This window comes from Crotalus tigris, unplaced genomic scaffold, assembly GCF_016545835.1.
Source record: "Crotalus tigris isolate CLP2741 ecotype Arizona unplaced genomic scaffold, ASM1654583v1 scf7180000019740.931981, whole genome shotgun sequence".
Lineage (NCBI taxonomy): Eukaryota > Metazoa > Chordata > Lepidosauria > Squamata > Viperidae > Crotalus > Crotalus tigris.
The window spans coordinates 151,961-296,139 of NW_024097690.1; the positions used below are offsets into that span (position 1 = coordinate 151,961).

Here is a 144,179-nt window from a genome sequence, read left to right on the forward strand (position 1 = left end):
GATATAGAATTTTAAATGTATATTTGCATAATGCTAGAATCTGATTTTATTCTGGAGATGCTCAAGGCTTTGCATGATTTCTTTTCAAGTAGTTTTAATCTTGAAAATCAATATTCATTTTAGATGAGCTTACCTATTGTTTATTTTTTAAATTTACGCTCCCCTTTAAGTTTAAGGCCAGTCCTTGTTTTCTTTGTTGTCATGTTTTAATCAGCTCTAAATCCTATTTTAAACAGATATTTTTGGTGCCAGTTTGTGACTTGGGAGGTTATAATCTAGTAAAATGCCTTAGGAAGTACAATCTACACTGAATACTAGCCACTGAGGAAAAACTGCCCTTGTGTCAGTGTTTGTGTGCATTTTTTATTTTATTTTTTTTTAATTAGCAGAAAAGGAGATGCCTTTTTTGTTTCAAGGCAGGCATGTTGATGGTCTCAGCACTCAATAGCTTTCTATCTGCAAAACTAAGAAGCAGAAAGCAAAATGTCTATTAAACTATAGTAAGAATGGGAGTTAGGAGCAACAGAATGAAATGCCCATAGATATAAGAAAGTTTTCCATTTCATGTTGAGGAGAGACCATACATCGGTTTAAAATAGCTTCATTCTAGTCTGCACTTCCCTGCTACATGAACTTATTGGAGACGGGACAATTGTTCAATAGCTCTGTGTCAAATCAACCAAGGAACTGGGTATGTCCTAGTCTAGTGAAAAGGAGGACTAAGGGAGATACAGTAGCAATGTTTCAGTATTTGAAGGGCTGTCACAAAGAAGAGGTCAACCTATTTTCCAAAGCACCAAAAGAAAATGGATGGCAACTAATCAAGGAGAGAAGCAACTTAGAATTAAGGAGAAATTTCCTAATGGTGAGAACAGGCAACCAGTGGAATGTCTTGCCTTCAGCAGCTGTGGCTGCCCTATCACTGGAGGTCTTCAAGAAATATAGACTCTCCTGCTTGTGCAGGGAGTTGGACTAGATGACCTCCATGGTCCCTTCCAATTCTTTTATTTTATGTTCTATGACTAGAACCAAAGAGAGATTTTGGTTCATCAGTGTTGTCTTCTTGATGATTCCTTTTGAAATCAATCAAGTAACTGGAACCAAGGAGAGAATGTGGTTCATTATAATTGTTTTCTTGATCATTCCTTTTGAATAAACCTAAGGTGACCAACTTTTTTACAATGAAAAGGAAAACACAAATAAATTGAAGAAAAAAATATCGCAAATAAAAGAAACATTTTATTCATTGCAACAATAATACAGACAACTTGCATGTGCAAAGTTTGCCGACTGGGTGTTTTGGCACGCTCAGCAGCAATTCCTATTGGCTTTCAAAAGCCAATAGCGGGAATAGCTCAGCACATGCAAAAGTTGAAAAAAAAACATCAAAAAAGGTGCCAGAACGCCATTCTAAGCGTTCTATGAGAAAAAAAAGCCCTGCAGATTAGTCTTCAACTATCAAAAAGGAGGATATGTAGGAGAACACTTTTTGAGGGAGGACAGAACTTACAAAAGGAGGACTGTCCTCCCTAAAGGAGGACGGTTAGTCACCTTAATAAACCCAAAGGTGGTTTTTTCAGAAGGCAACTGGACTTCCTTGTGTTTCTTTGAAGATGTTTCATTTCTCACCCAAGAAGCTTCTTCAGCTCTGACTAGATGGTGGGGAATGGAAAGAAATATAAATATCAATATAAATCCTTCCATTCCCCACCATCTACTCAGACCTGAAGAAGCATCTTGGATGAGAAGCAAAATGTCTTCAAAGAAAAACAAGAAAGTCCAGTTGCCTCCTAATAAAAACACATTTGGAACAGCCATGACCTGAATGAATGAGAATCTCTATAGATTTTTGAATAAACATTCATCCAGATAGTCATATTGCATTCTTATGAATGGTAGTGGCGTGTAGGCCTAAGCAGGGAGTATGTGCTTTTAACTGAGTTATTCTTTCAAAATTCACCATGCCTCTATTTTGTCACGGTCATATTCTCATAGTTAATAAGTTTATTATATTATAATAGTAGGAATAATAGACATGAGAGGCACACACTGAAGACATGGAGCACTGCTAATATAAAAGGAGAGAAAATGTTCTAAAAACAGTAACTGAAATGTGAAATCTGAGCTTGGCTGTTTGCTAGAAGACCTTTCATTACCCAACAAGGTAACATCATCAGCGCTAGCGAGTGTGAGGTTTTCTCCCTGTTTATATACAGTAGCTTGTCCTGTCAGTAGCTTGTCCTATGTTTTCTCCATAGCAGTTCTTTAAATAGGGTTGAAGTATACACAGAAGTCAATCTCAACATAATTAGCTTGAATAATTAAAGTGCCTAACAGGTTATTAACAAGAAAAGTCTGTGAATTGTAAAATTTGCTGATCTTGACTTATCTGACAATTCCAAAGTTATTTTCTTTTTTTTTTCTTTAAACAAAAAAAGAAGGGGAATAATATAATTCAGGTTGTAGAAGAAAAGCTGTGAAATATTTCAACACAAAATGAATAAGTAATAGTTGCCTTTATTTCAACAAAGACTATAGAACTTTGTTTTAATAAGCCAATCTAACCTTGGCAGCTGAGAAATAAAAAGAAAACTGCAGTTAATCAAAATGATGATAGCAATTACTGGCGGTAGAGGAAATTGGTTTTCATATTTTAATGTGCTCTTACCCAACTCAAACTTTCTGAACCTATACACCGATCGGAGCACAAATATACTCGAAACTGTGTTTTTTATAAAAATTGTAGCTTAAAGGATACACATTTTAATGGATCTTGCTTCAACTGGCTTTAAAGGAGACACATTTTTCATCTGGATACCACCCCTATATAATAGACAAAGTCCACTGTATTCAAAGGCATCTGAGGGTTTGGGTAAATTTACGCCATTTGGGTCAAATTACATAAATGACATTTAGGTACTCCTCAGTTCAGCCCCAAATTTATATTGCTAAGCAAGATGACTGTTAAGTGAGTTTTGCCCCATTTCATGAACTTTGTTGCCACAGTTGATAAGGGAATCACTGCAGTTGTTAACTTAGTCAAGTGAATCTGATTTCCCCCTTGAATTTGCTTGTCAGAAGGTCGTAAAAGTTGATCACATGACTCCGGGACGCTGTAATCGTCATATATATGAATCAGTTGCCAAGCATCCAAATTTTGATCACATGACTATGGGGATGCTGCAAGTGTGAAAAACACTCCTAAAACACTTTTGCAGGGCTGTGGTAACTTCGAATGGTCCCTAAGCGAATGCTTGTAAGTCGAGGACTATCCGTAAATTCAGATTTAATGGAATTTGGGTTAATGAGCACTTCTTTCACCTAAAAGGATTGTTAAACCGAGGTTTTGTTGGATGTCCAATTCCCCACTCCCATAAAGAATTTCATTCCTGGGAAGTCACGTCTGCACCTCCTGAAAGGGTTTACTCAAGAGGCTGATGCTCAGAAGCTAGGAGGAATGATGAAGCAAGGGACCCATCCACTGAGGAAACTGGCCACCTACAAGCCCTGAAGACCTCTATGATTGCAGAAAGAAACCTCCCCCATTTTGCCTTAGGGTCATTATGCACAAAGCCCAAATGATAGAGTTTCAGTTGCTGAACTCATACGATGCCAAGCGATCCCCGAATTGCGATAGGTACAGAATCCTTGTATGGAAATGCCTCATGTGGAGGTATTAAACCATGGGGGCATCCAGTGGTGGGATTCTCTGTGTGGATGCCGCTTCCGGAAGTCCATTCTGGGCCTGGTCAACAAAAAATTAGCTACCGATTCTGCCAAAGTGGTGCGAACCGGCTGAATCCCACCACTGGGGGCATCCCTATGTTTGTAATCCTGGGCTGCAAAGGTCTCAAGATTTAGAGAAATACAGGTAGTCCTCAGCTTATGGCCACAACTGAGCCCAACATTTCTGTTAAGTGAGTTTTGCCACACTTGAAGACATTTCTTGCCACAGTTGTTAAGTGAATCACTGTAGTTAAATTAGTCAGACGGTTGTTAAATGAATCTGGCCTCCTCATTGTCAGAAGGTCACAAAAGTTGATCACATGACCCCGGGACACTGCAACCATCATAAATATGAGTTAGTTGCCAAGCATCTGAATTTTGATCCCCTGACCACGGGGATACTGCAATGGTTGTAAGTGTAAAAAACGGTCCTAAGTCACTTTTTCCAGTGCTGTTGTAACTTTGAATGGTAACTAAATAAACTGTTGTAAGTCATGGACTACTTGTAAGTGTAGTAAACCTGATATTCAAAGGCTTCCCCCTTCAAATGTCCATGCATATTCATGACACTCTGGGCAGGGCTATTTGGAACAGAACACAACAAATTGCTACTGCCAGATTTTGGCCAGAAGCATAACTTCTTCTATTTATTAAAGAGTTATAGAGAACAGCACCTGTCCTATGATATTTTGCTCATTTTTGTTGGCTGTATAAACTACCTAGATAGAAAGATGGAAGAAATTGTGTAGAGCATAACGTGCACTTAGCATTAGCAAAAAATAAAAAACAAACAAACATATGTTCATAGTATTTTCTGAATCCTATCCTCATCAGGCTATTTTTTTTTTAATTTTAAGTTTTTATTAAGTACAAAGAAAAAAAAAGGATTAAAAACATTGAACATGGTAAATCGTCTTTGACTGACATCTCAGTCCATATTGTATATTAATTACATATAATATATCTATATACAACTATACAGTTCTGGTCTTTGTCTCAATTTATCTCTTTACTGTGACCTCCAATTTTTTTCCCCTCCATCTATAAAATTTATTCCATATTTGATAAAATTCTGTTTCTTCCTGATTTTTTAATCTTTTAGTTATCCTATCTAGTTCTGTGCAATACATAATTTTCTTTATTAGTACTTCCCCACTTGGTACTTCCATTGCTTTCCACTTTTGAGCAAATAGTATCCTTGCTGCTGTAACCACATGGATAATTAAATATGTGTCCTCTTTATTTACATTTTTCTCTAGTATTCCTAATAGTAGTGTCTCAGGTTTGTATTGAATGTTTTGCCTATTGCCCATTCCCAGACCATACTCCAGTACACCTGTGCTTCTCTACATATCCACCATACATGAAAAAGGTGCCCTTTTCTTTTTTACATTTCAAACACATAGATGAATATCTGTTATACATTTTGGCTAATCTGGCCGGAGGGAGATGCCATCTGTAAACCATCTTATACAGGTTTTCTTTATATGATGTTGCCACTGTGATTTTGTTATTTCACTCCCATACTTGCTGCCATTGATCCATATTTATATTATATCCTAGATCTATTGTCCATGTGACCATTGTTTCTTTAACTTGCTCATCAGGCTATTTATAATGAAGCAACATTTAAGTTTCCTAGTTTGTTCCACAGTCTATATTTCTTTTGAGTTGTGTCTACGCCATCTGCTTCTTTATGTGACTTTTAACAGGTAATGTGCCTGAAGCCCCATTCCTTTTTCACTCATAAACATTCTAGTCAACTAAGAGTGATTTTCTTTCCTCATGTCACCTATGTGTTTTGTTTCTTGCAGCTCAGGGCAAGCTCCAAAAGTTATTATACTCTATGCTCTAATATGCTGAGAATTTTTTAAAATATATATATATATATAAAAGAAATGAAAACATTTTGTTTATCCATATGGCACAGGGAAGATGTCTTTCTCATTATCTACTACATCTCAGTTGCTCAAGACTATAATTAGTTTACCAGTAAATATGCAGTGTCTGCTTCTATTCCAGAAGGAAAAGTTTCCTATTTTATTAATTTTCTTATTTTATTTTATTTTCTTATTTTATTTTATTTTATTTATTATTTTATTTTTTACATGCCAGAAGGCAGCAATCTGGGGTTGGTGCATTCACTGTGTATGTTGACACCATGCTCTCTGTGCTACCATAAATGGATCCCATTGGAAAGAGTTGGTGGGTTTAGCCAATCAGATACTCCTATTTTAGAAGACAAACAAGTAAGTTTGTTTCTTGCTATCCCTCTAGCTTTCACACACACCTGCACAAACACACACATACCTGAATACTTTCTGCCACCACTATCTAGCTTTATCTATTTAATTTTTTTTCACAGCAAGCAACACATTTCCAAACAACACACTGGGTTGCACTCATGCACCATTTTTGTGCACCAATTTAATTTTCTTTGAATTCCTCTGCAGCCCAAATGGAGTCCAGAAATATTCCTGGTAATAAAAATTATGTAAGATTCTAGTACTTTGCTGGGAATCTTTTCTTTAATGATTCTATTCCACCATTTCTTTGATATTTGGGTACTCTTGTCCTGCAGTGAGTTGTCCTGTGGCAAGTTGGCCATGGTAAGTTGTCCTGTGGTAAGTTGGCTGCAGTGAATTGGCCACAGCAAGTTGGCCATGACGAGTTGGCCACAGTGAATTGTCACAGAGTCCCAGTAGGGTGCCTGATCAAGTTCACCACAGAAGGTATCTGTAGGCACATTGTTCACCTGCTCCTGTGACCAGTATAGATGTAATAAAATCACAAGTGCAAAGCATTACATACTGGGATATATTGTCTACAGATATTAGCTTGATGCAGCTCCTTCTCATTGCATGGACATGGTAGTTTTCCTGGCCATAATATCAGTGGTGGAATTCAAATACCTGAACAACCGGTTCTCTTATTCGATGCAGGCCTGGGCTTCCAAGCCTAGAATGGACTTCTGGAAGTGACATCATACACTTCCTGTGGGCTGTACTAGGCTTGGGAGGCCTCCTCTAGTCTCCGAGACCTAGAATGGACTTCTGGAAGTGGCATCCATGCACTTCAGGAAGGCCGTTCTAGGCCTGGAAGGTCTCCTCCAGGCCTCTGAGGCCTAGTTTGGACTTCTGAAAGCCAGCTGGTTCTCTGAATGCAGCAAAATTTAGCTACTGGTTCTCCTGAACCGGTGCGAACCGGCTGGATCCCACCATTGAGTAACATGTAAGTGATTTGCAATTCTTCTTTGATCCTCTTCTTTTTAATCTTTTTTACTTTCATATCTAATCTATATTACATGGATTCCCTAGCAGTCTTCCATCCAAGCTAACCATGATTGAGCTTTATTAGCTGGGGATGTGTGTCAAAGATAAGCCAATGTTGGCAGAGTTTTGTCATCTAAACATAATTATCTTTATTTTGAAGTATAATCTCCCAATTAGAGTACAAAGCTGAGATGTCCATGTGCAATATTTATAATTATGGATTTTAAGTATGTATATATGACAATGAGATGCAGTCATATTCATAATACAATCCTTACTTTAGAGTCAGAAGTAGGGAACTATAGCCCCTTTATGATTTGTGGACTTCGTGGCTGGCTCAGGAATTCTGGAAGTCCACAAGTCATAAAAGGGCCATAGTTTCCCACTCCTGGTTTAGACCATATTCCCAGATTCTCCCTCCTCCCAAAAATAGGCATGAAAAGCAATCATAGCCACCGTGATACATCAAAACAATCCATACTTGGATAATACAGCAATATCTTTTGGGGAACCAATCAAAATGGCAGTTTGCAAATCTGAGCATGTCTTTGTGACTTGTGTGTATCTGTCCAATAGCGCTGAAGCAAAAATCAACAGTGTGTGGAATAATGAGAGAGAAAATGCATATAAATGTTCTATCCAATATTATATTACAAATATTTCTGCACTCTAACAAATATCCTGTGTGCAGAAAACACACACTAACAAGATCTGTAGTTAAATCCAAGCTCTGGTGCATGATGGAATATATGTGAAATCCAGTTTTCAAGTTTATAGATAATCTATCAGTAAATTTATAGGTATACTCCATGCTGAGAAATAAATCCAACCAGAGGAATAGATAGTGGGCTAGTAGCAGATGGTGGATAAGGATCAGAGTTGTGAACCAAGAATTGCCCAGTGCAAATATTGCATTTGATATGAACTTACAGGATGACCTTAAGCAAATCTCCAAGGACACTGTGTTGCAGGAAAAAGCTAGAACAGAAACATTGATATTTAAAGAAAGAATTCAGCCATCTCTGTTCTTTGGTGATGATAAGGATGATGTATCTTATGGGACTGCAAAATTACATTAATAATATCTATGAAGTCCTAAACTTTCTACAGTAAATCCCTGTTTATATGCAAAACATAATTGTTTCTGAAATGTAGAAATGCCTATTGCACTCTTTTAATCAGTTACTTTTGGAAATAAGTAATAACTGTGTGATGTATTGCATAAAAGCAACACTCACTGCTTCATCTGGGCTTTGGCTCCTGCTACATCCCTGATGACATTTTGATCAGTTTCCCAATCAGCAGCACCATTCTGCTGGTTTTGTTTTTTTGAAAAGGCATCATCTTTGGGATGTGCTTCTCCTATGAAATACTTCAGACCACTGGCAATAAAAAGATTAAAGGCTGCTGTTATCTCATAAAATATAGTAGAACTTAGGAATTGATGCTTTTCCATTGCAATGTGAATTTCTCTTTCCTGTTGCTTGTTTGCAGCTTGCAACAAATGTTGGGATTAAGAAACACTTGCACAATTAACTTTTTTTTTTTAAGAGAAACAAAATCTTTAAAAAAACAGTTCCATGCAATGATGGAAAGAAGTAAAACTAGATCCAGAATATTACAAGTTATTAATCTAAGAGGAATGCTATGAAGAGAGTATATTATGACTCAGGGGAATATAAGTCAATCAGTCAACAGGAATGCTGATTTACCACCAGCCTATCAAGTACTTAGAAAGCAAGGGCTGGGCAGCATAAGCAAACGACAGCCAACCGTCAACACTCCCCAATCAACTTCTAAAAAGCTACATACAACAGGCACCATATATAAATACTATACAGAGAACTCTGCTAGAAACAAGTTCTCTGGAAATGGGCTCCAGCATTAATCTGAAAGTTCAGAAGACAAAACCCCTGGTCCTGGAAACCGACCCAGAGATTATATTATCCTGCCCAGAGCCACCTGCAGAGATTATATTATACACTGCCCAGAGCCACCCTCTGTTTAAGAAATATAAAATATAAATAATATAAACAAATAATAAAAAATAAGATCTCTCTCTCTCTCTTTCTCTCTTTCTGTCTGCTTCATATAATCTACTAAGTACCTAAATCCACAAATAAACAGGAGAAAAAGGAACCCAAGAGAGAATTCTTTGCTCCAGTGGAGTTAATGACAAAACTTCATCTGACCTAAGGGTGAGCAGTAGACCTCAGATCTAAAAACAAAAACAAAACAAAAAAAAACCTTTCCCTTCTTTTTCTTTCCCTTCCCTCTTTTTATCCCTGAATTACGATTATAAACTGAGTAAGTAATATTAAGTAATCACCTTTATAATTTCCAGGTAGAACTTTATTATTTAAGCTTTGTTCTTTAGCATAACCACTGCCTTTTATTACATTTTGAATTATCTAAATGTCTTAATATATTAGTATTTTAATATATTATACCATTATACTACAATATAGCTTTGTGTATTCTTAGCAGTCAAGTATTCCTCAGAATTTTCACTTCCTTGCATACTTTAAATATAGTCTGGTACTCCAGTTGTTACCTGCTGTTTATATTTTTCCTCTCTGTTTAGGGTCTATTACTCAGCTTCTTGTCACACACTCTCCTTCTTCTGTTTAATATTCTTACTATATTTTGCAACTGCATCTTATCATCAACCATAATAAATGGTTTATATCTGTTTTCAAAAATGGAAGGCTCCACCATCCAGAATCACCTCTATTTAATGGAATTTCTAAATCAGAGAGGGACAGGTTTTTTTCGTGCTAAAGTTTGAGAGCCAGTGGTAGGTGCCTGAGAAATTTATCTATTCACAAAATGGCTGCCATGGTAGGGTTATGAAACCCCATTTCTCAAAAGATGAACTAGCCCTGCCAGGATACTTTCCACCATCCTGGTGTGACCTTTGCTACAAATAAATAAGAAGTGTGTAAGTAGTTCTAAGGTGTTTTGCTTTGTTTGCAATATGCACACATTCTTCTCCTTTGCCTTTCCTCCTCCTCTTCTATCATCATCATCATCATCATCATAGTCATCGTCAAAAAGAGCTGCTGAGCCTGCATTCAGAGTGCTATTTTTGCATCTTTTTTTTTTTAATAGCTACTTCAGCTTGGTTTTATCGCCATTTTTGCCTTTCTGTGTTTAGGACGCGAGGCAATTTGCATGAACATTCAGTTGCTCCACTAGGCATCTTTACAGCTCGTCTGTATGAACCCTGACATCTTCAATCAGAAACAATGTCATAAACAACACCCTTAATGATTAATAAGCAGTGAGCAAGAAGAGAATGTGTAACAGATTTTTAAAAGGAGGAGGACAAGGAGGCAGCGGAATCAGCAGCAAGCAGCTCTTTTCACACAATCGCCTCCCATTTGCATTCAATGTGCTTAGTAAGGGCATGATATGCATACATATCTCTATGTATTTGTATGCATTAGGACCCATGCAATATTGCAAACTTGATTTTCAGTATTAGCTTATTTTTTTTCTCCTTACACTCTTTTTCAGTGCTGTGTCGGGAAAACAAATATAAGATTCTTTTCACATAAGAAGTAAAATACTTCTTGCACTGTTGTTTTCCCCCTCCCCCCCTTCTTTAGTAAAACCTGCACAAGCTAACCTGCAATTCCCACTCTGTGCTTAGATAAAAACTCCATATTACAAAATGAGTTCGCTTGGGATTCTAGAGGAGTCTTCCCCAATATGTTTCAGGTGTAATAGGACTACCCATCCCACAATGTCCAGCCAGCAAGCAGGTCAGAGAATGCTGAGTGTTGGAATTCTAACTCGCCAAGAAACCTCAGTTAGGAAAGGCTAGTGTGGGACTTTTCAGAAGCAGTCTGAGATCTTATAAAGCAACAAACTGTGAGTTACAATATTTGATTGCTGTAAAAAAAAAACCTGTCTGAAGTAATACATGCATATCATGCAAATGTTATTTATTTATTTATTTATTTATGAGACTTATATAGCGCTTTAAGTGCAAGCACTCTCTAAGCGATGTACACCAGTAAGCAATGTGTATATATATTTACATTGCCCCCAACAATCTGGGTCCTCATTTTACCTATCCCGGAAGGATGGAAGGCTGAGTCAACCTTGAGCCGGTGAGATTTGAACCGTTGACCTGCTGAACACAGTCAGCTAAAGTGGCCTGCAGTACTGCACTCTAACTGCTGCGCCACCTCGGCTCATAGTTATTGATTCTTTCCCCCTCTCCATACTTTCTGTCTCTCACACTTTAAAAGGAGAAAGCCAACAGAACAAAAACATTTAAATGACGATTCAATGTATTGTGCAAAACCAAAATATGGATATATAACCAAGTGAAGGATATTGTGTGATTCTCCCTTGGCGTCTAGTCATGCTGGCCTCATGACCATAAAAGTTTCTTTGGAAGATGCTGAAGGAACCGAGGTGAACAGCACTCCCTAATAATCCTTTGACAGGATAGGGGAAACCTTTACCTTTAGTTTCACATCTGAGTGGACCTTTGGGTTTCAATCAGCAGTACTATACTAAAATATGCCCATCCAGAACTAATTTTCTGTTAAAAAAAAAAAGAACCTGTAACAAAAGCTTGCAAGGAAAGGAATTCCAGCGTGAAATATCCTTCTCTAAAATAATTTTGCACACTTATGCAATAGCTGACAATCGATCTGGGCTGCCAAAATCCAGAGAACCACTAGATGGCAGTCAAGAACACCCATTTTCATCCACCTGGTAGAGGTAGTCCTCAGTTAACAACTGTAGTTGGGATCAGCAACTCCATCGCTAAGTGACGTGCTCATAAAGCAATAAATAAATAAATAAATCAGATGATCACATCGACTTACAATGGCAGTTCTGGCAGTCCTGGTTGCAGCTTCCCCATTAACTGTGCTTGTTGGAAATTGTCAGTGAAGTTTGCTTGTTTGCATGGACCGGTTGCTGGTATGCTGCGGCTCGGTACCAGTCCATGGACCAGAGGTTGGAGACCCCTGCCTTAAAGGATGCAGACAGAAAGAGAGATATATACAAAGACTAACACAGGTTTTGATAGTAAGATTTGACCTGTTGTATAACTCAGTGCTGCCTCTAGACCCATCCTTAGCTGAAGAGTCCCCAAACTGCATAGTTGATGACTACATGTTAGAGGAAATAATGTCACATTCGTGGCCATTTGAAAATTGAACTGGGTTGATTCTGGATGCTTTGAATAACATCCAGGACCCTTGGAAAAGATCATTCTCTACAGAAGCTGTTCTGGGTAAGAATGGCAATGCCTCACTTTGAATATTTAAGAAACTTTTAAAAACATGATTCTTCCTATGTACATTGGAGGAGTAGAATATGAGATGGTCCTGAGTTTGGGCTTAACCTAGTTGATCTGAAGTTATAACACACCATTTTTATGACTATATTAAGATTTATATTGATTGTATTCATTATCTGATATAGTTAACCATTTTGATCATTTGTTAATCATTGTAATGTTAGATGTTGTAGGTGGTTGCTGTATTCTATTTAGAATCAGATGACTAAAGTGGCATAAAAGTATTGCTTTTATAAAAAAAATGTCCAGTGACATTAGATCATTGTTTCTCTGCCCAGACCTGTCTATCCCTTCTTTTCTTCAAGGTGTCCAAGAGATGCCCAGCCTCTATTTTTTTCTAGGAACAAGTTATATATTGCCCTTATTCACTCACTAACATTCCCATGCTGGACGAGATGATGGGTTGGATTCTGGATCCAATTCCACACCCTATTCCACACCATATTCTGGATTCCAGTCTGGATCCCATCCTGGATTAGATTCTGGATCCCATCATCAATTCCATTCTAGGCTAGATTTTGGATCCCACTCCAGATTTCATTCTGGATCAGATTCCATTCAACTCTCTTTTCTGGATTCTATCCTGGTTAGAATTTAGATCTGATTTCAGATAACAACATGTGTTTGATTCTGGATCACATTCCAATCCACATCCCGGATCAGATTCTGGATCACATTCCATATGCTATTCTAGATTAAATTTTGGATCCCGTGTCAGGCTGTACTCTGGACTGGATTCTGTATTCCATTCTGTATTGGAAACCCAATTCCTTTTTCCAAATTATTTCATGGGCTAAATTCTGGATTGGACCTCAAATCCTATTTTGGGTTGGATTCTGGATCCCATTCCGTACACTATTCTGATTTAGGTTTTGGATCGTATGCTAGACTTATTCTGGACTGGACTCTGGATCCATTTGGGATTGAAATCTGGATACCATTCCAGATCACTTTCTGGGGTTGATTCTGGATGTCATTCTGGATAATATTCCAGATCACAAATTCTGGATCACATCAGCTCTTTGGGATTAGGTTTTGGATCCTGCACCAGACTATGGATTCTATTCTGGATTGGAATCATATTATATATTTGATTCTGGATCCCATTCTGTGTTCTATTTCAGATTGGAATCCGGATAGCATTCCAGATCACGCTTTGGGTTTGATTCTTGGATCCCATTCTTGATCCCATTCTGGATTAGATTCCAGATCCCAACCCACATGTGGTTCTGGATTCTCTTTCTGGTCACTTTTTCTGGATCCCATTCTGGAACTTGCTCTGGATTAGATTCAGGGTTTCATTCCTGCTTGTATTCTGGATTCCATTCTCGATTATATTCTAGATACAACTCAAGACCCTATTCAAGATTATACTCTGGATTACATTCTGGATCCTATCCTAGATCAGACTCATTATGGACTGGATTCCTGGTTCTATTCTGGATTACAATGGAGAGACAACAAAACTTAACCAGGAACAGAAAAGCAACCTTGGCTTCAGTTTAAAGGCAAGTAAATTTCCCTCAAGATGGCGACCTGAAACTTTTCTCTCTTAACCATAAACCCAACATATTTCCCCGAAAATGAACCCGGTCTTATATATATATATATATATATATATATATATATATATATATATATGCCTCCAAAAGAGTCTTATTTTCAGGGGATGTCTTACCTTAGGACTGCCACAGCCTGGCCTCCCATTCTGCAGCCACATGTGGGTGCATGCCACATGGTGCATTGCGCTGCTACCATTGCTCATAACAAGAGGCAGCATGGCTCATCACGCCAATCATGCCGATTGTGCTGGTGCTGCTGCTTGTGGCAGGAGGCCTCAGGGCTCATTACGCCGATCACACTGGTGCCACCACTCGCAACAGGAGGCCGCACGGTGAATTGCTCCGATTGTTCCAATGCTGCCACTTGCGGCAGGAGACCGGGTGGCACATCATGCTGATTGCGTTGGTGCTGCCACCTATAGCAGGAGGAAGAGTGGCACATTGTGTCAATCCTGCAGATGCCACCGCTCGCAGCAGGAGGCCACATGGAGCATTGTGCTGCTTGCACCATTGCCACCGCTCACACAATACACCATGTGGCCTCTTGCACAAACTGGGGCAGCGGTGCAATCAGCATGAATGGAGCATATTGAAGACTTGTCCCAAAAGATCTGAAGGTACATAACTCTGCTCTGCTCAATGAAGAGAATCCATAGCTAGAATTGACTTGAAGCCTCAAATTAAAAATTTTCAGTAGAGTAGACAGCAGCCTTCCCCCACCCCCATGTTACTGGTTTCATTGCTTAACTGCTAATGCCATAAAAACATTCCTTTTTTATTTCAGTTTTTATAGTTCACCCTTCATCAGCACGGGAACTCAAGAAAATCCAGCTAGGACTACTGCTGTTTCAAATTTACATCCTGCCTATATCCAGAACGTATTCTGACTCAAAGATCTGATGCTGCGCTAGGAAAAGGTATTTGCATCATTTCTATTTTGCCCAGAAAAAAATAAAAATCATCTTTACCCAATTCTAATTCTTTGGAAAAAGCAGACCATTTTTTTTTTCTATTCACTTCGAAAGGAACATGTAACTTTCACAACTCGATGTGTTAATGCTTATGTAGAACCACTTAAATCCCAATTATAACTTAAACCACCTTAAAGGGTGGAATGCTTTCTGTGTGTAAATGAATATTATGGAGGGCTAATCTGCTTTTAGGAGATGTTCAGTGTTTTGTAAGATCAACTTTCAAAAGATTCTTGCTAATCTCCCCTCCTACGGGAGTGAAGTACATTCAAACAACCTTGCCTTTCTATGCAAAATGGCTGGCTTTCTGATTTGTAATTAATGCTTCCTGCGCTCACTTCAGAGGGAAAGGAATTATAGAGGGTAATGTCATTAAAGTAACTGAGGCAATCCCAAAATGACAGATAGGGTGCTGCCCCCTTTTGGTTATGTGCAGTAGACAAAAAGACACTCCTCATAATATAGTATTGCTGGCTTGTGCCGGGTTTTCCGAAAAAGAGAGAAACTGTTATTTCATTAAATAGTTCTGGACAATTCCCATTTATTTCTTTATAGAGGAAATTATGGGATTTGAGATATTATAATCTGTCAAACTTCTAAAATGAATTAATCAAGCCTGCCTCTTCCCCCCCCCCCCCCAGAAATTCAAGCTAATTTAATTTGAATAGAGGTTTTTTTTTTTTTGCCAGGACCTTTGCTCTTTGTAGGAACCATTATGTAAATCAGTTTCAAATAAAAAGCTGCTGCCTCTTCTCTCCAGCACGAATAGAAGAATGACCCCTCCCCAATATTTTTCTGTTTACATCCACATTGCTGCTATGGAATTGCTTTACAGGTTTGTTAGATGAAATTGCTCGATGCAGAAAATCAAGTTCATTTATGTCAAATGGTTCAGCGCTGCCATTAAATTATACCGTTGCATATTTCTCAATAGTATACTGTTTGTTCCTTCCAGCTGAGAACTAGATACTAACAATAAGACAAAATAGGTGAATATGTTGAAGATGAATACCCTAAGAGGGAATCAACAGAACTCAGATTGCTGGTGAACCATGAGAGTCCACTCTGTCAAAGTGCTTGGTTTGTGTTTTTTTTTTTTTTTTCCTCCAAGGGAGCAGGAGGAATTACTGAGGGGGGAGGAGGATTGTGGCACACAGAAATAATACAAGAGGGAATTAATGCTCCAACTGCCATTGCATTATGCTCTCAATGACATTCATTGTGCAGATTAAGCAATTGAACTGCTCACAGTGAACAAAATGTGGTTGACTTTCAGCAGAAAGGAAGCAGTGTGACAACCTCCCCACTCCCTTCAGTCTTTAAAAGAGCATGCTGCACAGTTTAAATATTTATTCTTTATTTTAATTTTAAAAAGGCTATGAACGTGGGCTACAGATGGAACACTTTGAATAAACCATTCATTTGTTAAATAACATTCTCTTCCTAATCAACCAGTGTCCAATGATCTTCTCAAGTTAATGGGGAATGATTATTGAAAAATGGAAAGGCCTAAGTTTTACGGCAGATGTAGGGTTTACAAATACAGTTCAAGATTTGAAGTGTTTGTAACAGAATTAGGAAGCAACTCTGTTCAGGTTTTGTAAATAATAGTGTTGCAGATAAGAAAGGAGGAAGAGCAAGATTCACAAATTATGGCCACAAATTTTTCATGAAACAATATTTTATTGGACTAATATTGACAACAATTCTCACATTGAAAGGCATTCACATTCCCCACAAAGAGCAGTTTCTTCAGCTTGACTGTGAAGTTGCTTCTACAGGTCTACTATAAAGAGAAGACTTCAAAGGAAACTGAGGCCTTACATGGTTAAGACCAGAGCACAGGGGTACATTTAGTTGGAGACAATATAAAATCATGTTTTATCCTTTCTCTTCACTCCACCATATGAATCAGTAGCTCTGGATTCAAGCAGGAGGGTAGAGAGTAACTCATGGGGCCTGTTTTATTTTTTTTCATTCTCTACTTGAAACCATTAGAAGTGGCAAGTGTGATCAACTAAGCGCAAACATTGTCAAATGTATCAGATCAATCAATGGAATCCAAACAGTCTTTTCCACGACATGCAAACTAATTGGTGCCACCTTTGGCTAAATTACCTGGGAGGAGGAAGAGGAGGAGGAAGAGGAGGAGGAGGAGGAGGAGGAGGAGGAGGAGGAGGAAGATTGCATTCCAATGTTCTGTATAGCACCAAATGTGATTGTTTTTTCAAACTTTCCCTCATATTACAATTTTGCTGTGCTTATATGGGAAAATAAAAGGGCACTATTTGTGTATATAGATCTACCCAATGTTTTCAGGAAAATCTCTTAAAATTCATTTGCAGAAAAAAAGACTTTCAAATATCAATTTATCCACAAAACATTCATATCTAAAACTGATCATGGCCAAAGTCCTGGTCAGTCAAATACTTTCCCTGTTTCATTCCATTATGCATTTATTTTATGTCAGTTATAAAAGGGCATCAGATATAGAGAGGCCAAAAATAAAGATCGAACTATATACTGTTATATTATCAGTGATTGGTGTTATCTGCCAGAAGGACTACATGAGCCAGGAGTTTTTTTATTAAATCCACAAAAGATCTGTGATAAAGAACAGCTCACACACACAAAAAGAAATTGGAGATCCCATTGTTTAGAAGGCTGTGAGCTATAGTGTGTGTCAAGGGCAATCCCATTCTGGGAAGTGAGAATAATCATCTCCTGTCATCATGTTCCTGCTTTTAAATCACGTGAGAGGAAGCCAAATGGGTTGCTGAATGCCCAGACATAGTAAGGCATATAAATGACCCCACAAAAAGAGGTGCCAGGCTTTGAACTATCAGGTCAGGATTCACACCTCATCTGTCATCTGTTGGGATTGTCTGTATAAATGGGGCATAGTATCCTCCCCTCAGTGTGACTGCGTGGTCTCACGTCAAACTGTAGATCACATTATGACCAGCTGTAACTGAGGGCATATACCGGTTCAGTATTTTTTTTTTTAATATAAACAATGCTGAGCTTCAGTGGTTAGATGACCTAGCCATTGATATTTGAATATAGTTCTTGTTGACATTTATATTTTACTGAGTTCTACTAATGTAGTTGAAATGTTAATTTATATTGCTAGTCCAGGTATAATATGCTATACGCTAAATAAATAAATCATTAGAGAAATTCCAGCTTACACTAATCCAACCCCTGTTAGTGTTTACTGGACAGAAAGGGAATCCAAGATTGTTCTCTGCCCCATTTCTCAAGCCAACCAGGATGAAATGCACAAAGGCACACATACAATTCTCCCTTTGGTGCCTTAGCACGCTTCCCAAATTAGCAACTTTTGGCTACTATAACCCAAAGTTAAATGGGATCAAAAGTTATCTGTCCATAATAAAAAGTTAGTGGGGAAACGATGCCATCAAAGTCAATCAGGAAACACAATAATTCCTACTCAGTTATAATCATGGACATGTGGTTAATCACTTATGACCACAAATAGCACTTGTCCCATAAAGGGAGGAATAGTCTGACTCAACTATTCCTGACTCACTATTGGATATGTACACCCATATACTATATATGGAATGAAGTCTGGCTCATCTGTCCTCTGAGAAAGGGGAGATGGCAATAGACAGCCCCACCATAATGTTACTGGGGCCATATCTGCAGTTTTGACTTGACGATAGACATTTTGTTACCTTTAGCAAAGGAGAGAGTGCCATCCATCTTCATTCTGCAGATAGAAACCATCAGGACTGATTAGGAAATTGGGCCTTGCTTGTATTCAAGCAATGAGCCAGCCTCTTCAGCTACCTTCAATGGCTCGTACAATCTCACTCCAGCATTTTCTGCCCCATAGCATATTCTGCTCAAGACAGCAGCCTCATTTGATTTAACAGTATGGCCAATTGGCTGCTGTTCTCTTAAGAAAGAGTGCTCTCAAAATGTTGAGCTTTTCAAGGTGAGACTATCTACTATTTAGAGACCATGTTTGCAAGGGTTTGCATCTGAGACTGTAACATCCTTTGTATCAGTTCTTCTGCAAGTACATAATTGACCTGTCAGCCCACTCTGCAATAATAACTGTGATAGACAGGAAATATATTAAGAAGGACCTTTAGTGTCAGAGATGCTTTTAGATCCTTTGCTGTCCTTCAACTTGCTTTCTTTTTAATTAGGACTCAAGCATTTGCCGACTGTAATGAATTGTCATACTATTATCATCAGCCATACATTTTTCTCTTCTCAAAGATTAATTAGGCAGCAATGCAAAAGACAACTTTGGGGTCCTTGAGGAGATTAGAGTTTAAAATAAGAATGTCATTTATACTTAGAGAAATAATGTTTGTGAACATCCACTTATTAAATATAAGAATTGTCTGAAATATCATAGAAGATGGCAGAAAAAGAAATTTCTGGGGGAAGTGTTATAATTGGAATCAGCCAGAAGTATATACTCAGTAAATTATTTATGTCCATTACTATTATGAACTATAATCTACTATAGTAGTGTAGTGAGAGTTAATGTATAGAAGTTTTTAGCTTCCTGGTCTAAAGAAAGGATGACTGGTGCAACATCACCCATTGGTTTCTTCGTCTAAAAGAGGACTAGAAACGTGATCTTTCCACTTCTAGTCCAGCACCTTAACCATTACATTACAGTGAGTTTTAGTGTGCATGTATGAGTAAAACTATATATCACAGAGTAATAGATCCAGTTTATAACTACATGCACACTGTAATCCTGGAACCCAGAAAAACACAAAATGTCAACAACGTAGCATAGATAGCACCTCTAAATCTCAAAACATGACAAAGTAAGATGTTTCTTATGAATGAAGGCAAAAATGTTCCTTCTGTCTGGTTATCCTCTGGACATATGGATTTCAGCTCCCAAAAAGTTCCTTGCTATAATATTCATTGTTGAAAATTCTTGGTGCTAAACACCCCATATCTGAAGGACTACAGTAATAGTGAAAACGGTAATCTGTCTGTTTAAAAAAGCAACAAATTCCTTAAATTTCAGAACGGCTACAAAAGAAAAGAATATATGCAGTTCAGTCTTGAACTATGGAGTCCTCGATGTTCTCTGAGCTTGGTTGTTTGCTTGCAGATGTTTCATTATCAGATTAGATAACATCTTCAGTGCATCACAGATTATGCCATTTTAGATAACCTACAACAGTGATGGCGAAACTTTTAGAGACCCAGTGCCCAAACTGCAACCCAAACCCCACTTATTTATCACCGGGTGCTGGGTGGGCGTGGCTCCAGTAGTCATAGCAGACTGGGTGGGCGGGGCCAGGGCAGCATGCATGCCCACAGAGAGGGCTCTGAGTGCCACCTCTGGCACACATGCCATAGGTTCGCCACCAATGACCTACCGCATCTTTTCATGCAGAGGTGTGCTATCTGAGATGCCAGGCCAATATCAGAGAATCATTATCACCAAACAAAATGGACATATCTGCCAAAAGCCATTTGCTTGTTATACATTTGCTTGTTCCTTGCAGTTCCCTACTTGTCTTCCGCTTGTCCAGCACTTATTGAAATCAAAATTATTTTGTTAGCCATGATGAAAGTCACAACAGCTACCACTGGTTACATCTTAGAAGTATTATGTGTGGATTTAACTCAGGATCCTTAAATGTTGCAGAATCATTATGATGCCTTCTCCTTCCCTTCCACCACTTAATCAATATATCAATGTTATCATATTAGACGTTTTCTGTCTTCTACACAACAACCCAATTTTGTGGATATAGAGATTTAGGAAGCAAAACAAAATGAGAACTTAGGTAACAGATGGTCTTTCTTCTACTTCCACACTACATAGTTAACACAATCCATTTATCTGAGAAAATGCTCTGAATCTGGAAAATCAGAACATAAGAGATAATAATTTATCTTCATAGCTATCATTAACAACTGAAGACTTCATGAGTGCCCTTCATGGTAAATGAAGAATGTGAGTGCCTTAAAAAAACGATGTTTAACAAAAATCATAAACATTTCAAACTAAATATTTTGTGATACTGGCAATCTCTGCATCACATTGTTATATTAAACATGAAGTCATCTTCCACACAGTATTTTTCATGATCATTACAGCTAGAAACTTTCTTTGTTGTTTAAGTATTTGTTTTATTGAATAAATTGAGTTCCATTTATTGCAAATAAAATAAATAACTCACAGTTTCAGGTTATTTTGTTCAATGATAGATCTATTTATAATTCAGCAGTAGTAAACATTTAAATAAATCTCATCCACTAAAGCAGTGAATGTGAATGTGACAGTTATGATAAAAAGTACATCAGACTGAATGATCAACAATGTGCTTTAATCCCCCCATTGTATGTGTCTCTGTGTAAATTACATTTGAAAAAGGGTAAATTACATTTGAAAAAGGGAGGTTTAGTTGATATTTGTGCCTCATAATTAATAAAGTATATTTTGCTCAAAAGCAATAAATTAAAAAATAATTATCATTGTCTTTATTGAATTCATATACTTACCCATTTTAACAATGACTCTCTATAGCAGTTATATTTTTAGGGAAGGCTTAAACATGACTTCTAATGTTGAAATCAATAAACCAAATTGCTATTTAAGAAAAGAAAATCCAGAAAATAAAAATGTACTGATATTTGAGGTTATTTAGGATTAGTGGATATTTGGAGACTTTATAATCCCTCTAAAAAGGTTTTTCTTATTTTTTCCAATCAACTTAGTTGGCAAATTAAGTTGGCAAATTGCCAGCTGTTAAATTCTGCATATTAGAGGCAAAAATTCTACTTTCCCATGACTTTTCTCAAAAGATGCCAACAAACCAGGTAATATTGTGAAATAATACTTTATAAGAATCAGCATCCGAAGCAAGATAAGGGAAATAAGTTTATTCATGGATTGCATCAATTATGTATCCATACTTTGGTCAAATTCAAAGTGTATTGCTGGGAAACAGGTTTCCATTTGGAAGAGCCATGAAGCAAAGATATCCATTAGCTTTTCTTCTTTTTGTCTTTGCTATTAAGTTCCCAGCTAATACAATATATTCAGATAATAGAATTCATGGTATTAAAATTAAATTTGAGAGCAGATCAGATTTTTTTTCCAAATGATGTAGTACCCTCATTTATAAAATCAGTTCGGTATTTCTATAGAACTCTGATATACAGGATTACTATATGTATAAATCTATATGTCAGAAATAATATGCCTGAATGCAGCTGAAACAACAGTTTGACTGTACGTGAAATATATTTATATATAAACTAAGCCATATTTTATCATCTACTAACAAATTGATAATGTATTTGAAGGTTAAATTAATAGAATAAGTATAAATCTGGAAAAGTGGACAAAGTTACAGTTAACTTGCTTGGGAAGAATGACTGTTCCTAAAAATGGATATTTTACCTAGATTGACTTACCTGTATCAAATTCTTCAGGTAAGTTTCTTAGACTATAGATTTAATAGTTGGCAACAGCTACTGAAACTGTTTATCTATTGGGGCAAATAAGCTAGATTGAAAAGAAGTATAAATCTGCCAAGGAAGATAGTATAGGAGTACCCTTCTTAATTTAGTATTTTAAAACTTTTCTAGTTAAACAAATTATGTGGCCTCATCTGGAATATAATTCCAATAATGCATACTTCAAATGAACCTAATATAAAAATACTGCTGTTGAGAATTTAAAACAAGAATGCTAGATAAAGTACCCTTCCTCCTCCAAATTTGAAGTGCTGCATTGTAAAATATAAAGTACATTGCAAGGTGACTTTAAAAAAAAGAATCTGTAAAATACACAACATGCTGTCTAATTGCTTATTGCTATTAATACAGTTGCAGTGTATGACAGAAATAGCTTGCATAAGAGTTTTCCGGCAGACTAAGATCAATGAAGACTGAACCAGATGACTGTGTCTTGCAGGTTTCCTTCAAGCTATGGGATGCTTCCCTATTCCTTGGCCTTTAGAATTGGAGGCTTCCTTTAGCCAAAGCGTTGGAATATTGATATTTTTTGTTGCTGCTTGAACGGGAAATAATAATAAACCTCCTGCAGTTTGTCTTGTTTTGCCTATGGCTGCCTTGTTTTGGGGCTCACCTTGAAATAAATTTACTAACAAATATTCCACAAGTCTGGTGATCAATTCATGGTAAACCTTGAAGCAGCGAAGCAGCTCCCCGTCATAGCATTATTTCTTTATTGTTCCATTAAAAGAAGAGCTGAAATATAGGCAGACCTATGGCTAAAAAAAAAAAAAAGCATTCTGAAGCATGAAGGAAAATCAATAAAATAGCCATAGAGTAGATACTTTAGGGCTATGTATTATGTTCTATATCTAATTTTTGTTCTCCTTCATTTAATTATTTTCAATTAACATTAAGGAGTAAAACAGGAAGGGGAAAGGAAAGCTTTCCCTTTTCTGGAGAGTATAAATGGTATAGCTAATCATTTTCAACAGTTTTGATAAAATAGCATTGACATTTCAGCCTCTTTAAAATTATGCAAATCACTGAGTAGTGAAGCACTGGAGTCCTCTTCTCAAATAGAACACTGCTGTTTAAAATGGTGTTGTGTGTCAAGTAGGCTAAGGTGTGGGAATATTCCTCTCTTCCACCCCCATCTTTTCTGCAGCACAAATCTGTGTGCCATCTGGTCACCCACAGTCCTTATTATAATTCAAAATAACATGCATTCAAGTTCTCAAGATATGACTGCATTTTGATTTGTGGGAGATAAAAGAAAATGTGATTTGTATGGCCTTCTCTTCATTACAATCCATCACATTTTAAGCCGATTGTAGTGTTTTGAGAACTCAACTCTCTCTACAACTCATAATTATGTTTAGTTTTTAAATATTATGTGTAGTTCCTGAGCTTCTAGAATTTGTGATTGGGTCAGTGGTGGAATGCCCTAGGCTTTTGGTACTGGGAAATTGTAACCTCCATTCTCAGGGAACAGGTTCCAGATAAACTCAAGAGTTCATGGTCTTGATCTTCTCCCTGTAGAGCAGGGGTCCCCAACCCCTGAGTCCAGTACCAGGCCACAGCATGCTAGCAACAAGCAAGCCCCATCCACAGGATGCAGGTAGCACACAAAACCACGCACCCACTGGTCCACAGAAAAACCTCTCTCCATGTAACTGGTCTCTGATGCCCAAAAGATTGGGGTTCTCTGCTGTAGAGTCATGCTAATACATGCATATAGTCCCAAGCTTGACCTGGCCTTCACACTAGAGCAGTTATGATGTCATCTGCACATGAAGCTTTTTACTATAACAATTACTTTCTAATCAATCTTTTTTGATCTGCCAGATCTCTGCAGGGCTGTCAAATAGATTAATATGATCTAGCCTAGGCATGTAATGGACCCAATAGGCTTTTGGACCAGTCTCTGGAACACAGAGAAGGAGGGAGCATGGAAAAAGATTGCCCAAATAACTTTCCTTTCTTATGGATCCCAGCAAATTCCACAATTAGAGAGGAGCTGCAGGACATGGAGCTAGTCTAGACTCTTAGAGAAAAACAATGAGTGCATCCAGATGTTCAGGAACAGAGATTGGTGCATTTCTCCAATGGTTCTAAAGCTATTTGTTCCCTTTTGGGAAAAGATAAGAGTGAAAAACCATCCACTATAACAGTTTCACAAATTTCTTTGCAGATAAAATTGCTTCACTGTTTTCCAATTTTAACCCTGCAAAGACCTACACACAAATAGTAAGAATGCATTTAGATTTGTGGAAAGATGTTCTGTAACTTTGTACCATGTAGAGGCTGTGTCACCTCCTTTTTTTTTTTAGGAATTCAATGCAGTTCAGTTTAACTAGGATGTTTAAATTCGGGGGGGGGGGCAATAGGCTGACACCGCAGGCCGGACGTGTCACATGGAAGCCACGCCCACCCCATTGCCAGCAATGGCAAAATCGGCCCGATACATTGCGCAAAGTCACATGACGTCAGAAGTTTGACATGCCTGCTGTAAACAGATCAGAGAGTGCTGTAAAGCACAATGGAGCCTAAGTGCTATTGCTATTATCTTCTCCCATGTAACACATCAGAGCTAAAGTAGGACAATGAAGCATGCATGCCGATGTCAAGCCCTATTTCCCTAACTTATGCCTTCCCCTTCACCTTTCTTCTATTCAGCTAAGACACAGGTGTCAAACTTGATCGCGTCATCTGATGTATCTTGACGTAGCATGATGTTTTTTGCCTTTGCGGAGCTGGAGTGGGTGTGGCTTGTGCGTGACACATACGGCCCATGGGCTGCCAGTTTGACATCCCTAAACTAAGAGATCTGAAGGGGAAATACAATAGTATTCACTTATATGTGACAACAATTATCCAGGTGAACCTAACAACATAAGAAATTATGCTTGTATTGAACAAACAAACAAGTTCAACTCAGCTTTATACCTTCCAGCTAAAAATACTGTCAAGCCCCTGAGCAGCCATGGACAACCAGGGGAAGCAAGATTCAGATGGTGTTTTATTAATCATGCTTAATGCATGGAAAAAAAGCACTAAGCATACAGAATTTTAAGTGCTTAATTAGAGAAACTCCCCTTATTTGTAGTGAATTCAGTAAAGTGGAGTCTCTGAGACTTGCTTGAAATTGTCTCTCCTTTATTGCTTATTTTATTTATTAATTAAATTTATACAGTTGTTCTTCTTACCTAAGGTGACTCTTGAAAGACTAATGGCGCTTTTATCAATTAAGACTGCAATATCTATCTTTTCTTCGTTTTTCATATTTTGAAATACTCCACTTTCTTTTCCAACTTCTGAAAATGATCTTACAGTACATGAAAGAGGAGGGTAAGTGGAAATCGGAATAGGCATAACCAAAAATATTGTCCCATCCTCTGACATAATTAATCCTCATATTATATAAGATTAATTTCTATAGTTTGACATAGTTTGGAGAGAGCTTAGTAGAAACAACTTAGTATTTACTTCCCTTATTTCCAAGAGTTTTGAAAGTGAGCTAGACAAACTCAAAATCATCAGATACACAGCCAGTACTTTTGCTTGCTTTGCTTCATAGATAGACTTTTGTTAATACATTGATCAGGTAGCAAGAACTAAGGAGCTAATAGGAAAAAATATGCTATACAGCATTTGGGGGTTTTCTCAGAGCTTTTCAGTTCCTCTTAGAAAAGTTGATCCCTGCCACAGGGAAAAGATAGATTATACCAGTCTCCAGAAGGCTCATAAAACATGATTATTGAAATTATCTTGGAGGAGGAAAGCTTGCTAAGCCATTAAAAAAAGTATATTTGGTGGGTGGAGTTATGAGGCCTTTGTATCATGCAAACTTAGCCACAGTTTATGGATAAACTGTTTTGCAGTTTTGGAAGAGATCAGCAGCAAAGAACTGAAAGAATGGAAGGCACCTTGAAGCCTCTGCATGTGAGGGTTACAGATATAAAGTGGCACATTGACTGTCTCATAGCAATTCCTGTTTCCTGTCTCCACTTGCTTATTTTGTAGATAAGGCAAATATTAGCCTCCAGAACTACCTGTCCAAGGAGACTTGGGTAATACTGCCCCCCAGCATCTCACCCCTTGTAGAAATGGAGTACGTAAGCAAAATCATGGATTGGGGGAAAATATACACACTTTTTGCTATTTCTGCTTGAAAAAAAGTACTAGAGTGACAGGGTGATCAGATGCTGTTTTGTGCTAAGTACAGCTGTCACCCAATTAAAGAATTTTAGCTGATTACGTAGATGCCTCTTTAATCACAATTAATTTTGATTAACTTTGCATAGGGGAGAGAGCTTTTTCAAAATATTAGAAACAGTAAAGGAAGAGTTTAGTCCATTGCACTGGCCGCATAGAGAATCTTGTTGTGTCCACTTCTACTTTTACTTTTTTCTTGTGCCAAGAGCACTTCTTGGGAAGCAAATAGATTTGGAGTTCAAAAGTGAGAATATGGATCCAGACCCATATTGACTGTTTCAGCCCCCTAGCAGGCAGTGAAACAAAACAGGTATTTTAAGCATCTGATGGACTGAAGGCATACTTTACAAAAAGTAAAATTCACTTGACATTTCCCCAAATGAGAAGAAATGGCTGGTCAGTTCCTGCCCTTTAACTCAGGTAATATGAAGTTACTCAGCTGCAGAATATATGTAGTATGTCTTTATTAGAGTTATATCCCTCTGTTGTTTTATACTAGTATCTCAGTACTAGCAATCCCAAACATGATCTTCAGCTCATAAATGAGCAACTACAAAATTGCTCTATTGACTCCAGATGTAATGACCCTAGTTTAAGAACCGTTGGACCAGAGGACAAGAGTCCTAGCCTCAGAAAACTTCCATTTGTCAGAAAGAGAGGGTTAAGAATGTGTTTAGTCCCTGACAGATAAGAATTGACTGATACATTGTAGAATCAAGTCAACCTGTTTATAATGTATTTTAGCTAGTTAAAGTTCAGTCACTTTATTTGTTTAAATAATAATCAGGTGAATATGCTATTGTATATTATCCCCACATTCCTTGTGATGCTACGTCAGAGACATAAAAAGACAAGAATTTCTAAAGCAGAAAAGATTTATTGATGGCCGTAAAATCAATATATCCCATTGCAATCTCCCAGATTTTATGGGATTTGACTTGATTTTTAGAAATAACATAATAGAAAAAGGACACCACCATAAGGAGAATCAGTGACAATGCTGCCTTAAAAGAAAAGGCATCTTTTAATACATTCCAGATAGATTTATCCAGCAGAGGGGAAAAGACTCATGGAGAGAAACACTGAAGTTAGGAGTCTAACTCCTAGGGGAGTTAGGGCTGGTATTTGTTTTAAAAAAAGAGAGCTTTATTTAGCAAATATTTAAAGGTGATAGGAAAGCCTGTGTTGCTTAGAGAGCCATTGATAGTTAGGACCTAGTAATGTGCTATACTGCATTATAGTATGAATAGAAAATGAAGCAGGTTTAAGTCCTGAACTCCATAAAAGAAAGAGAACTCAACTGAAAAAGGAGAAAAGGAATGATAATCCTGAGAATATCAGGCTAAACAGTAGAGACTTGCTACACAAAGACACACAATTCAATAGCATTGTAACTTTGAGATGTAGATTTCATTTCCCAGAAATCCCCAGCCACTGACTGGGGAATTCTGGGAGTTCAAATCCACACCTCTTAAAGTAGCTGAGGTTGAGAAACACTGCTCTAATACTCCAAAGAATACGGTACAACATATTAATTTAAGTCTGTGAGGTTTTCTTCAATATTGAGTTGTAGTATTAGCCATTCATACCACAACTCAGAAAACTGTACTGCCATGAAAATTGCTAGTCTTACTGCTGATGCCTCTCTTATTTCTTTTGCCTCTGTTCCCAGTCATTCTAAGTCCCCTGACTTCTTTCCAAGGTAACAAGGGGCAGAGTATAATTGCTTTCACATATTTTCAGGCTACCCATGAAAGGATTAGGAGAAATTTCAACATTAACACTGAAGCATTAAGGATGACTCAGGGTTTTGTTTTTTTCCTTACTCATGAGCTGTAGATGAGATAGGCCTCATGGAGACACAACAGGAGAAAAAAACATATTGCAGGATATGTTTGCGCCATGGGTAGGTGAAAGTAGGAAAATGTTTCCATAACTAGTGGGTTTTGTTTGGCTAGAGAAGTTTCAAATTATAGAGGTCAGATTTAGAAGAATTGAGTTGTAAATGTGTCCAATTTATTTGGGAGTAGGAGAAGTGCACTACTGTCTTACAATAACTATTGCAAAACTGGCAATTATTCCTCTAAAGTGGAGGTCCCCAACCTTTTGGGCACCAGAGACCAGTTCCGTGGAGAGAGATTTTTCCGTGGAATGGAGAGGGTGTGGTTTGTGTGCCGTCTGCATCCTGCGGATGGTGCTTTGCTTGTTTTTGCAGACCAGTTGCTGGCATCCTGCGGCCCAGTACTGATTCACAGACCGACGATTGGGGACCCCTGCTCTAAACCACTGACAGTTTTCTTAATTTTTTTTATCATGTTCTGGAAAACCATATAACCTCCAAAATTAATGAACATAAATTTAAGTATATTAGAAACTTATTAATGTTATCTAATATATATTTTACAATTGCTTGATGTAGTCAATTCTAATTATTAAAAATTCCGATTTGATATCGAGTGAGTTATCCAAATGCTTCTTAGCAGTGGAAATAAAACAACCTTCCATTGTATTATATTTCCAATCAAACTTTACAAAAATTCAATACATAAGCTAAAGTATGAAAGCTAAAATTATCTATAAGTTTCCAATCCTTCCTGTTCTGAGCTGGCCTTAAGGAGTTAAATGTGATCGAAGAAAATATGTATGTGAAAATTGAGTGTTATTGTTGGTATTAATAGTATTATTTAGATTTAATAAAGCTGCCCACTCCAGTTTGAACTTTGGTATTATTTTGCAATACCTTAATAGAAACTCTTTTTCTTAAAAAAAAAATAATGTTTTTATTCACATGGTGTGTGAGGACAGAGGCAGCACTGGGATAGGTTCAGATTGAAATGCATGAAACAGCTGATAATAGCCCTTTCAGCTCCCCAAAATATTGAATTGAAGCCAGTGGTCTATCTATCTGCAAATCATGAAGTAGAAGAAAATGGAGATAGTTTCTTTGAACAAAACTTTCATGGAATATTCCTATCAATTCATCATGACAATTTATCCCACTTGGTGGGATTTCCCTAATCTGAGCCTGCATCTGAAAAGGGAGGGTGCTTTATTTTGTGCTGGCTTTTTCTGCCTATCTGCTTTTAAGATCGTGATATGGTCAACGTCTTCAATTATCTATCAACTTGTTTCAATTGTCTTGAATACTCGCTTGAGTAGAAAGATGAGATGTAAGTTTAATAAATGATTTAAATAATTTGTAGTGATTAAAACAAAGCAAAAGTAGTCGGACCCAAATTCCATGTTGTGTGTATAGATTTGGACATCATATTATAAGAAAGATTCAAAGAAAACTGAAAGACAGATGTATTCATCTGACTAGGAGATTGGAAATGAAATCCTACAAAGACATGTTGATACAAATGGGCTAGCGCTCTCAAGAATATGAAGAGTGCCCAACAGAAAAAAGGCCATAAACTTTTATCTTATAGTCTCAGAGTGCCAGAAGATAAAAATAATCTTAAATCATAGGAAGGCAGATTCAGGTTGAATGTTAAGAAATCCATGCTCATGGTAAGGTCAAACAAATGGCTTTGAATTCATGCTTTTAATTGTATTTACTCATCCTTCATGATCAGCTGACAAATAAACTCTAATAGAAGATCAAAAGGAGAATGAGTTTGATCTAGTGGTAAAGGCACCAGGCTAGAAAGTGGGAGACAGGGAGTTCTAGTCCCGCCTTAGCCATGAAAACTGACTGGGGGCCAGTCACTTTCTCTCAGCCCAACCCACCTCACAGGAAAAAAAAATAGGATGAAGGTGTGTTAGATATGTCCCCACCTTGAATTTTTGTGAAAAAAGAGTAGCCTTGAAGCAAGAAAATTTTTTAAATAAATAAATAAATAAAAATAATAAATGGAGGATACAAATAAACAAATAAAATAATAAATAAAATGCATGTTAATTTTCTTATGTTGCCCTTTTAAAAAAATCATATATCGATATGGATATTTCATGAAAGAGTATTATGAATGACTACATGCAGAAATAAAATGGACAAACGGTAGGCTGAGTATTGTCAGGTTACACTTAACATAGTTTTCCAAGCCAAACCACTGGCATGAGGGGATTTTCAGCCATCCAGATCTAATGCCCAAACACATTAAAAAGTATCTGTTTCTCTATCCCTGTCATCTCAACTTCAGATGGTCAGATAGCATATAAACCAAATATGTTCAAATACGTGAACAACCAGTTCTCTGTATGGATGCTGCTTCCAGAAGTCTGTTCTGGGCCTGGGCAACAAATAATTAGCTACCAGTTCTGCCGAAGTGGTGCGAACTGGCTGAATCCCACCACTGATATAAACTATCTATACCAGCTGTTGAAAGACATGCTGTGTCTTGCTTTTCAATATCACTTTTAGGGACTCTGACAAATAAAGGCTATTTGCTTCCTTCCTTTGCTGTGTACTGAAACCCTTTCCCCTGGTGACCTTATTTATTTCAACCATTTTTCATTTCAGACTGAGCCTGCCTCAGCTGTGATTGAAACTTGAACATTAATCAAATTTAAAAAGAAAAAAAAAACCCCAAGGCAGGAAAAATAAAATTAAATAAATGCTTTATCAGGTTACTTCAGTTCTCTTTAGCTTCTTTTTTTGTAATCCCCCCCCCCTTCTCTCTCTCAGGTACATATGGCAAAATTGGATTAAAAAAAAAAAAAAACATCACTCCTTGAGTGTTTTCATATCCAGCTGTATTCCATTCCAGCAGTGTTAACTTCAGTTCATTTGGGATTGTATATTATTTATTTTTTAAACAAAGACTCAGTGGGATCCTGATTGAAAAGCTTAGGTGAAAAATGTCAGGATAAATATTGAAGCAAAAAGTGTTTATCCCATGAGCTATAAGTCTGGGGTCTGCTTAACGACTTTTTTCACCTTCTATTTTTTTTTTCTCTGACTCCAAGCTGTCACCTGAGTAAATTGATTTAAAAGAAGGGGGAAGAAGGGAAAATACAATCTCTATTCCATTAACGTGTCACCACACAGAACAGTGAAGTGTAGAATTGTTTTCTTCAAATAAAGAGTATAAAGGTGGATTTGATTCTCAGCTGAGCTTTCCAGCACATGTGCTTGATTACTCATTTGGTTCCAAAGTATGTGAAAAATTGCAAAAAAAAAAAAATTAAAAAAAAATTAAGTGTGCTTAAAATTAAGTTAGTTAGAAAGGAGAGTGCTTCATTGCTTGACATTAAACTTGATTTCAGTGGAACCTAAATACCTCTGGGTTAATGCTGTTTAACAACTGACTGTGCACCAAATGTCTAAAGATATCTTTATTCACTCAAAGGATACTGAGCTTGCCATAAAGATTGGGATAGAAGTGCTTGCTCTATGTAGAATTCCATGTATACATTGGAATTCTGACTGTCCAAAGGCTCTAAAAACATCCCCAATGTAATATGTGCCTTGAATCAAATTATATCAAGGATATGTTTTTGTTGAGCCTATGTGATACAGAAATGACTAAGAATATAAAGAGGGAGATGGCACTAAGACTGCATCAGACAGGGATCCTTTATCTCCCATTGTATCTGCCTAGTCAATTTGACTTGACATCATTGGTGCACTCTGGGTTCTTTTAATTAAACAATGTCATCTATTGGGACTCAAGTTACCAGATATCTAAACAGGCAAAGGATGACATGGACAATTGGAAAGGAAGAAAAATGAGGGAAATGGAGAACACATCAGCTGTTTAATATTTGTACTTATATTCATTGGAGAAGAAATTACGAGTGAATAAACAAGCACACAACTAGGATTATACACCTGAGAGGAATGAGCTAATACTGGCTATTTACCTAATTGGGTTAGGAGACAAAAGCCTTCAGTGCATAACTGATTAAAATCTTGTCAAATTCAGGCAGCAAGGCAAGGGAGACAGAGATGGCTAATCAGCTAAATCATGGGTGTCAAACTTGATCGCGTCACGTGACCTATTGTGATGTATCACAATGTTTTTTGCCTTTGCTGAGCCAGGGTGGTTGTGGCGTGCATGTGACACATCCAGGCCATGGGCCACCAGTTTGACACCCCTGAGCTAAGTAAAGTGACAGAGCAAAGCTTGGGGTCAGTACTTATTAGACTAACACTGTGTTGCAGTGAAAAGTTTCTTAGGGAGAGATAGTTTGTTAAATATTCAAAAAGCCATCAAGTATTTGATTTTAATGGCATGCTTCTACCTTCTGGAATGAGAATCCCTTAAGACCAGATGGCCTCCCTCTTGCTGGTGTTTCAAAGGTGCTTGAAGACCTGAGTGAACCCCCATTCTTGTTTTTTTTTTCCCATTCCTGTCTAATTCTTGTCCTTTTTGACATCTTTTACTCTTTACTTTTGTTTCGTATTGTATTTTTTAAACATTGTGATTTGGAAACCATCCAGAATTGTTGGGAGTCAAATAGCATGCAAATATAATAATTAAACAAATAAACAACCTGATCTCTATGCTGAGGGTATTAAAATTAAAACTCAGATTTAGCCTTCAAAGGAACATAGTCTTTAGAATTGTACATTAATGTATCTATGTATTTAATGATTTAATGTATGCCCTTCTTTCCTTCAGGAGCAAAAAGCAGCATAGATACCATTTCCTCCTTCAATGTTTGTTTCCCCAAAACCATCCTTTCAGGTAATATCAAGTCAAGAGAAAATAATTGGCCCAAACTAAATGTGGAAGCTTCAGTCACCAAGTAGGACCTCGGTCACTGAGCTGTACTTTGTTCAGATTAATACCACAGATGATTCATGTCCAGTTGTATCAATCCCAAGCAGTGGCTTGTCAACTGAAGAATTTCCTTTTTTTAGTTGGGTATTGAAACTGAATGGGGTGTAATCACTCAGAGGTTAAAGACGTTGAGCCTGTCAGCTGGAAAGCTGACAGTCTGGGTTTGAGACCCAAGCTCACACAACAGGGTGACTGTCCCCTTACTTGCTCCAGCTCCTGCCTACCTAGCAAAAGTGTGCAAATGCGAGCAGATAAATATCACTTTGGTGGGATCAGCAGCAGCGCAATCAGTGCGACGAGCCTCGAGGCCTGTAGCTGGAGGAAGAGGATGAGATGGATGGAGGAAGTGTGGAAAATTTTCCTGGGCTGCAGCCACACCTAGACCTACAAGGAATGGTGCCTAGCCCACAGCATCTGGAGAGTCCTCCGGCAATCCTCTTCCCTCCAGCTCAATAGGAGATGCCTCCACCTACAACACAGTCATGCGGCAGCCTGGATCTGGAACCTATAAAAACCCAGGAGGAGCCTGGCATCAGCTTGGTCGCACATTCCTTGACCCAGACGGCTTGGAGCTGGGGCACCTTGGGGCCTCTGCCAGTCAGCAGGGCAGCCTAGGCAAGATTGGTGTTGCCAAAGCCAGCCTGGTGCCTAGCTAAAAGGGGAAGTTGTCAGAGGAGGAAGGCAAGCAGAAGCCTCAGAAACAGGAAGGGCCCAAATCCTGCAGGACTGGTTCTCTAGCTTGATCCTCCAGCCTCCGCCGGCCAAAGGCACCAAGAAGCCCAAAGTGAACTGCAGGAAGGTGATGGCGTGCTGAACATAATGATGAGGGCCATGGTAGCTACAAGGGACTTGTAGCTGCAAACTTCTCCCTGTGGAAAAGCAGAGCCTGCAGAAGCCCCTCTCTGGGCAGAGAAGTTGAGTACCACCTGTCTCCTCAGTGGTGGGACTTTGGCAGTTAGGACGGTGCAACGAGCCTCGAGGTTTGCAGCCGTGAGCAGCAGCAGTGGTGCAATCAATGTGACAAGCCTCGAGGCCTGCAGCCATGAGCAGCAGCAGCGGCGCGATGCGCCATGTGGCATGTGGCCACAAGCAGCTGCAAAAGAACTTGGGCAGTGGTCTGACATTTGTTGGGGCATGGGAGGTCCTAAGGTAACCGGATGTGGGGTGCCTGGGGCAGCTCACTCCCCCATCCTAGCTTTATTTTTACATACGCGCCAGGTATTATTTAATATTTTTCATTAATATTTTAAAACTCTTTCTTATAACATAATCTAGTTTTTTGTACCTCTTTTATTGTTCTTATTTAAGTATTAAATGCATGAAATAATAAACTACCTTTTGGTATATCATTTTTTATATACTTAAAACAGTCACTAGGGTTGTTAAATTTGAATCCCACCACTTTCTTTACTTTTTTTAAAAACAGGAACTGGGAATCTAGAGGTTGCCTCCTGAATTTTCTCCAAGCTTTTGAGATAAAATCTCACCTATTGATGATTTCAACCATTTGGAAGGGAGTGCAGGGTCAGAGAAAACATTTTTCTGTAATTTCTTAAGGAGGAATCGTGACATCACATCCATCTTTGTTCACAAATATCTGCTGCTGAAGTTATTATTCTTTATCAACCAAGAAGTTCTGGTTCCAGCCTTATTGGTTTTGGGAGGATGAAACAGGAGCCAACACAAAATAAATAAACTTGTAGAACGAGTGGCGAAAAATGTGATTTTTGCAGGGAGCAAAATGTAAGTGTTAGAAAGTTTATTAGGGAAAAAATTGTCTAGGAAATTTCTGCTGCCTCTAATTGTAACGAACTGTTCAATTGTTTAATGAAATTAAGTGTTTAATGAAGCAATCTGTTTCATAGTATTTTAGTGACTAGATTATAATTATAATTATCATAATGTATAAATGGATTTTAAAATTCACTTACAGTGTGGAGCAGCTGCTAAGTAAGAAAATGTTTCAGCCAAAGTTATACTTTTTTTTAAAAGACTAATCGAGCTGATGGGTTAGTATTGAGTATCAAAGGGCAGGCTCTTTCATCAAGATTTAAGATTTCTTTATTTCATTATTTCATTTCATCTTCATCAGAGCAATATAATTAGAATCAGGCAAGGGGGAAACAGATGCATGACTTGGCCATGCTTTCCTCTGTGCTTCACCATCAACTTTTGCAATCTCTGTTGTGTAGTATATAAACTTTGTATTGCTAATGGTTTTTATCAGTCCTCACATACTTTTGAATCAGTTATCACCACTATTTGTGGCTTTTGATAGCAGTCTTAACAGTTTTTTTTTCTCTTAAATAAGTCTTGTATCTGGGCATGTACAGGTAGTCCTCAACTTACAGCTACAACTGAGCCCAAAATTTCTGTTGCTAAGCAAGAATGTTGCCTCATTTTATGACATTTCTCGCCAAGTGAATCATTGCAGTTGTTAAGTTAGTGACACGATTGTTAAGTGAATCTGGTTTCCCCATTGACTTCTTTGTCAGAAGGTCGCAAAAGGGGATCACGTGATTCCAGGACACTGCAACTTTATAAAAATCCGTCAGTTGCCCAGTATCTGAACTTTGATCAAATGACCATGGGGATGCTGCAGCAGTCATAAGTGTGAAAAACAGTCATAAGTCCCTTTTTTCAGTGCCGTTGTAGCTTTCAACAATCACTAAATGAACTGCTGTAAGTCGAGGACCACCTGTATCTGTTGTTTCAATTCCTTTTCTTAACAAGTTAGCTTTACTGGCATCCAAGGTAGAATTTATCGAGACCTGGAGATCATCACGCAGGTAGTTGGCTATTCAGGTGCTCTGATAAGCCATCACAATTAATCCCTAATTGGAAACCTAAGCAGATTGTAGCTTTTATTGTTTTTTTTTTTTAATGTCTAATCTGGACTCTTGAAGAGTTTGATATTAGTCACTGAGTTTCTATCAACTGTTATCCTTTAATCTAGAAGCCAAAAACATGAGGAATTGAGAAATGAGAAATTTTATTGATTGTCTTAGGGCTTGACATTTGCTATGATTAAAAAAAAAGCCTCCAATACCTCCTGCTCTACTCGTCTAAAACATTTGAAGAACTTGATAATTACTGAAGGACCATTTCTAACCTGCACTTAGTCACTTCTTTGACCAAGTGACAAAATTAGTGGATCAGAGGAATGCTGTGGACATAATTTACTTGGACTTCAGTAAGGCATTTGATAAAGTAGATCACAACCTACTACTTGACAAGATAGAAAAATGTGGGGTAGACAGAACCACCACCAGATGGATCCGTAGCTGGCTGACCGGCCGTACTCAGCGAGTGGTCCTCAATGGAACTGCATCTATATGGAGGGAAGTGTGTAGTGGGGTGCCCCAGGGCTCTGTTCTGGGCCCAGTACTCTTCAACATCTTCATCAACGATTTGGATGAAGGGATAGATGGGGAACTCATCAAATTTGCAGACGACACCAAGCTGGCAGGAATAGCCAACACTCCAGAAGACAGGCTTCAGATACAGAAGGATCTGGACAGACTTGAACACTGGGCACTAACTAACAAAATGAAATTCAATGGTGAAAAAAGCAAGGTTCTACATTTAGGCAAGAAAAACCAAATGCACAAGTACAGCATAGGTGGCACCATGCTCAATAGTAGTAACTGTGAGAGGGACCTCGGAGTCCTAGTAGACAATCACTTAAATATGAGCCAGCAGTGTGCTGCAGCTGCCAAAAAGGCCAACACAGTGCTAGCTGCATTAACAGAGGGATAGAATCAAGATCACGTGAAGTATTAATACCACTCTTCAATGCCTTGGTAAGGCCACACTTGGAATACTGCATCCAGTTTTGGTCACCACGATGTAAAAAAGATGTTGAGACTCTAGAAAGAGTACAGAGAAGAGCAACAAAGATGATTAGGGGACTGGAGGCTAAAACATATAAGGAACGGTTGCGAGAATTGGGTATGTCTAGTTTAACGAAGAGAAGGACAAGGGGGGACATGATAGCAGTATTCCAATATCTCAGGGCTGCCATAAAGAAGAGGGAATTAAGCTATTTTCCAAAGCACCTGAAGGCAGGACAAGAAGCAACGGGTGGAAACTAATCAAGGAGAGAAGCAACCTAGAACTAAGGAGAAACTTCCTGACAGTGAGAACAATTAATCAGTGGAACAGCTTGCCTCCAGAAGCAGTAAATGCTCCAACACTGGAAGTTTTTAAGAAGAGACTGGACAGCCATTTGTCCGAAATGGTGTAGGGTTTCCTGCCCGAGCGGGGGGTTGGACTAGATGACCTCCAAGGTCCCTTCCAACTTTACTACTATTACTATTACTTACTGAGATTTAAATTTCACAAAGGAGTCTGGTGTACTGGGGAAGTTATTGCTGCTTATATAACAGAGATCCACAGTGTGTCCCAATTGTGCAATTTTAGAGATGTTTTAAAAGACATGGGAAGGGATAATCTTATATATACACTGTATGTGGTTTACAAGGACATATTCCAACAAAGTTTATGATTTGAATGTAGGAAATTTCAACTTTAAAGATATTTAAAAGTTTCTTATATAGATATCAGATTGATTTGATTTCAAAAGCCACTTCATTATGAAATAAGAGTTAAAGTATCCAATAATGGAACATCAGTGGATGCAAGTCTTTTAAATGCTGTATGTTTTTAATTTAACATTGGAATTAATCCATGAAAAGTATTTTTATTATTGCAGGTTTATTGGACATCCCAAAGAATGCATCAGAAGGGATGCATTCTTACCCTGTTGGCAGGGTAAGAAATTTGAGGGTTAACCCAAGATATTTGGCCTTGTATGTTATTGTGGTTATCTTTTGAAATATCTCATATAAATAAATTCATGGTTAAATATGTTCACATTAAATATGTGAATACTATTTTAAATGATAATAAGGGGTTCTGGAATTTTATTATTTTTAAGGAACTTTGGTTATACCAGGCATGGAGAATATCTAAGAGAATAATATTGTGAGACTGGAAAAAATACAGCTACACTGAACATCAAGGATTGGGTTAAAGAGAGGTAATTTTTCAATTTCTCAGAAGGTCTTTTAACTGCTAATATCTGTTTATTTAGGGAATATAATTTAACAATTACATTACTATATATGCTGACTGGTATACACTGCTGTTTTTTAAATTTGTTTCTGTTTTCTGTGTACATTTTGAAATTATAATAAAATATTCTTTAAAAAGTATTCAGGTTATATAAATGAGAAGGTTTGCTGATGATTAGAAATTGCCTAATGAGTAAATTGTAATATAAATAATTAATCTGAGTCTTCAGGATTGCTAATTTACAAAAAAAAAATCATGCCTTAAAATTCAAGGTAAAAAGTTCAGTTATTAATATAGGAAATGTTTTGCTACCATAGTTGCAGATCAACTCAGACTCATCAATCCTTGTCCAGACTTTAGGGTAGAATCAGCATTTGGTGTACAAATTCAAGAATGTGGTATGCAGGATTTCTAAGAAAGAAAGTACCATTGAGCAAGATGCAGTAGTATGGAACTAAAGAACTGAAACAAAGGAGTTTCAGCATCACCAACTTTCACACCAATTTTTCATTGGATAATTAAGGTAAGTAGCTGCCACATCATTATAAATACCATTTATATCAGGATAATGCAGATGATTCCAAGGGAAGCTTCCAATCAGCAGAAAGAACTAAAAAAACAAACAAACCATTGTAAGAAAGAACTGGTTCTTACTACTAAGAATCAGTGTCTGAGGAGTGCCCATCATTGTTATTAGTCATATTACAAAAAATAATACATTTCCAAATGCTTTCTATGAGGAACTAAGAGTTTATAAAATGTGATCATTCCATTATTTCAATGTGCATGAACCCCAGAAATGTGCTTAAACAAGGAGATCTTGAACAAAGGCCTACTGAAATTCACCCATCATTTATTTCATTTTTACGTCAATTGATACAGCCACCCATCTCATAAATTGGAAGTGTGGGTAGTGAACATAGGATTAAAAACAAACACCACAATGATATTTAAGACCTAATGGAAAGGTGAGGCTGTGGAGAGATCATCAATATATTATAAATAATATATTTAAACAGCGTTTACACCCAGTGCATTCAATCAATCAACTGCTTTATGTTGTTCCAGGGTAAAAGTCTTTGCAAAGTTGGATCTAGTCCAAATGTATCAGCAACTATCATCACTCACCATTGATTGAGCATTCTGAGCTAAATATCTTCAGAGGTCAAATCTACATGGCTCCTGAATTATTTTTGATAAACTTCCACAAAAGTTCTAGTTTCTGGAATCTCAGGAGTTATGCCATACTTTGATGATCTTCTAATTATGATGTCAACAGTGGAGGAACTTGCTATTATACTTAGAAAATGTTGAGTCATTTCGAAAGTTCTCCCTTGACATACCGAAAACCTATAAAAAATCCACATATATCAACTGGGGAATATGGGAAACAAATCATCTATAAATCTTAAATAAAGGAAAGATTAGCAAAATTCTTTGTGATGTCATACACCTACAGTAATGGTATGTATAATACCAACGCATAACATTTTTGTCCACTTTTTGTCACGCATAGCTGTATATCAACAATACAGTTCAGTAATGTTTCTTGAGGAGGTAAAAAAAATCAAGTATATCTTTGGCTGAACGAAATTGATTGCAATATGTTAGTTTGTCTCTTCCCCCCCCCCCAAAGGACTGCTTCTGTCAGCATCTTTTCTTGATTCACAGCTGAGATGCAGGACCTCCCAAGCAACAGCCAAAAACACCAGGTAAGAAAACAACCCATATTTTGGAATCCATCAGTTTCCACTGTCAGTTTGTATATGTTCTGCACTTTGTTTATCCCTAATGAGAACAGGTTGTAAATGTCAATTGGACAAAAACCATGGAAAATTCTTTTAAAAGGTGAAGTTGAGCTTCCAGGTAAAAAGGTGTCATTTAGCAGCATGAAAGCTGTAAATCCCAGCAGAGTTACCAGTGGGGAAAGGACAGTTAAGGTAGCATTGCCAGTTACATGCATTTTTAAAGAATGGATTCATGTGGCTATCAGACAACGAATGAAGAGAGAGACTTATGGCATGTAGAAGAGGCTATTCAAAATTCAAAGGGGGAGAAAGCCATATACATCCTATCTTTTTCCAGCTGGAGTATATGAAAGTACTCTGAATCCTGCTTCTTTGGCAGTCTTCTGCTATCCACTCTGATGCTTTTTGGCACCACATAAGCCCATGCATTTTGGCATGCTGATGCTCTGAGCAAGTTGGATCTTTAATGCACAAAGGAGCAGGGTAGTTCCAGTCTAAACCTCCACTGGATAATTTTATCTTGTCTGGTTGTGTCTTCTTTATGCTATTGAAAATAAGCCTTTAAATAACATTTCAACATTATTGCTATAACTCCCATTACTCCCAAGTTATACATTTTTCCTTATGACTTAACAAAGATTATTCTAATATATGCATTTTGGTCACTGACTTATGTAAGCCAAGGGTAAAAGAATAAAATGCAAAGGCCCAAGGACATCTGCATTCTGGTCCACCCCTTCCATTCAGGTATTTCGTTAGTCAGACTCATAATTCTTAATCTGCTGTCTTTGTTCTATGAGCCATACCCACAAAGATGGATGGATATGTAAATAAGGCAGCAGCCTACTTCAATGCAGTTTTGGTGATAAAACTGTGGGCTTGGGAATCAGATGTGTATGAACCTCTGGAAGGCAGACTACTTTAAGACTGGCAATGGTTTAAAGTCATCAGTATTCTAAAGAGAGAGACGACCTGGTAGCTTCTAAATGTGCTAAACTCTATCTCTCACTACCAGTGATAATTAACCAGACTAGCTGGGGCTGATCAGCATTTCTCAGACTTTTGTTTTTGGATCATTGCCTCCTTAGTAGTACCAAGTTTTTCATAACATCCCCTGTCTTGCGTCTATGTGAAATAAATTGTACATGTATTATTTTTTGCAAACAATCACAAATACATACAATTAAATTATAGTTATAGTTACAAATATAGTTACAATAACTGTAAGTAATTTAATATTTTAATACTTTATGTGGTGGATAGGCTTGGTGGAGATCTATTAATATTTCAATATTAGGTTTCATCTCCATAAGCAAAAGTCATAAATTGCCATATTCAACAATTTACAGATGATTACTTTGTTGTATTAAAAGTTAAAGATACAGTTCAAAATGGTGTCAAAATTCTGATATCAGTTTTGAAATTATGGCTTCAGTTCAACATCATTTTGCAATTTAATAAGTGTGTCTTCTATGAAACATCTTTCCATATTTTTTCATTTCATAATGGATGTATTACCTAAAATTAAGATGATCCTCAAATCTCTCCTTCATATCTTTATGCAACATTTGTAAATGATTAAAAAAAGTTAATTTAATTCAAATCTCATATATTCTTCAGAATATTGTCTACATTTTTTACTTTTTTGACTTTGACATTAAATAATATTTCTTTATTATTTTTAAAGAAACAATAAGCACTAAGTACTATTGAGAAAGGTGATTGACTAAGGACTAAACACCACAACTTTTCTCTTCAGCATAATCTCTCCTGTGAGGTACTTGGTATTAAGATAAGATAACTTTATTGTCACTTTTTCTGTGTACACACTGGCAGACATTAAAATGTATTTCTGATGCCCATTCTCAAAAGAACATCTATCTATCTATCCAGTGTTCTTTTTCTAAAAAAAAAAAAAAAAAGGTGCCGGAACTCACACACGTCATACAACTCACCTTGCCTACCCTACAAGGTTCCATCCAAAAAAGGTGCCAGAACTCCATTCTATGAGAAAAAAAGCCCTCTATCTATCTATCTATCTATCTATCTATCTATCTATCTATCTATCTATCTATCTATCTATCTATCTATCTATCTATCTCCATACATGTACATACAGATATACAGTGCGTATGCCGCATATATACCTATACAGCATATGTGTATATGTATGCACACACACACACAGAGAGACACAAACACACATACATATTAATCACAGTCCATTTTGAATACATAGCAGAAAAAAGAGTCTTGATATCTCCCTGATATTAGGGAGAAATGTGAAGGAATATGATTCCCCCCTAAAAATCAAATCAGTGAAGAATCTACTCCAGGCTGGCTCTCAACATTATGAATTCCAAGGCCTTTGACATGAAAAGGAGTGTCTTTCTAAGTAATCTGGATAATAGGGCAAATCAACAACAATATTGCCAAATTCTTTGTAGCAGGAACTTGCCATTTTTTGAACATTCTAGTTACATTTGTTTCTGTGGAGTAGATTATATCATGCAAATAGTTCCCCCCAAGATAGCAAAGAAGAAGAAAAAAACCCTAAAGAACAAATTACATGCTTATTATCTTGTTTTTAATTCAAAGTGAAAAGAAAAATGAATTTAGATATGATTGATTTCCTCTGCTACCATTAAAACTTCTGCCTATCAGTAGAGCATTTGATGATACATGTGTTTAGCCCTCACAATTCCATAGATGCTAAATTGTAGACAGGCATGCGAAGGAGTGCAAGATAATAATTTATAGAATTTTTGGTCCATTGAGCATTGGATAATTTTGATGACTTCTAAAACCCTTCAGCCTAGAAGTGCTTTATTTCAGATCCCACTATAATTAGCTACAAAGGATATTTGAGTAAGATGTGAAGTGAGGCTGGAAGGTTATTGTTAAATGAAATCAATTTCGCCTACCCTGTTTTCTAGCTGCAATATTTTCTTCTTAATCTCAGTTGGGGGGGGGGGGATAAGTCATTTCCCACAAACAATAACATCTGACGGTTTAGTAATATCTTCAGTGCTTTCTAAAGCTTTTTTTTTTTTAAGTTGAATTGGGTTGTTGTTTTTCTTCAAGACAAGACAGCTTAGAGATTCACTGCAATTTTGTACGTGCCAACTGAGAACAGTCTTGTGGAAGTTGCAAACCTATGCCAATGCACCTAGGGAGTAAGGCCCATTGTTGGTTTACTTGTTTGTCAAAACATTTTAACTTGATTTTCAAGACAATATGCCCTCACAAAACAGTTTACAAGGTTATAAACTCATGAATCTGCATATTTTTCTGTGTACCTGTATACATTTTGTACTGTTAAATAGGCACATGGGGGCTTTCCCCCTGAAATTGTCTTTTTTCCCCTCGATGGGTTCTTATGATCCAGCTAAAGATAAAACTGCTTTATCTCTTCTTTATATGAGAGTTACTCACAGTTTGGTGATTCAAATTAAAGAGGTCTTAATTTACATTTTTGGGACCATTAACAAGTATTCCTGTACTTTTAATACTTTCTGCATTACATTTAAAACATACACAAACACACTCATGGAACATGGGTGGTGTTGAGTCCCTCACGGAAAGCAAGACACGAGAAGCAGTTGTAGTTCTCAGTTTTCTTTATTCTGTGTTCAGCTCACAAGTAGATGGCTTCAGCAGCTCCCAAAACCTCCCAGCTTCTTATATAGGCATTTCCCGGGTCAATGCGATACTTTTCCCGCGCCAGCACCCGCGCATGCGCACGGCGCTGGCGACAGCCTGTCTGGTCCCGGGCAGCTTTGCACCTGCCCGGGACTGCCTGCAAATGCCCCGAGCCGTTTGCAAGGCTCGGGACATAACACCCCTTTCCCCCGGGCTAAAACTACTACCAACATATAATCATTTATTTTATGCAGTGTTCTGCTTCTCAGTGCTCCTATCGTTACCTGGCTTTTGTTTAGCCAGCAATGTTATGTAATCTTCTAAGTATTTAGGAGATTTCCTTGCTCTCTGTGACCTTCTCAGTTCTGGGTTTCTGACAGGTGTTCCCTGACTGAGGGGTGACAAGAGCCTGTTCCCCTTATCATGCCTTGGTGCCTTCCAAGGACTTTGCCCTGATGCCTGGCCTGCTTGCTCGCCCACCGGGCTCGTCAGGCCAGGGCTTCTGTCACTTTGTGACCTGGTTGACCTGCCTAGCTGTAGGCCCTCAGGCCCCTTGAAGTGATAGCCACTGCTGGGCGTTTCTGCAGACCCTCCTAAGTCCAACCAAGACCTGTCAGAGGGTTGTCCATCCCTTAAGTCCCGTTCTGTATCCGGGCTTGTGTGGGATTCTGTACCTTCCCAAAATTCAGTTACTTCCTGATTTGGGCTAGAGGTGTTGTAGTCGGGACTTGGTTCCTCGACCACCTCCCTGTATGTTTGATCCCCTGTAGGATTTGGGGTAAGGTCAGGCCAACTCTGGGGATTGTGTGCCAGCTCTCTTGCGGGGAATGATTTGTTGGGATGCTCCCAGGTATCCTCCGTGACTGGAGTGCTGTGTGATGTGTTTGGAAAGTGAGTATGCCCCCGGGGTGACTCCCTGGCTGGAGTAGGCGTGAGTGCCTGTTGTGTGGGTAAGCTCCATGAATTCCTGTTCGGAGCACTTGCGGAAGCTTGAAATGGGCCGTCAGTGGCTCCATCAGTGGAGATGGGCAGCAACTCGTGCCCTTCCCTTTGCTCCAAAGGGTCCCCCTCCCCCCCGGAAAAGACCCAGGAGTCTCATCTGAAAGGTCCCGCCTAGGGCGGAGTTGGTCGATGTGCCGACGCAGGACACGACCGTTGTCCAGGGCTACCTCGTAGGAGAGAGGACCTGTGACCCTGGAAATAGAAGCGGGGACCCATGTATGACCAGGCCCGTAATTGCGAGTCCAAACCGGGGCACCCACAAGTAGTTGTCTAGGTGCCCTAGGATGTGAGGTAGATGAAGGCAGTCTGTCCGGATGCAACCGGTCAAGCTTCGTAGTAAGTTTGCGCCCCCAGCGAAGTTCAGCTGGGCTTCTCCCTGTAGAAGTGAACGGTGTGGTGCGGTAAGAAAGGAGAAAGTCAGCCAACCTGTGATGCCAGTCCCCATAGGTGAGTCTTTTCAAGGCGTCCTTTGTGATGCGGACCATGTGTTCAGCCATACCGTTGGTGGACGGGTGGAAGGGTGCAGACGTGGCATGACAAATCATGTTAGCCTGTAAGAAAGCTTGGAATTCGGAGGAAATAAATTGAGGGCCATTGTCAGAGACGATGACGTCTGGGAGCCCGTGTGCAGCAAAAATCCCCCTCACTACCTGAATAGTCTTTGCAGTGGTGGTGGATGAGACAGGTACAACCTCAAGCCATTTTGAATGACTGTCAACGAGGACCAAGAAGAACTGGCCCTGAAAGGGCCCAGCGTAGTCAATGTGCACCCTAGACCATGGGGACTGTGTATCCTCCGATCTATGCACAGGAGCTTGGAGCATCTCTGGGCGAGAGCGCTGGCACAGGTGGCAAGCATGCACCTTAGCTTCAATCTAAACCAGGCCACCACAAGTGGCTGCGCGCAAGGGCCTTCATGCGAACAATGCCAGGATGACCCTCGTGGAGGGACTCTAAGATCCTAGTCCTCATTGAGGTGGGAATGACAACTCTGTTTCCCCAAAGCAGACAACCCTGAGAAGTGGACAACTCGTTCCTTTTGGACCAGAAACTCTGAAACTCAGGACTAGGGCAGTGCTCAGGCCATCCAGACAAAACCCAAGAAAGGACACGTGAAAGTGTGTGATCTGTGCCTGTTTCAGTGGCGACATCCCTGGCATTCAGAGGGGACTCGGGCAAGGCCTGGATGGATAGAATGTTGACAGCTGGCGCAGGGTCAGCTTCTACTACTGGCAGGGGCAATCTACTGAGGCCATCAGCATGGCCCATTTCTTTCCCAGGCTTGTGGAGTAAGGAAAAATCATATGCAGACAGAAAAATAGACCACCTAAGCATTCTAGGGGAAATGATTTGGGGAGTTTGTTTACGTGTGGTAAACAGTCCCAGCAGAGGCTTATGGTCAGTGAAGACCGTGAAATGCCTGCCATACAAGAAATCATGGAATTTTTTAATTCCAGCAACAACAGCCAGAGCCTCCCTGTCTATCTGAGCGTAGTTGCGCTCAGCAGAAGACAGTGTTCTGGAGTAATATGCAACAGGAACCTGAGTTCCATCAGACCTGAGGTGGCTCAGGACAGCTCCTACCTCGTAAGGGGAAGCATCACAAGCGATGCACACAGGAAGGGACACATTGAAGTGTGCAAGTACACTGTTAGAAGTGAGTAAGGCCTTGACCTCATTGAAACTAGCCTCATGTGTTTGTGACCATTGCCACACTGCTTGTTTGTCTAATAGCCTGTGAAGAGGCTCAGCTACACTAGCTTTATGTGGAAGAAAGGAATTGTAGAAATTCAGGAGGCCCAGAAAGGCCTGAAGTTCGGCCTTAGACTTTGGCCTAGGTGCTTCTAAAATGGCAGTTAGTTTGGATTCAGCAGGGTGAATCCCAGCAGCATCAATTTTGAATCCCAGAAATTCAGTAGAAGGCACCCCAATTTTGCATTTGTCTCTTTTGAGCTTGAGGCCTGTTTTCCTGAATCTTAACAGAACAGCCCTTAGCCTTTCAGCTAGAATGTGTGTGGAGTCTCCTGCAATTAAGACATCATCAAAGTAGGGGCAAACCCCCGGTATGCCCCATAGTGTGTTTTCCATTACGCTTTGGAAAATCCCAGGAGCGACATTCACTCCAAACTGGAGCCTTTTTACCTTAAAGGCTCCCCTGTGGGTCACAATAGTCTGAGCTATAGCAGCATCATCATCAACAGGCAGCTGTTGATATGCTTGAGCTAGGTCAAGCTTTGCAAAAACGCGCCCCCCCTTGAGGGAGGCCAGAATATGACTGACCACAGGAACAGGATAGGCATGTTGCTGCAATGCCTTATTAAGAGTGCATTTGTAATCAGCACAAATGCGAATGTCCCCATTTGCCTTTAGAGGCGTGACAATGGGGGTCTCCCAAGGACTGGAATCAACAGGTTCTAGAATTCCCTGTTGGATCAGTTTGTCTAACTCAGTGTCAATTTTACTCTTTAAAGCAAAAGGGACCCTTCTTGCTTTAATTCTAATGGGAGTGACAGTGGGGTCTAGCTTTAAGGACACAGGGGGTCCTTTGAATGTGCCCAGCTGGGGGCTGAAAACATCTGCAAATTCTTTGCAGACTTCCTGTAGGTCGAGTGTTTGTAAGCTGTTGAGTCCTGTGACGTGTATCCCCAGGGCCTCAAACCAATCGAGTCCTATGAGACTCGTTCATTCACCCCCTACTACTAATAAGTCTAGTGGACCTTCAAAACTCTTGTATTGCACGTTAAGGGTGGCCTCCCCCTTAACACACACTCTTGAATTTTGAAAATCTGTTAACACAATGTCAGAAGGCATTAACTTGGCCTGAGTTCCACTACCGGAACAAATCTTCCTAAATGTATGCAAGGAGATGATTGAAAGGGCAGACCCTGTGTCTAGTTCCATAGTTAATGGCACCCCTTGTAGCTTCACCTTGAGTGACAGCTTTTTTTTGATGGGCTTGTGTGTGCCTGTCCTGAAGATGCTTCTTCGCAAAGCGCAAAAACCTACCCTATTCTGACTGGGGACCCTGGTACCTTTCAGGCGCAGTTCTTCCTGAGGTTGTACCTTTCGTCGGCCCAGACACACAGCTGCAATATGTCCTTGTTTCCCACACGCCCGGCAGATAGCGGAGCGGAACTTGCAGTCGGTTCTCCTGTGGCGACCTCCACAGCCGATGCACTTGAATGGGGCTGAAGAGCTTCCCTTCTGATTTCCTTCCTTCGTGGGGTGGAGACGGTCGACTTCCTCGTCCGGATCCTCCTCGGAGTTTCCTTGGACGTCGTCCTGGTGCACGGATGCAACATCTGGACTGTTCCTGATCGGCCGCATGTTTTTGACGGCGCCGCCCGCTGCTTCTTCTGCGGTGACCTCTCTTAAGGCATCTTGGAAGGACAGTTCTTCTTTGGCGAAAAGCCTCTGTTGTAGATCTCGATGCCTTAAGCCGCACACGAATCGGTCCCTCAGTCGTTCTTCGAGGTCCTTGAACTCGCAGTGCTTGGCGGCCTTCCTAAATGCGGCGATGTATTCTTTGGCCGACTCTCCGGATCGTTGATCCCTCTGCTCGAAGGTGTGGCGCCATGTGATGACAGACATCTTGGGCTGGAAGTGCTCCTTCAATAGCTTCTTTAGATCTGCGTAGCTGACAGACTCTAATGGGACAGGTGCTGCAAGGTTCTCTGCGATTTCGAAGGCGTCTTGACCGCAGACACAAAGCAGGGTGGCAGCCTTCAAGCTCTCTTCCCTCACTTGGTTTGCCTTGAAGTAGTTCTCCACCCTGGCTACGTAGGACTCCCACCGCTCTGGATGTGAGACGTCGAACTCCGAAAGCCTTCCAACCTTTGCCATCTTCAGGAGACGGGTCTATCAGCCAGCCTACCCCCGAATGCGCACTGGATTGGCGAGTAGCTGCCGAGTCAACGCCGTTCCGCCGCTCAGGACTCACTTGGGTAAGCTTACACTTCTTCCTTTCCAGGTGATGTAAGGCATCCCACCTTCGTCACCAGTGTTGAGTCCCTCGCGGAAAGCAAGACACGAGAAGCAGTTGTAGTTTTCAGTTTTCTTTATTCTGTGTTCAGCTCACAAGTAGATGGCTTCAGCAGCTCCCCAAACCTCCCAGCTTCTTATATAGGCATTTCCCGGGTCAATGCCATACTTTTCCCGCGCCAGCACCCGCGCATGCGCACGGTGCTGGCGACAGCCTGTCTGGTCCCAGGCAGCTTTGCACCTGCCCGGGACTGCCTGCAAACGCCCCGAGCCGTTTGCAAGGCTCGGGACATAACAGGTGGTATACCTCCTGAAAGTAATCCTGTTTGCCCATATTCACACTTAATACTTAGACTATGCTGTATAACATAATAATCAAGTATTGAGACATCACCCTTCTCCTACGTAGATTCCAAATGTCTAAAAATAAATTATGTAAATAAATCATTCCCAGGAAAACAGTCACACAGAAAAACCACTGAAGCCTGAATTCAGAGGCCCAAATGAGTAAAAAACACATCAAACAAATACTAAATTATTAAATATATATAAATAAAACCAAAAGATCCAACAATCCTGGCCCTATCAAAACAAATCTGAAAAGTGGACTTTTTAAATATATCATTATCCCTTTCTGAACCAGTTCTGACTAGAAAAAAAAACTATGCTGAAAGAAAATCAGGAAGTAGCCTCTTCACCTACAGCTAGTCCTCAACTTCATTTATTTCATTTAGTGACTGTTCAAACTTACAACAGAACTGGAAAAAAGTGATTTATGACTATTTTTCACACTTATGACCGTTGCAGCATACCATGGTCATGTGATGTACATTCAGATGGTCGACAATTGGCTCACATTTATGATAGTTGCAGCGTCTCCGGAGTCATGTGATCCCCTTTTGTAACTTGTTATATTGGCTTTTATCAGCTGGAACTCGCCATTGATACGAAGAAATCTTTATTTTATAAGGTGATTAAGAGTCTATTTAGAGAAAGAATGCTAAATCTCTCAGAAGAATAGCATGTCTTTGAAAGCTGGATTTTGTAGGTTCAGTACGGCAAAAGCAATTCAGGCAGCATTTTAATGAGCTCTGTGACCATCAAGCTTGTTTTGGAACAAATACTTTTTGTTTACTCAATTACTCAAACAGAAATTTGTTCCAATCAGGAAACATCTCTCACTTTGGATAGATAATCTCAGAGATTCTACTCCTCTCTTGTTCCCCAAATTTTGAAGGGCATTTTAAGTAACTCTGGATGGGCTAATTCAGGCATTTTGCATGCTCTAATGCTTTGAACATCAACATATGGGAGGACTTTACACAAACAGCAGAGAAAAAAAAAAACTAATGCCAAAAAAATCCCTTAATGCATAGAAAGCTACCCCTGTAGTTCTCATTCAAACTGATAAAAGAGATTTTCCAAGAAATTATCAGGTTGGGATATAGTGCTCTCCTTCGGGTTTTTTTTTAGCTTAATTTCAGCTTGTTTTATTCAGGATACTTTGCAGTCTTTTACAATTTCAGCTATTTTAGGTATTTTGAGATTCCTGACTCCAATCTGAACCAGAGGAGATATTCTCCTCCTCCTCGCAATCCATTGTCTGGTTCAGGTATCAATGCAGGATACCCCTCACCATTGATTTAACTCTAAAATTGCTAAAATTCCAAAAGGAAGCACTTGTACACTCTTTCTCTAGTGGCCAGGACCAGAGAATTTCTTTCTCCCAGACAGATGATAAGTACTTCTTCTGATCATGTTCAGCTGCCCATCTCTGTTATATTTTGCCACGGTTATCACACCAGCCACCTAATTTAACCAGACTGAACAGGATAATTAGCAAGTCTGGTACTACCCACAGAAACCTGGATATTTTTAATTACATGATCAAGATCTTTGGCAGATGAGCTCCTAAGGACTGAACTAGAGAACCTATCCAGGAAAAAAAGATGGGTGTATGGTAACTACTAAACACCAATTTTTCAAATTCCATCCTAATTCTTATTCTGCAGCTTCTGTGGACTTAACAGTATTCCTATTTTGTGTATGTCTAGCATTGGCCCCAAAGAAAATCCAGAGGAAGCAAAGTTGAAGACATTTATGCGTGATGCTGGTCCTTTCTTGTCATCATTGAGCCATTCATAGCACGTAGTGGAACAGGCAAATAGTTGTATTTTTGATGAGGTGTACAGTCAAGGTCATTAAAGCCTGTGACCATTTACGGCCTCATCATGAGGCTTGAAAGAGCAAGAGGTCATTCCTAGAGAAATTTGCTGGGTTAATGATGTAGTTACTCCGTCTATTTTATTAGTTTCTCGATCTTGTAACCTGGCTGCAGCAGTGTAAGCCATGTAAGCAAACATTCCTATTATTATTAATGCTGTAAATAATTATCAAAAATTACTTATGCTTTTACATTCTTATTTGTAAAGCTTTCCTAAATTAGTGCAGAAAAATACCTTGGACATTTGTATTTTTTACTTTTTATTATTTTTAAAATGCAATAATTGTTTTACTTTCAGAAATAATTGGATTTGTCCAATCCATTTATCTGTATTCTTAAAAAAAACTAAAACAAAACAAAACTGTTGAAAAATTTACTCTATCATTTTCAGGAGCAGGACATAGTTGACCTTGATTTCTTAATATAAAAAGCAGACCCTAGTGTTGAGTCCTTCGCGAAATGGCAAGACACGAGAAGCAGTTGTAGTTCTCAAGAAACTTCTTTATTCATGTGTTCAGCTTACAGTTAGAAGACGCCGACAACGCCCAAAACTCGCACAAGTACTGGCGACAGCCTGTCTGGTCCCGGGCAGCCTGCACCTGCCGGAACCATTTGCAATGCCCCGAGCCTGCTTGCACAGGCTCAGGACATAACACCCTTTCCCCCCAGGCTAAAACCATTCCTTATACCATAATAACACATAACTCATTTCTGTAGTGTAGTGCCATGCTCCCCAATACCAGGTATTCCTAGTCTTCCATCAGCCTCAGTGCTCTACTTTTCTACTAGCACTGTTTGGCCAAGAGGGTTACAAAATCCTCCAAATACTTAGGAGATTTCCTTGTTCTCTGTGACCTCCTAAGTTCAGGGTGCTTGCCAAGTACCCTCTGATTGAGGGGTGATGCGTGCCTGTCCCCCTTGTTTTGCCTTGGTGATTCCCAAAGACTGTGCTCCAATACCTGGCCTGCTTGCTTGCCCACCGGGCTCATCAGTCCAGGGCTTCTTTCACTATGTGACCTGGTTGTCCCGCCTAGCTGTAGGCTCTCTGGCCCTTCTAAGTGACTGTCACTGTTGGGCGCTTCTGTAGAACCTCCTAGGTCCGTCCAAGACCTGTCAGGAGGCTGTCTGTCCCCTGAATCCCGTTCTGTGTCCGGGCTTGTGTGGGTTTCAGTACTGTCCCAAAACTCAGTTGTCCCCTGAGTGGAGTCAGAGGTGTTGTAGTCGTGATTTGGTTCCTCGACCACCTCCCTGTGTGTTTGCCCCTTTCTAGGGATAGGGTTGAAGTCAGGCCAACTAGGAGGAGTATGTGCCAGCTCTCTTGCAGGGAATGGATTGTTGGGATGCTCCAGGGTATTCTCTCTGACTGGAGTACTGAGTGATGCGGGTGAGAAGTGATCATGCCCCCGGGATGACTCCCTGGCTGGAGTAGGCATTGATGCCAGGGTTTTAGTTGGGCTCCATGACTTCCTGTTGGGAGCAATTGCGGAATCTCGGGATGGGCTGATTGTGGCTTCCCCATTGATAATGGGCATAATTCCATGCCCCTCCCTTTGCCCAAAAGGCTCCCCCTCCCCCCCTGGAAAAGACCCAGGAGTCTCAGCGGGAAGGTCCCATCTAGGGCGAAGTTGGTCAATGTGCCGACGCAGGACACGACCGTTGTCCAGGGATACCTCGTAGGATAGAGGACCTGTGACCCTGGATATGGATGCGGGGACCCATGTATGACCAGGCCCATAATTACGAGTCCAAACCAGGGCACCCACAAGAAGTTGCCTAGGTGCCCTGGGGTGTGAGACAGAAGGAGGCAGTCTGTCCGGATGCAACCGGTCAAGCTTGGTAGTCAGTTTGCACCCCCAACGAAGTTCAGCTGGGCTTCTCCCTGTAGAAGTGGACGGTGTGGTGCGATAAGAAAGGAGGAAGTCAGCCTACCTGTGATGCCAGTCTCCGTAGTGAGTTTCTTCAAGGCGTCCTTGGTGATGCGCACCATGCGTTCAGCCATACCATTGGTGGACGGGTGGAAGGGTGCAGAGTTAGCATGATGAATCATGTTAGCCTGCAAGAAAGCTTGGAATTCGGAGGAAGTGAATTGAGGGCCGTTGTCATACACAATGATGTCTGGGAGCCCGTGTGCAGCAAAAATCCCCCTCAGTACCTGAATAGTCTTTGCAGCAGTGGTGGATGAGACAGGTACAACCTCAAGCCATTTTGAATGGCTGTCAACGAGGACCAAGAAGAATTGACCCTGAAAGCGCCCAGCGTAGTCAATGTGCACCCTAGACCATGGAGATTGTGTTTCCTCCCATCTATGCACAGGAGCTTGGGGCATTTCAGGGCGTGAGCGTTGACAAAGGTGGCATGCATGCACCTTAGCTTCAATGTCTTTGTCTAGGCCAGGCCACCACAAGTGGCTGCGCGCAAGAGCCTTCATTCGTACAATGCCAGGATGACCCTTGTGGAGGGAACCTAAGACCCTAGTCCTCATTGAGGAGGGAATGACAACTCTGCTTCCCCAAAGCAGACAACCCTGAGAGGTGGACAACTTGTTCCTTTTAGACCAGAAACTCTGAAACTCAGGACTAGGACAGTGCTCAGGCCATCCAGACAAAACCCAAGAAAGGACACGTGAAAGTGTGTGATCTGTGCCCGATTCAGCGGCTACATCCCTGGCATTCAGGGAAGACTCGGGCAAGGCTTGGATAGAGAGAATATTGATAGCTGGCGCAGGGTCAGCTTCTATTACCGGCATGGCCCATTTCCTTCCCAGGCTTGTGAAGTAGGGAAAAATCATATGCAGACAAAAAGATAGACCACCTGAGCATCCTTGGGGGGTTTGTTTACGTGTGGTAAACAGTCCCAGCAAAGGCTTATGGTCAGTGAAGACCGTGAAATGCCTACCATATAAAAAATCATGGAATTTTTTAATTCCAGCAACAACAGCTAAGGCCTCCCTGTCTATTTGAGCATAGTTGCACTCAGCTGAAGACAATGTCCTGGAATAATATGCAACAGGAACCTGAATTCCATCAGACCTGAGGTGGCTCAATACAGCTCCTACCCCATAAGGGAAAGCATCACAAGCGATGCACACAGGAAGGGACTCATTGAAGTGTGCAAGTACACTGTTAGAAGTGAGCAAGGCCTTGACCTCATTGAAACTTGCCTCATGTGTTTGTGACCACTGCCACACTGCCTGTTTATCTAATAGCCTGTGAAGAGGCTCAGCTACACTAGCCTTATGTGGAAGAAAGGAATTGTAGAAATTCAGAAGGCCCAGGAAAGCCTGTAGTTCGGCCTTAGACTTTGGCCTAGGGGCTTGCATAATGGCTTTTAGTTTGGATTCAGCAGGGTGAATCCCAGCAGCATCAGTTTTGAACCCCAGAAACTCTGTGGAAGGCACCCCAATTTTACATTTGTCCTTCTTGAGTTTGAGTCCCGTTTTCCTGAACCTTAACAGGACAGCCCTTAGCCTTTCAGCTAGAATGTGTGTGGAGTCTCCTGCAATTAAGACATCATCAAAATAGGGGCAAACCCCTGGTATACCCCGTAGTGTGTTTTCCATTACGCTTTGGAAAATCCCAGGAGCGACATTTACTCCAAATTGAAGTCTCTTTACCTTGAAAGCCCCTCTGTGGGTCACAATAGTCTGAGCTATAGCAGCATCATCATCAACAGGCAGCTGTTGATATGCTTGAGCTAGGTCAAGCTTTGCAAAAACACGCCCCCCCTTGAGGGAGGCCAGAATATGACTGACCACAGGAACAGGATAGGCATGTTGCTGCAATGCCTTATTCAGAGTGCATTTGTAATCAGCACAAATGCGAATGTCCCCATTTGCCTTTAGTGGCGTGACAATGGGGGTCTCCCAAGGACTGGAATCAACAGGTTCTAGAATTCCCTGTTGGATCAGTTTGTCCAACTCAGTGTCAATTTTAGTCTTTAAAGCAAAAGGGACCCTTCTTGCTTTAATTCTAATGGGAGTGACAGTGGGGTCTAACTTTAAGGACACAGGGGGTCCTTTGAATGTGCCCAGCTGGGGGCTGAAAACATCTGCAAATTCTTTGCAGACTTCCTGTAGGTCGAGTGTTTGTAGGCTGTTGAGCACTGTGACGTGTATTCCCAGGGCCTCAAACCAATCGAGTCCTATGAGACTCGTTCGTTCACCCCCTACTACTAATAGGTCTAGTGGGTCTTCAAAATCCTTATACTGTATGTTAAGGGTGGCCTCCCCCTTAACACACACTCTGGAGTTTTGAGAGTCTGTTAACACAATGTCAGAAGGCCTCAGCTTGGCCTGAGTTCCACTACCGGAACAAATCTTCCTAAACGTTTGCATGGAAATGATTGAAAGGGCAGACCCCGTATCCAGTTCCATAGCTAATGGAACCCCTTGTAGCTTCACCTTAAGTGACAGCTTTTTCTTAATTGGCTTGTGTGTGCCTGTCCTATAGATGCATCTTCGCGAAGCGCAAAACCCCACCCTATTCTGGCTGGGGACCCTGGTACCTTTCAGGCGCAATTCTTCCTGAGGTTGTACCTTCAGACGGCCCAGGCACACAGCTGCAATGTGTCCTTGTTTTCCGCACGCCCTGCAGATAGCGGAGCGGAACTTGCAGTCGGTTCTCCTGTGGCGACCTCCACAGCCGATGCACTTGGGGAGAGCTGAAGAGCTTCCTTTTTGTTTCCCTTCCTTTGTGGGGTGAAGACGGTCGACTTCCTCATCCGGATCCTCCTCAGAGTTTCTTTGGACTTCTTCCTGGTGCACAGATGCAGCATCTGGACTGTTCCTGATTGGCCGCATGTTCTTGATGGTGCCGCCCGCTGCTTCCTCTGCGATGACCTCTCTCAAGGCATCTTGGAAAGACAAGTCCTCCTTAGCAAAAAGTCTCTGTTGTAACTCACGATGCCTTAGCCCGCATACGAATCTGTCCCTCAGTCGTTCTTCGAGGTCCTTGAACTCGCAATGTTTGGCGGCTTTCCTTAATGCGGCGATGTACTCCTTGGCCGATTCTCCGGATCATTGATCCCTCTGCTCGAAGATGTGGCGCCACGCGATGACGGACATCTTAGGCTGGAAGTGCTCCTTCAGTAGCTTTTTTAGATCTGCGTAGCTGACAGAGTCTAAAGGAACAGGTGCTGCAAGGTTCTCAGTGATTTCGAATGCGTCTTGACCACAAACGCACAGCAGGGTGGCAGCCTTCAAACTTTCTTCCCTCACTTGGTTCACTTTGAGGTAGTTTTCCACCCTGGCTGCGTAGGACTCCCACCTCTCTGGATGTGAGACGTCAAATTCTGAAAGCCTTCCAATCTTTGCCATTTTTGTATCAGGAAGGGTCTATCAGCCAGCCTACCCCCAAATGCATGCTGGATTGGTGGGTAGCTGCCGAGTCAACGCTGTTCCTGCCGCTCAGGACTCACTCGGGTAAGCTTACACCTTTTTGTTGATGTAAGGCAATCCCACCTTCGTCTCCAGTGTTGAGTCCTTCACGAAATGGCAAGACATGAGAAGCAGTTGTAGTTCTCAAGAAACCTCTTTATTCATGTGTTCAGCTTACAGTTAGAAGACGCCGACATCGCCCAAAACTCTTATATAGGCCATCCCCGGGTAAATCTGCAACTTTTGGCACGCCAGCACTTGCGCATGCGCACAAGTACTGGCGACAGCCTGTCTGGTCCCGGGCAGCCTGCACCTGCCGGAACCGTTTGCAATGCCCCGAGCCTGCTTGCACAGGCTCAGGACATAACACCTAGCTTCTCCCATCTTCTGTTTAAAACTGGTAAAACTCACTGGAATTGTTCCTCCTATACTTCCTGGAATAATCTTGCATCAGAAGCTGAGCACTAAAGAACACCAAACTCTAGAGCCCAATGATTGTTCCCAGGGATGTAGATGTTTTAGCAAGCGGGACAGAATAAAAATCTGAAACATCCCACAGTAAAAACCACTGACAACCACTGAGTAGTTTCTCAAGACTAATCTTTGAGATAGAAAATGAACCATACTAAAGTTATATCCAGATTCTCAACATTCTAAGGTAGTCCATAAGGACACCAAGGGCAATGATGCCAAATGCTGCCTAGATATCCAGAAGCATCAATAGGAGTACACAGTGCTTTTTTTCTATATATAAAAAAAAGATGCCACACATATCATATAACCCGCCTTGCCTACCCTACAAGGTTTCATCCAAAAAAGGTGCCAGAATTCCATTCTGTGCGTTCTATGAGAAAAAAAAGCCCTGGGAGTTCATAGCCCAATCCTAGTATCTCAACTGATTGCCCATCAGGGTGACTAAAGCCATCTTTTTGCCTGAAATCTACCTAAAAGGAACCCAATAAAGAACAGTATTTGTAGCTCAGAGTTGAAATGAGGGATCCTTGGTGCTCTCTAAGCTTGTTTTTTTTCTTTCTTGCAGACATTTCATTACCCAAATTGGTAATATCATCAGCATAGTTTGGGTAACGAAATGTCTGCAAGAAAACAACTTATCTCAGAGAGTACCAATGATTCTTTATAAAAGGAACCCGAATAATCCATGTTAACCAAAAGCACTCAGCGTTGCTCCCCATCTCAACCATCTGGCCAGAAATGGCAAGTTTGATCTTGCCCTATAATTTCTTTTTTTAAAGAAGACATATAAATATGGTCTCTTTAGGAAATTATGTACTTGCTTTCCTCAGTATAGACAGCATCTATCATCCATCAAGAGAAGCACTGATAATCAAACATGACACTTCCTATAATTCTTAGCTATGTGACATATCTGTTGATGCACATCTTACAGCCTAGTTCATCTCATTCCAGCACCAGGTGTCCTGTCCATCCCAATCTAGTTATGCTACAAATCTTACAGTCCTGTTTCTCATCACTAATATTTCAGTCAACTTGAAAACATGCTTGAAAGCATCTTTATGCTACATCACACATCTGACAATGTGCACCCACATGCATGAATAAAGTCTATTAATAGTTCCAGAGGGGACCATTACTTAGGGAAGACTAGAGAGTATATACTTTTAAATCAGGTTCCCAGATATTTTCCAGCCCAGTGTGTTCAGTGCTGAAACAACTTTATATTTCTGAACTAAGCCACATAGGATTGGTGAGCTTTGCGGCTTACATTGGATGCTTGCAGTTTGTACAAGCAAATGAAATATTCCCAGCACATTACACATAATCAAAACAGGACCAATTAAGCTCAGTACTCTATATTCCACCTCATTAATTGCATCTCCTAAAATATAACAGATGTGATTGCTGCGGGCCATGAGTTAAAGACAAATTTTTCAGTTATGCACTTACAATGCAACCTAAAAGTTACATTAAGATTTAATTATTACTTTCATTTTCATGACTTCTTGTAAAAGCTCATTTTTCACATAACAGCAGCAGTGTTCAACCACAACCCTTTGCGTGCTGCAGTAAAAAAACAACAAAATTTTTTTTTGCTGATATGCTTGACCCTATTATTACAAAAAGCAAGCGTATTTAGGAAATTCACAGTAATTTTCTACATACAGCATGGGGAGACATTTTATCACTGATTCAAATACCATTATCAATGGAAGGAACATTAGACATTATATGGTATACTTGAAGACCTGTGTGATTCAGTGGAATTGCATGGAGGGTCAGGAAGCCATGAGTCCTATTTTACAAAGGACAATGCACAATCTATGACAATCCTCTAGTTTTGTTTTGTTTTTAAAAAAGCTTCTGTCTAAAAGACTGTCCAATCCAAGAGAAGAATCAGAATATTTGAAGTAGCCCGGTGATAGAATAGAATGGAGCTGGAAGAGACCTTTGAGTTCTTCTAATCCAGCCCCCTGCTCAAGCAGGAGTACCTAAACCATTTTAGACAAGTGACTGTCCAGTCTCTTCTTAAAAACCTCCAGTGATGGAGTGTCCACGATTTCTAAAGGCAAGCTGTTCCCCTGGTTAATTGTCCTCACTGTTAGGAAGTTTCTCCTTAATTCCAGGTTGCTTCTCTCTTTGATCAGTTTCCAACCATTGTTTCTTGTCCTGTCCTCTGGTGCTTTGGAGAATAATTTGACCCCCTCTTCTTTGTGGCAGCCCCTCAAATACTGGAATATTGCTATCATGTCACTCCTATTTTTAATTTTCTTTAGACTAGCCAAATCCAAGTCCTGCAGTCGTTTTTCATATGTTTTAGTCTCCAGGTCTTAGTTGCTCTTCTCTGAACATTTCCCAAGGTCTCAACATCTTTTCTGTAGTGTGGTTACAATATTCCAGGTGTGGTCTTACTAGGATTTTATAAAGCGGTACTACTACTTTGCGTAATCTTGATTCTATGCCTCTGTTTATACAACCCAGGATTGTATTAGCTTTTTTGGCTTCTGCTGCACCAAGATAGCACCAGGACAGGTTTTGATAACTCTCTTTTCCCATAATTTCTATTTCAGTTATTGAAATTGTATTTGACATTAATTATAAGTACAAGTTATCTCACACATATGTTTCTGCTTGCACAACTTCTAAAGTCTGAATCCTATGATGCCCTTTTGCTGGGGTAGTGGGAATATTATAGTAATGGGGCTTCTGGGTGTACATTTTTGATGGGAAAATTTTCATACATTACAGTTTAAAACAAGATTAGATGACCTGGTACCCTCCCAATATTTTGGACTATTGTTCTTGCCTTGGTCACTTCCTCTGCTGACTTGTGCTAGTAGGAATTGAAGCCACACTGGATATTTCTGTGCAGCCTAGAATATACAGGTAGTCCTCAACTTATGACCACAATTGAGCCCAAAATTTCTGTTGTTAAGTGAAACATTTGTTAAGTGAATTTTGCCCATTTTATGACATTTCTTGCTTCTTTCATTAAGTGAATCACTGCAGTTGATAAATTAGTAACCCAGTTATTAAGTGAATCTGGCTTTCCCCCATTGACTTTGCTTGTCAGAAGGCCGCAAAAGATAATTCCATGACCCCTGGACACTACAGCCATCATAAATATGAGTCAGTTGCTGAGTGTCTTAATGTTGATCACATGATCGTGGGGATGCTGGAAAGGTCGTAACTGTGAAAAATGGTCATAAATCCCTTTTTCCAGTGCCGCTGTAACTTTGAACGGTCACTAAACAAACTGTTGTAAGTCAAAGACTACCTGTACATGACTTCACTCTGGAATTTGTCTTTGCTCACTTTCATTTGTGGCATACAGTAAATGAACTCCAGAAACTGCTCACGTTCATTTTGTCACATGCTCAGGAGAAGTGAGAAAGTATTTAAGTGCTTTTGTTTCCATGGCACTGGAATCTTGAGCATCTTCGGGGAGGGGGGGGGGTTCAAGGGAGATAAATGATGAAGCCCAAGGGATATCATTAATAAATGCCTTGACTTAAAGTAGTTGCATCAGACATTTGGACAAAAGTAACTTATGGCAAATATTTCTGATTGCATTTTTCAATTACAGGTAGTTCTTGACTTACAACAGTTCATTTAGTGACCATTCGAAGTTACAATGGGATTGAAAAAAGTGATTTATGACCTTTTCTCACACTTATGACCATTGCACTATCCTCATGGTCATATGATCAAAATTGGGATGTTTGGCAACTGACTCGTATTTATGATGGTTGCAGTGTCCTGGGCTCACGTGATCATATTCTGTGACCTTCAGACAAGCAAAGTCAATGGGAAAGTCAGATTCAAATTAACAACTGTGTTACTAATTTAACAATTTCAGTGATTGGGATTAAAATAAGAAGGTGGATTGAAGAAATAATATATCAGCCTGTAGATTGGAAACCAGAGATCTTCTTGCTTGGTATTTGAAACAGAAAACATAGTAAAGAAATACAGTACTTAATTCTACATATAACAACAGCAGCAAGAATAGCATACACACAGTTCTGGAAAAATAAGAATATACCATCAGAGGAAGAAGTGATAAGAAAAATCCTGGACAAATTAACAAAAGAGATAAAAGAAAAGGAAGACACAGAGTACTATCTAATATGGAACAAGTGGTATGACTGGTTGGAGACTAGAAATAATAGAGGAGAATAAATGTGGAAAGGTCAAAAGTGGGAAATGTGTGTATAATAATGTATAGTAATAATAATATGTATTATTCTTAGTATGAAGTATAGTATGAAAGAAGAAAAATGCAAATAAGAAACAACGGGGCAACAAGGACAAATATTCTAAACAAGAATAAGGGGGGGAAATGTAAATAATAGATTACCATTACGAAATCACTGTTTAAAAAAAGGGAGGAGTATACACTGTGTGTGTATATGTGTTATGTTTTGTTTTGTTTTGTTGGTTTAAAAAATAAAAATTAAAAAATTAAAAAAAAACAACTTCAGTGATTGATTAAACAACTGTGGCAAGAAAATTTGTAAAATGGGACAAAACTCATTTAACAAATGTTTCACTTAATCACAAAAATGTTGGGCTCAATTGTGCTCATAAGTCGAGGACTACCTCTATTTGGTAGCAATTAAGAACCATAAGAAACTAAATCATAAGAAACTAAATCGAGTTCATGTTAAAGCTAGACACATACGTAGCTGTTTCAGCATGCATTTCTAGCCAAATCCAGACAGAATTGGGAAATAGGGCAAGACATTAATTATAGGTATAAATTGTGTTGCAGTTTAATCCACAATTTTCACTGAAGGTATCCACAGCAATCTACTGTGTTGCAACATTTCCCTACCTTAGTAAGAGTGCAGCACAAAATCAAATGAAAATAGACAAGCAAACATGCTGATGATGTTTATTTTTGAACAACCACAGCTGGTTTTTAATATTTTCAAAAGCATATCTGGGGTTCTTTGAATAGTTGCAAATTTTTCTTGTTGTTTCTTTTGTATCATGTCATTTAAGATTCGTCAAGAGGATAAGCCTGTTTCTATTTTGAACCATGATGAATAAAACACTTGTCCTGTTTGTAGATATTGAGAACAGAGATAAATAATGAAGAACCTTGTGATTAGCTTCTGAAGTCTTTATTTTGAAATTGTTAATTTATATTTTCTTTTTTTCTGGTGCTGTTTTAATTGTTCTGACCTGGCCAGAGTTACATATGTGTTATGGATGGCTATATAAGTTAAATAAATAAATAATCATATATTTTGGATTCCGAGCACCAGTACAATAACATAATGCCACTATACCAAATATATAAAAGTTGGCAATTATGATAAAAATCATTCCCTATATCTATCTTATCTATCTTATCTATCTTATCTATCTAATCTATCTATCTATCTATCTATCTATCTATCTATCTATCTATCTATCTATCTATCTATCTATCTATCATCTATCTTTGACTTCTAAATAATTCCATTTGTTTATTAATAATGAAAAAATTAGTCCTGCTGCATATAATATATATATAGTTTTATCCCATTTTGGGGGCAATTGTTTCTGGCTACAATTGTTAAGTGAATCACTGCAGCTGTTCAGTTAGTAACATGGTTGTTAAATGAATCTGGCTTCTACATTGACTTTGCTTGTCAGAAGGTCACAAAAGGAGATCAAATGACCCCGAGATACTGTATCCATCATAAATATGAGTCAGTTGCCAAGCATCTGAATTTTGATTATGGGGATGCTGCAACAGTCATAAGTGTGAAAAACAGTCATAAGTCACTTTTTTCGGGGCTATTGTAACTTCAAACGACCACTAAATGAACTGTTGTAAGTCGAGATCTACCTGTACCTTGAGGAATAATCCTTCTAACAGAATTACATTATCTGAACCTCAGCTGTGTTATTAATATATTTGAAAACATGTTATTAGAGCTGGAACTGATTTTCCAAGTCATCCAATGGTTCAGCAATCATCACTGTAATTGAATTCATCTACCTTGCTGCTGGTCATCTGCTTCTTCTTCTTTCCTTCTCTCTTTCCTAGGATTTGAGCCTTTTCCAGAGAACTAGGTTTTCCTATACTCTGTCTAAAGTTGGATCATTTGAGTCTGATCATTTGTGCCTTGAGTGAGAAGAACTCTTGGTTGACTTGTTCAATGAGCAATGTTGTTTTCTTGAATGTCCATGGTATTATCAGGGGAATCTTAATTCTCTTTTTATCCTGCTTGTGTTCTAAAAAAAAAAAAATCTGAGCTTTAAAAATGGTGAAAGTCAGCATCCTAGCAGTGATAAGTTGGGAATTGGTTTTCTAAGACAGGTTTGTTTTTAGAAATATTTTCATATAATAACTGTTTGTCCAGGAAAGAAAATCAAGAGGGGTGAGCTGGAACAAAATGATTGTAGTTGCATTATCTCACTGAGATATGTCAACATCCAGTTCAAGAATCCAAACAAAACTCCAGGTTCATTCCATCTCCGAAAATCTTACTGTTTATTGAATACACTGCATGGTAATGTCGAAGCAAAACTAACTCTGAGGTTCCAACCCCAATTCATAGATTTAAACAATATAATTTTCCTAGCTAAACCCCCAATGTCTTACGCAATCCATATAAACAAGTTCACTTATTATGGGAACCATCTGCTTCAAATCCACACCTGGTCTAGTGTCCTTGAAAATGTTTTAGGCTCTCATGGTCTTCAGCAGAATCGTAGAAGTTTCATTTCTCCATATAACCCACTGAGAGCAACACCTCCCCCCCTTAATCTAAAGGCAAGTTGAAATGCAGAGGCACATAGCTGCCAAAGACTCATCCTTGACAGCAATAAGTTTTCACTTCAGGATCCATTTCAAGCTACACCTCAGCCGTACATTTATGAGCAGGACAAGAAATTGAAAAATTGTCCACAGGAGATCATGGAGCTCTTTGTCCAATTTTAAATCAAGCTTTTTTCAGTGCTTCTGTAACTTCAAATGGTCATTAAACAAACTGTTGTAAGTTGAGGATTACCTGTACTAGCCATGAGCAAAAGCAGGTTTGGTCAGAGAGTTAAGTATTTTCTCCTGATCCCGATCCTAGTCTATTCCTCTGTCTATCAGCCTACTAAGATAGGGCTGCTTCCTTGTATCTGTTTCCCCCATTGCACAAACATGGAATGCTTGCTCTTGGACTTCCCTGCTGTTAGGATCCTTTTAGGTTTGGCCTATGGCAATCACATATTTCCTTTTGTTATAGTTACAAAACATGCTTCACTAATCATTGCTCAAGTCGGATTCCCACTCTCATAGGTGATCACACACAAAGAGCAATTGAGGATAGAATTTCCATTGCTATGGGATGGGGTTCAAAAGCACAGCATCGTGTGACCCCCAACAGCAATCCTGACAGTCCCCACTACCTTCATTAAGTGAGGACCTCATGTGACCACTATTTGGGAAGAGGCACTGAAACTGTATCCCAGGCAAACAAATCGACAGGTGAGAGCTATGAGCAGGTGGTTGATGTGGAGGGGCACTATGAACTGTGGGCAGGCAAGGGCTACTGAGTGCTAGTGGGCGAGGCATTATGGAATACAGGCAGACACTATGAAGTACAAGATCCCCATGCTGCTCAGGGACTCCTTTGGAGAAAAAAATGGTGGGAGTGGGAATGACGTGGGACCTCCTGTCAGTTTCCCCATTGATGTTGTTTGTGAGAAGCCAGGCAAGGAAAGTTGCAAATGGAAATCATGACCATGGGAATCTGCAACCAATGTATTTATAAGCAGCTTGCCAAGCACCTGAATTGCAATCCCATGACAATGGGGCTCCTGCAATAGATGTACCTTCAAGGACTGTTTGTAAGTCCCCCTTGTTCAGTGCCGATGTTGGAAAGAAACCATCCCAGTCGGAAGAAAGACTCAAGAGGTGAATTATCCTAGACTTGTTATGTAAACAACAAGAGAGTTGGGTCTGATTTCCCCACCACCACCAATGCCTTTGAGTCTTATCTGGTCTATCCCAAAAGCTGCCAGTATTATATCCCTGTATTATAGGCAGAGAACAATAAAGCAGTTAGTTTGAATTCAATATTTGTGGATCTGGTTGATTGCATCTGACAGTTATCCTCGCTTTGAATGGTTGCTGAGCAAGTGATGGTAACTGAAGATTACCTGTGCTATCAGCAAAGTGATTCTCGTCTGCCTCCATTAATGTGCTTAACCAGTTTTGTTACTCAAATTCCATGAGCAAAACAGTTTTTCAGCAGCACCATTGTCTTTCACTAGAAGTCCATGTCTTCCACTCCTAGCTCTGCGTAGTTTTATTTATTTAAATATTTATCCAATCAATGTGACACTGGGTGGCATCCAGCATAAGCACACAATCAATCAAAAGAAGAAAAAGCAAAAAACCAACAACAACAACCATCTTACACACAGAGAGACACACACATATAATAAAATGATGGCCAAACACACAGCAAAACTATCACAGGAGGGATTCCCATATAACCAACCTGCAATGTCCGGGGGAACAGCAAATAATAGTTTCCTTTCTGGGGTCAATGAACAGGGTTTCTGCATATAGCCTGAAGTGTAAATTTCTCAAACTGATCCTGATTTAAGGTACTGAGAAATTTAAAAATGTAACTGGTCCTAGAGAATCTGTGAAATAAATCTGAGATTGCAAATGAGTAAGAAAGAAAGAGAAAACATTTTACCAAGGAAAACACAGGACTTCAGTAAAATAATAATAATAATAATAATAATAATAATAATAATGATAAAGTTGGAAGGGACCTTGGAGGTCATCTAGTCCAATCCCCTGCTCAGGCAGGAAACCCTATACCATTTCGGACAAATGGCTGTCCAGTCTCTTCTTAAAAACTTCCATTGTTGGAGCATTCACCACTTCTGGAAGCAGGTTGTTCCACTGGTTAATTGTTCTAACTGTCAGGAAGTTTCTCCTTAGTTCTAGGTTGCTTCTCTCTTTGGTTAGTTTCCACCCGTTGCTTTTTGTCCTGTCTTCAGGTGCTTTGGAAAATAGCTTGACTCCCTCTTCTTTGTGGCAGCCCCTGAGATATTGGAACACAGCTATCATGTCCCCCCTCGTCCTTCTCTTCGTTAAACTAGACATACCCAATTCCAGCAACTGTTCCTTATATGTTTTAGCCTCCAGTCCCCTAATCATCTTTGTTGCTCTTCTCTATACTCTTTCTAGAGTCTCAACTCTAGAACTTTTACATCGCGGTGACCAAAACTGGATGCAGTATTCCAAGTGTAGCCTTACCAAGGCATTGTAGAGTGGTATTAATACTTCACGTGATCTTGATTCTAACCCTCTGTTAATGCAGCCTAGCACTTTGTTGGTTTTTTTGGCAGCTGCAGCACACTGCTGGCTCATATTTAAATGATTGTCCACTAGGAGTCCGAGATCCCTCTCAGTTACTACTATTGAGCAAGGTACCCCCTATACTATACCTGTGCATTTGGTTTTTCTTGCCTAAATGTAGAACCTTACTTTTTTCACCATTGAATTTCATTATGTTAGATAGCGCCCAGTGTTCAAGTCTGTCCAGATCCTCCTGTATCCTAAGCCTGTCTTCTGGAGTGTTGGCTATTCCTGCCAGCTTGGTGTCTTCTGCAAATTTGATGAGTTCCCCATCTATCCCCTCGTCCAGATAGTTGATGAAGATGTTGAAGAGCACAGGGCCCAGAACAGAGCCCTGGGGCACCCCACTACACATTTTCCTCCATGTAGATGTGGTTCCATTGAGGACTGTACTTGCTGATGCAATTTTTTTTCCTCCTCTCATGGCTTATGCTCAGTTTCCCTCCATCAACTTTCCACATTGTCTTCAGGCAACACTGTAATTTTAGCTCAGAAGACTACCTATCTGAAATACTGAAGAGCCATTCTCCAGTCAGGATACATGGAGGACTCAAGTGTCCATTGTCTCCCATGAAATAGTCAACATAAAAGGCTAAAGAGGAAACCATTCTAGACTCTTGGGTGTATCCACTGTATCCATCACATACAGTGCACTGAAGTACGAGAGCTAGCCACCAGCCAAGGACATTTAGATCATCATATTATGGTTCCTTCTAAAGAGCAATCTCGTTAAACATGACAGCAAGGCAAGATTATGATAAATGTTTCTCACAATGCCAAGAAACTTAAGACCTTGTCAGCTCATGGTCCTAAACCTTCTCACAGATTCAATTAATAAATCTGCCACTCATTGTAATCATCCAAGTTTTGCCAACTCTATTATTAGATGAAGTCAATAGAGCCTGGGCAAAAACATTCCACTCAGAACTCATATGGAGCAATTTAGTTCATTATTTTTTTTTAAAAAAAGGTTCAATTTTGTATATGATTTATTTTTATCTTACAGTTATATAGGTAATTAAAATTCACTTGAATGTAGCCTTCTTTGATAAAGTGGTGTACAATATAGTTTATTGAATCTCAAATCCACTGAGATTTGCAAACATTCTGAGATTAAGTGGTTTCTCTTCCAGTATGGCTCTTCTAAAAGGTCTGAAAATGATTTGGTGATTTGGAGGCATCATTGAAAATACAGGAAAACAAAGAAAGAGAGGGCATTTACATACACTATTTAGCCAACTGCCAAAGCTTTGGTTTCTGTGCCCTTTGCAGTTCTTCCAATTCTATTTTTATGAATATGTTATTTCATATTATAAATCAACATTGATCTGCTAGCCTCTGTTCTGTTATTTTTGATTTTGGATGTTGCTCTAACTGGTGAGATATTCTTTTTCTGTTGGAATTGATTTGTAATAGCAAATCATTACTTCTTTATTTTCAGTCTTTGCATATTTGTGATAGGTAAGCACCTTTTTTTCCCAGTAGACCTGCAGCTGCTGACCCTGGTTGATTAGCTAATAATCCTAAATCCTGCAGCCCACTTGTCATCAGATGTCCAGGAACTCCAGCACCTGGTGCAGTCCTTATTGACTTGAGTGATGAACAATCTAGTACAAAGTTCTATAAGTTACTTCCCACCATATGGTTTATGGAAAAGATAATCTTTATCTGGCTCTCTGATGAGACCTGTCCAGTATGGTTGAACCTCTAGCATAGCTCTCATTTTTCTCAAATCATACAAATCCCACAACCACAACAAGATAGTGTATCACTGGATTACTATTACCACTACTATTGGTAGCAGTATTTCATCCCACTACAGAGAGAGAAAGAGATACCAAGATCAAGGCTGCAAACATACCTAATCATTCTGCCAACAACAACAACTCTGTGAGGTGGATTGGGTTGTGAGTGTGATTGACTCTAAGTCACCCAGCAGCTTTCATATCTAAGAGAGGCCTAGAACTCATAATATCTTAGTTTCTATGCCAACACCTTCACCATAATACCAAACATGGTTGCACTGTAATACTCTTCATGAAGAGAGATCGAGAGATCAATAAAATAAAATAAATAATTCTAATAAATGTTTCAACATAGCAAATGTGTAACTATATGTAAATTTTGTCTATTGTAAATGGTGTGGCATATGTGTGCTGATAGGATCCCTCCTCTGATTCTTCACTGTCTTTGTAAAAATGGTATTTATCTGACAATTGTATGTTTCAACCACTTCCAAAGTTATACTCCGTTTCCAAATTTCATGCAGTTCTCTAAAAAGCAAACAGGTAATAACTGTTTGTTGATTTTCTCATTATAGCCAGTTGAAAGACATTTCTTGTTTCCTAGATTTGAAGTAAGACCCTGATTTTTTGACCTAGATACAATGGATTATTTTTTGACCTAGATACAATGCAGTAATCTAAATTAAACTAGAGTCATATATGACATGTACGCTTAGTCCAAACAGAATTTTACTTCTCATTCTCATTCCTAAAATTAAAGATCCATGTTGGTTCCAAATTTTCTATCTTATCCTACAAAATATTGTACTGCCTAATTCAGGAAAAAATTCTAGAAAAAGTATTCCAACCAATAGTATGGCTAAGATGGTTTATATCTAGCCACATTTGCTTTGCTGTAGTGTGGAAGAAGGTCTCCAACATACAGACATATCTTCCACAAATGCAATTTGGTCATAGTTATTCAACCATAGCCCATTCTTACAACTTAATGATAAATGCTAGTATTTATTAAAAATCACAATATGCCAAATGTCCCAATTTATGCTGTTTAGATCATCACAGTAATATAGTTACACCTCCCTGTCACTGAGGCAGGCATTAGCCATCTGCTCCTGCCCGGATCTGTAAAATCTCTTGCTCAAGATGTGATCATGTGTCAAAAGGGCAACAGCAACAATTTATTTCATGGACATAGAGCAGGAATTCTAAGTTTTAGCATCAGTTATAAAGGTCAGGATAAGTTAATGGAAAGGGAACTTATCTTTCTTAAATACTTAGGATATTTCAGAACCCATCAAATTTGGTGGGCATGGAAACCCAAGTATTTAGTTGGTGCAGAAATTACCAATATACCATCCAAAGTTTAATTTCTCAGGTGAGTTTTGGCAAATTTATAGTGCAGGGAGTTTTATTCTGAAGCTTCTGCCCCTACAAGAAGCTTAGATAATCACAGCAAGAAGATAATATGACCTATGATTACCGGAATATCACATCAAAACTGCCACCAAAAACTCACCTAAAAAGATTAACTAGTGACTAAGAGATATATCATTTTTAAAAAATGTTCCTTTTCCTCCAGTGGTAGGAGCACGGTTGGATTTTTCATCTATTCTTTTTTATTATTGATCAATGGCTTTTGGGAGCAGGTGGGAAAAACGCATATTCAAAATGTTGAAAACATATTTCCTAGAGTTCCAAATATATTGTACAGATGTGTAATTGGAAGGATTTAGAAATAGAGGAAATAGCATCTTCAGAGATGCCAAGTGTCAGAAGAAATCTGTTAGTACTTTTTGTGATTAACAAATTTTATTAAAGGCATATGTTTGTATAAGCTACAGCTCACTTCATCCGAAGCAGTGGAATGGCTAGACAAATGTAGAGTTTAAATTCAGATGAAGGAATAAGGGAGGAGGGGAAGATAGAAGGCAGGATGTTTATGTAAAAATAGGTTATCTATGAATCAGATTACCAGTACCTTATCTGCTAGTTAAAAACCTATTGTGTTTATTGGAAGATTTAGATGTATGAGTTCAGCAATTTTTTTTACTCAGTTTTGTTTCTTTCCAAGATGGCTGCTCTGAGAACTGCATGAGAATTGAAATGCTCTGATACAGTATTACTTTATCCTTAAGAACATAAGTGTACCTACTAGATTGGACCCCAGTTCATCCAGTCCAGTGATCTGTTCTTAAATTGGACAAGCAACTGAACAAGGAAGCCTACTAAACTCTTAGCAGATGGCCTTCAATGTTTATCATAGTGCTATCGAAGTCCATTGATCCTCATTGTTTTGAGCCTTGAACTCAAACTTGTGTCCAGTAATTATTCTGAGCAAAATATGAACTGTTTCTCCAACATGGAATCCAAAGAGGCATTTCTGGAGATGACATATATCACCATACAGGTGATGGGCCTGCCACCCAGTGCCAGAGACAATGCAGTGTCATTGTCAAGAATGGGTTGTAGATTATTAATAATGGGTGAATTATTGAGCTAATTAATGGGAAAATCAACAGAACTGAAAACCAGCTTGAGAATCTTGAGAACCAATAGTTCTTTTGCCCTGTTTTGTGGTACATCTTTTAATAAGTACACCCTAGTAGTTCTGGCTCTGTTGATTGTTTAATTATCTCATTGGGTGGATAATTCAGTTCCCTGAATATCTGGTTTGAGTCTATCCTTTGAGCATCTCTGTCAAGTGGGTCAGAACAAATGCAACTATAGTATAGAGCCTACAACTGATAGATTTCATGGTGGTTCACACACACACACACACACACATATGTGTGTGTGCGTGTGTGTGCGTGTGTGTGTGTGTGTTCTGAGGTTTTCGCGGGTATTTGTATGTAGGTCTTTGGTTATTCGGGTTTTCTCCCGCTTAAAATTGGAAGTGTCTTGGTGACGTTTTGACGAAGTCCCATTCGTCATCTTCAGGCTGGTGTTTTCAGCTTTGTGCTTTGAGGAGCAATGTGTGGTCTTAGCTGTTTCTTCCTTTTAACTGCCAGTGGGTGTATGAACTGATTGGGTGGGAGCTTGGCTGTGTTCTGATTGGGTGGAGGTGTGTTCTGATTGGTTAGGGGCTTGACTGTGCTCTGATTGGCTGGTGGGGTTGGCTGTGCTCTGATTGGCTGGGGGAGTGTTCTGTTTGGGTGGGGCTTTGTTGTGCTCAGGTTAGTCTGAGTTGCAGGGGGGTTTAAGATGGTGGGCTGCCTTGCTATTTTTTGGCCTTCGCGTTCGTGGTCGTGCCTCACCTTCATGGTGGGTGTCAGTTTGCTTCATGTATGGATTGGAGGGGTTTAAAGTGGCTAATGATGCAGCTGTGGTCTGGCTTCTGGTTTGTGGTTGTGTCTCATCATCAGTGTGGCTTTGGGTTTGCTTTTTGTGTGGATGTGTGGTGGTGACATCCTGTGTGGTTTTATGAGTGTGGGTTGGATCAGGGAAGATGTTGGTTCCTCTTTTTTGACTGAGTTCTTATGTTCTTGAGGAACCAACATCTTCCCTGGTCCAACACCTTAAAGCCACAGGACATGAAATTGACTTTAAAAATACCAGAACTATCGCCAAAACTGAACATTTTAATAACAGAATAATCAGAGAAGCCATCGAGATAGAAAAACGCCCACACAGCATGAACAAACGAGATGATACCTCCTGCCTACCAGCCATTTGGAAACCCGCCCTTATTGACAAATGACTCCCCAACACAAAAAATGACACCAGACCCACACTCACAAAAACCACACAGGATGTCACCACCACACATCCACATCAGGCAAGACAGAAAATAATTTAGCTATACTTAGGACTGTGTTAAGGTTATTTGTAGTTAAGCTGTGCATTGCGTGCTCAGAAATTTATTTTCTTTTGGTGCCTTTCATAAAGTTGATTTTGCTTCACTCCTGGAATTGAACAGTTTTGCCTTCTAGCTTACCTGAGCTTCCACAAGTTTTGATTTCCTGTTTTGTATTTATCCAGAATTGGGCTAAGATGAGAATTTCCCCTTCAATTCTTTCCTGATTCTCCAGAGGACTGGTGGGGAAGGGAGAAATGGGTTTATAGTATGTGTGTATATGGGGGATGGCAGCAAATAGACCTAACTTACCAGTAGCTTTTACCCACAAACATAGGTGATCTTCAAACTGAAGGACCTCAGAGAAGTTGGTTTGATCCATTTTTATCTCTTATTACACAGATATTACACAGATATATTGCAAATTCATTCATTTTTATAAGAAGTCTTTAAAATGAGAAACTATTTCAATGTTTCCCAATGACATCGCCCCATAACATAGATATATGAACCCCATGAATCAGAAACATGCTTAGGAACCTTATTTAAATAGGGCACATCTGAAGTGTCTGGAAGTGTCCATTCATTGAACTCAGAACACTTTGGGCATTAAAACAAGAGCTACACAAGTATTCCATCTGAGATTATCTAGGTGCCAAGCACCAGGTGCTCTTCTATTGAGCTCTGGCGCTTTCAGAGGAAAATGAAGGCAGATCTAATTTTACAAGACAGATTGAAACACCACTGACAGTTCTGGATCTGTATCAGACCTTGCAGGAAAAATAAGTTTAAATGTAATAGCAATACCCTGACATAAGAGAAAAACTTATAAGGCAACCTCTAAAGAGGTTTAAGAAGACGAAGATATGTGTCTGGATTACATTGATGGAGACAAGTGCAGAAAATTACATTTTACTTTCTTGCCTTTTTAGCAGTTTTCAGAGCCTTATTTTGGCAGCTTTGTAAGATTCTTTAGTGAATAGTAAGAATAAAAATGATCTATCAAAAAGAAACTCATATGGTATTAAGAGCTCAGATTCATAAATGATGAAAACTCTGTTGACTCCACCAAAGTCAACCCAGCTTTAGCCATGATTAAAGTAAATACATCAAAATCCCGGGAACATAAATTTATATTAACTAATTTAACTCCCAGTGATTTAATGGAACTTAAATTAGTAATGATTAACTTCAACCCTATTAATTTCAGTGGGTTGTCTTTAAATATGACTAAAATTAGATTCTATCATCACTACTCCCTTTTCATTCTTTTTCCCACAATAAGGCAAATTTAGAATGATACAGTCTGATGCTCAGATTATAATGGAGTAAATATCAATAAACACAGGATTTACATATAAATATAGGTCCACTTTGATTAATATTAAAAAAGATATGTGGGATCAATCCACTAGAAAATCCCAAGACTGTAGAACAGATTGGGAAGTTGTGCGAGGGAGGATTCTGATAAAAGGACAATGGAAGCATCACTTCCATATTATTGCCAAGGAAACAGCATCAACTGGAAAGAGTAGCATTTGTCACTAGAAAGCTTTCCCAAAATGTTTTTATTTATGTTTAGCAGTTGTTTCTCTCTCTTTTTTATTCTTGTAGACGTTTTCCTTTGTATTTCACTATTCTAATATTTTTTTAAAAAAAAAACTTCAAAAAGGAAACAATATAAATTTATCCATGTAGTTATCGGGATTATGCAAGTAAGGCTTTATATTGCATTTCTTATGCAATTATAATTCAAAATACATCCTTGAAATGTATGTTACTTAATTTGCTTATTTATTTAAGCATTGAATGATCAAGGAGTGGAATAACTTCCTTTCTTGTGCAGTCATCAATTTATGCTCTCCAGCAAAATGACTGATTATTTTAGCCCTCATAATTGCTGAATTATTACCGACAGATGTATCCTACACTTTGAAAAGAAATCTATCTTCCAACATTCATTGCAAAATCTCCTGTGGGTGTTCCTTCTTTCTAACTTGTATGCTATGATGGGTGTTTCATTTAGAGCTATATATACACCTAATTTATTAGCTGAGTCAACATTGCATCATGTTGATAGATCAGAAAGCAACCGTTTCTTCCTGCTGTTTTTAAGACCAAGGATATTAAGTGTTAATGACAATATTGTTAATTATGATAGAAGCATAGTTTTTTATTAGTGATTTATGTTATTGTTTTAAAATATTCATAAGGAAGAGTTGTAGCTTTGTAGAAAAATATTTATGATAATACCAAATTCCAAGTAAGACAGGAAAAAAATATTTCTGAAACTCAGGAGACTGTTGCTAATCATTATAATCTTAACAGGTACTGCTGAACTGCAGTTTCAGCGGCCTCTTCTAGCATAGTAAATGGTACAGAGTGTTGAGAGATGTAGTTCAGCAATATTTGGATAATCCCAGGATTCCTATCTCATTTTAGGCAGTATTGAAATAGTTGAACCAACATGCTGCTTCTGAAAGGTTAGCTTCTGGGAAAGTGCAGAAACTATCCAATAACATTCTGATGGCTTATGTAGAGCTATAAAAAGGGCCCCATCCACCTTGTGTTACTCCTGAATTTGGAGCGTTTTAGAGCAAATAGGTATTTTATTTCCCATCATCTATTGTAGTAAAAGTACCAGTGGCTGTAAACCTTTTGTTGATTTGCAAGAAATCTAAAACTTATGTAGGAATGAACCCATAATTTATAGATATCAGTCTGAGGGAAAAGCTATGTTCCTTTCAAATCTGTATTTTTTAAATGCCTTTAAACTGTTGTTTAAGATACAATGCACTGAGATCAGTAATTCATTAAATTGTTTCAAATTTCAGGCAGAAAGGCTGAGGAAGAGATTTCTTAAGGAACAAGCGATGACCCCTCCTGAATATAACAGATTTTTCTACCTGATAATGAGGTAAAAGAAAGATTCACTTCTTCTGAATATGATAGCTTGAGAATGAAGAATGGCACCTCCAGAATATAGCATGGTTGAGAAAATTATTGATATTATTTATTTATTTATGATGCCTTCAAGTCAGTCTTGACTTTTGGTGAATGCCTATTGGCGAGAGAGAGAGAGAGAGAGAGAGAGAGAGAGAGAGAGAGAGAGAGAGAGAGAGAGAGAGAGAGAGAGAGAGAGAGAGAGACTTTTTGGCTAAATGGGGCTAGAATCCCAGCTGTCCAAATTTCTAGTCTGATGCCTTAACTACTACACCAGCCTGGCTCTTGTGTGACCAATTACAAAACATCACACACCTGAAGATAGGATAAAGCTCTGAACTGCAGCTACCCATTATCTCCTTTTGTAAGAATGATCCTATGCTCTACTATGTAACCCAGCAACATTATGATGCAAATTATCTTTGAAGCTACTGTTTTGCTTTGCAGCATGCACAGACCACCTATTTTCTTCAGTCAGCATTTGCATATCTTAATATTTCTTCATCCTTTTTGTGAGCTTTTGCAAACATTTTACTAAGGCACACAAATTCATTTACTTCTTTTCGGTTTTGACCATATATATAATTTGCAATCATTCATTTTATTTTCTCTGCCAAACATAAGTACGTTGACCTATGATGTAGTAATATGAAGTTTCATACTTCTCTTTGCATTATGCAATCTAATATTTGTCCCAAATCATTTTGATTCTTAGAGGACAAGTTATTTTCATACACAAAAGTGCATATCCATAAAGCTTCGGCAACACATTTCAAATATAATTTTATATTTTAACCATAAATACATTGAACAAACAATGAGGATCACATTCCTTGTCTTACATGCCACTTCCTGAATTATGGTTGACTTTCACCTTTTGGACCCTTTCAATCACAATTATGCTAAAGACTTTCCAAACATTCTTAACCAACAAATGTCCCTGTATTCTCTATTGACATCTTTTTCTTTGAACTAGGGAGAAATAAAACTATTCACAACATCAACATTATTCCCATCAACTGTTACAGATAAAATCTCCACACACGTCTTAACTCTCATGCAGAATGAAATTTATCCATATTTTAACATTGTGTAGTTATGGCATTTATAACTTCAGGGTTTTTTTTCAACTTTTACAGTGTGTTTCTTACTTTTCTTTTTCTCTTGGACATTAACATTCAAAGTCTTTATTTCAGGTTAGCAGTTCAGTTCATTCCTATATAAATCTCTAAAATACTCTGCCCAGTTTTCTTTCATTTCAGTTTTATTCCAAATGTTTTCAGAAGATTTATTTTTAATTCAATTTAATCTGTTTGTTTAGTCCTAATCACTTCCATCCAAAATATTTTTTTATTTCTCTCAACAACTCTCTGCCTTTCCTGTTTCTTTTTTTTACCATGTTTCCTTGTTCTCTTTCATTGCATTCTTTGCAACTATCTCTTTCTCTATATATGGACTGAATATTTTTCATCCTCAGTTTTTGCAGCAAAAATGTTTTTCTCATGCATAGTATTTTTCACTTCATCTTTCCACCAAGAATCTTTCTACATGTTTCTCATTAGTGTAACCTCACACAGCTATATAGCACTCTGTAATGGTGTTTTTTTTTCCACTTCGGTCCATGCAACTTCCATGTCCTTTATCTTTATGCCCACATTTCATTCATCCAGCTGCACAAATAATCTATTTTCTCATTCTTTTTTCACATGAACTCATCCTTTTTTTCTTTCATTCTGTTTTCTTTTACTCCTTTGGTTTTTACCCAAGTCCATTTCCCCCAACATCTACTCTTAATATCACCAAAAAAGATTTTGTTCCACATTCAATATCTTCCACCACCCTTGTGTCAATATTTCATAATAAAAAAATCAAATCTCTTAGATATAAATTCATTCATTTATGTTGTGTACATGTCAATAGACCATTGTTTGAAAACAAACCAACATTCTAATCATATGCAGGCACCATTCACATTCATTTTGCATCTTTATATTGCTCAATAACTGTTCTACTCTCTTGTTTCATTCCCATTCATTTATTCAAGGCATAGAAAAGAATTATTTTCCAGAAGGTCACATTTATGCAGAATGTTGCACATTTTGATATGCACAATGTCATTTCATTTGTGATTACCAATCTTCCACATGTCATGGTTATCTCCAGATGTGCCCATATATAACGACCTCTGCCACCCTCTAAGGCTGTGATCAATTTAAGCTTTCCTGGTTTAAACTAGTGACTATCCTTAGCCATATCTTCAAAGGACAACAGGCAACTTTCTTAAACATCCATTAGGGAATTCTATAGATTCCAAAAATATATGTATTGGATTATCCTAGTTTTTAAATGATAATAATTGTACTTAATGTTTCTTAAAAGTTGGAACCATTTGATGATATAGGATTTTTTTATATAGTATATTGTCCAAATTTATGTTAATATACTTTCTAAACTGTTGATAATATTGAATTGTTGATCAGTCTCTATAAAAACATTCTCAGTGCATTCAAAACTGTCAAATTTTCAGAGGTAACTAAAATGCCTAAATCAAATGCATAATGTAACAAATGCTTTACATCAGCTGTTTGGTGCAGATAATATTATTTTTGTACTTTTCTGGAAGTCTTTAAAAAGCTTTTAAAAGCAGTATATAATAAATTATACAAAGAACAATATCAAAAGCACAATAAAAACTACTTCAATAGCAGTATGCACATGTATATCCTTACATATATTATCCATATTTCAATCCCCAAATCCCTTGTTAAAATAACCAAGTTTTCATTAAATTTCTAAATATTAACCAGTAAGTTGCTCTTATTTTTGATTAAAAATCATTTATCCCATTTTTTTAACCCAAGAAGAACTACTTTCAAGTGTAAATTTCTCATGAGACCTTGGTACAGCTTTAATTTCTTACCAAATATAAACATTTGTGTCCAACACTTTTACATGCTGAAAGTATACTTTATTCCAACTAGGAGGGATCTTTGGTGCTCTCTCAGCTTGGTTGTTTTCTTGCAGATGTTTCATTAGCCAAACTAAGTAACATCAACAGTACTAGTAAGGAATGGGATGACTTCCAGTCCTGCACGGTAGCGACTGATCGCGGGCTTGCAGACCGCCACATCCCCGTGGCTAATTTCCATCCTGCCTGGAGACCCTAATGGGTCCAAGCCATCCCGGAGAGGCAGCAAAGAATGAAGGGTGCCCCAGTGATTCTGGAATGACAGCGGTCACTCCGTTCATCCTGGGGAAAGCCTTCTAACCCGACAGGAGAAAGGCTGTATTTCACCAATCAGCCCAAGCTACTTGCAACTGAAGTCCAAAAGAACTAGCCAGCACAACAGTAAACAGCATGCTTGAAACTGGGTGAGGAATCTGATTTTCCCTTTTCCATTCCACACTTAATTTCCTGGAAAAGATCCCCAAGAAGCAAAATACCTCCAAAAGTGAAGGAGGGGGATTTCTGCCCCACCCTTATACTAACAGAAATAGTGAATTAAAATTTCCATGGAGGATCAAAATATATAGTAGTAAAATAAATTTATAAACTTGAAAGCTAAAATTTAACTTTTGACAAGTTTAAAATTATTGAATGGTTAAGATTCTCATTTTAAAGACCATTGTTCATATTGAAAACTAAATAGATGCTGACACCTAGTGGTGGATGAAGATTATAACAGTTATGATTTCCATAGAGAACTTGCCAAAATCTGGGAAAAGCTAATCTGTGTTTGTGACCTTCAAAGCTTTAATAACAAAGAACAAATCTGTGCTGCAGACAAATATAGAATTATAAACTTTAGGGGAAAAAATCTTTTTTGAACTCTTTGGATTACAAATATCTATTTAACTGGGACTCTAAAGCTATTTGCAGATAAGAAGGAGAACTTCAACTTTTGGCCATCATGGATCAGATACATGTAGATAGAACACACCAAGAAAACATAAATACCTCTCAAGAGGAGATATATAGTATACTATAATTAATTCAAATAACACTGAGTTCAAATCACAAAGAAATCCAAAATAACTTTAAAAATATAAATCAATCTATTTATAAGTTAACTCTACAACAACAAAAAAAAAAAATTCCAGGAAACAACAACAAGGAGCAGACAAAACAAATAAGTGGACATAAAATTAAAAATAGAGACTCAAAGATGGAATTTAATGAAGCAGGAAAACATGATTTAATTCTAGTGGGAAAAATTTACAAGAAATGGAAAAAACAACTCATCCCTTAAGACTACAAAATAAATCTGAGGACAAAAAAACGGATTGGATAAAATGGAATGTAGAGATGTTGAAAACATCAGAGAGAAAGGAAGTGAAAAGAGAAGCAAAGAAGGAGAAAAAGAAAAAGATTTTCAAGAAACAAGGAAAGGCAAAAGCCTCATATAAAGACACTTTATTCAATTTACTTCTTATATCTACAGCAACAGTCATGAATATATGGGAAAACCTTTTTGGTTCAGCAAAATACATTGATCAAGAAAAATATTGGTCAAAGGAAAAAGATCAAAGTAAAAAATTAAGAAAATAGATGATGGATCTACCAGAGAGAACATTTAAAAAAGAAACATTTGTTTGAATATGGTTAAAGAAATAGAAAAGATTCTGAATACATATGTCATTCTAAGAGAGATGAATTCCTTAAATAATACTGTATGCTTTTTTTCTCTTTTTATTTTATTTCTTGATATGAGTAATATAATATTGTTGAAATGGCTTAGATGAAGGAAATTTTTTAGATAATTAAATGTGTTTGAATTTAGGGAAATTATAATACTACGAGAAACAAACAAACCTGAACACCAGGAAAAATTTTAAAACTAGAAACGTTTAATATAATGCAAGCTTTCGTCGGAAACTACCGACATGATCAGGGCTTAACGCCAGTCAATGGGAGTGTCCTTTATAGGACTGGTCAATGTCTGTACTCGGCTCCTGGACCTCGTCAATCAATGTATAAATGTATAAAATGTATAAAAAAGAAAAAAATGTTTTAAATAAGAGTTAAAGGATTAGATGACTAGACACATTAAATGGAATATTTAAAGTAAATATATTTTTAATTATGGTTAAAAAGAATAAGAAATTTTGGGAATGAATATATATTAGCTTAGGAGGAATATATATTTTAAGTAGTATTTTACTTTTTATGTTTCTTTACTCTTGTTTCCTTTTCCTTTTCTTTACTGTTTTTACCTATCTTTAAGAAATGTAAAACTGTTGAAATGATTTATATAGGAAAAATGGATTTAAATCTTTAAATGTAATTAACTGTTGAGAAAATCTTAACCAGTAAGAATACTTTGAACTTTATGGGAGAAACAAATCTAAATAAGGACTGTAACAGGATATAAGATGGGGCAACCAGAATGATTAGATAGAAAAGAAATATTATATTGATGTAATCATTATTTCTAGGAATATTGGGAAAAAATCATATATGTAACTGTTATTTATGAAAATAATAAGAACTGTATTATTTCAAGGTTTGCAAAGAAGACATTTTGGGAAAAGGGGGAAATCAACTAAATGTACTCTGTGGATTATGGATTATAGAAACCAATTGTTAATGATTTTTCTTTACAAATGTAAACCCAGCAAACATACTGTTTACCAACTATTACGTGATTTATATTTTTAAAAAATCAATAAAATATATGGGGGGGGGGAAGGAGAGAGATTTGTTCTCAGTTTATATTCTAGTGGCTTGCCCTGTCAGTATTGGTATTCCAACTATAATTGGAACCAGGTTCTTACCAGGAGTTCCAAGGTACCAATAACTATCTAATTGTGTGTATAATGATATATATTCAATATTATTTGCATTACAATCATTATTGATATGAACAAGTAAGTCCAACATTGGTTTAAAAACAGGAAAAGTTGAAACCACCAGTGTTGTGTTGAAGCAATAGATTTAAAAGAAAAATCCTTGGTTTGAGCCTTAAATTGAAAATTAATCATGAAATTGTCTGTTTAAAATATGTGAGTAAAAGTCATATAGACATTATTGTTAGTGTTTACAACATAAACCCTGAAGTCATATTAATTTTCATTTATTTTTCTTCACAGAATTATACATCGAGTGGAGTAAGAGAAAGGGGTTGCTAGTGTTATGCAGCACAATGAGAAACTAATTTGGGTTTCAGGAACATGCTACTGTTACAAAAAGCTGATATATATTTACAATAAATAATAGAAATCAAACTTGACACTAGCAATGGACCAAGTTTAGATTGATCTGCTCAATCCTGAACAAAATATGGGGATAGGAATCCTATTTCTGACAACTTGCAAGTTAAAGAAATTACCCAGTTTAATCCTCCAAATAAACAGAGGAAGATGAAAGACAACAGCAAACAACAAAGAATGAAGAGGAATGAGGTAAAGTTGAATAACTAACAAATCTCTTTTCGTATCACAGGGAATAACTTTCTGGGATTCTTCAATTATATTGCTTTGTGAGGAGAAGTGTGAATTAATCTTTTGCTGCATTTTACTCTTCTGTCTGTTAAGTTTATCTCAACAGAACAATAATGTTTGTCAAGCTTTGATAGAGTTAGATTTCACAAAGGGAGCTAAGATCAATGTGGTTTATTTGAATTTATCTTAATGTGATATATGGCTCCATAAAACTGTGCTTTATAATACACAGTTTACGGCTCAACATTGTGTCAGCAGGATATGATGGTTTATTCATCAAACTATAGTTTAAAGAAAATTTGCTCTAACAGGATGCGTGAATCCCTTTAGTAAAATAAGGTATTTATAGCTTGCATAGTTAATATTTGTTGATTTCTTATCTTGATTCCCAATAAACCTTATTTCAGTTTCCTAAAATATTTTATTTTCTATTCCAATACTTTATTTAAAATCCTTTAACTCTCCTCTAAAAATTGCCACACAGAGTTGCTTTGGAGTAAGGTGAAACCAATAAGATTAATAATAATAAACAAATAAATTAATGCATTTTATTTACTGGCATGACGCTTATAATTCTCAGCATAATTCTATTAGATCTAAACAAAACTTATAGTACTTTGTGTTCTTTTAATGTACATTTTTGGAAGTGTCATAAAATAAGCAATTCCTTCAAAATCCTCAATTTGAATTTATTTTATTTCTTCCTCAGGTTAAAATTTATCTTAAAGATCTATTGGTTTTAATGTACTGGTATCAGTGCTCTTTAAAAGAAAAAAGCAAATCATTTTCAAAAAAAGCTAAATTAAATCAAATTGGCTAAATAGAATTGTAATTCTATCTCTTATGAATTGCCTTTAATATGCCAAGTAGACATATAATACTAATTTTGTTTTCTTTGTTGTAAAAGTTTTATTTATCTATTTAGAATTAAGTATTTCTACAAGAAGCCAGGTATATCCTTAAATGATATGTTAGGTTGGGTATATGCATATTTGGCTATATAAAATAAGAAGAAAAATCCTCTATTGCCATGGTGATTCCATTACTGTTCAAGCTTTCTCTATATATTGCATTTAATGCATATGTTTATTTCAAATAAAATTTATTTAAAAATAAAAAAATAAAAATAAAAATGATCCCTATGAGGAAGAAATTAGACTGAATCTTTTCCTATTGCTTTCTCCTTTCCTCAGGCTCAACACAATTTTTGCACATGTTGTAGTAGCCACCTTTGAATAGTTTCACCAAGCACTGTGCAGCTTGTAGTCTCAGCTGATGATTCGTCATTTAACAATTGTTCAAAGTTACAATGGCTTCGGAAAGGGTTCTTGTGGTCCATAAAGCACTTGGGGCCATCATAAACTGTTGCACCGCACACCCCCTCCCAGGTCACACAACTGCATTTGACAACTGGTTTGCATTTTATGACCAGCAGTCACAATTTAAAAAATGGGTTTGCTCCGTTGGGTGACTGCAATGACTTACCATAATTCCTGTCCCAGTTGTGGACCTGCGTTAACGACTACCTGTACTTAGTTTCAACAGCCTGGATAGGCAATGTGCCATCCTCAAGCATATAAAATGCAAGAAGAGGAAGAATAACATCTACTGAGATTGCACCTTTCAAAATTTTTAGCCAGACCAGCTTTCCAGCAATAGTCCTCGTTTAGTTGCCCTTGAGATTCTCTACAGAGCTAGCAAAAAGTAGCTGCATAGAAGTCATGCAAATACATGAAATGTTTCTCAGAATGTTCCATCATACACCTTTTGGACAAATTATAGTGAATGAATCACAGGGAGTCTGATTCTAATTGAATCGGTCTCATTCCACAGTTAAACAGTACTACTTCTAAAAGTATCCACGTATACAGTATTGCTCAGTAGGCCAAGCGACTGATAATGAGTTCATAATAAATGGAAACTTCTGGACCAGGATCTTTCTCTTTGAGAAGCAGTTGCACTGCATTGGGCGCAAATCTCATTGATTGTTTCCTCAGCTCCTTGCGCTTTTTATCATATTGACTTTTAGAGAGAGTAAAGATAGCAAACAATTCACTTCCTCTTCCTTTCTCTCTGTTCTATTTTCCCTCATATTGCAGTGGTCCCCAACCTTTGTGGCTTGGCGGCCTGGCTGGGGAGGGGAAAAAGGGAACTGGGCTGCGCAAGTGGCAGGCCGGTGTACACACACATGAGTGCTCACCAGCCTGCTCCTTGCACAAGTTGAGTTGCATGTATGTTCATGTGCTCTGGCCAACCATTCGCTTAGCCCAGTTCCAAATAGGCCATGGCCCATTAGTGCACTGCACCCCAGGAATTGGGGACCCCTGCTATATTGGAATTCTGGTAATCCTCTTTAGCCTCTTTTCTATAGGAAAAGTTCCTTCCTTCCTCCCTCCCTTCCTTTTTTCTTTCTGGAGCATATAACTTTCTTATTTTTTATTTTATTTTTTTTTTATTGAAAATTTTTAGGTTTTACAAAAAGAAAAGATTCCCCTCCCCCACACCCTCCCACCCCTCCCCTACCCTCCCCCAATCTTCCCAGAGCTGAATACAGGCTTAATTAAAAAAAATTAAAAAAAAAATCTTGAAACACTTATAAACCATAAACAAATCTAAATACATTAATTAAACAAATTATAAAATAATTAACAACAATATATAAAAAATACAAGAAGAAAGAAAAGAAAAAAACAGAAAAAGAAAAAATAAAAAAAATAAAAATAAAAGAAAATATCTAAGAAATATCTTAAACTTTAATTATAAATTATTCAAAAACTAAGTAATATTTTTTTAAATCCAACTTATATTATATGAAATCTATCCATCTTTTCCATACCAGGAGATACTTCTCCTGCAATTGATCTTTCAAGAAAGCCGAAATCTTTGCCATTTCTGCCAAATAAGAAACTTTAAAAAACCATTCTTGCAATGTAGGCAAAGATTCCTTCTTCCAACATTGCCCTACTAACAACCTGGCCGCTGTAATTAAATTTAACATCAATATAATCTCTTTACTGTCACAATCAGAAACAATACCTAACAAAAACAATTGTGGGGTAAATTTTATCCTTCCTCTGAAAATTCTTTCAATATTCCACCATATTTTAATACAAAAAGCTTTTATATTTTTACATAACCACCAGATATGGTAATAAGTAGCATCCAAACGTCCACATCTCCAACATTTAGGCTGCAAGTCAGGATACATACGAGACATTTTTTTGTGGATCAAGGTGCCATCTATAAAACATTTTATAAAAGTTTTCCCTTAAATTTTGGGCTTGTGTAAATTTAACATTCCTCACCCAAATAATCTCCCAGGTATCTAATAAAACCGGTTCCTCAAAGTTTTGTGCCCATTTAACCATACATTCTTTAACTAATTCTGCTTCTGAATCCAACTCTACTAACACCCCGTAAATTCTCTTAATGTGAGTTCGTCTTTGATCTTTTATTTGTTTTAACAAATTCTCATCTTCTCTAAGCAAACCCAAATTACGATCTATCTTCCACCTCTCTACTATTTGTCTATACTGAAACCATGAATAAATAATATTTTCTTGTGTTAAATCTTCCAGAGATTTTAATTGCCAATTTTTACCATCCCATCTAAGTAATTGTGCATAAGAAACACTATCCATCTTGATTCCTCTCCTTATCCCTTCTGTCGCATGCCATGGTATAGCCCATAATGGAATTTTAAAATCATTTCTATAATATTTCTTCCAAACCCAAAGTAAAGAAGTCCTTATAATATGAGATTTAAAAACCCTGTCAACCTTTTTATTGAAAATTAAATAGGCATGCCATCCGAAAAGCAAATCCCAACCCTCTAAGATGAGTACTTCTACATTTGTTAAATTAACCCAATCACTAATTAATGTTAAAGCCACAGCATCATAATAAAATTTCAAATTCAGTACCTTGAGTCCACTCCTCTCACGAATATCTTGTATAATTTTAAGTTTTACTCTTGGTTTTTTCCCTGCCCAGATAAATTTATTGATACCTTTCTGCCATTCATTTAAATTAACCTCATTCTTTAAAATGGGTATCATTTGAAATAAAAAAAGAAACTTTGGCAAAACATTCATTTTAATCACCGCAATTCTCCCCAAAAGAGATAATTGCAGCTTCTCCCAATTTTCCAAATCTCTTTGTATTTTGACCCACAACCTTTCATAATTATTTTTATACAATTTGGCGTTAGAAACAGATAAAGTAACCCCCAGATATTTTACCTTGTTAACAACCTCAAAATCTGTCAACCTAACCAAGGTCTCCTTATCCAAATTAGTCATATTTTTAGGCAATATTTTAGTCTTATTATTGTTAATTTTAAAACCCGAAACCTGTCCATACTGATGTATCAATTGTAATAACTCTATTACAGAATAAGTAGGTTGAGATAAAGTAACAACCAAATCATCTGCAAAAGCCCTTAATTTATATTCTTTTTTGTTAACTTCTATTCCTTTTATTTGCTGTGATTCTCGAATTTTAATCAACAAAATTTCCAAAGTTAGAACAAACAGCAATGGTGACAATGGACAACCCTGTCTAGTCCCCTTCTCTATTGAAAACATCTCTGACAAACCCCCATTAACTATAAGTTGTGCCGTTTGCTTTTGATAAATAACACAAAGAGCTTGTAAAATTTTTTCTCCAAAATTCATTTTCTCAATTAATCTTAACATAAATTGCCAGTTCAGCTGGTCAAAAGCTTTTTCAGCATCTAAAAATATCAATCCTGCAGAAATTTGATTGTTTTTATCTAAATATTCTAATAAATTAATAATTTGTCTAACATTATTCTTCATATATCTTCCAGTTATAAAACCCGTTTGATCCATATGTATTACATGATGCAGGACCCTCATGAGTCTATTAGCTAAAATTTTTGAAAAAATCTTATAATCTACATTTAAAAGAGATATAGGTCTATAATTCTTTGGTAAAGTGAGATCTTGATCTTCTTTTGGAATCAAGGATATAAAAGCTCTGCCCCATGACGGGGGGATCTCTGAACCCTGTAATATATTATTAAAAAGCTCCCTTAAAGGTTGAATCATCTCTTGTACCAAAGTTTTATAATAAATAGATGTCAATCCATCCGTACCCGGTGCTTTACCTAATTTTAATTCTTTAATTACTGTCTCAATTTCCTCACTAGTAATCAGACCGTTAATTTCTTGTTTCTGATCTTCTGTTAGTTTAGGAAAATTAGCATCTTTTAAATAATTGTCTATATCTAAAACCTGTACTTTAGAACTCATATATAATTTTTGATAATGATCTAAAAAAGATTTCTTAATCAACTCCTTTTTTATTTTCTTTTTATTTCTTTTTTATTTTTTTTATTTAGGACTTCAATCAGTCTTCCTATAGCTACTCTTAATAGGACTGCTTTTATTTACAGGTCTTTCCTTGTTTTGCTAAATATAACTTCAGTGGATACATTGGAGGATCACAGCCAGTTACCTCAACATTACCTCTACAAAGTCACCATCAAAATACTTTCTATCCCTTACAATAACTCTATCAGTATTTAAATAGGTAACTTACTTTTAGTCCCTGCCAATTCTGCTAAATGTGAGAACACAAATTCAAGGAGGTACATGGTTTCTTTAATGTTGCTGCTAAAAACATCCCAGTCTCAATCATATGACTTCATTAAAGAAATATTTGGGGAGGGGAAACTATAGGCCAAAGTACCTCCCAAGGTGAATCAGCTTTGGAACTGATTTTCAATTTTTCATACAAAATGTTTATGCTTGAGGGAAGTATTCCAACATTTAAATGAATAATAATCTTTTTCAATAACATAAAAATGACATTAAAAACTTGGAAGTCCATGAACATGTACAGTAATTGAGGAGGCATCTAAATGAATTGGGCAGACAAACATAGACTAAAAAGATATGTTTTTACTGCTGATATTCAGCTTCAATTATGTTCATTATATGTCCTTATTTCTGCCACCTCGTATTTACAATTCATCTATTATTTGAATCCAATGGATGGAAGAATAGAATGTTATGCTCTGCATATGGAACCAGATTTTAGCAGTCAGGGACTGTAACAACTGGGGGTGCTCATGCCTAATGTGTGAAATAAGACCAGATCCATTTTGTTACATATTTCTGAGATTTTGCTGCCATAAATACCTGATTCAAAGCAATTATAAACATTGGTCTGAATAAGCAGTACTCAAGGTTTATCAGCTGACTTCTGAAGAAGATATCCCTGAGTCATTATGATCACCCAGCACTCTGATACATATAAGATCAAGTCAGAACTAAATGAACTCCATTTCCAAATATAGTATGTTTATGAAAAACTCTAGCAAAGAAGAGTCAGAAATGTCAAACTGTGGTTTAAAACAGAACACAACATAAATTCTTATTTAAAACTTATAATTATCTACTTAGGTTGATTAGGAACTTCACCCCGGATAATATTTACAGGGAAATTCCATAGAACTCCGCAAAAGAGATTGGTCTCTGCTAATCTTTGGAAGATAAAACAGATGCACCAAATGTTGTTTGATGGGAATAGTTTATGAATTGAAACTGTCCAATGTCTTGGATGACCTGATCAGGTGAATTTTAGAGATTCCTGTAGGACCTATTGACCATAAGTCTGAATCATAAATAAATCAGTCTAGGAAGAAAATTCAGAGGGATTTTGGTCTGGGAATGATTGGAGATATCTTTTGCTTATAGAAAATGTCTAGCTAGAGAAGAGTATGCATTTGTAATGAGGACAAAAGACCAAACCGCTAATTGCTTATTTAAAAAAAATATATTTTAAAAAAACAAAGCAAGTGACGACAAATATTAGACAGTCTTAGTTGAGAAAAGTTTTCAAGATCCATCTCAACCCTAAGCTTAAAACAGTGGTGGCGAGCCTATGGCAAGCATGCCAGAGGTGGCACTCAGAACCCTCTCTGTGGGCATGTGTGCCGTTGCCCCAGCCCCACTTCCCCAGCGGCCCCCTCCTCCCCAGCAGCCTCCCCGGAGAAGAGCACGGCCCACAAAGAACAGCATAGCCAAGGACATGGCAGCCAGGCAGCAGAGACAGACTCCGTCCTTGCACCCTGTCACACACAATTGATGCTCCGGGGTGCAGGTGGAGGGTGTGGCCACTATGGTGCTGCTGGGTCACCTGGGCAACCTGCAGGGGGCCATGGAGGTGGTGAGTGGCCCTGCAGGCAAGCGGGCGAAGGCAGAGCAGGGGTGGAGCAGGGGCAGGGCAGGCAGGGCGGAGGCAGAGCGGGGTGGGCAGGGAGGCAGGGCGGGGCACTTGGTTTCTAAAAGGTTCGCCATCACTGGCTTAAAAAGTACTTAAGAACTGTGTATACTAGAAGATGCACATGGAAATGTGATCCAATTCATTCTTTTGGACCTTTCAGTGTCACTCGGTATCATTCAAGGAGTTTGGAAAATGACAGCAATGAATTCCAGAATTTGCTGCTATTGGATGACTAATTCCAGAAGTTGGCATTCAGAGATTTAACTCTGTACTGTAACTGTTGCACAGTGGGATTCTTCAGTGCTATTTTATTTACTGTTTTTCATAATAACTATATTAAACCACTGGAAAAGGTATGCAGAGATGTAGACTAGCAAATCATCAAGACACAATGATAACTCAGCTTCTTTTCGTGCAATAAAAGCATATAAATTGATGATTCTGAGTGATACCATAGATGAGGACCAAGAAACTGAGGCAATTTCTACAAGAATTTCCTGATTATTGTGTTTACTTTATTTCAGAGCAGTTGCACTCTTCCACTAAAAGATAATATGCATTTTTCTTTGGTGGTGGTGGGGGGGAAGGCAATGTTGTTTCTGCCATTTTTGTTGGTTGCAAAATTTAATCAAAAATGTTGTTTTCCAGATTTAAAATTGGAAAAACTTGGGGCCAGATCACTTTCAGGAAAATTTCTACCATATGTAGCTAATAGATGAACCTAAATACCAATATTTGATTCTCTAATAGATGTTTAAACAGATGGAATGAAATGAGCGCCTAAAAGAATAGTGAAACCTTTATTCCTTAGGTAAATAGAATATTTTCTTTATTCTCATGTTCTGTTTTCTTTTATTTAATGTGCTAAATTTTAAGTAATATACAATATTCAAGTCCCTTATTTCAGATATACAGTATGTATGTCTGTGTGTATACACACACACACACACACACACACATATACATACACATACACTTGTTGAGCAGTATATACATTTTAAATGCTAAGATTGAAAACTGCTTTTTGATGTGTTTGTCAACTCAGTTATTCCAAATCCTAATTTCTAAGAAACAGTAGCCTACCTGTATTGTGGTTTAATAGCTTTTACCTACCCTGGAATAACCAACTACAATGTTCTACTTGATAGTTACATCCAATTCTCAGCAGATGGCATGTCAGGCAGCCCTTGATCAACCTGCCTAAATTAAAAACCAGGGTCAGACCTAGTTAATACTTGGATAGGAGACTTCCAGGATTTCTGGATTAAATATGGTTAGAGCTCCAGTATGGAACTGGATGGAGCTGACAGATTTGGGGCTTTGCTAATCCTAGGCTAGATTTTTGTATTTCTGCCAAGTAAAACTGCATGGATATGTCCATGAACTCACCAGAAGCCAGGCTAGACTTGAAGGAGACTTACCATTTTATATTTTCATTCATATTGATATTCATATTTCATATTACATTTATATTCACGAATGACACACTTTGCCACTGCAGTAATTTCTGCATCTTTCATTGATTCTGTTCTTTATTTGAAAGAGGCAACTCATTTTGCTAAAACACAATACTCTCTGAAAGAACCCCATCAGAGAGAGGAAGAATTGCTTTCCAAATGCATCGAAGAATCCTTGATTACAGTTATATTGTCAAGTTCATCTCCTCATTTTGCATATATATTGCAAAATGATATTCTTTAGAATCTTTTCCCCCTTTGTTTACTTTCATCCTTGCTTTGATATAATTGAATATTAGTTACTTTTCTGCTGCATTCTTATATGACAGTAAGAACTATGCACTCATTATGTTGGAGCCAAAGTCAGATGAACAATAGTTGATGTGATTAAACAAGATGGTTCTTGACCATTTCAGCATGATTTAGGCATGCTTCCATCAGCCCATTCCTTGGGTCAATCTCATCTATCACCAGAGCTGGATACATTATTTTTCAGGATTGGAAAATAGCCAGAAATCTTTACTCCTTATTAGCATAGTACATAAAATGACAAGACTGACACTGCCACTATTGCTTCCCAAATAACCTACAGGTAATCCTCAACTTATGACCACAATTGAGCCCAACATTTCTGTTGCTAAGTGAGACATTTGTTAAGTGATTCCCCCCATTTTACGACCTTTCTTACCTTTCTTTCTTTCTAGTTAGTAAGTTGTTAAGTAAATCTGACTTCCCCATTGACTTTGCTTGTCAGACGGTCACAAAAAGTAATCATATGATTCCAGGACACTGCAACCATTCTAAATATAAGTCAGTTGCCAACATCTGAATTTTGATCACATGACCATGGGGATGCTACAAAGGTTGCAAGTATGAAAAATGGTCATAAGTCACTTTTTCAGTGCCATTATAACCTTGAACAGTCACTAAATGAACTGTTGTAAGACAAGGACTACATGTACAGAAGAACATGGAGGTCAGCCATGGAAACTTAATGACTGGAGTTCTGAAGCAACCTACTGATCATCTGGTGAAACTTTTTTGTATCGTATTTGGGAAATGTGGAGAACTGGGGAAGTGCCAGATGAATGCAGGTGGGCTAATGTTAGGGCAACTGCTATTCTCCACACAGGATTGTTGTTGTAAGGGAAGAAGGACGCCAAATGCTACACATACCATCTTCAGCTTTTGAATGCTAACAAAAACATACACGTTTAACAATTGATGCCTATATAAAGAAAAGAAAGGACAAAGAGAAAATCTGAAATCTTGCTTGTGACTCTGCTCCCTTCATAACCCTAATCTGGTTTTTAGTTTTGCTTCATATTAATTTATTCACCATGGGGTTACAGCAGAATAGGGTGGAGGAAGAGGAAACTAGAGGTGGGTAGAATCCTCTAGCCAATATCACTTCCTTTCCAAATTCATACTACACTGGGCAGATGTTTTTCCTGCTGACTTCTGGTGTATTGAGAAGAGAAAAAGTAGCAAAGGTGAAGATATTGCTCAAGCTAAATGAGAACTTCACAATTAAGCAATGGGTCCCTGAAGAAGTTTCTTGGATGAAAAACGACATGTCTTCAAGGAAAAACAAAGTCCAGTTGCCTTTTGAAAAAGCACATTTGGGACAACCATGACCTGGATGATTGAGAATCTCCATAGACATTAAGCAATAAGTTAGAACAGATTCCATAGAGAGTAGAGAGAATAGGGATTGACAGTGGAAACAGCAAATTTCTTGCCAGTAAATTTCCAAATGGTTATTTTGGATACAATTCTTGAAATAGGAGGCTCCACATCTGGAAGTTTGTGTGATCTTCTTGCAGCAGCTAACTGGGTGGTCCACTGTTTTTTCAGCTTCTTTGCAGAGGTGATGTTTACTATCTGTTTCTGTCTTCTGAATTCTGGCTTTGTATGTGTGTGTTCTTAAAGCTTATTCTTGTTCAGCCAGAATTAACTACTCTATATCTTCCTTCAATTTTCCTGCTCTTAGTCATTCCAAGTCTTGTTGTAATCTGCTTAGCCTGCTTTTTTATGTACTGGACATGTAATATTTTGCCTTCCACTTATCTTTTCTATTTTGCATTTGGTCTTTTGTGTAGGGCAGTTTGGTCATTCTAAACTCAGGAAGCCTTCATGGTATACTAACTTCAGTGTACCTTCTTCAGAAAGTCTTCCAATGCTTTTTTTCCTTTTTCACTATCTCATGTACCTGCAACATTTCATATCAACCTATTTTCCTTGGTAAATAGAATCTGTCAACATCGCTGCATGGATGAAGGGCATGATTTATTGTCATTATTGACAACAATGATGATGATGAAGGCGGTACATTTGTCCACTCCAAATTTCATTGAAATATTTTATTATGATTTGTCACGTAGTCACGTGTTCAGAGTAGATTTGGCATTTTTATCCACCTATTGTCCTTCCCAAGAATCTGAGATAGGCAAATGTTGACATCTGATGGCATTAGAGATATCATTGCAGGATGTAAGCTATTCTGATTAAAGCTGTCTTTTGCAATTGATTGACGCATTTGTTAGATTTCTATTCTCTCTCTCTCTCTCTCTCTTTTTTTACAGAAGCTCAAGGTAATATACATTACACAATTTTCTGGCATTTCTCCCCAGACAACCAACTTGTACCTTGAGCTGAGGGAATGTGACTGGTGCGAAGTCACCCAGTAAGGTCCATGTTTGAGAATGCTATTCCCTTACAGTGGTAAACTTGACCTTCCCATAAAATCTTTTAGGAAATTCAGTAGTAAACATTGTGCTGGGTACAATAAGGAGTTCATTATGCAATCAGGTAATTTTACAAATATAAGAAACAGATATTTTTGACTGAGCAATAAATTGCAAATATATGCAATTATATAAATAGATTTTAACTTCCTGTTCAGGCATGAGATGTTGCTGAATGTGTTTCAGTTGTGATTATATTAAAACAGTACACTTAGGACAAATGCAATGTAAATCTTTTGCCTGTTGGTATTCTTTTCAACTGTTAGGATTAATACGATATCTTTAGCTTTAGAAAACAGAGCATAGGAGGCAATCACAGAAGAAGTTCAGAGAGGAGAGTTTTCAGCAATGTATCAGGTGAATGGCTAGACAGAGACCTTTAGGTTGAGAGCAAAACAGTGTTTATAAGACCCAGATAGGACCTACTTCCTCTGGAAGTCATTAGAAATTATAGTAAAAGATTGCTGCTATTCAGAGTCACAGAAGCCTGAGGGATTTTATCTTTTGCACATTCTTCTCTAAAAGAACCTGATAATTTTATATAGTGGGAACACTAGTTAACTAATCTTTATTTGAAAATTCTATTTCCATCTTGCCTGAAGGAGCCCATAGCTTATTCCAAGTTGAAAAAAAACAGCACCTTGCTTAAATCTCTTTTTGGGCAAGGTCTTTGACATGCCCAGTGGCATCCCAGCATGAAAAAAGAAAGTAGCAGCTAACGGGCTCTAAAAGATTCAGAGAAAGTTCATTGTTCAGTTTTTTTCTCCTATGTGGAATTCAAATTGCTTGGTTTTGACCTTTAGCACACTAAATGGCTTTAAGTCAAAGCATCTTAAAAAACTCACTTGCTCCCAAATAATCTACTAAATTTATAAGAGGACATTCTTTTTTTTTTTTTTTTGAAACAAGGAGGATATCTCCAGGATAGAAGCAAAATGCTCCCATTTTCTAGAATTCCTTATCTCCTGAAGCTTTAGCTTCTGGTTCCGGATTGCAGCACTCGCAGTTGTGCAAGGAGATGGCTCTCCTTGCCAGCTGATTCTCCACTGCCGTTAGACCCTTAATCGGGTTAAAAAGCCAGCTTGGAGGGGCGGCTACCAGTGAGGAGGTCCTTGTCGTCCTTGGGAGAGTGGCAGCTTCTTCCAGGGACTGAGATTGCTCCTTTGGGCCGACGGTGGAAAGAACGGCCAGTAAAATGGCTGTTCATCTAGGCGCTGCAACCAGAAGTCAGAAGAACATCTAAACACAGGAACCACCGTGGTTGAGCCGGGTGAGACTTTTTTTTCTCCCTCTCTTGGGTTTCTTTCTTTTTTTTTTTGTGCCTGTAAAGAGCACTTTTGAAATGATTTCCCTACTCTAAGAAGGCGGCGTTTGTGAGTGTGGGGAAAAGAAGTTTAAATGGATTGAATTAATTTAAAGTGATTTTTTTCCTATTTTTTTTTTCCTGCACTTTGGGGTCTTGGAAAATTGTACATTGTACTGAGGACACCTTGTGGAAAAAGTTAAAATTGCAATTTTCTCTTTTGAGGATTGGACTGACCTTGGCTTTCAGACTATCATAAAAGGGAAAATACAAAGAAAATTAACAGCTGTACTGGTGGAGGTGGACATTGATTAAATGTTCTCTGAACACAGCCTCTACTAAATGATACAGATTGTTTTTATTATCTTTGAAATGGACCAACCCTTGGTTCAACTTGACTATAAACTTATACTGGAAAAACTTTATGAATCTACTGATGAAATGTGTTTGTAAATAAAAGAATTTATGATGGAAATAAAAAATAGAAATCCTGATTTGAACTTACAAACTGACTCCCAGACTTTGTCTGAGCACTCTATGGACCAAGAAACAACAGAAGCGGGATTAACTAAAGGTAGAGAAGATTCCATTTTACTTCATACGCAGGTTGATAAGATCTCTGAGGAATTAAAAAGGACTGTAATTAAACCACTTACAACCCTAAAATTAACAGAAATGGACAGACAAGCCCAACGAACTGAGAATGATGCTAGCTTGGATAAACAACTATTAGCTATAAAATTGGACATAATTGACCTGGCCACTCAACAGGTTCAAACGTGGAGATTGGACTTTGTCAAACAACAAGGGATTATTTACAAAGGAGCTAGGTTTCTAAAACAGAAAAGATGTCTCTGTTTGATTCAAAGGACATTACAAGATATAAAAAATGATTTGCTTATTGATATAGTGGTGTTGTTATGGAAACCTGTTTGGCATAAAAGGAAAGCTAGAATAAGATTTAAGAATGTGATTGAAGGTTTTATGTAATGATTTTAAAAGGCTTATTAGATATGGATTGATTTATGGCTTATGACAGTTAAATAAGATCTTAGATTGAATAAAAACTAATTAAAGGTCTGAACTTAATAATAAGGTGTTTGTCTACATATTAATATGTTTTGGATATAGTAACTTTGAGGAGGTTAAAGAAATGTGATATTGATATTAAGGGATTGATTGTTAGATTATAAAGTATAATAGAAATAGAAAGATACTTTTTTCTGTTTTGTTCTTTGTTTTTTTTCTTTGTTCTTTTTCTTTTCTGATATGAACTAATATACTTTTTTATATATATATTAGAACTGATAGTTACTTTGTAATGGAAGAAGAATATGGAAAAATAAGAAATGATATTAATAAATATTTATTGAATATGTTAAGGGAAAAGGTAATGGGGAGACTCCCGAAGTGTTAACTATGTACTCAGATGAGAAATATGGAATATAGTAATTGAAATAAGTAAACTTCATACAGGATCTGGACTTGTGGATCTATTTAGATGAAAGATTATTGAGGATTGATAGGATTGATCTAGTTGTATTGAAATATATCAATTTGAATATAATATGTTATTAGAGGGAAAAGAGAAGGTTTTTTAATGATTTAATCTGAATTTTATGAGTATGACTTTGTTGTGTGGATAATGGATTGCCCTGCCACCATGTTGTTTCATAAGTCTGTAAAATGAAAAAAACAATAAAACTTGTTTAAAAAAAAACTCACTTGCTCCCAAATAATCTACTAAACTTATAAGAGGACATTTTTTTTTTTTTTGAAACAAGGAGGATATCTCCAGGATAGAAGCAAAATGCTCCCATTTTCTAGAATTCCTTATCTCCTGAAGCTTTAGCTCCAACTTTTGTGTTCAGGCATAAGATAATGAGTTGACTTTTCTTGGCTTCATTTCAGTTATTTTCTGATTCTTATTCCTCTGCTCAGCTGATGGTTTAAATCTATATTTTACTTTCTTATTGTATTTTTAATGGAGTTTTTAAAAGTGACTTGTATTTTAATGCCATTTTTAATTATTTTGTTTGTTTCTTTGAGTACTTTTTAAATAAAAAAACCAAGATAAAATATTTAAAATAAATAATGTTATTCATAATAAAATGAAGATTTAAATTTAGTTATTTCTCAGGTTTCATCAGCTTTTTTTAAACCGTAGTAAAATATACATTTTAGATAAAATTACCTAATTTCTTATGGAGCTTAATGACTATCCAAATTAAAAGTCATAAGCACTCATGTACATGACATGCAGAAAAAAGAGAGTTATAGTCACTTTATGAGGCTGTTGCAAAACAGTAACAACACTTATAGCATAGTGCTGATGAATCAATTATACATACAGCGACTTTTGAAGTTATGACAGATCCCCCTCCCTGGTTCAGAGCTCTAATGGTTGCAACATACAAGCCATCTCATGAAACACAGCTTACCTTTATGGCATTTCGTGTTCTGACAAAACAACAACAAAAAAAAAACCTTTAAGAATACATGAATTTGCTTATCAGTCATGGTGTTCATTTAAGAACATCTGCAAAAAAAATCATAAAATCATATCCAGTCACATGGGTGCCCCAATCTATAACCATTATGATTTATGACAGAAATTCCACGTTCCATTATAATTGTAAGTTGAGGGTTATTGTAGCCTGATTAAAGAAAAACAACTCTTTTTATCTCTATTTGAGCAATAAGTTATACAACTGAATTGTTCGATTAATTGTATTTAGTTGTTTCATGTTGCAATCAGTGTTTTAAACTTTTTTTGTTCACAAATGACAATTGTAGGGTCAGTGACATGGTATTCTGAGAGACTAAAGTGTTTTCTGATGGTTTTTGATTACTGCTGTTCTGAATGCTGGATCTCAATCAAGATTCTGCATCCAGATGACCTGTCTCTTCTATGTAGAGTATGATAGGGCATTTGTGACAAAAGAAGGCATGTGTGTGTGTGTGTGTGTGTGTGTTGCAAAATCCTGTAAATAAAGTAGATGCTAAAAATTAGCTGTCACCTGATCTGTCAGGGCATGCAATTGGTCAGCTGTTTTAGCAAGCATAGAACTTCTGTGGAAAGCTAACAGGAGAAAGACTGAATTGTCTAGATTGGGTTAAAGATCATTAGTGAGAACATATTGCGTTCTGTTGTTTTCTCTTCTGGGCTTATCTTGTAATAAATCATTCCCAGCTGTCAGTTTGACCCAATGAAACTATTCCCCTGCTCTAAACAAGAAGCATAATACAAGATATGAACTCTAGTTTTAAGCCTGCATATGGACACATAAGAGTGCATCAAAGGGTAGAAACAGTAGATTTTTGTGATGTAAAAACTCAGAAGTGTATGCATGAGTAGCAATCATTAGTTTTCCAATGCAAGGAAGTATTTGCTGCGTTAATTGCAGAAATGTACAACAATGCCCAGAAAACAAGCCTATTGTATTGACTGTTCAAGGTTGAGACTGATTATGTAGTTTAGAGTGAAAGCTTGAAATAATGAAGATTTGTCAGGACCTCCTATCTATGAATCCAAGTAACAAGCTAATCATCAACATATCAGAAACTGAGAAGTCGCTTTTGTGACAGGAGCTGAGAAAATGTTGTTCTACATCGGCCTTTAAAAAGTTAGCTTGTTTTTGTTTTGTAATACAGTACAGATTCTAAGGGCACTTCAAGTGCTGTATGCATTGAAATACATTTTGTCAGTGTATTTAATTATACATTTTGAGAAAAAATAGTTGTCTTTTAATAGGGTATTTTTAATTAGACATTCATGCAGAAATGAGAAAACAGGCACATAATCAGATGAATAAATATGGACATGAAATTAATAATCTCAGTTCCCAGTATTGTGGCTATTTTCTGCATGCATTCCATAATACATCATGCCCTTTGACTTCTAAAGGTCACATTAAAATGCCATTTGACCTCTAACAGACCTTGTAGTGCAGTCTATCAACCCAACAGCTGAAGTATGCCCAACACTACTAACTGGAGTAGCTTTATCTTGAAAGCAGTAAAAAAAACAACACATTTAATCCAATTATATAATTTTGATCCATTTAGAAAGCAGGGACTTGGACTGTTCAGACCTTATATTTGTATTCACAAGTTATAAAAATATCAATAGCTCCCCGAATAATATTTTATTCTTATTTTTAATGGAACTTTATTAAAAGGAATTAAATTAATCATGTGTATGACTTTCTCAGAATAAAAGTCTTTTAGGCATATATCTGCATTGTTCTCCTTACTCTTAAACAGGTATGTTTCAACAAGTTAATTTGAAATTTCTTGCCTTGACATGGAACTATTCACATATTCTGATCCAATATTGCAATTTCAGTAATGATATCCCTTTTATTGTTATCTTAATTCATAAAAATAATCCTATATATAATTATCCTTTTTCAACTCTTTTGAATTTTCCTATCATACATTATGAAACTCAACAAAAATGGGAACAGCCAATTTAAATTAAGTTTATAAATTAGATCTTCCGTCCAGATATTCCTTCTCTTCAGACACAAAACTTGGCAAAAGACTTTGTGAAAAATGCAAATGATCTTTCTTTCTATGGTAATATCTAATGGCACATTACTGTTTCCCCATCACTCAAGAAATGCTGTTGGCACTGAGGTTTTTGTGCAATAACAATAACAATAATAATGAAAGGCTTTACAAGTCAGTTAATTTATTCAGTCAGGATCTGTTCAAACTAATATTAAATGCATTTAATTTTTAATACAGCAACATTCAAATTGCTCAGTTCATTGATTTTCAGAGAATGTTCTTTTGATTCTGGCTTCTCCAGAATGTTCTATTACTTCTTTAATCCACCAAGCACGCTGAAGCACTTTTTAAACTCTAAGTAACATGCAGTCTTAATCCCAAACATATTTCTTTACTCAAATCCAGTGGTACTTATCACTGAATATTACTGCATTAAAAACTAAGTGCCATTTTCATGTAGGCATCAGTAGGAATAGGATTACAGCTCAGTTCTTTCATGGTTCCTTCAAAGTTAGGTCTGATGTTTATTTATTTATAAAATTTATTGGCTGTCCATCTTACCATAGGGTAACTCTGGGTGGCTTACAATTATATCTTAGTTAAAACATAAAGTGTTAAAATCAAACATTAAAACCAAAGACACAGGGGGAGGGGGGGCAGAATGGGGGAGGAGGCAGGATCTGTTATTATTCAATCAACCATTGTGCTGTTCCCCCATTGGGGCCCCAAGCCGACTGACACAGCCTTTAGGCCCTTATGAAAAGATGAGAAGGTTGGGGCAGATGTTCCAGATGTGTTGGATGTTCTTTGTTCATAAGGAAATCCCACCCCAGATAAAAATAGTTGTAAGATGAGCAAAAAAAAAAGAAAAGGGAAGCTGAACTTTATTTTTATTATTTTTGCTGAAGAAAAAAAAACTTCTTCCTTGTCCGTGCATCTACCAAAATATCTTTTATGCGAACATTCATGGTTCAGGAGCTTATATTTCCTTTGCATCCGATAACCACTGATTTCCTGGTATTTTTAACAGGGAGGCCTGCATAAATAGTCTTCTACAGGGAAAGTTTATTATGAGAGAGTCTCTAATGACTTCATTTGAACAGATCTAGGATAAATGGTTTATGATTTGCAACCATACACTGAGTGTCAGCAGAGTTTAGGGAATGTCAGTGTTGGTGGTGAGAACTGAGAATTCAAATCAACCACACAACCAACCAGCGATGACAACAACCTTCAACCAACCTCCCCAACCAACACGTCACCTCCCAATAATATTCACCTGATGTGACCTCCCCATCACAAGACCCTCACCTAAATGACCCATACCTGACCCATCACAAGATCCACCATAGGTTCCTCATCTGACATGACTCACATGATCTCTCACAAGACCCATCACAAGACCCTCACCTGATATGACCCACAGTTGACCCATCACAAGATCCATCACAAGACCCTCACCTGATGTGACCCTCCCATCACAAGACCTATGACCACACGAAGCCCTTATAAGCAGAACACCACCAACACCTGACATTCCCTAATCTCCGCTGAAGATGTTACATAGCCTGGTAACAAAACATTCAGAAACCAACCCACAACCTTAGAGAACAAACCTCTACCCTCTACCATAGTCATTTGTGGATGAAACAAGGATTGCATCCTTATAACAGGCAAGAACAGTCCTTAAGAAGTAAAGATTTAAAGCTTAAACAATCATAATTTACATTTAATCAATGCTTAAAATTATTTTCTTCCATCATTAGGAAAATGACTAAAAATGTCCCCCTACAAGATAAAGCCTATCAGATTGGGGGAAGACCCTAAGATCCACAGTGGGAAGGCTGCATAATGTACAGTAAATGGTGGAGGGGAAATGTTTTGGTTTCTCCCCCCCCCCACACACCCATTGATTAGGCAGTTTTGGAAGTTTATTTGAGTGATTAAAACCAATTAAGACTAGGGTCAGGCAAGAAGATCCTTTCCCTAAATCATGAGGGAACTGTATTCTTCAGAAGACTGAGCATAGCTACATCAAGGGCTTTCAAGGACTGTTCCAGTTGTCTCTAAATAGGACAATATAGGGAAAACCCCCCAAGCACATGCACCAAGCTCTCAAAACCATGTTGCTGATTCAGTATTTTAAGAAGGAGCATTTCACTCATTCAGACAGTTTTATGAAACATTCCTTTCATGCTTTACACAACCATGGTGGGGAAAAAAAATAGCAAAAGACTGAGCTGCCAATTCTTTGCAGTCCACTGCCAAATTTTAGCAGCAAAAACGTACCTTCAGAATAGCCTCTGGACCCTTAGCTGCCCCTCTGCACAATAGGCCAATGTAGCTACTCAAAGCACAGGCGAAGCAAGTGAATTAGTTCTAAGCAATGCCTTTGAATGATAAGGAAATGGTGAGGTGGGAAGAGATCTATAAATAGTGAAAAATATGAAGCACATTTATGCTGAAATTGGTCAGAAAAAAATAACGTAGCCAGATATTCTTATACTATTCAACATCTAATTTGTTTTTCAAAAGAATAATATTTATTTAATACTGACATTTTTACTCTATTCAGGGTTAATGGAGGTTAAGTAAAGACACAAGAGCAACACAATTGTGTGCTTGCTTGCAGCATAAGGACAAAACTGTTATACAAATAAAATAGGCTGTCTTTTCAGCCCCCTCAGTACTATTTGATGCAAGGACCTAAAGGCTACACATCAGTGTTTGAAGGTTTTCGGCAATACTTGGCTCATTTGCATTTGGAAAGATTGAAATCATACTTGTCAAAGTGCAATTAATTTTTAAGCAAACTTTTTTTCCCCTTGAACCTGTTACTATGCCAAGTAATTTCAGGCTGCATCAAATTTTGCTTGATGATCTGCATAGTGAACTTTGCCTTAGTACTTTTACTGAAAAATCTCAGGTTTTTCTTTTGGTGCCACAGAGGCCACATCTGTACACCCACACAAAGCTTTTTCCACCTGATTATATGTTTATTAGATATGCAGTCTACTGTCATGATTAATTGAAAAAGAAGTAATAGAATTCTAGAATAACACAATGAGAAATATCGCTTCAGCAGGAAGGAAGATGGCTGAAGTAAAGCTTCTGCCTTCTAATCTCCCAATTATCTCCATCTACCTCAGTGATCTAGTCAGAAAATCATATATTTCACTGAAATTCAGAAGTTGTAAATCTACTAGCAGGATGAAATTTTTTCACATTTATGTTTCAGAAAATGATTTATGAAAGCAGGGGAAAGAAACCAATATTTTCAAAACACATTACAAATAATTTCCTACTACCTAGTATGTTAAAACAGTAGGAAGTTTATAGAAAATTGTAACAAGAATTTTCAGTTTTTTTAAAAAAAAATCAAAATGCATCAGTACAGTTGGTAAATAATTTTTCTAAACAAAACTACATAACCTCTCTGTTCCACTGTCCTTTAGTGCAGGGTTCCCCAACCTTTGGGCCATAGCCCACTACTGGGCTGTGGCCTTTGGTATATGTTTATGTGCACCCATGCAGTCCACTCGTTTGAGCAGCAAACACTGGCACTCGCAGCCCCATTCCCACGAGTTGCAGGCACTCGCTCTCGCAGCCTCACTCCTGTGAGTGGTAGGCGCCAATGCTCACAGCCCCACTTCTCTTGTGTGAGTGGAGCTGTGTGTGCATGCCTGCCAGCCCACCACTCACATGGCCCAGTTTCTCCTCTCCTCCCCCAGTTGGGCCACCAAGCTACTTGCTCCCAATGCTCCAAAAGCAGAGTGGTGAGAACAGAGACCGACTGGGATGAGTGCACCTTGCTCAGATTCTCTGATTCACCAAGGCTGCCTGAGTCTGAAGGAGCATGAGACTGCATCCCCAAAGGCTTCTCTTCTCTGCACCAAAAGCTTCCCCAAATGGACAAAAGGCTTCAGGGAAGCCATCTCACTTCAGGCATTCTGTCCTTTTGCAAAAGCTTTTGGCATGGAGAAACCTGAAGGAGCTGAGACCCTGCCCCAAAGACTTCTTTTCTCTCATGTGTGAGTGAAACTGTGTGTGTGCATGCGCCAGCTCGCTGTTCATATGGCCCAGTTCCCCTCTCCCCCCCCCAGCCAGGCTGCCAAGCTGCAAAGGTTGGGGACCGCTGCTTTAGTGAAATCTACCAATAAATTTGACCTTTCCTCTTTGAAACAATTAAGCATAGAGCTCCATATGCTGTAATCATATTGATCTTCTAAAATGTTGTATCAGTTTAAGTTGATCAAGTATTAATAAAATATTATCAAACTATATTTTATGTATTAGTTGAAGAAAATGTGTACTTCATGAACATGCTTGACATTATGTAAAAAACTGACAACAAACTAACACATTTTTATTTGTAACCTGCCTTTCACCAGAAAGCAGTCTATTCATGAAAAATAATAACAAATCAGAACTAAACAGCAGTTAAAGTTCCACAAAAGAAATAAAATCAATCTATGCCAAAGTATATTTACAGTCATAACAACAATAATGATGTGCAGTTGTAAAAACCTAAACCTGCCTACCATTTAATTTTACTAGTTAGATTTACAGTAAAACAGCCTTACAGCCATTCTCAGCCTCTTCTCACAAATTAAAATAAAAATAAAAATTATTAATTACAGCCATTCTCAAAATTAAAATAATTTAGTTAAGAGGTTACTGTGAAGTATTTAAACCTATATATGTATGTGTGTTTGTGTGCATAATGCATATATGTGAATATATGAATGTATTTGTGTGTGATACACCCACATATACACATATTCATGCAAACATACATAAATGCATACATACATATACATAAGAATACTTGGAGATATTTCCCTGAATGTGAGTGAGTTACTGGAAATTTTTGCTTTGTTTTTCTTCTAAGACATTAAATCACGGATGATTTATATCCCTATTGCTGCATTTAACATGTTTTTCAATATTGCTTGCAATTTCTCTAGATGGTGTAGGGCAACATACTAATATCCTTGCTCTGTGAAGTCAAGCTGCCTTCACTTCTCATCATGCTAACAAAAGAAATTTTAATTTTCAGCTTGAGATAATATTTGCCTATGCTCAGATAAAACAGGATAATTCGACCGTCTGTATTTACTAGCATTTAACTCCTGGCTGGCTTTATATATGATGTGAAGCTAGGCTCTATAGCAGGCATTTATTCAAATTTAAACTTAGTTAACCCATCAATTTAGTTGATAAGGATTAGAGTCCAGCAGTGGATTCAAACGAAGGACCCTTTTGAAAATATATGCACAGCCATAGAAAATATTTCCTTTAAGTCAGATTATTAAATAAGTTAATTATAATCCTTTTCCCTATTTCTATGAATGTTAAATAGGGAAGCCACCCAGAGTCATAGTTGGGTGGCCATATAAATTTCTTAAATAAATAAATTGGAAAAGATGAGGTAGTAAATGGATTTTTTTCTCTTTTTTTCCTGTCTGTCACTCTCCTACTCCCCAAATTCCTCCTTCCCTCCCCACAAATTCTTTTCATTTCTACCAAGAAATCTGTTAAGGGTAAGCAGTAGTAATTGATCCCAAAGTTTATTTGGATTTGAGGAAAGACCTGTCTGTCACCAAAACCCATATTCTTCTCCCACCATTTATTGCCAAGATATTCTATAAGAACAAGCAGGAAAAACGAGCTTCCTGTAGGAATCTGAACTGAGAATAGAACAAAGTAGAGCTATCAGCCCCCATCTTGAATTAAAAAAATCCCAACTATCTGTAAACATGTAGGTCACAATAATTTGGAGTACAGCCTTCATAAAATATATGTTATTAGAGTGGTGAGAAATGGGATGTGTATTAAACCATCTTCTGAAATCTGGCTAGAGTGGAGATGGACTCGCTATGAAATCCATAGATGACAGCAATCTGAGATGTGCTCAATAAGAGTCACCACTTTCAGATTCAGACCTGCAGGGGAAAAAAAAGAATGAGAAAACAGCTGCAGACAAGCAATCCAGAACTGCACTGTGCTATTTCGGACTTTTTCATAAAGCCTGAAAGAGTATTGTACTGTAAAATATTAGCACCCTGGGAAATAACTGGGCCAGCAGAAGCTGGATATTTTTATGAGTTTCATGTTCCTCTGCCACAAGCTGGCTGATATAATTAAACACAGAGACCTTATTGTTGATAAAGAGTTAATGGCTATGGTTTGACACATACAGTATGTATGTGCTTTTGCATGTAAACATTTTTTTGTCATTAATTTTGCAAACTTTGCTTCCACACAATGTGTTATAAGCCTTATGGAAGATAAAATTCCTTCTTACTCTTGTTATAATGTAGGTTGGCACATTGGCCTTTTGAATATTAGCACCCTTCATGCAACAAACAACAGAACAATTGAACTATGATTTTATAAGGTCAGAGTGCCAGTTAAAGGAACCAGGAAGGATTCATTATAATATGTTGAACTGCAATCATTAATGTCTATTCTAAGAACCAAATAAACTGTGTGTAATTGCTAGAAGTATATGAGTGATATAAATGGGGGGATCTAAGTCAGTAACATTGGGAGGGAGAGGGAGTGAGAAAACATCTCATCAGCACATCTAGATTATTCAAAAATTAACTCTTGTGGACAAAAAAATTGTCACATTATGTTTCATTCCCTAGACAGAACAAAAGTATGCCTTTGATGGAATGAGTAATCTATCTTTATAGAGATCATTAGGTTCAAGACAGCTGGTAAAAATATAATAGGATCTTGCTTGTCCTGCATAAAATTTCCTGAAAAGACAAAACTGAAGCTCATTTCCATTTGAATGGACAAAAAATGTTTTCAGAATTCACTGCTGGAGTCTGGAAGATGTACTGATATTTATTTATAAGTGCCTGTACATTTTTCCATACATTTGCAAATAATTTATCACAGAATAAAAAATAATGCTTGTGATTCCATTATCCACTTAGCAGGATAAGGCAAAGGAACACGCTTGTTCAGAATGAGCATTGTGATAACAGGAAGTTGGATTCTTTGCATTTCATATGAGCCAGAATTTCAGATCTGGACCTTGTTCAAATAAATGACTTTCAGTAAAAAAAAAAAATGGGGGAAAAAAACTGGTGTAGATATGTCTAATAGGATTTTTTTTCATTAGTGTTCCTTAAAGGCGAGCTGTGCTTCAGATTCAATTCCAGATGTGCACTTCAAAAATTACAAGAGTGCAGATGTACCAACCTGTCTGAAACTTTTAATGTGAAGATTGGACTGCTTTACAGAACCACAGACATTTGTATCTCCATGTGGTGTAGCTTTTTTGAGGAATTAAATCAGAAATGCTGCACACACCAGCCTATCCATGTCTCTTGCAACTCTTACCCCACATGACATCAAGAACAATGTTGACTTGTGTGAAGGAGGGGAAAGCTATTCAAGCAAATTAGTCCAAAATTTCCAAAACGACAAATTTCAGTAAACATATGATTATATATTATTAACTGAGTTGTGTTCATTCTTTTCTGATTAATTTAATTTAATTTAATTTGTTGAATTTTCTAGATGCTGATATTTGGTTCTTATGGACACTGTGGAAGGATAAATCATGACAGACTTTTGGTTCCAGAGGGAAAATTTTCATCCACAAAACTGATTTTCTCTGGGCAGAGATAGGGAAGGAGCAGGTCAGGAGTAACCATTGCTTCTGGCATACAAAAGTGTGTTTGTGTGTGTGGGGGGTTGTTTGTTTTTGCAGGACCAAAAATATGACTAATTGTATTCTACTGTCATGAATTTGTCCAACAGAAGTTTATTATCTCTGCCCAGCTTTCAAAAAATTTATTCTTCTGAGCACTGAACAGGGAAAGTCTCTTATGATTAATCAACTGATTAAATTTATTAAATTTACTGATTAAATCAGAAATATTCTCCCCACCCACCCCTACACCTGCAGCTTTTTTCCTATTGCTACACATGCATCTTAGTTTAATAGCCCATGGGAAGCCTTTCTGGAGTGCTTTAATTACAATTGTATCTCTCCAAACAGATGTGAACTTCTTTACCCAAATGTTGCTCTTTCTTTCTCTCCAACTCTTGCTTTCCTTGTGCATCAATCTGACTTATTACATACCTGAATAAAATTTAAATTATTCTGACAGAAGCTAAATAGAGAAGCTAAAGATAATGAAATATTAATAAACTACTGATACATTTGAAAGGAATGTCTAATATTAGCTCTTGGCCTCTATTTCTATTTTAACAGTTGTAGCCATTTGTTCAGAAGAACTGATATGAATTTACTTTTCAAGTTCTCCTTACAATCAAGATTTCATTTCCTTCAGATATACTACAAAAGCTTTTAACCATCCAGGGAGAGACTGCAATGAGCTAGTCAACCTTACAAAGAAGGAACAGTGCTGTTCTGGGTGTGGCTTTTGGACAACTCAAAGAAATACAACAAAAAGAAGGTAGTTTAAAGAAGGTGGATAAGAATAAAAAAGAAGATGAAATGAAAGAACTGGTAATAACAGCAGAATTGGTGAAGTAAAGGGCAAGGAAGATTAAAAATTGGTCAGTACCAGGTGAAGATGAATTGCATAGTTTTAGATTAAAACATCTGACTGGTCTACAAGCATTCATTGCCAAGCATTTTAACATACTGCAAAAAGGTAGAATTGAAAAATAGCTAACATTTGGCAAAATCTACCTGAAAATGAAAGATCCAGCAATAGCAAAGGAACAAAAGAATGGCTTCCAACTGAAAAAAAATATTTTGGAAAACAGCCAGAGAAGGAAGTCCAACTTGAATGTAGCTTGGATTTCAAGAAGACATTCAACTCTCTGTCATATGCTTGAATAATCAAGTACCTTAAAATAACAGGAGTTAGAAAAAAAAATCAGATATTTGTGCAAAGATCAAGAACATGGTAGACAACACAGATGCTGGCCAATGGTGATAGATCAATCCAAGAGAGGAATTTTTCAAGGAAACTCACTGTCACCATTACTGTTTGTTATTGCACTGTTTCCTCTGTCAGCAGTATTGAACATGTCAGGCCATGGCTATCAAATATCCAAAACATCTGACAGGCTATCCCATCTCCTTTACACAGATAATCTTAAACTGTATAGAAAAACACCAGCTGGAATACAATTGCCATGGAGATTAGACTGGATGAATGTACCATCAACAGGGGAAAATTGTGAAAGGAATGAATATGCTCTAAGGAAATAATATCAAGAGTCTGGATGTACAAGGTCACTACAAATACCTGAGCATTTTTCAAGCTGATAACATCAAACACATTGAAGCATCTACTGAAATGTGTAATGTTTAGGGCCTTAAATATAGATTGAATTCCTTTACATATCTTAGAATAATTATCCCTAAGAAGATGTCTACATTTATAGAGATAAATACTTCTAACTATTTATCTTGGATTAATATTGCTCTTAATAGCTAGTTAAAATACCAATGAAGCTTTAAGGAAAAATAACAGTTGTTAAAATCAGTATCATTGCTATACTGAAAGTGACACCTACTGTATGTTAGTAACTGCTAAGTTTTTTTATCAGATTGGTAGGTTTTTATGTGATAGGCAACATCTAGTAGTAAACAAAAAAGGAGAAACAATACTGAACTACATAAGCAGCAGAAACATTTATTCCTAGCTCATGTATGTATGTATTTTATTTGCCAAATTTAAATACCTTTTGATATCTTTACCATGTATTCTTTACCATTTGATAACTTTGCCATGTATCTTTTGTTTCCTCAGCAGAAAAGACAAAATTTGTTGAAGAACATTAAATGTGCATCTTTTGATTTTAAAATTTATTCAGTCCAACAAAAAATATTTTTTGAAGGTACCATTGGGTGCTTTTGAAAAGTTGCATTCATCTTCAATAATGGAAGGGTCATTGACAGATGCATTTGGGGATCATTCCATCAGTGTTTATAAAACTAATAGAGTTTGGGAAGAAAAATAAGATTAAGTTATTGATGTAAAATGTTAAGGTATATATCCCAAATTTGAAACTCAGTCATATCCATGTTATTCTGATTCAGTGATACATGGACTATACTTTGAAACATTTTGTTCTACTTTCATAAGAAGACTCTGTCATGCTGGATTTTTAAAGCTTGAATTGATAAAGTGTATAGATAGTACTCAACTTGCAACTATTCCTTCAGTGACCTTTCAAAGTTACAGCGGTGCTGAACAAAAGGATTTATGACCAGTCCCTAAAGTTATAATCATTGCAGCATCCCCTTCATCATTTGATCAATAAGGGGTGCTTGGCAGCCTGCCCATACTTAGGAGCAAGGAGTATTTAAACTCTCCCCCCATCTATGCCCTTTTGGCCCCTGGTACTCTGGATCCCTCAGGCTTCTTGGTGCAATGTGGCTCTGAAGCCACAGTGCAGCACCCATCATAATACAAAATCTGGCCCCAGCCTGGCCCAGCAGCGTGACACAAAGTCACAGCCATCCCAGCCCAGTCCCAGCCAAAAAACATCTTTGCCACACTGCACAGCAAGGCTCCTGACATCTTGCGCTCTACCACCCTAGATGACCTTTGCCATCCTCTTGCTCCCACTGCTGACCAAGCATGCCTGACCTGGCCATTCACAAGGTAGCTGGTGGCCGCAGGTTTTCTGCCTGAGGTCACGGGGAAGTTTCATGGCACTTTTCTTGTGAATCTTGTAGTAGAAGTCCTCATGTGATCTATTGCCTTTTGGGGCTCAGGTTAAACTCTTCTCAAGAACAGTTACACATATATACACTCTTATTTTTGTTTGTTTGAATTTACAGTATACACAAACACTATTTATTGATTGATTGATTTAGTAATTGATTTAGTGATTTCAAATGGCTTGCAATATTAAAAATCCACTCCATATGTTTAGGGGCTTTTGAAAAAGCAACAAGGTAGGGATCACCCAGAAACCCTTTTTTCATGGCCTCATCAGATGTACATCTCTAATAAATGGGACTCACAACTAGCTTCCATCCTGGTAGGCTGCATAGTTGTAATTAGGGGGGGAGAAACTATCCTTCAAATAGCCTTACTCCAAGCCATGTAGAGCTGTAAAGGTGATATGGTGATAATCAGCACCTTGAATTGTACCCGGAAGTAGATTGTCAGCCAGTGCAGTTCCTGCAAAAGGTGACACATGTGCAAGTCTAAACTTGCAAAAAATTGTTAGGGCCGCTGCATTTTGAACTAGCTGAAGTTTCTGAATACTCAATGGCAGGCCTATGCAGAGCACATTACAACAGTCCACACCAGAGATAACCAGGTTAGGGGTGACTTTGAAAAAAGCACATTGATCCAGGAATGGGCATAATTGGTGCACAACTCATAGTAGCATGAAGACATTCCTGGCCACAACTGCTACCTGCTCTTTGAGCAGGAGTTGTGAGTCTAGGAGAAACCCCATATTACAGACTGGTTGGTCTGGGGCAGTGCAACTCCATCCACCAAAGATGGTAATTCTCCATAAAACTAAAAAGCCCCTAACTCAAAGTCACTACATCTAAAGTACATATACAGATACACAGATACACACACACACAAGCAGAATTAGGGTCCTATGCGTGGATCTACTAATCTACTTTTAGTGATCATTCCTTGTGTATAATACTAAAAGATAATATTACATCAAATATTAGCATCAGTTCTAAAAAAAGTAAAGTAAAAAGTAAGTTTAATCCAACTTTGCTTTAACTGCTGAAGTTATCATGCTTATGTGTTTCAGACTTCACTGGGACTTTCCACTCCAGAGTATACACCTATTTAGTAAATTATTTTGAAAAGTTAGTTTCTAAGTTGTCTTGGGGAACTTTCTCCTTTTGGAAGGCAAAAGTCAATTTTTAAAAAAAGTATACAAATGAAATTAAAACAATTACCGAACATGTGTGGAACTATTTCAGCTCAGGATAAAAGATTATGATGTTAAGAAGTAGCAAGTCATTTTCATGTGAAATGTTTTGTTATTAGAAATCTCTCTTTCATCCTATATGTGAATCTCTCTGTGCAATCATGTATCTCTGTTCTCATTAGATGAAATGTCTCCTTGGGTTTCCGCCACCAACTTTCAGCCAGTCTGCCTACCTGCTAAGTTGCAGTAGACCAAAATATTTCCAGAAACATGTTTTCCTACACATCATTTAATCCCTAATATGATACTATTAAGAATTTTGATCTAACATCAGGCTAGAAATCAGGAGAATGTAAATTCAGATCCTGTCCATAGTCTGCCTTAGACATGAAATCCGTCTGGGTGACTTTGAGCCAGTCACTGTCTTTCATCTCAAGTCACCTCATAGGGTTGTTGAGGGGAAAACGGGAGGAGGAAGGTATGTTGGATACATTTGCTGCCTTGAGTTATTTGTAAAAATAATAAAAATGGGATAAAATATCTTTAGGCACACTGATTGAAATTAAATATGTTTTTTTAAAAAAAATCAAGGAAACTACAGTTATAACAAATCATACAAATGGCTCTATAAGTTGAAACAGAATTTGCTTTGTTTTCTTTTTGCATTCTGTCTTGTGGAAGGTTGTAATGCTTTAAAAAGAAAAACTGAAATGAAGCATATACAGAGGTAAAACTTTTAGAAAAAGTTTTTAAACATGGCCCATTAAAGCTGTTTTAAATATCTTCCTTTGGTCTATAGTTGCACCTCAAATTGCAACTAAGATTATCATATTTACATATTTTCATCCTGATTCCTTTCACAACACACAACTGGTTCTCCAGTCTATTATCCAGAGCAATTTATCTCTATATTTCACTTATTTTGCATTTGTTGTTCTGTTATCTTTTTTGATGACTCTAGTGTCTATCTACTATACATTTATATTTGTACCAGTCTTGTAACAGCTAATGGATTTACAGTTGTTTCTGATGAGAGCAGATGGAAGGCTATAGGTTCTGTTTTACTACAGCTTCTCTTATCCTTTGTCCTTGGGCAGATGGCACAAGATCAACCATTAGGAAATCCATGTTTGGATGTGCATTACACAACAGTAGACAGCTGTCCAATCTTTATTTTAAAAATCTGCATTGCTGCACAGCTCATCAATCATAAATGCAGGCTAAAACATCAACCTGGAACAACAGCACAAATGGAAAGGTTGTTAAAAACAGAAATTTGTTGGGTTCCACAAAGAAGGGGAAAGTAAAAAGTGTACTCACTGGATCTCATTGGCCCCGTAAAGCAGCTACAAATTTCTGCACAATTCTTGCAGAACATCTCATGACGTTAGCAAACTTAAAAATCTCCTCCTGTTTTTTCCACAATTAGTCCAAAAGATGACTTGTGACATGTATAAATTCTGTAAACATGAGTGGTAAAATACATGTGAAATGTTCCATTTTTGCCTCATTTTCCTGCAGATAGAATATGTTCTATTGTGACACACAGCAGCCATCAATCATTAAATGCCAAACGGAACTCCAGTGTAGATTCTGACTTAAGACTTCGTGAAAAACAGACTCACCACATCCAATTTTAACTTCATTCAGCATGCAAAGAAGTGACAAAGAAATCTCTATAGAGTTGGCAAGAATCATTCATGAATTTTTAATACTGTCAAACTCCTCATTTTGAGTCGCAAATTAAGTAATGAAATAAGGAGCAGCATGTGGCCTGGCTACTGCCGTAAAAAGGAGCTGGTAGGTAAGCCTGGGGTGCTCAGGCTTCAATGAAGAGTGTTGAGATGCTATTCAGCTCTGCTCGTGCTGTGTTTCTGTTCTTTCTTGCCACAAGAGGTGAGGCAGATGGGTGAACCACACTCTGCAAAGAACTGCTGCTTTCCTATCTTTGCACACAACTTTGGCTCATGGGTCTTTTACCATGAGTAGAGTTGGAGAAAGACTTCTTTCTAAGTTTGGCTGGATTCTTTGAGTTCTGAGTTGGGAGAATGATTGTAATTTTCAGGTTTTTTCCGAAGGAGAGGCTGAAGCAAAGCACATTGTTTGGGAGAAAGAAGCACTTTCTGTACCGAAGGTAGAGTGGGTCAGAGAGGTGCACAAATTGCAGGCAATTTGTCTGAAAGCACCACGGTACTTTGCTCCACCTCAGTAAAAAAAAAAAAAAAAACTGAGTGGGTCTACTTTTCAGACTAACAGCCTATTTGCTTATATACTACAGTGGTGGGACTTTCTGTGAACGTGGTACCTCTTCACAGAATTGCTCAGAAAGGACACTTTGCTCAGCTATCCAATGAAACAAAAGTCCTTTTCAACTATATGGACAGCTATAATGATGACATAACTCTTCTTTTCCCCCATAAAACAACCCTCAAACTTGCTTGTTCCAGTATTCCTGTTCTTTAAACTGTGTTGCCTTTTTGGCTCTTAATTCTTACACAGAGTCCCTAAAGGAAAAACATACAAATAGCCTTTTACTTACGACCACAGATGCTACCAGAATTTCCATTGCTAAATAAGTCAGTTGTTAAATGAGTTGAACTCATTTTTTTTTTTTTTTGCCAAGATTGTTAAGCAAATCACTGAAATTTTTAAACAAACCCAGCTTCCACCATTGATTTTGCTTGTTGGAAACTGGCTGGGAAGATTGCAAATGGAAATCACATGACTCCAGGACATTTCAACCATTGTAAAGATGTGTCAATTGTCAAACACCTGAATTTTGATCTCATGATCATGGAGATGCTGCAATGGTTTTAAATGCAAGGACCGTGGTAAGTCACTTTTTACAGTGCTATTGTAACTTTGAGAGGTCACTAGCTGAATTATTGTAAATAAAGGTCTGCCTGTAAAACATCAGACATGATAGATCAAGTCAGCAGCAGAAGCCACAGTGGTTTAATCTCAACAAGGCTGGTTCCATTTCTCTTTAACAATTGCTCCACTATTTTGCCTTGAGTAGATTTCAAGTTAACTGTCCACAACTCTGCACTTTTTTTAAAGAAGTGATTTTGTCCTGAGAAAACAGAAGAGCTCACATTCAAGATCCTCAGTTTTGATGTCAGACCTATGAAAGAGTAGAAAGTCTTAGGTGGGACAATCTAATTTGATTTGGGAAGTGAATGGGAATCTCAGTCTGTACATACATTAAAAAGGGAGCAATTTCTAAAGGATAGGATTTTTTTAATAAGAATCTGATGAGAACAATTGATGACTTTTTAACTATCAGTTTGTCTGAATGATTTTCCCCAAAAGAAACATATTTGCAATCATTGGGATTTGGGGATTTTGAAGTTCAGTAACATGGGGTGTCTCAGAGCAAAGACATAAGCTACTCACACACAATTTAAATTTGTGAATGTTAGTCTTTAATTCCTCAGGTCTCTCTCTCTCTCTCTCTCTCTCTCTCTCTGTGTGTGTGTGTGTGTGTGTGTGTGTGTGTGTGTGTGTGTGTGTGTGTGTTTTGTTGGAAGGTAAATTCAACTGCAGGGATACAGCTCTATGCCATACTGTGTATTGTATCTGTTTGCCCTGTGTATATGTTTATACCCATATAAAAGGATATATGTTCTGGAATATCCATCCATGAGAAAAGTGGAAGGATAGCAGCAGGGAATCATCCAATGGAAGGTCATGCTGGCCTGCCATTGAGACTGAATGCAAGTTGTTGCCAAAATATTTCTTTCCAGTCAAGCTGGCATGAACACAGGACTGGAGCATGTTAAATGGGCAGTGCAGGTGTTCCCAGGGTGTCTTTTCTTTTGATACTGGGAAAGTAAAGCAAGATGCTCATGCAATCATTTTCCCCTATCTTAATTATTATTATTATTCTGAGAATGAACAAGGCCCCTTCCTTTAAATGTTGTCATCTAATGAGATCTAGGAAGCAACCCTGCCCTGTAGAATAACCTTCCCCTGGGAACCCAGCAAGCATTTCACTCACTTTTAGCCTTCTAGAAAGCTGTATCAGGGGTTCTCAACCTTGGCAACTTTAAAATTTGTGGACTTCAACTCCCAGCTGGCTGAGGAATTCTGGGAGTTGAAGTCCACAAGTCTTAAAGTTGCCAAGGTTGAGAACCCCTGCGAGGGTTGGTTTCCACCCCATGCACACACACACAATGTAGAGATAGGTGAAGTTGGAACCTGAGGATTGTATGATTTGATGAAGCAGAGATTTCTAGTTTTTGATTTTTTTATTATTATTATTGTTCTTGCGATTTACCTAGAGTTGTCTATCACAAGATAGGCAACCATGTAGGTCAAAAACATACATACATGCATGCATACATACATACACACATACATGTTCTCACCATTCTGAATTGTACAAGGAACAGGGCAGGATCGTATCCCCATCTTATCCCAGGGATCATTTGGAGAGGCAATGTTTTCTTGTTTGATTTCAAAGAATTTCAAAGGTCTTTTCAAACTTCAATGAATTGTTATGATATATTATTTGGAGAAAAGCACTTGGAGACTTCTTGGATATTTGTACCCATTGCCATCCCTTAAAACACTTCTCTCCAAATTGACATGGTCCAACTCGACCCACTTTTGAAGAGTTTCCTTGATAAGCTATACAAACTTAAGCTCCTGGAAATTGCATGTCTCTGGTGTAGTCCAAAAGTCCTTGTCCAACTAATGCCTTTCAGTGTCCATTCTCTGTTGATATGCCGGATTTGCCTGCCCCACCTGAAGGAAACTCCTTGCTATAATTTGCTTCAAAAATCATAACAATCAAAACCAATAGGACCTGAATGCTTGTGTAGTTTTTTTTTCTCTAGTCTTTAAATTAAAAAAAGAAAATCTTGAATGAGAACTGTATTTATTGGCTTCTTGAAAAAGAGGAAGAAACCACTAGTTGAGGTCAAAATGCCAGAGACAAATTACTCCGCTACATGTTATGTTTAACTTCCCTGTCACAGTCAACAATTAGTACACTCACAAAACATTAAAACTTGAAATAGGCAAAAAAAATCTATACTTCTACTACTCACTATATTTCTCTAGGAAAATTCAGGGCCTTTTTTCTGTCAGCCAGTAGGCCTATTTCCAATTTGAAGAACAAGTTTCTCACTAACACAACATGGTTGCCATAGTAATCATTCCTCACATGATCACCATTTACCAAAAGGCCAACTGGGGAAGCTGTTCCTCACCTTCTCATTTGCCTGACAGAAACTTCCCTCCCACTTCAGCTTCCTTTTATGAGCAACTGGGCATTTCTTCCAACCTAAGCAATCAGCACTCATCATTTTATTTTTAAAATAGCTGTGAGGGGGTCAAGACACTACTGGAAATAGATGTGCTTGATAATGATACTCTACAGCAGGGGTGTCAAACTGCCGGCCCATGGGCTGAATGTGTCATCCAGAAGCTGCACCCACCCCATTGCCGGCAATGGCAAAACTGTCCCGATATGTTGTGCGACATGATGTGACTCGCGAGTTTAACATGTCTGCTCTACAGCCTGCTAATCCCTTATTTTTTTTTCTTGGCTGAATTATATTCTGAAGCCAACTAGAAATCATGTGGGCAAGGAGTCTGGCTGATGACAAAAATATTGCCCTAATGCAGGGGTCCCCAAACCCTGAGGCCATGGCTTAGTACTGGGCCATGGCTTGTGTTTGGATCTAGGCCACAGAAATGGCAGGCGAGCACACACAGCTCCATTTGTGTAAGCAGGCCCACAACTGGTCTGCAAAAGCCAGAAAGTTGGGGACCACTGCCCTAATGCAAGGAAACATTAAGAAGCTCTTTTCATTAAGTACAACATTTGAGGAATAAACTTCAGGCTTGATTTTTTTTTTAACATCCAAATAAAGGAAAGGAGTGGGAAAAGGAAATATGATGATTCCAAAGATACCGAGAAAAATATAAACATGCTTTTAAAATCAATGTTCTTAGTTGGTTCCTGTAAGGGATGAGGTGTGTACATATGTGCCCACATACTGGGAAGACAGGCAGTGGAGAAGTAACATAATCAGTTTTGTGCATAAACACCCATTAAGAGGCACCCTAAGCATAAGTCCAGAGTCTGCAGACAACCATGCTTTATGTTGTATTATCATTTTGATGGAATGAGCAGGGTCAATACTGTCACGTTTTTGCCTATTCCCATCTTCATTCAGGGACAGAGAATTATTCTAAAGCTAATCAATCAATGGATGTAATCAACCGCTTTAAACTTCCTTGCCATCTTCATGTAATCTGTTTTTAGCTTAACAAAATTTAAATATCAGTGTGTTGGATTTGGGTTTTTTTTTTTCCTCTTTGCTTTTTTTCAGCTTTACTTGATAGTCTTTCTGCATCCTCTTTAAGATAGTAAAAGGCCGACAAGGATTTGAAATGTGCTTGGTGATTAAAAAGATTATTGCAGTAGATTGATTCCAGAGATTACATCATTCCCACTCCAGGACCTTTTGCTGTGTGAATTCATTTACATATAATTGTATATCCATTATTGCTACACCTCATATACTCCCACTAACTTTATTTCCATTCTAGAGGTTAATAGCTTTCTGAATAAATTTAATAAAGGCACATCAACAATTGACACTAAAATCAAGCAAATAAATTTTGGATATAAATATAAGAGCTGCTGACAACCAATACAGTATGTCTTAAATAAACAACACAAATCAAGTTGCATAATGTAAATCTTTCTGGTAGTGCAGAGAATAACCTATAATATGTTGGTCTGCTGGTACCCTAGAAATAATAAAGCCCGATAACACTTTACAGCAATCTCTGTACAGCAGTTTACAATGTAGAAGCATTATTTGCATATTTCCCCCAACCATCTGGGTCCTCATTTTACCAACCTCGGAAAGATGGAAAGCGGAGTCAACCTTGAGCCCGTCAGGATCAAACTCCAGGCTGTGGGCATAGTTTGCCAGCAAAACCGCACTTAACAACTGCACCACCAGGGAAACAACCAGATATATTGTCTGGCTGCATTGGTATCTGACTGTGTGAGTGCTTAAAAATACTTAAAATAAGAATTCTAATGTGATAATATCTTAGGCACATGGAACTATTCAAAGATTCCTTTGTCTCTTCTCTTACCATTCTTATTCTTTTCCTCTTCAGAAGTGTCCTTCTTAACTGAGTGCGGGAGATGAATGATATCATAAACTGTTCACATGGTCCCACATAGGACCACACGTCTGAGATGAAAAAAAACAGCAGACAAGGGGAATATGAGGGTGGGCTTGGAGGAGAGTACCATGAACAAAGGTCTCAAAAAAAGTATTTTACCCCCTTTTCTTTTTTAGCCCCCCCCCCAAAAGGCTTTTCTTCATTTCACTTAAGCCATTCTACTATGAAACAGCAGTCATAGGACTGTTGATTGTAACTTTGCCATTGCTTGAAACGATGGCGATGCTTTTCTGTTTTTCTAAAAAAAATGGTGAAAAATTACACATTACACAGAGTCTTCAGCTGCTTTTTTTTTCGTGACCCATTATTTAAAATGCACCCTTCCACATTTTTCACAGCCTGAAAATGGTCGTATAAAAGGAGATAGGGTTCAGCAGGGTTCCTCTTTCGTGTACTCATAGAAAGGAAATGCATTTCACACATTTTAGTTCCTCGTCAATTTTACCACTCATCTTTTCTCCTATTGGCCACCTTATTATCTTGTCAGGTTTTTATTTCCAGCTTTTGAAAACTGGCAAAGCCATTTATTTGTCTATTTGTGCAATAATCCAATTTTTCTGACCTCTCAATCAGCAGTCATGCAACACCAAATTTATTGTAAAGTGAGAAATGTGAGGGAGAGAGGGGGTTGGAAGTAAACCAGCAGGCCTCAGACAATCAACCTAATTAGTAGCTTACTTATTTGCATGGGACTCACAGCTATCAAATCTAGGCAAGAGTCTTCATTAGGAATTATAATAATACGAGAGATTTCTAGTTTTGAAAAGCTATTGAAAACTTAAAATTGTCCTTGTTTAAAAGAGAAGTCATCTTCTGTTATAATGATGGCTTAGGGCAAGGAGAGAATTTTCTCTGTGTTAATCCAAAGCTAAATTTTAAAAGTATTTCCCAAATGTAATTAGCCTTTTATTATTTCCAAAGACCCAGATCCTATTTACATAATAAAATGGCACGTATTTCTGTGCCTCTGACTGCACCCTTAGGTCCTGCTAATGTTGTCTTCCAGTGTCCACAAGCAACAGATTTGAAACACTCTTTATTAGGAGAAAATACTTTTACTTTTGTTCCTGCCAAACAAAAGGAAAATAAGAGAAACTGAAGGTGACTAGAGGTCATCAGCATGAGTAATAATCAGAAATTTGAAAAAAAAAAACCATTGAAGAAAAGAAAGCGTCCCAAAGATTCATAAAAATGAAGCATAGCTCAAAAAAAAAAAAAAAAAGAACAACCGATAAATGTGCACAAGAGAATACAGAGAGGTAAGGAATGCCAAAATACATAACCTTATCTCTATTTTTAAGAGATGAAAAAAGAAGGAAACCAGCTACAATTGCTGAATGACCCAAGAATTAAAGGAAATTAAATGTGCATTAATACTTTAATCTGTCTTCAGTATAGCTGTAGAATGAATATTGATTGGCACGAAAATGCTTGGGGGATGAAGTGAAAGCTAATGGCAAGAGTTAGGATTTCAGGCTTGACTGGCAGACTGAAAACATATTTGGGGTCACCCAGCTGGTTTTCATAACTAAGACAGAACTAGAACTCATGGTCCCCTGGTTTCTAGACTAATATTTGAGCCACCACACCAAACTGGATCTCTGACATTAGAGACACCATATTGTGAAACATACATGCAAAAGAATATCTCCCTTTCTCCACTGTCTTTTTTTTTTTTTTTAATTCTGACAATGATTATCTGACCATGCAAAACTGTAGGATCAAATGATCACAGCCAGAAGAAAAAGAAAAATGAGAAAGGGAATTTCTTGTGCCATTGTGGTGCCCATGGAATCACTTGAGTCTAAAGGGTTTAAAACAGGGGTGTCAAATTGCCAGCCCGTGGGCCAGATGCATCATGTGGAAGCCGCACCCACCCCATTGGCGGCAATGGCAAAACAGTCCCAATATGTTGCGCGATGTCACATGACGTCACGAGTTTAACATGTCTAGTTTAAAAAGTTCAGATATTGACTACCAGCAAGGTGAGAGAATCTTCCCAACACCCCATAATTCTGGGTCAACTTGGTTTTTCATTACCCTTCATATGCTCCCTTTTATTTTTACCAGAAAGCCTCCATAAAAGAGGCAAAATCCAAAATGTAATAAATATTTGAGACCCCACTAAGTAGTGCAATGGCTAGTTCTTTGAATGTGTTCATGCATTATTCAGAGATAGAGATGAACTCTTGGTGGCTACTTCAAATGCCCCAACATTGTTGAAGTAAAAAACTGTACTAACTAAAACTTCTTTATCCCATCATTCTTTATTTTAAAATGTAAACAGAAGCTGGCTGCTTTAATTTATTCAGAGTCCTACAGTGTATAATATAGTGATAATGCAACATTTGTTTAATGTCAACAATTCCTAAACATTAAAAATCAGGTCTGCATTTAAGTCAGATTTAAATGAATGGAAATTACTGAGAATTCTGGAGAACCCAGCTCAAGCAAAATTTCCTGAGAAACACCAAGATAAATTTTATTATTAATCATTTTTCTATTAAGATTCATTCCTTCACTTGAACTTTCCTCTATGCATGCACTAAATCTTCATGTGTATGTTCTTATAATTTAAAGCATGTTAAGATCAGATGCAAAATTCTCAATTATTTTTGACACCACATTATAATGATGTATTATAAGTATATGCACAGATATTTTAAAAGAGAAAGATAAGCAATAGTAAGGGAAGGCGAGGAAAAGATGGTTACTCCAACCCCTATAATTCACTCATAACAATTAATGATGTGAATAATTTAAAATGAAGAGTTAAAATTACCAGATGCTATAGCATATGCTAGAGAAAGAAATACTTTGAGAAGTATTTCTCCTCTTCATTTAAATATTTACTAAGAATCTGCAAGGCAATAGTAAAAAAAGAAAGTTAAGTATTTAAGGATTTCCCATCTTATTTCTTAGCAGTTTGAGGATTGCTTTGTCTGTTGAAATCCCTCTGGCAGCTGGGAGGAAGAGTGTGAACATATTGGATGTTTCAAGTTTTTTTTTAATAAAAGTTTTATTGTTTTTTTCCATTTTTTACAAAGCTTAGGACACAACGTGGTGGTCAGGGTGTCGAATCATTCAAAGACAAAATCATATACATTTAACTCAAATTAATTATGAACAATTTCCTCTCTATTTCCTAAATATTATATTACTTATTAAAATTAATACAATTTTACGTAAAATTCAATCCAACAAAAATCCTCAATCACCTTTCAATTATAATAATCTATATCCTGTTTTTAAGCTTTACTAATTACCATTGTCATATTCCAGTTACATTTCAATGAAAATATAGTTGGGATTTCGAGTATCCTTAATGATAGATCACTCATTGAGACTAATTTTTTTCCCTATCACAAGTAGTTCATCCTCTCTCTCTATTACAACATATTTTCCATATTTAGAATAATAATATAAACCCAACAATACATTTCTATTTTAAAAAATATATTCTATCATTTCATCAATCTATATCTATAAAAAATCTTTAATAGAGTTTACATCTTCAAATACTTATTAACTATAATATCAGGAACTTCCCATCCTTCATTCATTATTAAATCAAACAAAAACTCTCTCTCTGTTACAAAATAGTTATCATATTGAAGATAATAGTGTAATCCCAAAAAGTATATTTCTATTTTTAAAAATATATTCTATTATTTCATCACTCTACGTCTATAAAGTCTTTTTAACCCCTAAACAGGTTTACTCCCTCGAATAATTATCAACTATGATAACAGTCAATTCTCATCCTTCATTCGTTATTAAACCAGACAAAATCTCTAAAGCCTTTTTAACCCATCAAGTGACATTTTATGTCACATTTAAACCTAATTCTAGCTTTCTTTCTATGCCAAGTTGGTTCCCATATTAAAGCTTTTTGATTATCGAACTTCAAACTTTGGTTATAAAAATTTCTAACCAATTCAAACTGAGCAAAATTTTGTTCCCTTTCTACCAATATAATCTGGGTGTTATATTGACTTTTATTCCATGTTATATTTGTAAGTGAATTATCCGCTTTATTGTAGTTTCCAGAAGGTTGTATCTGAATGTCAATCTTTGTTATTTTTGGTAGTTGAACTGAATCAATTACAATTAGTTCTTGCTCATCCAAGTCATCCATCCGTTGTAGGTAACATTGTGTAAAATTAGTTGGCTCAGTGGTTTCCACCTTTTCTCCCAATGTAGATTCCCAGTTGGGTTGTGAGCATAATATCTCTGTCTCTTTAAGTTGTGTGTCTTGATGTGTAGAGGCCTGTTCAAGATTGCTCTGTTCTTCCTCTAATGTTCCTTGTTCCATGGCTTGATTCATTATTGGAGGGTCCATTGGAAGTGTCAAGGTGGCATCATTAGATTTTTTCCTAGGTTTCCAATAAGTTTTGAAGTCTTCTGTCATTTCTAAAAAAATTTCCAGTATTAAATCATAGTCAAGATGTGAGATATTCCCTTCCATTTTGGTGATAGATTAGCCTGTCCCTTTATTAGAGACTATGTTTAAACAAGATCCACAAATATCCATCTCCAAAGGACCAATAGCCAGCTTCACCACCCAGATGTCAAATTATCTCTTCTTTTTTAATGTCATATGAAAATCCAATCCCTCTTCAAATAACAGAGATACAGTTGTAATTCACTTTTGGACACCAGATGTCCTCAGTGGATTGTAAAATCCTTTTTCCAAGTTGGTAGAGTTAAAGGAAAAAAAAGTTTTCTCTCTTATTTTTAAACAGTTAACAAGAGAGGTATCTCCAGCATTATAAAATTGAAAGGAACAAATTGATAATGTCCCTTTTTTCTTCTTTTCCCCCAAATATCCCCCCAAAAGTCCAATAATAAAAAATAACCAAAAAAGACAAAGAATTATTAGTTGATTTTTTTTTCTTTTTAACTTTTTCCAGTATAGACAGCCACCGCTTTCTTAAGACAAGGAAATACAAAGCTCTTTACAGGAACAATCAGGATAGCAAGAGAAAAAAAAGTCTCACTCGGATTCACCATGATGGTTCTTCATGCTTAGTTGTTCTTTTGACTTGCGGTTGGTGCGGCAGGGTGAACGACCATTTTGCTGGCCGATCTTCTTCATCAGCCCTCAGAGTTCGCTCGGACAGCTGGAGGAGCCGCCACTCCTTCTCAGTTGAGCACAGTCTCCTCGACAGTACTCGCGCCCTCCAGGGCGACTTTCAACCCACATAAGAGTCTACTGGTGGAGGGAAACTAGCCGACAAGGAGACAAATATCTTCGTATGACTAGAGGCGCCGTAATCCGGAACCGGAAGTCGGATGTTTCAAGTTTTTTTGACAATATTAGTATCAGTGATCCCCAAGACTTTTGGGCAAGCATTAAACGTCAGTTAACCATTGCTTCTCTGGCTTCAACTAACATTAAGTGATGGCCTGTTTCATGAGATGATTTATATGCTGTTGTTTTCTTTTTAATAAATGTACAGACATTTCTAAAATACTGTATTCACTTTGTCATTATGGGGTGCAGTTTAATGAGAAAAAAGAATGAATTTCAACAACTGTAGAATCAGGCTGCAGCATAACAAAACTGACAAAAGTGAAGTTTCTGAATATTTTCTGAATGCATTGTATATACTGTTTCATAGTGCTTTACAGCTCTCTCTAAATAGTTTACACAGTCAGCACTTTGCCCACAACAATCTGGGTCCTCATTTGACCAACCTCAGGAGGATGGAAGGCTGAGTCAACCTTGAGCCAGTCGGAATCAAACTGCTGGCAGTGAACAGTGAGCTAGCCTGAAATACTGCATTCTAGCTACTGTGCCACCAAGAATGACAAGCATTGTCATTTTTGCTTTAGTCAATTGAGGCTTTCATGTATTTTTGGTAAGATAGAGAAGGTAGGTGTGGATTACAGTACCAGCCTTAGTCATACCCATAACACATGTAGCATTCACTAGCAGTGAGGAACATACATTAACATTGGCACATTTTTGCTAGTTACACAACTAGCACAACTAGCACCCAGTTTTATCCCCAAAGTATTTCAATATTCTGTGAAAAACCAGGTTTTCTACTCTAGAGACTATCTTGCAAGCCAGCATGTTGTTAGCTCCATGCCACCACTGGGAGATACATGTAGTGTGTTGATATAAATTTGGGACTTCTTTTACCTAAGACATAAAGGATTTTTTTTAAAAAAAAAAAGCATCCTAAGTGTTACTAATAGTGTTCTGAATTAGCCACAGCTGAATAGCTTTGTGCTTCCTTTTTCTTTCCTTTCTGTAAAAAAAAGTGGTAATTAGATTTTACTTAGATACTGCAAGCATTCCTTCATTTTCCTCACTAATTATCTATAAATTATACATGTTCTAAAATATCAGCACCCTGTTCCCTCCCCCCACACACCCACACACACCCACACACCCTTTTTTCTTTTTCTTTTTTTGCCATTTTCAAGTAATACCAATACCCTATGTTTTGCACAATAGGCAAACGTCACACTTGATCCATAGCCCTGTCAAGCATGGGGACTTAAACAAAAATAAATACTTAAAAAAAAAAGCAACGTTGATTCCTTTCTCTGGACTGACATCTCTTGGTGAAAGGAAACAATCTGGAGCTTTGAGGACTGAAGAAAAAGCCTTCCAAAAGTGGTTTACTGAGTTTCTGAAATGCTTAGGAACTGTACTCTGTGGTATGTTTCCAGACGATAAATCCCATGAAGTAAAGATTTATTAAATGCGGCCTTTATAAATGTTCATTGAAGATGTGAAGATGCATCTTGAGGAAAGTGACTGTAGAAGGATTGTATGACAAATAAGTCTCCAAAATCTTGAAAATGAGCCATGGTGGCACAGTGGTTAGAATGTAGTACTGCAGGCTACTTCTGCTGACTGCTGGCTGCCTGCAGTTTGGCAGTTCAATTCTCACTGGCTCAGAGTTGACTCACCCTTCCATCCTTCCATCCTTGGTAAAATGAGGACCCAGATTGTTGGGGGGCAATATGCTGACTCTATAAAACTGTTTAGAGAGGGCTGTAAAGCACTGTGAAGTGGTATATAAGTCTAAGTGCTATTGCTGTTGCTATTGAAAAATGCTTCCCTGTGCCGTTCTTCTAACTTTCTTTATTCTAACTCCTTGCCCTTTCTCTCTTCTTTCTACTTTCTTTCTGCCATTGCTTCCTTTTGAAAAATCTCCTTGACATTTAGCTTTGTGCCTATACAAAATATAATTTTTGAGCATTTATTCTGCTGCAATGTTCCCTGCATTTACCCATGGATGTCCAATGTCTAATGTTAACCTTTATTTTCCTTTCAAATCTGACTCCAGGCCAAGGGTAGACAAATTTCTTGTTCCAAGGGTTGGAGTTTTTCTTAAACAGCCTTCTTAAAAAAATGATCTCCAAAAGGGAGCAGAGAGTTTGGTGGTCCACAATGATATGAGCAGGGAGGACATGACTGAAATTTTTGTTCTTGTTTTCCTCTGATGGGAGAGAAGTTTTTTTTATTTTTTTATTTTTTAAAAAATGCTTTGGGCGCTTATCATACCAGCTTTATTTTATTTTTAAAAAATTGAAAATAAATATTTTATGTGAAAAGGATAGCACTGCCATACCTCAAAAACATGTCATAAACTTACCAACAGACTATTAAATCCATAATTTTTAACTGAGAAACGGTGACTATCCTAGAGCAAGCAAAGTCCAAAAATGATAAAAGGATTCCTGGAAACCTCGCCACCAATAGGCATAAACAACATCTGAAATTGGCCACCACACAGGCATAAACAACATCTGAATACCATTCAAAGGAGACAATCAACAAGCCAAAAAGGTAACAGAAAGACCAAAACACCAGCAATTACTACTTCAGACAGGAAGAAGATGCAGAGAGTGGTGAGGATGGCAGAAAAGATTATTGGCAGTTCACTTCCTTCTATCCAGGACATGGCATATAAGCGATGCTTGAGCAAGAACCACAGGATTGTCTGGGATGCTACACGTCCTCTTCATGACCCGTTTTCCTTGTTACCTTCTGGGAGGAGGCTTTGTGGCATCTGAAGCAGAATATCCAGATTCAGTCACACTTTTGTTCCATATAGCATCAACCTTGTGAATTCTCAGGTTTCCTCTTTCCACTATGTATTCAAAATGGACAGTGATTTACATTTATATGTGTGTGTGTGTGTGTACATATGTATATAGCATGTGTACATGTGTGGTACGTATGTGTATGGGTAGATATATACTTTCTTTCAAGAGCAGGCAACAAAATTTCATTTTTAATGTGCTCATGGTAACAAAAATGACAATACAGGTTATCTTATCAATCAACACCCAGATTAGCAGAGATTAACACCAAGATTAACAATCAAGAATCAAACAATACCCCAATCAAGGAACTGCCAAACAAGCTAATAGTAAACAGCCCAACCAAAGAATCACCAAGACCACTCCCACCAACACTGACAGAGCAAGTCACTAGAATATAATATGGGAGGAAGCTTTACTCCCTACTAATATTAATGATGTTGCCTAATTTGGGTAATGGAACATCTGCAAAAAAACAACCAAGCTCAGAGAGGACCCCTCATTTCAACCCCGAGCTACATATATTTTCCTCTATAAATATTTCAGTATCTCGCTTTAATTATGCAAACTGAAATCTAGGGAGCTGCCCAAAAAGGTAATTACAGGCCACAGGCAACCCATGGGCAAATGTTGTTCATCTTGTCTAAAGAAAATGGAAAGAAGGATGTCAGCAACAAGCATGGTGATGCACCAGATTCGCTGAATGGAAATATTCCTTCCCAACTATAGAGAAAATAACTGTAGATTGCAGCTGCAGGCTTGCAGCTCCGACTGATCTTCTCTGCCAAAACATCCCTTCTAGCAAATGGAATTATGATGGAATTATTATAATAAAGTAAAAGATACACTTAGAGGCAGATGACCTAATGCAGTGAGAGGTAAGTGTTGCGAAATTAGGAGTGATAAGGTAAATTATCTCTCTACTGGATTTTTTTCAGCCTAGAATTGGATCTCCTAGCATAGGAATAACTAGTCTCTTGAGCTGGAGCTAAGAATTATTTTTTGTTGAAGCTCAATAAGCCCTTGAAGATTGCAATGTTTTTTTTTTCCCTACATCTTCTTAGGCTATCTATTCTATCTCAAGAGTAGTTTAAAAAGAAGGGTTTTATTTACTTACTTACCTACCAGGGCTTATATGCCTCTCCAATCCAAAGAGCCTCTGAGCAGTTTGCATTCCATTTTTTTCAGAAAGATTAAAACACGAAAGCAACATAGCAAAGATCAACAAGCAACAACGTAAGCAGCGGTAACAAAAAAAATCGAAGACAAAAATACTTCAGGCACTAAAGAACAATGAACATCCTAACATGATCTAGACTTGAGCTAGCTCATAGAAGGTCCATGCTGAAGCATCTATTCTTAACTACAAGGATGTCAAAACGATATGCATCCTGACATTATAATGGAAACCACATCATTTTATACGGAGATTACAATATCTCTCATGAATACATAAGGCCTGGGCTTGCATTGTGATAACATCACACGTGTTATCACTTGTTTCTTATCCACCCTCCCCATGGATATCTGGAGCTTTAGTACTGTAGCTCAGAAAGTATTAGCTGGTTGTAATGCCCCTCCCCCAGGATTAAAATATAGGTTTAATTCTCAGTCTCTGGGGCATTTATTGCTTAGTATCTATCCATTTCGTGTGTGTGTGTGTGTGTGTGTGTGTGTGTTAGTATTGACAAAAGTGCCTTGATGTTAATGACCAGACACAGCAGTATACCATTGTGCTGCTTGTATATCCTTAATGAGGATAATTAAATCCACAAATCAGTGCAATTTCCCCCTTTTAGGTATAAATTATACATTTTCTTAACTGTGTTTTCTTAACTAACTCCCTTTTCTATTTCATGTCAGAATTGATAATGTCTGCTTTCCAGAGCCAGCAGACCACAGCTATCACATTCCAACCTTTTATCTTAATAGAATAATAGAGTTGGAAGGGACATTGAAGATCCTCTACTCCAACCCCCTGCTCAAGTGGGAGACCTTACACTAGTCTGGGAAAAATGGTTGTCCAATCTCTTCTTTCAAAACTCCAGTGATGGCACACTCACAACTTCTGGAGGCAAGCAGTTCCATTAATTAATTGTCATCACTGTCAGAAAATTTCTCCCTAATTGTAGGTTGGATCTCTCCTTGACAAGTTTCCATCCCTGCTTCTTGTCTTGCCTTCAGGTGCTTTGGAGAACAGATTGACAACCCCCCCTTCTCTGTGGCAGCCCCTCAAATATTGGAAGACTGTTATCATGTCACACCTAGTCCTTCTCTTCATTAGACTAGACATACCCAGTTATTGCAGCTATTCATCATATATTTTAGCTTTCAACCCTCTCATCATCTTCTCTGCACTCTTTCTAGAGTCTCAATATCTTTTTTGTATCAGTATTCCAAGTGTGGCCTTAACAAAGGAATATAAAGTGATATTAATGTTTCATGTGATCTTGATACTATCCCTCTGTTAATGAAGGCCACAACTGTACTGGCTTTTTTGGCAGCTGCAGCACACTATAGGATCATACATAATTGGTTGTCCACTAGGATTCCTAGAAACTTCTCATAGTTACTGCTGTAGAGCCAGATACCACCTATTCTATATTTGTGCATTTAGTTTTCTTGCCTATGTGTAAAACCTTATTTTTCTCACCACTGAATTTCATTTTGTTGGATAGGGCCCAGTGTTCAAGTTTGTCTTGAACCTATCTTCTGGGACATTGTTTACTCCTGCTAGCTTGGTGTTGTCTGCAAATTCCCTCATCTAAATTGTTTATTAAAATATTAATGAGTACTGGGCCTATGACAGAGCCTTGAAGTACATGCTGCATGCTTCCTTCCATGTAGATGTAGTTCCACTGAGGACTACATGTTGGCTGCAGTTAGTCAGCCAGTTGAGAATCCAATGGGTGGTGATGCTATTGATGCTGTCTATCTTACATTTTTCTATCTTGCCAAGAAGTAGATTGTGGTCTACTTTGTCAAATGCCTTACTGAAGTCCAAGTTTACAATGTCTACAGCATTTCACTGGTCCACTAATTTAGTCACTTTGTCAAAGAATGCAAAAAGGTTTGTCTGGCATAATCTGTTTTTAAGAAACCCATTTTGGCTTCTAGTAATAGCTTTGCTTGTTTCTAGGTGTTTATAGATCAGTTGCTTATCTTTTCCAGGATCTGTAGTTTCCTCACTTTCCAGTAAGTTGACCAACCACAAAGTCTGGAAAGTTTTTGCAGCATTTGGCCTCCATCTGTGATGCACACTGAGTCACTCTTCGACTGAAAATGCAATCACACATCTAAACCCATCATGTCTTGCTAGCTCTGGTTAAAGGATTCATTAATTTATATTAAGAACAGTAACAAGTACCAGGCTTATTTTTAATTATCTTGAAGGAACTATACTGCCTTCTAGAAAGATAAAAATTATCATCAATCAACATAACAAACTCTTCAGGACATTAAAATCATGATCAAGCCCTTCCCCCCTTTATTGTAGCAGAAGAAGGAAGAGCAGAGTTATTTCACTCAGCACACTGTATGAGTGAGATAGAAAGTTGGCTGATCAGACACATCTTCTTTATTCAGTCAATATTTATTGACTTGGTTGAATGAAAAGATAATTCAGTTTCTCCAGAAAAAGAGTTCCATGCAGGCAAGCCATTTTTAGCATGAATTGCCAATATAGATGAACTTAGCCATCTCTACTGCGATGCCATTCAAAGCTAGCTGAAAAAGTTGAATGCATTTTTGGATGCCACAGCTAATCATTGGAAACTTCAGATGAATTGGAGCTACTGTGCACAAGAAGTCTACAGTGTGATGGTCAAGCACATTGTGCAGAAATTTCCAGATTCAATCTCACATATGTCCAGTAATAACATAAGACAGCAGATGTGTGGAAAGCTTCTCTCTGAAGCCTTGGCGAACTAGGCTAAATGAACAAATGGCTGAACTGGCAGCTTCCTATGGTGATTTTAGGTTGCTTAGGCAATTGTTCTGTTTTTAGTGATAGATCATCAGTGCACAGAAGTCAACATACTATTCTGTAGTTTTCAAAGAATAGAGGCACTGTGGCTTAATGACCTAATGACACTGGAGATGGTCTCTACTCCAGTGGTTCATGCCCTAGCACTGCATGGTGGGCTGTGCGCCCATCACCTGCCTCAGCTTCTGCCCACCTCGCAGTTTGAAAGCATGTTCTATGTGAGTAGATAAATAGGGGGAGACAAGTGGTGTTTCGTACAGATTGTCAGATTCCTGCCAGATCTGAATCTTCCCAGTTGCGACACCCATTTGCAAGACACCTCTGGTGAAGGGAGAAAGCCTTGGATGATGACACTTACAGGAAAAGCCATTTGTTTTTCTGGTGCAAAACCAGCTCACTCTCCTATGGTACACCTTGGGAAGTACTTGACCGTGTACCAAACCAGAGCTAATAAACTGTCAGCCAAAAAACTATTCTGCATTAGCATTGTTGTTTCCTGACTAATGTCCCAAAGGTGTGTTTCAAAAGGCAGCTGGACTTCCTTTGTTTTTCAGTTGCTTTTTTTGAAAATGCACTGTTGGGTCAACCATGACCTGGATGACTGAGAATTTCCATAGACATTCTCCTTGCTAATGTAACAATGCCATACAAGAAAGAAAGAAAGAAAGAAAGAAAGAAAGAAAGAAAGAAAGAAAGAAAGAAAGAAAGAAAGAAAGAAAGAAATTTTGCATTCACAATCCAAAATGCCAGGAGACCATTTGAAAGACAAAACAAGTTTATCTTTGTGTTAAAGATTTCAACGAATAAAAATGCAATCAAGAGTTGGAACTAATCATATTCAGATTAATATCTTAGTGTATGTACAATACACACATAAAGCATTATAAAGTGAGTCCATTTGAGTCCATTTACTATAGCTTATGGAAAAAGGACCACGAAACTGAAGTTTCATTTCATCTTTGGAAGGAGGAGATAGTTTACTTTTGTTTTTGTTTGCCCAAATCATCAGCCCAGGTTATAATAAGAACATCCATTGGCATAGAAACTGAGTTTCTACTGGAATGCTTTAGAGACTGACAGATTTGCTTCCTTCCTTTTAAATGCTTTGGTAAATGAGAGTACTGTAATCATTTCAGTCTTTGGCAGAAAAACAATAGACAATCTAGTGGAACCTTAAATATTAACACAAATAGAGCTATTCTCATCTTTCAAATGCTGTAAGGCTAGTCTTCATTATTATTTATTTACAGGTTAATGTGCAAATGGAATCCATGCAAGACAGAATACTAAGCATCTCCTTTAATAAGGTGCCAAAGCCCAGAACTGAGACAAGGTGGACAGGTACGGTAGAAAATAACAAGTGAGATTAAACCAAGGTACATTGCAGAAAGGAGTCTTTTATAGGAAGTGTGAAGCCATTTTCTAAATCCCGCAGTTTGCAAATTTTACATGTCTTATATAGCCTTTGGATGTGCTGTCAGCCAAACAAGAATGGAAGCAAGTTTGAAAGTTTTTTTTATCTTGATCTAAATATTTTGTATATATTAAGCTTATGTTTGAGTTTAAACAGATGTGCATTGGGCTTTGTGCTTAGGAAAAGGTTACTTGTCAAAAATGGTATTTTAGATCCATTCTGTCTGAATTGACAGATTGCTCTATGAGACGTCTTTGGATTTATGGCTCAAAAAAGACAATTTTAAGTAAACTCGCATTCATGCCTACTGAAGTATCTTTGGTTCAATAAGGCTTACTCCCAGGTAGCTGGGTATAGATTGGTTTCCTACTGAGAAACAATTGTAAAAGCTTTCAACTTTAGTAAATTGGTTTTAGAAAAATAGTCATATTGAATGGAACTAAGAAATAAAGAAAAATAGAATTTGAGGCAATAGTAGTACCAATAATATCATGGGTAAAATGTTCGAATGTACCTCAGTCTCCCATATGGATTCATAGGACAATCTTACATTAATACTATGTCATCTTCCCATTTCTGTTTCTATGGAAATGACACAGATACAAGCTCAGTTAACTATGTTTAAGTAACTTCTGGTTTGATTATTAAAGCATGGTTCAGATGATGCATCCAGCATATAATTTTGCATGTCAGATTCTGATGAGAAGAGGCCATAGAGGATATGTCACTATGATCTCAGCCCAGCTACATTGGTTGATCAAATCAGGAGATTGCTGATGCCAAAAATATTTTAGTTTAATATAGTCCATGGTCATAGACCATGGTCACTGTCATTGATTTGACCAGATGTTATTCTGAGTGGGACAACTTTTGTATAATGTAGGCCATTATATAATCACATATAAGCCACATAATGCTTTCAGCAGTGGGGATTTTCCAGTTCAAGAAAAAAATATCTGAAATGTTTCTACATCCTCATGTTTAGTCATTATGATAAACTGTCTCCTGTTTGGATGACTGATCCCTTGGCTTCAATTATATTTGACTTACGGTATCCAATTATTCAAAGATACATATATATATGCCATAGTGGACTGTCTTCTGTACAACAAGCTGTAATGAGGAGTAGCAGATAGTGACGAGGTGCGATTATACTTAACTGAGTACAGAACTCCACATTTCATTTATTTAAATTGCCCATAAGAAACATATTTCTTTTAAAAAGAATCCTGAACCAGACATATCTAAGCTGATACCAAGATATATTGAGATTTCACACACACATACGCATATACTGTCATTTTACTGTGGCTGCCCCATGTGTAGGAGGTGGTAATTAACCCAAATAGGGTTATATTTCATTGTCAAATACTAAAATGTCAGTATTATAAATATTCTAATGCAAACAAGTTTAGAAATGGTAGAGAAAGATACAGATGGAACAAGTTTTGGAAGGAGCAGAAAGTGCTAATGAGAAACTTACAGGATGATATAAAAGCATCTTTGGAAATTCTGTTTTGTGAATCAATTGTTTTGTTTCTGAAATTGAGAGATGGCCATCTTTCGTGTTTTGTTGTCAGTTGTTGTTTTTTAGAGCACCTTGAAGTATTGCTGCCTTCAAATAAAATTTCTTATTCCAATTCTTAAGATTTAGTTTCATGTAGCCTTTTGCAGATTAACAGGGATTTGTAAGCTCTATTAGAATGCTGTATATAGTCCACCTTCCATTAAGCTCTGAGAGAGAAACAGAGAGACACAGATGTGATATTATGTCATGCCCTCCTCCTCCCATCAGGCAAGTTTTTGGGTGGCCAAAGTCACACAATATTAGAGGAAGACTACAACTTGCAGTAGGTAAGGATATGTGACAGATGTAGACAAGGCTAAATTGAATGGGGTGAATGCTGAAGTGTTTCTTTCTCTGTTCATTTTTTAATAGTGAAATGCCTAATTTACTTATTTAATAGATCTACATCTTGCCCTTTGTTCAGGGCCTCAGGAAAGTAGACACAGCACTTGCCTCTTCCCATTTTTTCTCCACAACAGACCTGTGCTGATTATGCATGAAAGCATTGTTAGTCAGCAGGTTTGCAGAATGTACCAGTTTTGAAAGAGTAGCACTGTGCTGATTTCAGGAGCACATCTCTTCAGATGAAGGTAGGAAAAAAAGAATGGCAATGGAGGAGACTGTCCAGAGGTTGGTGGGGAAAAAGTGTGTCTACAACAAGGTGCTATAGCCAGTTAGTACTAGGGTGATCTTGTGCCTGTGGATCAATTGGTGGGCAAAGCTTTTGAAATTGCTATTGGTTTTCTCAGCAAAAGGACAGCACTTCTTTACCTATGTTAAATTAAGGATGAGTTAGGTGTCAATGCTGCAAATACTGTATATTCTTGCTTTGACAATATGCAAAACTGTCTGGCATTTATTGGGTTAATACTTAGCTTAGACTGGGCGGGGGAAAAAGCCCGGGAAAGAAAGAGGAAGTAAACGTTTGACCTTCTCACTAATTGGATAATGTGACCTGTGACTGCATGAGAAGGGAGGGGTTGAGCAAGGAAAGCTTGATGCCAGTGACCGGAAGTTCAGATTCTGGCATCAATTAGTCCAATGGTGACCGGCATAATTTGTAACTCTGCAAATAAAGACTTTAGGAAACATGTCTGAAAGTTCTTTGAAGTGCTTCATTAGTCGGAACATGCGACATCATGCCAGAATCCACACTCTTTTCAAACGATCTACGTCCCGATTTATCAACAGCAGCCTCGGGGGAGATCTCATTATGGAGAAAAAAAAAATTGCCTGAAACCAGCCCCGTAGCTGCAGCAGTTTCCCCGGGGGGGAAAGCGACAGCCAGCAAGCCGGGGGAGGGAGAAATTTGGCAGATTTCCCAGCTGAGAGCGAAGACTTCAAAAGCAGCATGGACAGATAACACAGTTATGGGTGAGTCATTGGAAAGATTTCAAAACTTAGAAATGAGAAACAGAAAACAGTCCCTACAAAGTGAAACCTTCATCCCTAAGAGAGAGAATCCCAGTTTGAATCCTCTGCAACAAAGGGGAAATTGGGTTCCCCAGCAAGTGGCTGATCCATGTCCTCTGAACTTACCACAGCCAATAGAGGCCTTGCAATGCCTTGGGGTGGTACAGAAGCCAGGAAATCAGCAGCTGGGGGAAGAACAGCCACAGCAAGGAGGTTGGCCACAGCCCCCAAACATGCAACCCCTGGGCATAAATCTGCAGCCAGGTTGGGGCCTACAGCAACTGGGGTGGCCACAAGGGCGATGGGGAGCCCAGCAGGAAGCCTGTCAGACCCTGCCTTTGCCAGCCAGAGACCCCAACCCTGAAGAGAGGGTGAATTCCAGTCTGAGGCATCTGCAGCAATGGGTAGATGGGTTTCCCCAGCAGATGAATGATCAGCAGCAGCAGAGGGCACCACCACCCCCTGCAGTCCAACAACAGAGAAGACCACTACAACCCCCACTTGCGCAGCCACCATTGGGAGGCCTACAGCAGCAGGGGGTGCCATCCAACCCCGCTGGCCAGCAGCAGAGGGCCCAGCAGCCATGGAACCAGCCCCAGTGGGGGCCACAGCAGCATGTGTTTGCACCACCCTTCAATGCAACGTTTGATGGGGACCCAGAGAAGCTGATTTTTTTCCTCAACCAAGTGCGTTCTCATCTAAATCGCTGGGCCTATCTCTATCCGGAACCAGGGGCCATGGTTGACGTCATTGGGGCCAACCTGGAGGGAGAAGCATCTGAATGGCTGAACAATCTATATAGCGAGCAAGCCCTCGAATTGGAGGATCCCCATCTCTTTCTCTTAGGACTGAGAGAACGATTTGAAGACCCATCCATCGGCCTCAAAGCAGCAGGACAAATTCACAAGATAAAACAAGCAGGGAGGCCTGCCCTAGAGTACGTGCGAGAGTTCCGCAAGATGGCAGGTCGAATAGAGGGGTGGCCTGAGCAGTCCCTCATCCATCACTTCATCGAGGGATTAGATGATCACCTCTCCCAGGCTTGCATCTATCGAGAAGTGCCTGATCGGCTGCAGGAGTGGTACCAGACGGCCGTGAAGCTGGATGTTAAGCTCTCTCGCTATAAAAAGCCTCCCCCACAGGAACCCGAACAGCAACCAGAGCAACCTGAACAGCAATCACCCCCACGAAAGCCTTCAACCACTGCAAGGGCTGAGAGACCCAGGCCACCTGCACGCCCTTCCTTCGAGTGTTTCCGGTGTGGACAAGGAGGACACCGAGCGGCCACCTGTCCAGTCCCCTACCCTCGACTGCAGAGCAAGCCAGGACCGGCGATGCAAAAAAAACCTGCTCAGCGGCTAACAAGAGAAAAATCCAATCGACTCATGCAAGAACCAGTTGCCCAGGTTACACCCCACACACAGGAGGATGCCAAGACTCCAGGTGGACCTGCCCTTGCTCTTCCCTTCTTTGATAGCGACGATGAAGGAGAAAACGACCCAATGGTGAGTCAACAAATCCCGGCTTTTTCACTGCCCGCCAAACTTGTAATCCCTACGTCTGGAGCACAAATAGACTTAAACGTACTAATTGATTCGGGATGTACCCGCTGCATTATTAGTCTGGCGTTTGCCATGAAAATGGGCATAAGGGCAAAACAGCTTTCCAAACCGATGAGATTTGAGCAAGCCGATGGCTCCCTGATGGGAGGGACTCTTATTACACAATTAACTGAGCCTTTACGCCTAGAAATAGGTGCACACTGGGAGTTTATTCGTTTCCTGGTGGCTCCAAAGATGACCGAGGCAGTGATCCTGGGACTAGCCTGGTTGGACAAATGGAAGCCATTTATCTGGTGGGAGAAAGGAATGAGAATTGTGAGACTACCTATAGGGCCTGATCCCCCCATTGATTTAACAGATGTTACCGGGCATCTCAGACCACCCAATGAGCGAGCGCACATGGCCGTCTCACTGACCCCAGGTGAACCAGTGATCCCCAAAGAATACTTGGACCTGGCGGAGGTGTTCAGTGAAAAAGAATGTGATGCCCTACCCCCTCACAGACCCAATGACTGCTCCATCGAACTGGTGCCCGGAGCCAAACTCCCACGTCCAAGGATGTATGCTATGTCCCCCCTCGAAATGGAGGAGATGCAGCGATATGTGAACAAGAACCTAGCGAGGGGGTTTATTGAACGGGCCAAATCTTCCGTGGGAGCCCCTGTGTTGTTCAAAGAGAAAAAAGATGGGTCTCTTCGTCTCTGCGTAGACTACAAGGGACTCAATGCTGTAAGTGTGGAAAATAAATACCCCCTCCCCCTCCTAAAGGATTTATTGACCCACCTGGCTAAGGGGAGTGTCTTCACTAAGTTAGACTTAAGAGAGGCATACTACCGGGTGAGAATAAAAGAGGGAGACGAGTGGAAAACTGCCTTCAACTGTCCAATGGGGAGCTATCAGTTCAAAGTCATGCCATTTGGACTACAGGGGGCCCCAGCTGTATTTATGCAGTTGATTAATGAGGTTCTACATGATCACTTGTACAAAGGGGTTTTGGTGTATCTTGATGATATCCTGATATACAGCACAAACATGAATGATCACATAAAGCTAGTGAGAGAAGTGTTAAAGAAACTATTGAATGCCAAGCTTTATGTCAAATTGTCAAAATGTGAATTTCACCAAACCCAATTAGACTATCTTGGCTATCGAATTTCCAATGAGGGTATTGAAATGGATCCGGCCAAGGTAAAAACTATAATTGAATGGCAACCCCCAAGGACTCGCAAACAGCTCCAAAGCTTTCTGGGTTTTGCCAACTTTTATCGTCAATTCATCCCTTCTTTTGCCGAGATTGCCCTTCCTCTTACAGAACTACTCAAAACAGGCAAAGGAGGAGGGAAGCCACGACCGGGCCAACCACTAGCATGGACAATGAGCTGTCAAACAGCTTTTGAGAATTTAAAGAGACTATTTGCCGCTGAACCGGTTCTAAAGCACCCCTGCCCAGGGGAACCCTTTGTGATTCAAGCCGACGCCAGCGATGTGGCGGTTGGAGCAGTGTTACTTCAAAAGAACAAAAATGGGATCCTGCAACCCTGTGCCTACACCTCTAAGAAATTCACTGAGAGCGAGCGAAGATGGGCAATCTGGGAAAAAGAGGCCTTCGCATTTAGGTGGGCGCTATTGAACTGGCGACACTATCTAGAAGGGAGCAAGGTGCCATTTGAGGTATGGACTGATCACAAGAACCTAGAGGCACTGAAACCTCCTCGCAAATTGTCACCAAAGCAAGTACAGTGGGCACAGTATTTTAACCTCTTCAACTTCACTCTAAAGTACTTACCAGGAGGAAAAAACTTTCTAGCTGATGCGCTATCCCGGTTACCCCAGTACAAAAGTGAACGAGAGCAGGTTAACGAGGCAATTATTCCCAATCCACAAACTGTTACTCAACTTACACCTCGCAGGGTCCCCAATCCGGATGACCCTGGAGTGAAGAAAATAAAACGAGAGCTCCTCACTGACCAATGGTCCAAAGATAATCAAGCGTCCCTAACATGCAGGGATGGCTTGGCTTACAAAGGGGGGAAGTTATATTTGCCAGAAGCGCTCCGTCTTAACGCTCTCAAACACAGCCACAATGTAGAGCAGGCTGGACACTTTGGATATTTGAAAACCCTACACCTCACCCGCCGGCAATTTTGGTGGCCGGGGCTGAAAAAGGACGTGGAAAACTTTGTAAAAAGTTGTACTGTATGTGCTACAATGAAAAGAATCCCGGGGAAAACTCCTGGGTTACTGCAACCCGTGGCAGACCCTTCTCAACCTTGGGAAGAAATAGCTATGGACCTTATAGTGGACCTACCTGAAAGTAGGGGAAATTACAGTACTTGGTACAATGGAAGGGATACCCATTGTCTGAAGCCACCTGGGTGAAATCTAGTGAAGTGAACGCTGACAGATTGATCAAAAGGTTTCATGTGAAACACCCCAACAAACCGAAAGATAACCCTTAACATATGCTTTTGTTTACTTTACAGGTTCTGTCCTTCTTGTAAGGGGGGCCGGATGTCAATGCTGCAAATACTGTATATTCTTGCTTTGACAATATGCAAAACTGTCTGGCATTTATTGGGTTAATACTTAGCTTAGACTGGGCGGGGGAAAAAAGCCCGGGAAAGAAAGAGGAAGTAAACGTTTGACCTTCTCACTAATTGGATAATGTGACCTGTGACTGCATGAGAAGGGAGGGGTTGAGCAAGGAAAGCTTGATGCCAGCGATCGGAAGTTCAGATTCTGGCATCAATTAGTCCAATGGTGACCGGCATAATTTGTAACTCTGCAAATAAAGACTTTAGGAAACATGTCTGAAAGTTCTTTGAAGTGCTTCATTAGTCGGAACATGCGACATTAGGGATCTTAGAGTCCTAGTGTACAATCATTGAAATGTGAGCCAGAAGTGAGCTGCAGTCACCCAAAAAAAAAAAAACAACAACTCCTAATTCAGTCTTAAGTTGCATTAACAGAGGGATAGAATCAAGATCATGGGAAGTGTTCGTACCACTTTATAATGCCTATAAGACCACATGTGGAATATTGCATTCCGTTTTGGTTACCATGATACAAAAAAGATGTTGAGACTCTAGGAAGAGTGCAGAGAAGAATAACAAAGATAATTAAGGGTCTGGAGGCTAAAACATATGAAGAATGGTATGTCTAATTTAACATTACATGATAGCAATATTCCAATATCTAAGGGGCTGTCACAAAGAAGAGAGGATCAACCTATTCTCCAAAGCACCTGAAGGCAGAAAAAGAAGCAATGAATCGAAACTTATCAAGGAAGGAAGCAACCTAGAACTAAGGAGAAAATTCCAGACAGTGAGGACAATAAACCAGTGGAACAGCTTGCCTTCACTGGAAGTTTTTAAAATAAAATTGGACAACCACTTTTCTGAAATGGTATAGGATCTCCTGCTTGAACAGAGTGTTGGACCTTCAAGGTCCCTTCCAATTCTATTATTCTGATATATAAGATTATAATCAAGGATGTTTCATGTACAGGTTGAGCATAAAATGGTGGCAACATTTTAGGGATACGACAGAGTAAAATATATTACTAGGAGATGCTTGTACAGGATAAAATTTCAATGGAGAAAGGCCCTAAATGCTACTTGAAAGTTACTTTGTCTTGAATGTCTTACTGTGTATATCAAACAATGAATGGAATCATTAAAATAGGAACAACAGTCCATTGTGCTGCATTAGGTTGCAAATGTATGTTCACATAATCACATTGTCTGAGACTCCATTCTTGTCATAGAGGATATACATTTCATATTCCTATGGAAACCACTATTCTGATCCAGCAAAAATTGCAGTAGATTGATCCATACAAAATTCTTCAGAACTGATGACATTACCTAGCTGGATAATGAAATGTCTGCAAATAAACAGCAAGCTCAGAGAGCATCAAAGACTCCATGTGATTCAGGTCTGGATTCATTTTTATTTCCATTCAATCATGTGCAATTCTCAGGGATTACCTGGATAAGTCCCTACAGTTTCTTTGGCAGGGTTTTTCAGAAGTGGTTTGCCATTGCCTTCTTCTTAGAGTTGAGAGAAATTGACTGTCTCAAGGTCACTAAGCTGGCTTCATGCTCAAAATGGAACTAGAACTCACAGACTCCCAGTTTATCCTAATGCCTTAACCCAGCTAATCACTTTCTCTCAGACCTCAGAAAATCACTTCTGAAAACCTTGCCAAGAAAACTGCAAGATGTGCATTTATCACTATGTAATTTTGTAATGATCTAGCTCAGGGGTGGGGAACCTTGGCCCTTTTATGACTTGTAGATTTCAACTCCCAGAATTCCTGAGCCAGCAGTTGGCTCAGGAATTCTGGGAGTTGAAGTCCACAAGTCATAAAAGGGCCAAGGTTCCCCATCCCTGAGCTAGCTATATGCACACTTTTTGTTTTGAATGGAAATGATCAACTTCTTTTTCAGGGACACTAATTTTTATGCCCAATTAACTATATGAACAGGACCCTTATTTCCTGTCTATATAATTTGCAACAAATAATATTTTGTGGCCTAACTTCAGGCAAGTGCAATATATGATTTCATAGTGACAACCAGCACTTTATACCAGATGCACTTTAGAATTGTACATTCAGTTTGGTGGAGTCCATAAATACCAACTACTGAAAAATCTGATAAAAAGTGTTGTCTTTACTACTTCCTAGCAGAAGAATCAGGCAAGCAAAAACAGAGAAAAGAAAAACAGAGTTTTGATGAATTGTAATATCCAAAACTATTCTAGAAACAATTACATTGTCAAATCTAAATTATTTGTTGAAGAGAAATGTAATGTAAATAGCAAGGCAACAGCATGTGCACTCAAAAATAAATTGGATTTTAAATTATGCTGATATACAACTACCCCAGTATTAGATGATGTTACATTTAATTCACAACATAGGTAAAGAATGATAATCTAGCTTTCATTATACATAACGTCACTTCTGCTAATGGAACTATAATTTTAAGTTGTTGCTTTGATAAAAAAAAAAAAAAAAGAAAAGAAAAGAAAAGAAAACTCTCCATATAGAAATGTAATTTCACATATAGAGTTGCTATTCCAAATATGTAAAATGTGTTGGCATTGTTGCTTTGACCAATATACTCTCGACCAGCTGGTGTTTTTGAAGAGGGATGGAAGTAGAAAGAATATTACTCTTCTTACAGAATAATTACCAACTAGTCTACCCTGCCAAGATCTATAAATGAGATTCGATAGTATTCTATATAGTGAGCATATCAATATGATATAAAATCTGATGCTATGATATCATTTTGGTATCATAATCACAGACCATTACACCCACACAGGGCTTTGGGGATAGCTTTTCAATCAACATAGTATGTATTTCTTTCTTAATTTTTCTTAAAGAAAACCCTTGCATTCCAATTTAGTAAAAATTACATCCAGCCCAATTAAAATCAATAAATCTAAATGCTCAGTGCCTATTTAGGAAGTCCAGTTCAGATATATCCCAGGTGCAGATGGCTGAGGATGAACACAGTGATTGTTAACCATGATCAGAATACTAGTTCATCATAAAAGCATCCTGTAGTGACAGTTATTACATCTGCATCATAGAAAGGTCTCTCTCTGTAACACAAATATTCTGCAGATCCGGGCTTTTCAAGCAGTGGTACGGGTACATGGCAGGTGGTACGCGACCATCCTAGAAAAGTGGTAGCAGGAGAGGGGAATGAGCTGAACCGGTGGCAGCACCACACAAGCCTGAGCGAGAGATGGCTGGAGCTGCAGGGCTGTCAGGGCTCAGCAGAAGCACCAGGATCAGCGCCAGACTCCAGCTGGAGTTCGGCGCTGATCCTGGTACTTCTGCTGAGCCCTGAAGAAGCACCAGTCAGCTGGAAAACAGCACTGATCCTGGCATTTCTGCTGAGCCCCGAAGAGCTAATCAGCTGGAATGTTGCAGCATCTCCAGGGTCTTGTGATTTACATTCAGATTCTTGGCAACTGATTCATATTTATGATGGTCACAGTGTCCCAGGGTCATGTGAAGTGACCAAAATCTGCTGCAACCACCCAGCAGATGGGGGTGATAAAAACCAAACACCCCCCACCCCACCCCTACAGCCAATCCTCAACAGAAATGCCTCACAACAATGAAAACCTTGGACAGGAGGAAGAGTGCCACCGGGCGGGCAGGCAGGTGTCTTGCTTGGCTGTGGCTTGGAGGGCACTTTTTTCAGTGCCATTGTAATTTCAAACAGTCAGTAAGCGAACTGTTGTAAGTCGAGAACTACCTGTACTTTATTATTTTTTTCCTTTTGCAGGGGGTGTCAAGTTTTTGACACTTTGCTAGGCAACTGGTGGTACTCGGATGTTGCCATATCCTAAAAGTGGTATAATGGGTGAAAAGGTTGAAAATCCCTGTTGTAAATGACCAGGCTGAATCTGAGGATAAGATCAACCTGTGGTGGCGCAGTGGTTAGAATGCAGGCTAACTGCATTAGAATGCAATGCTCACTGCCAGGAGTTCAATCCTGCCCAGTTCAAGGTTGACTCAGCCTTCCATCCTTCTGAGGTTGGTAAAATGAGGACCCAGATTGTTGGGATCAATATGTTCACTCTGTAAACCACTTAGAGAGGACTGTAAAGCACTGTGAAGTGGTATATAAGTCTAAATGCTGTTGCTATTGCTATTTAAAGCATCATCTGGAGTCCTCATGCCCCCAAAAGAGACTTAAGACCAACTCCCCTTGAAGGCCATGGATGCTTATGTGGTGCCAATTTGCCTTGACACTTAGTGGATCAGATTCTTGTGTATAGGGTGCATGGAATAAATTCACAGTGCTTTTGAACTCTACCCTGACTCTTGGTTTCTTGTGCCTGAAATATTTTGCCTCTCCACCAACTATTTATCCTTGCAAAAATAGTTAGATTGGCAGAGAGAAAATGAAGCTTTCTAGTGCATCTACTACGGGTAGTCCTCGATGTACGACCTCAATTGAGCCCAAAATTTCTGTTGCTAAGTGAGACATACGTTAGGTGAATTTTGCACCATTTTACGACTTTACTTGCCACGGTTGTTAAGTGAATCACTGCAGTTATTAAATTAATAACATGGCTGTCAAGTGAATTTGGTTCTCCCATTGAGTTTGCTTGTCAGAAGGTTGCAAAAGGTGAGCACCTGACTCCGGGACAATGCAACCATCATAAATATGAGTCAGTTGCCAAGCGTCTGAATTTTGATTATGTGACCATGGAGATGCTGCAAAGTTGTTAAGTGTGAAAAACAGTCATAAGCCACTTTTTTCAGTGCCATTGTAACTTTGAACGGTCACTAACAAACTGTCATAAGTCAAAGACTACAACAGTGGAGACCACTCCAATGTGACTTACCTGCAACTGACACCATCACAACAACCTCTAGGGCTTGCTCCTGTGTGTGGTTTTCACATATTTTGATGCTGGTGGATATCCCTAGGAAGGAAATGTTATTTCCAAATTGCAAAGGCCAGCTGAGAAGCCACAGTGTGTTACTGCCTAATTTTTGAAAAGTTAACAGTGGATTTAGAAGTTTAATTTAGCTGTTGGTTTTACCTACTAACTATGTTTTTATATTCTAAATAGATATCAGGCTAAGTGGGTTGGTAAACCACATTTTAGAAATTCACAAATTGTGTATCTACTTTGCAAGGGAGAGGAGTTATTATCTTATATTTATCATATTCAGCTAGGGGGAACAATTTATGTATATATTTGTTTTGGGTTTTTTTCCTTTGTATGCATTTTTTGGGGAGTAGTCTTGTCTTATTTTTGTATTTTTTTTTCCTTTTTAGAGTTGCATTTTAACCTTTTGAACAAAATAAAAATTGATTTAAAAAGAGAAAATAAAAGTTGATCTACGCTCCTAGTGGAGGAGATTCCTGCCTTGGCCCACCTCCTTGCTACTCGCATCCAATCATAGCAGCAGACTGCACAATTATGAAAAGAAGCTTAAGTCTCCAATTCTCAATACACCAACATTAAAGAGTTTGGAAGCTTTGTACTTGCCAGGTATATAAATACAGGTGATTCATTCTCTTTCTCTATTATGAACAGGACAAAGGGATTCCTCTTTAGACATAAATCTGAAAGGGCAGGATGAGACACTCAGTATCCTTCTGACAGAGAAGCCAATATTGTTTGATGGTTCTTTGTGCTCAGCTAATGATTCAAAAGTGGCCATTAGCACTAGTTCAGTTCTTCAACAACTCCACAACTCTACTTTTTGTTCCAATTTCAGTGGTATAATCCTACTCTCTGATGCTAAACTGCCAAACTTCCTTAATATACAACCTCAATTTTTGAACACTTACGGTTCTGAAATTGCAAAGAACATTTTTCTTTCCATTTTGTATTTTCTGCAAACTGTGCAGTTTAACAAGCCTGCAGAGTTTTGATAGCTCACAAATGACATGCCTGCTTTCCTGGAACAATTTTGGAGGGATAGTCCTCCAACAGAACCTAGCGTAGAAAACTCACAATCATAGGATAATCCTCCTATCTAGGGTACTTGCAGGGCGAAAGAGAAATGCTAAACGACAGTTCTTCTTAAACCTATATTTATTTATCAAGACAAATAGTATGGCTCAGAAAAAAAATGGAAGCAATTCTTTATTGCAACCCTTAACTACAGCTGTAGCAAAAAAAGTAGCATTTAGCACCTTATATAAACAAAACAAAAT

General features: G+C 38.2%; 2 long non-coding RNA genes across 2 annotated transcripts; one reads left to right on the forward strand and one right to left on the reverse strand.

The window, feature by feature from the left end:
- Positions 1–14,697: 14,697 nt before the first annotated feature.
- Positions 14,698–81,870, forward strand: LOC120317604. Its single transcript, XR_005559277.1, has 6 exons — positions 14,698–14,803; positions 38,225–38,326; positions 38,715–38,884; positions 40,033–40,073; positions 74,552–74,634; positions 80,751–81,870. It is a non-coding gene; the product is annotated as an uncharacterized LOC120317604 (long non-coding RNA).
- A 29,070-nt stretch (positions 81,871–110,940) lies between these two features.
- Positions 110,941–115,362, reverse strand: LOC120317608. Its single transcript, XR_005559278.1, has 3 exons — positions 115,294–115,362; positions 111,560–111,699; positions 110,941–111,472 (listed from the first exon to the last, which is right to left on the reverse strand). It is a non-coding gene; the product is annotated as an uncharacterized LOC120317608 (long non-coding RNA).
- Between the last annotated feature and the right edge of the window lie 28,817 nt (positions 115,363–144,179).